General features: G+C 39.9%; 9 protein-coding genes across 14 annotated transcripts in view; 5 read left to right on the forward strand and 4 right to left on the reverse strand.

Moving 5' to 3' along the window:
- The window catches only part of kita (KIT proto-oncogene, receptor tyrosine kinase a), an 18,231-nt gene extending 6,397 nt beyond the window's left edge, over positions 1 to 11,834 (forward strand). For both annotated transcript variants that reach the window (XM_029500253.1, XM_029500254.1), the window contains exons 6-21: positions 441 to 627; positions 1,352 to 1,467; positions 1,787 to 1,901; positions 3,236 to 3,417; positions 4,783 to 4,889; positions 4,981 to 5,107; positions 5,599 to 5,703; positions 6,041 to 6,151; positions 6,622 to 6,763; positions 6,932 to 7,026; positions 8,002 to 8,132; positions 8,592 to 8,714; positions 9,260 to 9,371; positions 9,467 to 9,566; positions 9,888 to 9,993; positions 11,009 to 11,834. In XM_029500253.1, coding sequence (XP_029356113.1) covers positions 441 to 627; positions 1,352 to 1,467; positions 1,787 to 1,901; positions 3,236 to 3,417; positions 4,783 to 4,889; positions 4,981 to 5,107; positions 5,599 to 5,703; positions 6,041 to 6,151; positions 6,622 to 6,763; positions 6,932 to 7,026; positions 8,002 to 8,132; positions 8,592 to 8,714; positions 9,260 to 9,371; positions 9,467 to 9,566; positions 9,888 to 9,993; positions 11,009 to 11,188 — 2,039 coding nt within the window. In that variant the 3' untranslated portion in view covers positions 11,189 to 11,834. The remainder of the gene's footprint in view (positions 1 to 440; positions 628 to 1,351; positions 1,468 to 1,786; positions 1,902 to 3,235; positions 3,418 to 4,782; positions 4,890 to 4,980; positions 5,108 to 5,598; positions 5,704 to 6,040; positions 6,152 to 6,621; positions 6,764 to 6,931; positions 7,027 to 8,001; positions 8,133 to 8,591; positions 8,715 to 9,259; positions 9,372 to 9,466; positions 9,567 to 9,887; positions 9,994 to 11,008) is intronic.
- A 23,423-nt stretch (positions 11,835 to 35,257) lies between these two features.
- Positions 35,258 to 51,701, reverse strand: kdr (kinase insert domain receptor (a type III receptor tyrosine kinase)). Of its 2 annotated transcripts, none has more exons than XM_029499433.1 (30): positions 51,395 to 51,701; positions 50,514 to 50,607; positions 50,211 to 50,413; positions 49,962 to 50,083; positions 49,120 to 49,285; positions 48,801 to 48,940; positions 48,298 to 48,481; positions 47,596 to 47,713; positions 47,264 to 47,430; positions 47,009 to 47,165; positions 45,428 to 45,548; positions 45,178 to 45,289; positions 44,737 to 45,081; positions 43,780 to 43,926; positions 43,563 to 43,694; positions 42,039 to 42,145; positions 41,551 to 41,686; positions 40,288 to 40,392; positions 40,103 to 40,216; positions 39,773 to 39,861; positions 39,394 to 39,556; positions 39,206 to 39,297; positions 38,978 to 39,100; positions 38,779 to 38,890; positions 38,598 to 38,697; positions 38,415 to 38,520; positions 37,552 to 37,691; positions 37,375 to 37,459; positions 36,142 to 36,227; positions 35,258 to 36,014 (listed from the first exon to the last, which is right to left on the reverse strand). In XM_029499433.1, exons 1-30 carry the CDS (start codon positions 51,459 to 51,461, stop codon positions 35,798 to 35,800), a joined length of 4,050 nt encoding a protein of 1,349 aa, XP_029355293.1. In that variant the 5' UTR covers positions 51,462 to 51,701; the 3' UTR covers positions 35,258 to 35,797. The 2 variants fall into 2 exon arrangements, with proteins under 2 accessions (XP_029355293.1, XP_029355292.1); XM_029499432.1 differs by having other exon boundaries at positions 49,120 to 49,288.
- Positions 51,702 to 55,945: 4,244 nt separating this feature from the next.
- srd5a3 (steroid 5 alpha-reductase 3) lies at positions 55,946 to 61,007 on the forward strand. 2 transcript variants are annotated; one of them, XM_029500515.1, is made up of 5 exons: positions 55,946 to 56,176; positions 56,315 to 56,466; positions 56,564 to 56,749; positions 56,828 to 56,953; positions 59,114 to 61,007. In XM_029500515.1, exons 1-5 carry the CDS (start codon positions 55,965 to 55,967, stop codon positions 59,371 to 59,373), a joined length of 936 nt encoding a protein of 311 aa, XP_029356375.1. In that variant the 5' UTR covers positions 55,946 to 55,964; the 3' UTR covers positions 59,374 to 61,007. The 2 variants fall into 2 exon arrangements, with proteins under 2 accessions (XP_029356375.1, XP_029356374.1); XM_029500514.1 differs by having other exon boundaries at positions 56,564 to 56,953.
- Positions 61,008 to 62,808: 1,801 nt separating this feature from the next.
- mrpl55 (mitochondrial ribosomal protein L55) lies at positions 62,809 to 64,136 on the reverse strand. The gene is made up of 3 exons (XM_029500645.1): positions 64,015 to 64,136; positions 63,642 to 63,825; positions 62,809 to 63,217 (listed from the first exon to the last, which is right to left on the reverse strand). Exons 1-3 carry the CDS (start codon positions 64,068 to 64,070, stop codon positions 63,068 to 63,070), a joined length of 390 nt encoding a protein of 129 aa, XP_029356505.1. The 5' UTR covers positions 64,071 to 64,136; the 3' UTR covers positions 62,809 to 63,067.
- Positions 64,137 to 74,133: 9,997 nt separating this feature from the next.
- tmem165 (transmembrane protein 165) lies at positions 74,134 to 79,531 on the forward strand. Its single transcript, XM_029500694.1, has 6 exons — positions 74,134 to 74,464; positions 74,813 to 75,038; positions 75,127 to 75,302; positions 75,608 to 75,790; positions 76,019 to 76,124; positions 77,878 to 79,531. Exons 1-6 carry the CDS (start codon positions 74,315 to 74,317, stop codon positions 77,952 to 77,954), a joined length of 918 nt encoding a protein of 305 aa, XP_029356554.1. The 5' UTR covers positions 74,134 to 74,314; the 3' UTR covers positions 77,955 to 79,531.
- A 3,330-nt stretch (positions 79,532 to 82,861) lies between these two features.
- Positions 82,862 to 103,417, reverse strand: clocka (clock circadian regulator a). 2 transcript variants are annotated; one of them, XM_029499384.1, is made up of 23 exons: positions 103,189 to 103,417; positions 99,092 to 99,159; positions 92,799 to 93,023; positions 92,626 to 92,717; positions 92,378 to 92,437; positions 91,862 to 92,010; positions 91,676 to 91,767; positions 90,649 to 90,738; positions 90,357 to 90,477; positions 90,123 to 90,236; positions 89,917 to 90,035; positions 88,161 to 88,243; positions 87,482 to 87,588; positions 87,252 to 87,399; positions 87,063 to 87,138; positions 86,815 to 86,956; positions 86,591 to 86,691; positions 86,352 to 86,447; positions 85,564 to 85,722; positions 85,266 to 85,457; positions 84,930 to 85,117; positions 84,428 to 84,716; positions 82,862 to 84,154 (listed from the first exon to the last, which is right to left on the reverse strand). In XM_029499384.1, the coding sequence occupies exons 4-23, from the start codon at positions 92,643 to 92,645 to the stop codon at positions 83,966 to 83,968; spliced, it is 2,535 nt and encodes an 844-aa protein (XP_029355244.1). In that variant the 5' UTR covers positions 92,646 to 92,717; positions 92,799 to 93,023; positions 99,092 to 99,159; positions 103,189 to 103,417; the 3' UTR covers positions 82,862 to 83,965. The 2 variants fall into 2 exon arrangements, with proteins under 2 accessions (XP_029355244.1, XP_029355243.1); XM_029499383.1 differs by having other exon boundaries at positions 82,863 to 84,154; positions 86,352 to 86,450; positions 86,815 to 86,959.
- Positions 103,418 to 123,148: 19,731 nt separating this feature from the next.
- On the forward strand, positions 123,149 to 132,823 carry exoc1 (exocyst complex component 1). Of its 2 annotated transcripts, none has more exons than XM_029500019.1 (18): positions 123,149 to 123,201; positions 124,161 to 124,292; positions 124,376 to 124,506; positions 124,643 to 124,802; positions 125,714 to 125,901; positions 126,019 to 126,246; positions 126,395 to 126,527; positions 126,640 to 126,749; positions 128,041 to 128,190; positions 128,851 to 128,959; positions 129,982 to 130,145; positions 130,239 to 130,352; positions 130,913 to 130,989; positions 131,156 to 131,384; positions 131,495 to 131,678; positions 131,760 to 131,959; positions 132,062 to 132,256; positions 132,351 to 132,823. In XM_029500019.1, exons 2-18 carry the CDS (start codon positions 124,169 to 124,171, stop codon positions 132,501 to 132,503), a joined length of 2,649 nt encoding a protein of 882 aa, XP_029355879.1. In that variant the 5' UTR covers positions 123,149 to 123,201; positions 124,161 to 124,168; the 3' UTR covers positions 132,504 to 132,823. The 2 variants fall into 2 exon arrangements, with proteins under 2 accessions (XP_029355879.1, XP_029355878.1); XM_029500018.1 differs by lacking the exon at positions 123,149 to 123,201 and adding an exon at positions 129,568 to 129,612 and having other exon boundaries at positions 124,169 to 124,292; positions 132,351 to 132,503.
- Positions 132,824 to 132,852: 29 nt separating this feature from the next.
- On the forward strand, positions 132,853 to 141,503 carry cep135 (centrosomal protein 135). The gene is made up of 26 exons (XM_029500017.1): positions 132,853 to 133,151; positions 133,442 to 133,578; positions 133,681 to 133,871; positions 133,960 to 134,127; positions 134,285 to 134,426; positions 134,540 to 134,624; positions 134,722 to 134,850; positions 134,945 to 135,160; positions 135,276 to 135,341; positions 135,464 to 135,614; positions 135,710 to 135,933; positions 136,032 to 136,187; positions 136,272 to 136,409; positions 136,775 to 136,852; positions 137,012 to 137,163; positions 137,444 to 137,559; positions 137,677 to 137,831; positions 138,071 to 138,126; positions 138,224 to 138,392; positions 138,490 to 138,600; positions 138,727 to 138,912; positions 139,055 to 139,264; positions 139,358 to 139,560; positions 139,679 to 139,783; positions 140,780 to 140,935; positions 141,058 to 141,503. Exons 2-26 carry the CDS (start codon positions 133,466 to 133,468, stop codon positions 141,077 to 141,079), a joined length of 3,498 nt encoding a protein of 1,165 aa, XP_029355877.1. The 5' UTR covers positions 132,853 to 133,151; positions 133,442 to 133,465; the 3' UTR covers positions 141,080 to 141,503.
- Positions 141,504 to 141,559: 56 nt separating this feature from the next.
- chst14 (carbohydrate (N-acetylgalactosamine 4-0) sulfotransferase 14) overlaps positions 141,560 to 141,963 on the reverse strand; it is a 2,107-nt gene continuing 1,703 nt past the window's right edge. The window contains exon 2 of the mRNA XM_029500020.1: positions 141,560 to 141,963. This exon is cut by the window's right edge and continues 898 nt beyond it. The gene's annotated coding sequence lies outside the window, so the exon portion shown is untranslated.

The raw sequence follows: 141,963 nt of genomic DNA on the forward strand, positions 1-141,963 counted from the left end.
AAAACATCAATTGTAAAATGAACAGTTTCCTTTTTATTGGGTATTATTTGCTGTACTGGCAGCTGCTATTGATGACTCATGATGTAAAACTGAACTACTGTTTTTATGTTTCTTTCCTTTTGTGTGAACTATAAATGGTCTGAGTCAGCTTGCTGTTTATAGCCTTTATGTTAAGCCAAGCTAACCAGCTGTTAATGGCTATTATATGATATTGATAAATGACCAGCAAGTGAATAAGGGCATTTCCCAAAATGTCAGAGTTTTGAACAATTATATTATGAATTTTGTGCACCCTCGTCTCTATTTCTGTGATACTTTCTTATGCACGCAATATACAATACCTTAAGTCTGTAAAACAACACAGATGAACTAACACCAATAAATATGAACTTCATTTTTCGTCAATGCATTCTAAAAAAACACCCTGCTCTATTTTTCAGACAAAGGCTTCATCAACTTAAAACCCACAAACACAACAACTATCCATGTCCGCTCGGGGGAAAGCTTGTCCCTGAATGTCGACATGGAGGCTTATCCAAAACCAGCCACTTTCTCCTGGAGCTTCATGGGCTATGAGCTGAGAAACACAACTGATCACATCATCACCACGCACAGCCGTGAATACAGGTGAGACTTCAAACACCAACTTTACTCCTATTTTACCACATAGATGAAAATGTTAATTACAGTCTTCCAGTGGAATGTCACACCTTTGGTTTTGCTGGAGGTGACAATGCTGCAGCTGAACTTGTCACATCTTCCTGAGAAATACAGTTGACATCTAAAGTGTGGTGTATTCTGGGGTTTTTAGTGGTTCAGCAGCTATCAATTCTAAATTGCTTTCACATGAAAAGAGCCCAAAGGAACATCTTCAGCGTTTCCTCTGTGCTGCCAATAGAAATATTACACATCTTATTTGAGCCTAACAAAATTTGGCTGCAGAAGAATGGTTCTGTTTTTTCATGACCCCCTTAGGAAAATGGTGCATGAATGATATAATTGGAAAATCAATAATTTAATGACGATTTAAGTATCCAAGCATATTTTTAAAATATCAAAAAAAAAAAAAAAACTAATTGGATTTAAAAGAGACTGCAAAGAGAATATTTTTACGTTAAATCTTTGTGTGGCACATCAGATATAGCCCAAAAAAAAGAAGCTGTCAGTGATTACATGTATATGAAACAACAAGAGACAAAGACCTGAGCAATCCAAGCTCAGCAGGTTTGACACGACTGCAGTCAGCTGTTTGTGCACCATTATGGCATTAATGGAAACGTTAATACAACATGTTTGTATAATCAATCAAGGCATTTGTGCAAAAAAATGCAACATTCTTTGTCTTTGTTAGGCACAGCAGTGAGCTGAGGCTGGTCCGACTGAAAACGTCAGAAGGAGGAGTTTACACTTTTCGAGCTTCCAACAATGATGCATCAATAAATCAGACATTCACTATCTTTGTGACCAGTAAGTTGCACTGTAGATTTTGTTAAAGCCGGATAATGAAATTCACAATCAGAATCAGAATTCCCTTATTGATTCCTCAGGGGGAAATTGTTTAAATGCACAAATTATTAATGCTCAGAACCTGACACTATGGAAAATGTTCTGATGATCTTTTCTGTTTTGGAGACGAGGTCCTATCTCACTACATACTACCTGTACCTAACTATGGTCCAATTCAATGGGATAAAATTTAAAACTCTTACAGACTTTATTTTATACCTCGCCCAACATGTAGTTATTTGTCACAATGTTTGTTGATGTTAACATCCATTTCTTTCAGGTAAACCTGAGATTGTATCTCATGAGGGCCCAGTGGATGGACAGGTACGCTGTGTGGCAGAGGGGTTTCCTGCCCCCCAGATTACCTGGTACTACTGTGAACAGCCATATATCAGGTGAGATTTTAGACACCCTAAAAATTGATTTTTTCAGTGCATTTCTGACAATCAGTTATTGATGCCTAGCATGCCTAGATTTGTCTTTTTTTGTCTTTCACACAGTGATTTGAAGTAAGCTGAGACAAAATTGGGAAATGTAAAAATAAATGTTAGACATCATTTACCTTACTTGATATCTTATTTATGCATATCCAGCAGTTGACCTTTGCCTTCATTTTTGGGAGGAAAAAAATTCTGTGTTTTGTTAAGAGTGTGCTGAACTTTCAAACTTCAGCTGTAACTGATTATAGAGAGCGACTGGAATCTGATATCAGGACTGGTCATCAATGCACTAAACAAAACAAAATTAAAAGCAGCATTATCTTGTGTAACCTAACAAACAAAATCTTTAATAGCAATCCAATTTTTAGATTTATGTCATCACAGAAGTGCTTGCTCATGAGGCATCTGTTGGGTCTCTAAATAATTTTACAAAAGAGTTTGGTTTAGACTTGCTCTATATGTCAAGTGCCTTGATGTAACTTTGTTATGAGTTGATTTTGAAAGAAATGTCATAGCTTTTACCATAGCAATGAAGAATGCATTTTCATCACCCCATCCATGACCATTTTAGCAGCAGAAACTGTGTTGCCACCATTTAACTATCATGCTTAATTTGTAGTGTTAACTTAAACCCCACATGAAGTCTGTCTCAAGGGTCCTAAAGGTCACAGTAAAGACACATTGGATAGAGGAATGATTATGATGGCGGATTTGATGGGGCTGATTTGTGATTGGCTGACAGTGAGAAGATGACCCCCATGTGACAGGGGATTAGAAAGAATTGATTTGTGATTGGTAGGGGCATTAGACATCTGCCCAGATATAACTGGACATGGATCATCCTGTGTCAAACATAAAGTGTATTGTGGGAGGAGCCCTGGGTTACTGTAGCAACACCAATCCCATGCAGCACAGGCAATGAATCATAAGTGATTATCCAAACTTTATCCAGTCTTTTTTTTTTTTTAATCATTATCAAATCCACTTAACAGCTATTAAAAGCAGGCATGCAAAAGTATGTACAGAAACAGGTATGGCGGCTAAGCTTATGACCAGACAGCACTTAAATAATTGTTGCTCTTTATGGTGCTGTGCTGTGACAGATGTTACTGTCATCTGGCAGAAACTGGCATATGAGCATTCTGTATGTATTTTTTTTTTATGTTGATGACCAGTTGGTCACAGGTAACGGAAACGATGCCAGTTTATTGAAAATTGACAATCGATGAATAGCTTGGTGATCAGAATGGGTCAGCCCATTTCACAAATTCAACATTTCCTGCCCTCAGGTGCTCCCAACAGGTGAATGCCACCCAGGAGGAGCATGTCATCACTGTCACACTGTTCAGCCCCATGTTTGGGAAAACAGAGGTAGAGAGTCGGGTGAACATCAGCAGGGGTCGATTTAATACTCTGGAATGTGTAGCCACTGTGGAGGGAGAGCAGGCCTACACACTCTTCTCGATCAGCGGTGAGTGGAGATATCAGACATTTTCACAAGTGTGATGCTGTATTTAAATAAGTTAACACACAAGAGGTTTTGGATTGAAGCAGAAGTCACATAGGCTTTAACGTTTAAGTGCAAGAGTCAATAAGACAAAGGGAATCAACAAATCTTGGTCTGTGTGATTGCTGTTGCAATAAAACTTTAAATTTAAAAATGTAAATTTAAATTTAGTGATGTTAAAAAGTCACTTCTCTGTGATTCCCTTCTCTGTGGACTGAAAAACAAAGTTATCTTAGCTCTGTCCTTTGGTGAACGACGTGTTAATTCCTCAGCTCAAAATATTTACTGAAAGCATGACTTTGGCGAGGGTTAACCCATAAATGTGGTTTTACAATACGTTGGTCCTCTGTAATCTGTTCGGTAAACATTTGCAAGGAAAGACACCTTACACATTACTGGTCATGATAAGAGGTTGTCACCTGCACAAAGGAATTAGCTTTAGCCCATTGTTTACTTTATGACTCCAAATCCGCCCAGTTATAACGGCCACCCCATCTGCTATCTTCAAAACATTGTTAGAACAGGAACTGAAGAAAATAGCAAAGTTTGTCCCTGCCCAAGCCATGAGACACAGGTTTATGCTGGACACTGGGGCCTTGTGGGGATATGTGGTTGAGCATTATGAAGGAAGACAGTGTTTGCAGCCAGGCAGGACAGGCCATTGGGATCATGTGCCCAGGATTTTGCGCCTCACAGACTAACAGCAGACCAGGCGGAGGCGCTGAGAGTGTGGGGCGCAGTAGGACTCCTGGCAATGCTGGCCATTCTGGGGGCTGTGGGAGGCTTGGAGGTGTCAATGAGCTGCAGCAGAGAATACACAGAGCTTTAGAAACCACTGACAGGTTTACAGGGGATTAGTTCCTGCAGACTCTGCATTCTCAGATTTGAAGTGGAGAGAAAGCTTCTTATCTCTAAAGAGCTTATTACACCCCACTGTACAGAGGGGCAAAACAATAAGACATAAACAGCCAGACACAAACGAATAGTACGCTGATTATATATGATTACACAGCAGCACACCCGTGAAAGCAGGCGCAATACATGAAAACGCTACATGATCAAAACAGATTTAAACCAATTAAACTGAATAAATGCATATCTTAAATACAAGGAAAAAGGCTGAGAACTCAACAGTATGTATACATATATAATTGGATTAGTTTGCTGTGATTTGACCAAAGTGGGCTTTGGTGTGACTTAGCCTTCTCTGGCTTACCTTAATGCCCCTTTGCAATGTCATTCAGAGAGTAAACAAAATAAACAACAAAGTCTTGGGTTCATTCAGTTGTTACTGTTCTTGCGCCTAACATAATTTCTGTCTCCCTGCAGAGAGAACTGTCCCTCATGATCTTTTTGCTCCTCTGCTAATTGGCTCTGTATCAGCTGCCGGCATCCTCTGTCTTGTTCTGATCATGCTGTTCTACAAGTACATGCAGGTAAGACAGCTCTGCACTTATCTTGCAGGACGGCCTTAAAAATATGAGACAGCACATTGTAAATTCATGTTTTTGTCTGCATTCATGCCAGAAACCCAAGTACCAAATCCAATGGAAGGTTATTGAGGGCATCCACGGAAACAACTATGTGTACATTGACCCAACTCAGCTTCCTTATGATCATCAGTGGGAGTTTCCTCGAAACAACTTGCGCTTTGGTAAGCATCATATCCTCCATTATCAAAATCTTCTGCAGTGTGTGCTGTGTCTAGGTGGCCATTTTTTCATAATTAAGCTGTCATTTCTCACGTAACATGCACTCTGCTTGCCATGTCTTCGACGTAAATCACTGTTTTGTGGAGATAAACAGGTTTGTTTCAGTAATAATGAACAAGGGCCTGATATTAACGCTGCTACCCCCAGGCTACTTCATGCTGACTGACAGACAGCCTTCGGCCATTACAAACTAACCAGTTCTATGGCTCATTAATAATTTAACCCTACTCCCTTACTGTAAACACAATATTGTTGACATATCCTGGGTGTTGTTTTTAAGAAACCTCCTCAAACAGGATCCTGCGTGTCCTGGTGCCTACCTTCACAGCCTGGGGGCTCACACTGGTTTTGTCATAGGGATACTGGCATGGGACCAGGTTGTGGGAGGAGAGCATGGTGGGGAATAACATTTTTGGGTCTGTCCCTTCTTCAGGAAAGACTCTCGGCTCTGGTGCATTCGGAAAAGTGGTGGAAGCCACTGCATATGGGCTCTCTGAATCAGATTCAGTCATGACGGTGGCTGTGAAAATGCTCAAATGTAAGCTCACCACATATGCACATTAAGTGGAAAACGCTGAACTACTTAGGCCATGCAACAATTTACACAGTAGCTGTTATCTTTTAGGACATAATAACAACATGTTCTGCCTACATCTTGTCAGAGACAAGTCACTACACAGTGTTGTAGATATTTTTATTTGGTGGTCTGCACACTTCTGCCAAATCAACATACTTAGCAAGCAGCTTTCATTATAATTTACCCAAACTCATCATAGCCTATCCCATCACAGTTGTTATGGGCTGAGTTTACTCCTAATTCTTTTGTAAATGTTGACAGCATTCCTCTTTCTTGCTTTCCTTTTTTTGGTCCACAGCAAGTGCTCATGCCACAGAGAAAGAGGCACTAATGTCAGAGCTCAAAGTCCTCAGTTATTTGGGAAACCACATGAATATTGTCAACCTGCTGGGAGCCTGCACTGTCGGAGGTACAGTAGCCATGCAGCATTATTATCTAAAGGTCCATTTTTGTATTTTTTAAGATTTCCATGTCTTTTATGTCAGGAAAAGATAATCAGGTTCAAAGTAGGACACACACCTTATACATTTAAAACCACCTCCAAGTACGTCTTAAACTTCTGTGTTTACCCAAAATCTGCTATATTTTTATTCAGTTACTCAGAACCCAGTGAGCCTCTCATTAGATTGATCTCCAGAGAGAAGAGACAGGAGGTGTAAAACCTCAGTGAGACCATTTTTGGTTTCACTACTTGTGGACATTAACACTTGAGATAATATATGGGAACGTTTTAAAATGTTAGGTCAATCAGTGTGAATCTGGAAACTATTCAAATTTTATTCAACTAGTCATGGTTTGATTCTTTCTTTTTTTTTTCTTCTCAAAAGTTCTGTGTATTTGGAATGATCATTCTCATGAGACATGTGTCTTTGTCTGCAGGCCCGACCCTTGTGATAACAGAATACTGCTGCTTTGGTGATCTTCTTAATTTCCTACGCAGAAAGAGAGAATCCTTTATCTCCTTTAAGCCAGAAGAAACTTGCTACTACCGCAACATCACGCCACAGAGGGACACTGCTGGGTTAGGTTCTCTTTAGTACATAAAGAGTGATTTATTGAGTTTGGAAGAGAAAACAGAATACTAGTATTTACTATCCAGAACGTGCGTAGGAGGAAGGTATTTGGACAGCACTATGCCTATGTGTGGCTGTGCTCAGCTGAGACCAGACTGCTCCTTTCCTCTTCACAGAGACAGCTCGAACGGCTACATGACCATGAGGCCTTCTGCTGCTGGCAATCATCCTTTGAGCTCATCCTCTGAGAAGAGACGCTCACTCCACAAAGGCAAGTGAATCACCCATTCATCAAAAACCTTAGTCAGTACAGAACAGCAGTTGAAGTACAGCTTGCATATTTCCAGGTAGGGCTGGGCGATATGGAACAAAATCCTATTGCGATATTTCATATCAGTCAATATCAAGAGTTGATATATCACAATATAAATAAAATAACCATTTCTTTCAAGTTTAAAGGTTTCTTTTTACTCCTATGTGAGATGTGAAGATACCACATTAATATTGGTTTAAATATTATTTATTTTCTCTCAGAAGTTAAACATATGAAATGTACTACAGACCTTGTAAAACTGTATTTGAAATAAATTTAATTATTATATAATAAACTAAAATCTTAATTCTGACCAGTCAGAAGCTTCAAGTGTTGCAGAAGAACACAAACAAATCGACAACTAAATTCTTTGGTCAATTACAAAAAAATAAAATAGGTAATACAAAATAGAAAAGTCAAAAGTGCACAATTTGCAGTGCACATTGCTCTGCTTCCTGTCGGACTTTAAATAGCCAAAATATCCCCACAATACACAATTCCTCAGACCTTTCTTCTCAATAACGACCTCGTCTTTTGAGACTTGGCCTGTGTCTGTTGGGTTGTCTTCTTTGGGGACACTGTTGCTCGTGTTTAAATTTTCTGCCATTTTCACGTATTTCACTCCCACTCCTAACGTAATGGTGGTCAAAACATAAGCGTACGTTTAAGTCGGCTGCATCACCTACTCTCTCCATGTGTGTGCCAACCTAGCCTGACGTGGCTATAACTCTATTCCAGCTGCGTGATTGGCTTAGCACGGCACTATTCTCATTATCATTGACTGTTCGTGTTGTCTGTCAAAACATGGATAGAATGAGCTTTATCAACGTCTTATATTTCTATTGAGGAAAAGTTATTTTGCGATAATTATTATTGATTTATCACCCCGTCCTATTTCCAGGGAAATAATCCCCATTCTGTTTGTCTTCTCAGGTGGTGCCTATGTCAAGGCAGATGCAGAAAGTGAGATGTTTGATGAGGATGGTCTGTTTCTGGACACTGAAGACCTTCTAAGCTTCTCATACCAAGTGGCCAAAGGCATGGAGTTCTTAGCCTCCAAAAATGTAAGCATCATAACTTGACCGGGAGGCCTTGATAGCGAGCTCTACAAATGGTGTTTGACCTTTTACTGAGAGAAAATATATTACATTTCTAAAGCTAGTAATTGGAACTAAAATGTATGTTGGCGGATGCTGCTGAGGAAAAAAAAATAAATAAATAAAAAAAAATTCAGTGGCAATCTGCATTAGAAAAAGCACCTCATGCAAGTTTTATATAAACAGAAACCATCTTAAAATACTGAGACCATCCACTTCCCAAAACCCTAGTGGATCTGAGAAACCACAGCAGGTTAATCCATTTACGATGCAGGACGAGAACATACAGAAAATCTTTCATTACCACAGATTTTACAGCTCCTTAACTAGAAGATGAGATACCAAACTGCTGAATTTTCCTCTTGGGATTAATTTATTTCTGATTATCATCAGGTATTAAAAGGTAGTGGTGTGTCTCTTTTCTAGTGTATCCACAGAGACCTGGCAGCCAGAAATATCCTCCTCACTCAAGGAAGAGTGGCAAAGATCTGCGATTTTGGCCTTGCCCGGGACATCACCACAGACTCCAACTATGTCGTCAAAGGAAATGTATGTCTATATTACCCGTGGAAGTTTAAGTTAATATGAAGGATACATTTAGTAGGTAACATGTTAGCCCTCCTTCAACATGTCATCTTTGTTTTGAATCATCCCTTGTCCTTCAGTTTGCTGAAACCAGTTTGCAAAGTAATAAATGAGCGTGTGTTTGGCCCATCATGTCGTTACTTGTCAGAATTCCTGTGTCATCAAACGTCCTCAATTGGGAACTAAATTCCAATTGTGTGCATGTTAAGTCATGCAGTTCTACAATCTGGCCAACTTTTGATTAGTATTAATTAATTAAACAACTAAAATGTATTCAAAATTAGTTAAATTTTTATTTATCTTATTGAACCCAGTGCTTACTCCGAGTTCACTTACTGCACTGAATGCACCAAGCTCTGTCAGTCCTTTTATCCTGATGCAAATAGCATGTACATACCTGACATTCATCACTCAGCCATTATTTAAAAGGGGGAAAAAAAAAAAAAACCTTCACCAGGAAATATATCAAGTTTTAAATGACTACTTCTAATGCAGCCCTTTTCTTACAGGCCCGTTTACCAGTGAAATGGATGTCTCCAGAAAGTATCTTTGAGTGTGTGTACACATTTGAAAGTGACGTGTGGTCCTATGGCATTTTGCTTTGGGAAATTTTCTCACTGGGTATGTCTATTCCTTAAGTTATATTTTAGTGTTTATCTAGCTATGTGTGTTTTCAGAGGTGCCTAATGTAATGTGACGCTCTCTGATGAATCCAGGAAACAGTCCTTATCCTGGTATGCCTGTAGATGCCAAGTTCTACAAACTGATAAAAGAAGGCTACAGAATGGATGCTCCAGAGTTTGCACCCAGTGAAATGTGAGTTGTTGTTGAAATGAAATATGAGCCTGTATAAAAGGTGTTGAAGTGGAATGCGAATGTTGGTGAAGTGATCACAGGCGAAATAGTGTGGTTGGACAGATGGAGGTGGTGAGACTACGAAAGAATGTAATGTGGGGGATCTGAAAAACAGCCCATTCTTGTCATGATGCATTGGGCTTTTCACAAGAATAACTAATACAGGGACATCTTGATAGTCTTAGACTGAACTGAAGTACGCAAAAAGTATGCAAACAGGAAAGGAATGTAATAACTACTTTCAATAAAAGTGTTTGTATGTCTGTGTTTGCGGTTGTGCAGGTATCAGATTATGCGGTCCTGCTGGGACCCTGACCCCTTCAACAGGCCCCCCTTCAGGAAGGTTGTGGAAAGGATTGAGCAACAGCTGTCAGATGCCACTAAGCACGTATGTTGCATCACTTTGATCCTGTTTACTATTAACTACAAATCAAAACTGCATTCTTTAAAAATAATTCTTCAGCTTCAGTAAGATAATATAGTTGGCAAATAGACATGACTTCAGGCATCTAAAGTTGTAAAGAACCCAGATGAAGCACAGTATGTGATATCTAGTAAATAAAGACAGAAAATGTTTATACATGTTGAGTAATGTGTGCCTCATATATTAGCTAAATTCTAAAGCCAAGGCTAATGGACTTACTTCACTCTAAACGTCTATCGTCTAAACATCTAAAAGTCTAAAACACCTAAAGGTTAGCACACATGCCACATTCAGACCATGCTAGGGTCGTGTTTGCTGTTTCACTACCGGTGGGAAAATAGCTTTTAAAGTCACCCCCTGAGGGTGCAAACATAACTTAGCTAAAACTCTGGACCATCTCACAATATGGGCACGTGTTTGAACAATCTGTACCAATGGCTACTCTTAGTGTCTTAGTGTCATCAACATAACAATGGCAGGAGATGTCTTTCTGAATGATTTTATCTGGGGGTAGCATTTTTTTTTTTTTTTTTTTACAATTGTAGGTCTATTTACTATGCCACAAAGGTCCTATTAAGAAGTGACATATTAGCATGATTATGTCACAGTTTAGCTCAAAATGCTGCTGTCCCTAAGTGCGGCCTCACACAGCTGCTAGCGTGGCTGAAGACTTTTGTTGTGTTTTTCACTTTGACAAAACGATACTGGTCATTTCCCCCTGCTTTCTCTCATCATGTTAAACAAACAGTCTCCAGGCTCCAATTTCCCAATTGAAGGAGATAGAACTTTCAAATTAACTAACAGGAAAAAAGGAATTGTGTATGCCATAATGTAGATATAACATAGACACTAAAGCTAGGAAGACAAACTGCACAGATGAAATTAACCTTGAAATATATGATTTTTTTTAAGTGACGGAACTGAAACAGTAATGTGTACAATTCTGACCCTCACAAATGTTTCTCTTCCTTATCTTTAGATTTATCTGAACTTCAGCTTGAGGCTTCCCTTGACGACCAGAGACAGGGAAGAACCCAGTTCTCAGAGCACATTTCACCGACTCAACACAGCAGGCACCAACAGCACTCTGACTCAGCCCTTAATGGTCCGGCATGAGGTCTTCCTGGAGGGGACAACCCTCACAGCCCAACGGGTGTAAGGGCCCACCCAACCTGTCTGGCAGCCTCATAAAGTGCCTGTAATGTTCTGCCACAACCCACTGAAACACTACACCCACACACTGCTCTGGCACCAGCAGCACTTTTTGTCATGTGCTGCGGACAGAATGATAATTGCCATGAATTTGAGGAAAGAAGAAAAAACACCAAAAGAGGACTGGTTTTCATCATTATCACTATTATTGCCTACTTATTATACGAAAGACAGTTGGACTAATTCTCCCCTGCTCAGAGCAAGGAGCTGCTAAGGTGCCGGGGAGGGACATCTGCCGTTATTCGACAATTGTCAATAAGTACATTATTATGCTGTTATCTGTTTTGTTATTTTCAGTTCTTTCAACTTTTCCTACATATTTGATGAAGGTTGTTTTTTTGGTTTTTGTTTTTTTTTTTGGTTTGGTTTGTTTGTTTTGGGGGGTTTTTTTGGCACTCCGGACACAACTAATCTTTCTATCTATTGGAGTTTTTCCTTTTCTTTTTATTACATTTTGTAACTCTTTGCTATTTTTCAGTCAGATTTAAGTAGTGTTTCTATTTTTGGGTGGCTGTTGCAATTGTTGAAGGGGAAAAAAAAAAAAAAGAAGAACTCAAGGCACTTCAACTTCATATCATTTCACACTACGTAATGCACCTTTTTTTCTTTTTAATCCTTCATTGTCAGTATTATTTCCAACTGTTTTCACACTCTTACAAGAAGAAGATACTTTCCGGGCGCCAATTCAAAATGAGATATTAAGGCACTGGTATATAAGCTATTACACAGCATGGCATGTCATGCTTAGAGTCCATAAGTGCTTCTAGCCTTTTAGGTTATACTTGTTTCTTTTTATCTTGGATGTCTCTAGTGTTGAGAGGATCACTTTAGAAACGTTTTCTATTACTTAAGGCTACGAATTACCCTTCTAAAAACATGACTAAAATAACTTTGTCAATCAATCAAAGCAATGTAACTAGGTTCATTTGATTGTCTTTTGAGAATTTTTCAGTACCATTAATTTAGTCTGTTGGTATCCTGTCAAAATTTCACAACCTAATGGCCTCTCCAAGTTAATAAGTAATGTAAAAAAAAAAACCCACAATACTAAATTAAGCTGAGTGCTAACAGATACTTAACACCTACTTGACTTGCATTGCCTGCAGTTTGGTCAAAGGAAAGCTTTTCTATGGTGACCAAGAGAGCTCAACATACACCAAATAAAGACAAACAAAAAAAACGACTTCAGACACCATCCTCACCAAATTGACACGTGCAGTATGTACTCACAATGCAGGAAGTGAACCTGGTTGGGACACACCTATTGTTCACAAAGTCACACAGCATTAAACAAGTACAGTTGGATGAATTATAGTACAACATAATAGTACATAAATGTATTATGAAAATGGATCCCAGCATTGTCCATCGCTTTTTGTGCCCCCCGTAAACACTTCCAATTTGTGTTGAAAATACTTTCAACACTTGTGCTGTCAAATTTAGGGAACAATTAATGATATCCTGAATTTATTGTTGTTTTGTCTTAATGAATTACATGTATTCCCCAAGTAAAGTATTGTAATGATATTTAAATATGCAATACAATTATATAATCCCCTACACTGGACATCACTGCATAAAGAGCAAACAACTGTCTTAAGTCTGTGTAGCTCATACTATGAATCAGCCCATGACGACTCTTTTTTCTTCAGACTCCTGATATAGTCATGGCATGCTAGCTTTTCATTTACAGGCTTTTTGATTGTATATGTGTAAATATCTAAAGGTAATGAAAATAGTCATTGCTGTAATATGATGGGAGGAGTTTGACAAAAGAGACAACCTCTGAAGCTGATAACACAAGGCAGGTGTATAGTCTCATTTTTTGACAGCTGGACTGCTGGAGAGTTCTCTTGTAAAGCTGTAAATAACTGTTCCACTAAATATGGTTCCTCTTTTGCCACACTCATTGTCTTTGTTTACAAGCAGAAGACAGGTACTTCCATTCCCGTTATATGATTTTGGCTTCTCTTTCTTCCCCTTTACAAAGGTCCAGGAAATGTGAATGTTTCTGTTACTGCTGGTGGGCAGTTGCTGGGTTTTTTGCCCACCTTACTGCTGCAGTTCACTGTTATATGGTATATATTATGGTTAAAGTGATAGTCATATGAAATGCCATGAAGTAGACTGCAGTATTCCTTGAGGTGACATGTCAGAGGAAAATGAAGCGGCCTGAAAGTCCTCTGTTTGGATGTCAACACTGGATATGAAGCTCTATCTCTGCATATTGGCCATCTCATTGTTCTCTGGCCAGTAGCTGAATTCCCAGCAGTCATTCTCTTCTTTGTATCCAGCTGTTTCCTCCATCAGAACTGGGACTTTCAGCACCTCTCAGCCAGTAGCCTGCATTAATCCAGACCCTTATGAGTCCACTTCTTCCCACTGGTTGATGATGTTGTGAAGAGTACAAGGAAAGTGTCCTATTTGTGTGTAAGAATGCACGTCTACTTGTGCTGCTTGTGTGCATGTCTGTGTGAATGCTGACTTTAAAAAGTTACTGTTAAGAGGTGCCACTACTTAATACTCATCAAGTCGTTTGGCTATTAAAACCTCATAGTCTTACTGCTCTGTCTTTTTGTAAATACGAATATGCGTATATTGTAAATTAAAGTTGATGCTTCTGAAGATGTTTATCTCAATGAAGATGTGGTACATTTATGCAGGATTTTATTGTGATGTATTTCCTTATATTTGTGCATATTTCCAAATGTAGAATCAAGTGGAAAAACATGTCTCTGTCACCACGGAAACTTAAACAGAAGAGCTTTGCTTAATGTGTTAATTTTGGCTAATCATCATTTCAACCATTTACTCATGTTTACTTGGAAACTGCTACAGGCACACTGTTCTTAATAGTTACAGCTGATCCTCAACATTCATGGCAATATCAGTAAAAATGACAACTAGGAAGGAGCTGTCAAAAGAAGAGAGATTATTTTTCATCTTGTTACTCCCATTACATTTGTCCTGCATTTTGCTGCATATTTATTAAAGGCTTTAGTGTTACTGTTTAAATTTGATGTGTTACTATTACGTATTAATGTAAATAAAATTGTGTATATTGAATTCCCAAAGAATCAATTCAGTCCATTTCTTAGTGTCAATGCGGTTGAATACACATCATGCTCGACACACTCCATAGTAATGATATTTTGCCAAGTGCACTACCAGCCAGTGCCAGTCTGTGATTGCTTGTGGCGACTGGTCCTCTGAGGCTATTGTTACAAGTCAGTGATCATCTCTATTTTGCTGTGAAATGGAGGCTAACTCGATCTCAGGTTTGCCATATGCGCCTGTAAAATACAGTAATGGAGGACACGCTCCCTGATTCTTCCTGCTCTTAATTTTGGCTGCAGCCCAGAAAGGGACATCTGGTCATGAAGGGAAAGCCACAACAGGAGAGTAGCACTCGACAGACAGGCTCAATGCACAAATTTGCGTGGGCAGAGTCTATTGTTTAAGGATCTAGCTGATAAGAGACAAACAGGAAATCCCACCATTGAAGCAGATCGGCTAAATGAAAATGTTTGTTAGTCAGACTTAAAGTTTATAACAAAAATAAACCATAAGAAAGATGTTGGCTGACAAACTTTGTAGTAGTACAGTAAGTTGTACAAATATGGAACTTAGTAGATACACAGGATGACGACACAACCACCCTGATGCCTAAGCCTTCTTGCCTCAGGGAATGGACATAACTATTCAGAAACTGGGTCACCCATGATATAAATTCTTATATGGCGAAGGTGCTGGCTAAAGACAAACCTGAGCTATACCAATTTCTAGATTATTCTGTCAGTTTATTTATTAGGGATCCCTCAACAACTTCTAAAAGAAGTATTCATCTCCTTTGTCTTCATAGTAAATTGAGTTGTTGATTACTTTATGGTGTTGCAAAATGGCTCAATGGTGCCACCTAAAAATTTAACAAAGCCCATCACCTTACTGCAGATTGACCTAAGCAAAAGAAACCTGGTGCTCATATAAATTATGCCAAGACATACAAAAAAGTAAGTGGGAGCCATATCCAAACTCCAATTGCAATTTTGACTCAAAGGCCCAGATTTTGATGCTGTTTTTGCACTCTGAGGCTTACATACGTTAACAAACTCCTTCTTACAACATTGACTTGGAAAGAGTTCCAGTCTAAAGAAAAGTACACACCCAAAATTAGTGACTATTGTAGTACTACCTACCGGCAAGAGGAAACAATAAATATCACTCTTTTAGTAACTACTGTTAAGAGACTGGCCAGAGAACCTGAAATTTCCACAGCTAAGATGTAACATGTATGAAGCCCATGAAACAAACAGCATCGTACTGGCAAGACATTGTTTTTAATGCAATTTAATAGTTGTTTTGAGGGGTAAGGGACACCTATGTGCTCATGAAATTTGACACACATGTAAAGGGACCCCTAAAACATCCAGTGTAGGCCATTAGCTTGAGAAGGACTGAATGGCTCAACAGCACCACCTTGAAATTTGTGAGGAGGAGAAGTTATGAAAATCTTTTTCATTTGTCATTTCAACTGGTAATGGTGGTCTAGTAAACTTCAAGAACTCGCCATAACTCCAGCATACATAGGTCAATTTGTCCCACCTTCTGAACACATGAGAAGAGTTCCATCCTGAACACACATTTGGGTCAAAACTGAGTCATACTCGCAGCATCACCTGTTGGACACAGGAAGTCAGTCTCATATCCTAAGCATTGCCCAGTGTGTTCTTCACATCAAGTGTGACATCACATATATCTGGTCATTTATGACAGAGATAACTGTCTAATATCTAAAACTATTTATTTCCAGTCCATGTATATACTATATTTGAATACTATGGTCATACTAAGTAGAGGCTACCCAATCAATGCATCTATTTATACATTGTCTTGGAGTCAGTTACTCTTTTTGTTCTCAAGCAGTAGTGGCATAAAAATGAGATATAAGATCTCTAAACGTTTTCATTAATGCCAACTCTTGTTTGCTAATAGGCAGTGCATGACTATGGACCACTCCAGATCCCCCTCAGGGCTCAAGAGCTTGCACTAAAGCACTAAACACTCATATTGCTGTAAATAAGAAAATGCTCATTTTGAAACAAACAAGCAATGACAGAGTTCACCTTTATACTGCAGGTTTTTCCTTCTATTTTTTAAATTATTTTACATTAGTGCCATGATTATTTTCTTGACAATGATCTCTTTTCTCTTATTACCTCCAAAAATATGAATCTGGAACATGCTTGAGTGCACTGATAAAAGTCTGTTCAATCACAAAATATATAAAAAAGGAACATGAACATGTAACTCCTGTGTTTTGTGTAAGAGGTCCCAGAGGTCCCTTGTCAATACGTGGTGACTGGGGTTGCTCAACTTGCTGCGGTTCATGATTGTGGTTATAAATTTGATAAACATGTCACTCTCCTTCCAACACCGTTTTTGGTAAATCTGGCAGTTTAATATTGAACATCTCCTGTAAGAATGAATTTTACAATAAAATAAAAACATTGCTAAAGCTACTCTGGAGTACCTGAATCAAATGTTTATTTGAAAAAAAATAAACAATTTAATGGGCCTTCATCTATTAAATTATCTTCGTCAACTGTGAAAGAATATCTTTCCTTTGTATCATGTGAGGCTTCATGCCTTACCATGTGATGCTTCAGCTCCATTCTTTTTCACTGAGCTCCTATGTGACAGAGGTAAAGTCAGGTCATTGGTTAGAAGAAAAAGGGCTGACTTGATGTACACCTGACCTCATTTTAATGCCCACTAGCTCTCTACAACTTTGTTAACCTGGATGCCACGGTCACGACTGTGTCTTGCATTAATCAATATTGTGTAACTTTAGGTCACCGCTTCAAGAATCTCTAACAAATTAATATCTAATCAATATATTTTACAAAGAAAAAAATGCATAAATTAGCTAACAGTATTTAGATTTCAGTACATTTTATGAGTGAAACGAGGCAACATCAGAAAAGAGGGCAACATTGGGGCCACATATGGGTTATTTGTCAGGTCAACCACACTTCCTGTATTTGCACAAGCTGCTCAGGAAACATAAACCGTGTGCACCCTGACAGAGTCGAAGATGGGTAGTACTGAGGCCTGCCAGCCAGAAGCTCTGAGATACTCAAACCACAAAAGGAGCAAGCAGAAATGGTTTGGTTTGGTAAGGATGAGTTGTGTGTGTGTGTGTGTGTGTGTGCGTGCGTGAGTGAATGTTTGCGCATGAGTGTGTTTGTGTGGGTAAGGGTGTGTGAGTTTTTGTGGGTGTAGGCGTTGAGGGGCAACATTTTATCTAAGGTACACTGCACTTCCTCATGTGTTAGGAGTGAACCTTCTGTTCCCAGTCCTGTGTCAGGTCAGTGACAGGCTACACTCGGTCCCAGGCAGACAGACAGGCAGGCAACCCAAGCAGATGGCTGCCATGACTGTTGTAAATATAAAAACACTGAACAAACGCAATAGATAAACAACTCTTTCATACTTTGTTTGATTGGTTACATTTTACAGAGCTTTCCCACGGCAAGCAAAGACAAAATGGACATTGTCTTGTTTGCTTTAAATGGCTGAATGTAATTTAAATCAGAATATGAAATACTTCCCCAGAAGGAATTTCTGCTGTTTGGTAGCTTATCTTCTAACAGTTAATGAGTTGTAAAACTTGGTGGCAGTGGGAATGAATGATTTTCTGCATCATAATTAAATATAGATTTAAAAATAAAGTTTGAGATTTCTGGAAATATGATTGCTCCCTTTTATTCAGGAGTTACAAAAGTTGCATGTGATATGTTGTAATTTCATGTGTTCCAAAACTCAGGGAGCAAGTTGTGTAACTGTGGAAGTTAAAACGCAGAAGTGCAGGACTATTTGAAATTAGAATTGTGGCATTTTTTCTAATAGCCACATTTCAGCTCAGTGGAAGTGATAACCCTATACTTTGTAGAGGCAAAATTGTACTCTGGCTCCAATCAGCATTAATGTAATGACTCTCAGCACGCACAGTTTTACAGATACAATCGCTGATCTAAGTATCTCACTTGGAGGCCCCTACTGTTTTAAGGGAGCAACAACTACAAGATGAACGATGTGACACTTTTAATAGTTTACCCGGCAGCTAGCAGCTCATGCTCTCTCCACTATGTCCATACTCTACTCCAAATAAGATTAAATATAAACAACAGTTCTTCTCTCAAGCTGAGGAGAGCATATAAAATGTATTGAACTATGGTCAAATCGCACCACCACTGGACTGAATAAGTGGTGAGATAACCTGATCAGGTACAAGTGTAACAGAAATGCATCAGTAATGAAGAGAATACCACTGGTGTGAAAAAACTGAAACTACTAAATAGAGTATCTGTGATGGGAGACAGATTTGATACTACATGTTTGAATGTATTTTCTAGAATTATTCAGCCTTATATACTGCAGAGGCAAACTCAAGGGTGTCTTCAGTCCAAGCAAATCAACTGGAAGTAGGAAAAGTGTTTTAGTAACTGGTTTAACAGCTATCAAGTAACCTGTTTATAATGACTAACTTTGGTGGAAAAGAGGGAATAAAGTTACAAACTTGCCATAATCACTTCTTAAATCAGCAAAAATTGATAGCTATGGTCTGACTTAAATACCTGGTAGACACTTTTCTTCTTCATTGCATTATGTTGGACTCACATAGCACTTAGTGACACAAAGTAGTATTGCATGATATGAAGGCACTAGCTGGTCAATATTCAAATTTCAGTGGATATCTGCGAAATGCACTAGATAGAGGTCTTAGTCACGATGTCATGACTGTTCACTGTCCACACACCACTGATTATTTGTGTTTTTATGGATAAAATTTCAGCATTTTTACATACAAGTTACCCAACAATAAAATACCAGCCAGATAAGTGCTGCATTTTTAACTAAAACTATAACATAAGCTCAGTGCAGGGAAGCCAATGGCCCACCAGAGAACCGTTAAGTGTATTTTCTAAAACATGAGACTTTCCCTTTCAGGGTGTAATATATATTTTTGTGATGTTGCAATAGACATGATGCTGATAATGTACTTAATGTTTGTACATATTTTTACATCTCATGTACAGAGAAAGTCATCCTTAAACTTCATCCATCCTTAAACTATGTAGCTGAGAATTGTGATAAATTGTTGAAATTGGCACCTCACCTCATTCAGTGAGCCAACATCACCATTCCAATTAATTCTCATGAGATAAGACTGATGACACAATGAAATAAAGGAAAATCCCAAAATGTCATAGATATTCCTTACAATACATACTGGAAGAGTGACAGTCACATTAAACTGCAAGGAGACAACAAAGCAAACAGCACTTTGCACATAACAGCCTGACAAAGATGTGATTGATACCCACTAATCACTTCAAACTTTGATGAAAGGAAAGTGGAGAGCATTTCCATTTGCTTGGATCTCATATTTCTGTTTACCAAATCAAGTTGTTTGCATGGCATGATTAAAATAACGCAAAGAATCTACAGCAGGAGTGTCCAAATTTGTTTAAAGGTGATGTTGAGGTTAAAATGCCTGAGAACAAACCTTTCCGCCTGAAGGCTGGGCTTTAGCGCGATTAACACCAATTAATACTCTCTATGACCAGTTTCATAACACACATATTTGAGATGCAGAGAACTTGTTAGTGAATAACACAAATGAGTTTAATAACCTTACCTCGTGTTTGCTGACTTTGGTCCAGATCAAGGTTGACAATCCGCTTGGTTCTCCGGTCATGACAGGTGTCCCATCTGTAGTAATTGCACTGATTTTACTCCACTGTAGTTTCATGCCATCCACAGGCAGAAACAAATAAATCCCCACTGTTCTCTGTCCTGTAAGTAGATCTTCTGTCATCATTCACCGATCAGTCCAAATACATAAATAAAGGTCTACATCCACAATCCTCTGGGCCCAAAATGTCTCTGAACATCTGATGAAGCATCTTCAATGCTCCTGCTACAGTGTTAGGCGCCAGGCACAGATGAGCTACAGCTAAGCTCACCCTCGGTAAAAGGTCGGGAGTATTATTTAGCAGTATTTGACAGCATTTAGCAGTTAGATGGCCTTTGTGGTATTTTCATAACGACTCTCGGGCTCTTGTGAAAAAGTTGCTGTGCAGGTGAATCTGCTTCGGTTGTTCGCTCCCTGTTAGCTTGTTGTCTGCGTTAGCTTATATGTTTCGACTGGTGGTTTCCGTTAATATTGAACTCGTTATAAACAGCCACAGTCTCAAACACGGCTGTTCCGTATTTCGGTGAACAAATACTCAATTTCCGCCCGTCCTGCCCTGGAAGCGGTGACCTACGCAGTTAACGCTCCTCTCTTCTTCTTCTTTCTTCTGCAGTCGCCATTTTAGAAATGGGCTGGTAGGGGTCACGGTGAGGGTCAAAAATAGGGCGGCAGTGCTGCTGCAATAAAATATAAACATAACATAAACATAAAAAAAACATAAAATTTTTATTTATTTCTGTGTATTTTCCAAGCTGATAAAAAAATATACATTTTATGGCAAAGGCTGCGGGCCGAATTAAATTTGACCAAGGGCCACCATTGGCCAGACTTTGAGCATGCCTGAGCTACAGCCATAGATTTTCACAGATAAATGCCAAAATATGAATGCTGACAAGTCTTCATGTTTCAGATTTCTTTTGTTTTTGTTCATATTCCAACATGCTGTTTTTTGTTTTGTTTTTTTTTTTTTGTTTTTGTTTTGTTTTGGGGTTTTTTTGTTTGTTTGTTTGTTTGTACTATTCCTGCAATATGTTATATACTATTTATGTTGAGGGAATGATAAGACAAACAGGCCTTGTTCCTTTAATGACAGGTGTTTTTATGCATGCATCATACTGTTGGGATCACACTGGGGACAAATAAAGTAATTGAAAGATTAATCTTAAAGGCTGGTTTGAAATGTTTATCTGCCTTAACGAAGACTCTCGTGAGTTTTAACAGCCACTGACGGCAGGAGGGGCGCTTAAGGCCTCCCTAAGCAAAAATAAAAAAACTGTAAGCAGCTGCAGTGAGTGGCTGTGTGTGTGCGTGTGTGTGTGTGTGACTGATCATCTGCGCATATGAGAGAGCTAGAGTGCGTGTGTCTTTGTGTGACTGACAGTTAAAATTTGTAAGCCCCCCCCAATGAACCCCCCCTCCCGCTTTTATAACGATATTTGTTCTGAAGTGTGAGTTAAAAAACAGGTAGTTTGCCCTGTGCATTTTCATCACACAGCTTTAACAGAACAATTTCTTTGGAAAATGCTTCTATGGACTATAGTTCCAGTTTGGAATTACACAGAATAAAATGATCAACATCAGCATCATCACTATCATTTAGCTCTTCACTGAGAAACGTTTTTTCAAGCCTTTCCGCAAGCTGGAACATTCCATTGGGCAAGAGGATATCACCTGTCCACTCCATAAATATTTAAGTGGTGCTGCAAGGCTGACAAAAGGAAGGTCTCGAGTTCATTTTAATCTCAAATTTCTTTCGATTGGCGTATTATATTGTGACGTTTACCCATTGTTTCAAGCATGCCATTGATTCCATTTCAAACTCTTCTCCTTTCAGCTGTGAACTCTTCTCTGGTTTAAGAGTCATTCTGTCTTCTCATGCTGCAATTATCTCTGTATTGGAAAGCTGAATAGCCTGCAGGGAAAATACACATTCATGATATTTATTTGCAAAGCTCAACTGTCACACCTTTTAAATATCTCTATTTTCAATTCAGTTTTACACTTGGCGTCTTTATTTACACATAAATTCTTGCAGGACTCAATTTCATACTTTACCAGTTAAAGCACCATGAATTCCAAATAGCCAGAAGCCATGTAGATGTATTTGACATAGATATTACCCCAAACTTTTTTTACTTTAATGGGTTTGTTCATTTCCTCAATTTGTTTCGTTTTAATTGTTGTCCATTTTTCCTGCCTCCTCAGTGTCTGGAAGCATTGTCTGTAAAAGTGCTCTTCTTATTTGATTCAATTGTCATAAAACCTATAATATGAACAAACCGAATTGTTCCATAATCAGCGAAATAGCAATTTCATTTCCAGATAGTTGAAGTTATTTCTCATAATCCTTAATTCTATTCACACATGCTGTTAATTAGAAGGATCTTGTCCGTGTCCACTGAGAACACTTTTTTTGTTTTGTTTTAAATTACAACAAGAGAGAATATTAATAATGATTTTTCACCACACTGCTCAGCCACATGAATCCCACTCGCTCACTGAATGTTGATGTTGTTGAGTGGCCAAGAAAGGAAGTGACTGTTAATCGAGCAGCCATGAACCACTCACGACAGTACTGCTCAATGTGTTTGTTTCATTGCATTTAAGGTCTCATAATGTATAATGTGCATTTTCTGCGTCAGTTGAATGTATTTGTGCAGTTCATGGATTAAACATAGAGAGTGCATTCAAAAAAAGGTGCTTTGTATTTATGATGTCGCAGCAAAAGCATGTTTTTCACAACATCAAAAATGACATTATGGAAGTAGTTTTAATGATAATGATACATGCACAACATCAAAGGTCAAGTATTGCCCACCCGATCACATCACATCATTTCCAAAGAATTCACAGCATTGTTTTTTTTTTTTTGAAGACAACACTGCTCTGTTAGAATTCATTCACTATGCCAGTTACCAAGCAATGAGAAACATATATGAAGGATATGTGGACCAATCTCCTGGACTGATGCAATTTTTTCTGACAGGAGACTTAGTATTACTATTAGTATTACAAAGTTTGGTTGTTTGCACCAGCATCTCTACTTATCCTTTTTATTTCACAAATATTCTAAGTCATCAAGATTTCAAATAATTATCAACATCATCAAAGAAAGGGGTTAGCCCTGTTGCCTTACAGCAAGAATATTCTGGGTTCGATTCCCTGGCCTGAGGCCTTTCTATGCAAATTTTTTGCATGTTGTCCCTGTGCCTGCGTGAGTTTCCCATAGTCCAAAGACATGCATGTTTATGTTTGCTGGTGACTCTAAATTCCCCGTAGCCATGAATGTGAGCATGAGTAGTTTTTGTCTCAGTATGTCTCTATTTGTCAGCTCTTACCCAATGTTAGCTGGGATTGGCTCCAGCACTGCCCACGACCAAGACAGATAAGCTGCATAGATAATAGAATGAGATCACAGACAGTAGAGTCATCCATTTGTAAATGCAATGCATTGTGTTGTGTCGTTGTAAAAAAAAAAATGTATGCACTATTGGCACTAATTTAACTTCTGTCTGAGATCCTCTGTAGACCATAACATTAACATTGACACCCAGAGGATGAAGGCTGAATACAGTATGGTGCATTGCAGTGTACTGATGCCTCTCCAGTCACTCAGGCATCGTAATAGCTGAAGACTACTTTGCTGATGTTCCCTGTTTCTGCTCCCACAGCAGATTGTACCAGTCATAACAGTTCTGCCACAGTTTCTCACAGTTCGATAGCTCATTTCTGCGCTATCCATCCTCACAATCTCTGATTCTGATGAGGGCATTGCACATCCTGCTCAATTTCCAGCAGGTCATTCAACACCTCCTTACAGCACGTGTCCTATTTCATTTCATCAGCATTTTACATTTGTTACTGATGAACACCTCCTGGGGCAGCACAGCGGCGTACTCGTAGGCGCTGTCGATCCACAATAAGATGGTCATGGGTCCTTTCTGTGAGGAGTTTGCATGTTCTCCCTGTGTCTGCATGGACTTCCTCCGGGTACTCCGGTTTCCTCCCACCGTCCAAAGACATGCATGTATAGGATAACTGGCGATTCTATTAATTGTCTGTGATTGTTTGTCTGTATGTCCTTGAGCGTTGGCCCTGCGATGGACTGGCGACCCGTCCAGGGTGTACCCCGCCCCTCGCCCGATGTGAGCTGGGATTGGCTCCAGCAGCCCCCACGATGCGGATGAAGATGAGAGAGAACACCTCCGGCAATCTCAGGACAGATAAATTAAAAATCCTACAGGTCGGCGATATTAATGTGGTGAGCCTTTCCCAGCTTTCCCAGCAAAAAACTGCCAGAACATCGAACAATTTTACAATCAGGAAAATTTTATTGTCCAATTGCTAAAAAGAAAAAGGAAATTTGTCTTGGTTGGTGGTTTATAGGCTTACACAAATAACTATAAAAACATTCAATAATAAAGACAAAAGACAAAAATACAAAGACAAAAAGTTAAAAGCTTTCTTCCAATATCACAGTATTTAGAAGCAAATCTGCATACTATTTCTTTCAATTCAACCTGCAACTCACCTCATCACGTCTGGATTGATACCATCTTATTACCCATAAAAATCTATATTTTCAACTCAGATACAGACCCATGCAGACAAAAAAAGCACAGCACACAAAGCTGCTGCGCTTCTTATTGGTAATCTCAGAGCACTCCTTCAGAAGTCTTCCCTGCAGCAAGTGATCTGTTGGTCACGTTTTTTTATTTAGCCAAACTTCTCAGCTGTCCTCACTGCTGAACAATCTTTGAAGCAACAATGTCATACCTGGTGAGTATCTGGTGATGGTTATTCATGGTCACTGTTGAGTATGATGAATTGCACACACAGTCATTATTTCTCACTCTTTCCATCTTGTATCATATTCATATGTTTGTTTGTTTTTTCAGTCACTTTCATCTACAAGAAAGAATTAACTGACCTTTAACACACACACACAAAAAAAAATCTATTAATCTTTCCATTACACAGTGGAGTTCAAGCTCAGGGGGATAGAGAAGAAAACAATCATCCAGAAAACACAGATTTAACTTTGATTCTTAAATTAAACAAAAATGTGACAAAACCGTAAACCCACTGGATTTGATGCTTCATAGAATAAAGCCTGTCTATGGAGATACATACATCAGGAAATTGCAAATCTGTTTTAACACTCAAAGTGGCACAAGGCCTGACAAAAACTCACAATTATCACAAGGAACTGTATTTTCACACAATAAGTTTGGAGGTCAGGGAAATAACCCAGAAAACAGATGAAGTGCAGCATATTGCTAAGCAGTCAACTTGGAGGGACCCAGAGATGATGCACACGAGGCTCCCTACAGCAAGAGGGCACCCAGTCTCGCACAAAAAACACTCCACATGAACAAACTGAACATAAGTCAATAAAGAAGTCGTACCAGGCACCAAATCAGTGTCCCATATTCCCCTATTTATCACCTTCCTCTAATTTCTAACTTTAAGATATGTTCATTTGAGAATAATTTTGTGTCATTTTCATACAACGAAGTGTTAACCAGCTGGTATGAGACTAACAGGACGCAAGACGTCTGATTGTCTGGGGACATCGAATCCAATTACAGAGATGATGCGTGTGTTTTTCTCCGCTGAAACATGTGCAGCTGAAGCATATGAAGCCATTTGTCGAGGTTCATGACCAGGCCTAAGGTGCTTTCTTCCGTGCCATTGTTATTCGATATGTGGATGATGAGAGATTTTTGTTTGACTTATGTGTAACCCCTGGGGTTTCAACTATGAGCAAAGCAAGCAGCAATCAATGATGTTACAGCTCTCAAGTGTCAAAATCATCATCTTTTAACAATTCAAACCCATTTCTCAGGCTTTGACTGATCCAGTTTTACTGAAACATGGACCAGATTGTATTTCTTATTTTTTTTTTCACACATGAACAAGTTGACACATGTCTGAGAGAGGCTGAGGTTTGGCCTTGTCTTACGGTGATGTTTCCATTTATCAAATACATTTTGGCAGACGAAGTGACAATACCACACAGGCAATTTACAGGGCAACATAATTTTTCACAACACAACACAATGCCACAGGCTAATCTGTCAAACAAGAACCACCAGATTTGAATATATCTTTTTTGTAATAAATGAAATGCAATTAGATTCCCTTTGAAAATCGTCCTAAAGTAATTTAGTCAGTAGTAGTAGAAGTTAAATCAGTACTTTATCTGATGTCTTATGTTTGTGTATGCTCATTTTCAGGACATGTTGTTATCACTGTAGCACCTACATATGATTTGAAAATGAAATGTTTTTGTTAGTCAGTTTTGTTATGCATACTTGATGGCAGAAAGCCCTCGAGATATATTATTCTTGATTTTGGTTTGAAGTTCTCTGACCTCCACAGACTCTCTGGAGGTCAGAAAAAGGAAAGTCCTTTTTAAATTAAGGTCAGAATTTGAATCAGAATTAAACATACTTCATCAACTGCCAGGGGAAACCTGATGACTTTATTTACATTACCTGTCCCTACATCTATTTTAAGTTACATAAAATGCCTTTGTTTTATTCTATTAGGGCTGGAAGCATATCTGTTCTCTCATCTCATCTACATCTCTACGTCAGTGAGAAATCTGGATTTGGCCACCGCCACTGTTTACACCAGGCAGAAAACAGCAGAAAGAATCAATATCATTAAAAGGACGCAGCCACATATTTGTATCTCAGTCAGACCTAGTCTTAGGAGTTTTTTTTATGGGGTTTATTGTGCACCAAAATCAGTATCTAGAACAGCAGGGGAGCAATTGATTGTTTCTGCTGTTTGTTAGCTTGTGGCGAGCAGTGGCTGGCACAGTGAAGTACGAACGCAGACTCTTGCTCTCCGTACTGAAAAGGTTTCAGGTTTATTCGCCCACTTCCACATCTACACAATTTGGCCATATATGGTCCCTCATTTACATGATATATGCAGAAGTGACTGAGGCAGTTTTTATCAGATGTTGACTGTTTATTTTGTTCGTCATATTTCAGTTATTTAAAGAAAATGATAGGAACAGTTAAATAAGGTCAAAAACAAATATTTCTTCAAAGGTGTCTGTACATTGTGGACAGTGACTCCTTTCAATTCAGGAAAATCCAAGTGTCTAAGTATGTAGCATTGTGTAAGGTATTAATCTATGGTCAGTGGAGTATTTACAGGAGATTATATCAGTGTGTTCTTGGGAAGGAGAGGCAGATGGTAGCACCACACAGTAAAAAAACAAAAAACAAAAAACTAACTAGTACCAGTTTGAGTATTTTCATGATTCTCCCACTGACCAGACTGTGTGCAATGCTTTTATCTCTTCACCTTGAATGCTGTGCACCAAACATCCTGTAACTGTATTAATTATTTTGAGTGAGGATATCAGTCTTCCTTCCTCTTCAATCTGAGCAGTTTACAGCTAAACAAACATCCATACGCACACATATGAACACATTCTCTCTCTCACTGTCATACATCTCCAATCATTTATACAGCAGCGCTTTTTTGCTGGACAGAAAATCACTGTCCCATGATTTAGTACAAGCTAAAACACACTCTGCCAGAAAACCAACAATTATATTTTCTCAAATATTCCCTTAAATGCTGACAGCTCAACAGTGGATTTAAGAGGCACTGGTCTGAATCACATGTTAACGTCTTTTAACATCTCTGCTGAGTGTCAGTTAGCTAGCAGGACGTGTATGTGGGGCATCTATTTCAGTAATCATATTTGGAGATGCATGTTTGCTCATCTTTAATAAGCAGAGCCACAGTCTATAGAATACACCTTCCTTAGTTTAAAGTAGTTTAATCCATTCATCCATCCAATGACAATGACAACTCAATAAAATTGATATTTTGAGAAAAGGAATTAGGAAAGCAGATCATTTGACGTTTCAGTCACAGAGCTGCTTATAAAGTGCCACTAAGTTCTAGTTCTTGATTTGAACAAGGTAAAGTGATTGAAGCCACATGACTCTGTCTGAATGAAGACGGTGTATTTACTCTCACTCTCACTCACTACTGCTTATCCGTCAGGGTCACTGGGGTGCCAGAGCCAATGGGGTACACCCTGGATAGATATCTAATTGCCATTGATTGAAACAATCAATTAAATTTGGATTGACAGGGTCCCAGTTTGATGTGACTCCTAATTAAATTCAATTTGATATTGATTCATAAAGACATGTTCTGCTACAGTACAAATTGTGCATGAAAGTGAATGAGATTCTCAGAGGGAGAATAAGAAATATGAATGCTTTCATTACAAACAGTGGTTTCATCCATTTTCAGGTTAATATAATACTACAGCCTACTGGAGTGCACCATGGATTGGTTCAAGAAATGCTCCTCACATTCCTCTTCTTCATCCAGTAAAGTCCACTTATCCTTTCTCATGGGTTCTTGCATCACCGCCACATTGATGACAAGCAGCTTCACCTATCATTCACCCCTGAAGACCCCATTGTCTCTTTGCAGGGTCAGGGTTAGGGTCAACTTTTATCTCTGATGTATCCACATGGACGAAGGAACGTCAGCTTCAATTAACCCTTCCATCTTTTCACCTTTCACTCATCACATTAGTCAGCCAAGTTCACAAGAAACCTGAATGTCATATTCAACACATTTGGTCTAGATAATTTTTATTTAAGATAAGATAATATAAGATAACACAAACTGGTAAAATTGTCTGTTCAAGCAGCTCACAGGACAAACAACGCACACACAGATAGACAGACTTCAGTAAGAAGATGACAGACAGTCAAAAAGGTGTTAAATGAATAGCTAGATGGAAGGATGGCTGGATGGACTGATACTACAGTGTCATAAAAATGTTAAGCCCTTCCAGGTGTTTCAGTATGCATCAGCCCGCCTGGTCAATCAGCTCAAAAGGATACATATCACTCTGCTATTCCATTTACCTCCTCAATCATACCGCCCTGTGCTCCTTCTCTCCTCCAAGGAATGCTGCCTGGCATTGATACACTGCGTAGGAATGCACAGAGCTGGTTCTGTTGGCTTTTTGCATATCATGTATGGAGCTTTGTTTTATGCAACTCTATGTAGAAACAGATTTTATATCAAAATGCAGTTCCAAAGAGTTCCTGCAGCAATTTTTCTGATTGGGAATATTGTTTTGCATCAGTGTACAAAATCGATACTGGTTCAATATCAACTTTCAACCATTTACTTTCTTTGTTGTTGTTTTGCCTAACACACGCTTCAGTGCTTGTCACATCTCAGAATAAAAAGTGGTGGATTGACTACCCCTACGGGTAGTCATGCAGAATCAACAGTGGGACAGCGTCACACATCCGCAGGAACCTGTAAAAGACATTTAAAGATTGATCTCAGATGTTTTCCAATTCAAATGAAGTTGGATTTTTATCAGAAAACAGCATTTTTCCATACCAGACCTAATATGGGACAGAAAGTCTGCAGAACTGGGTTTGTCCAGCAATGGAAGAAACCAGTGTATCACGTTATCATTTATAACGATAGAATTATAAAATGAAAAAATACCACCAGAGGACCTCAGGGTGTCCTCAGAGCCCACTTGGAGAACCCCTGGTCTGGTCTAGTCACTGTCAAATTTAATGATTCATTACCCCCACAAGTATTGTTACGTCTGTCAATGAAATTTCAATTATTCAACTTAACCAATATAAAAGTTTCTTTCTGAAACACTCACATCACATTTGAGTGATGTTGGTAACCTGTTGTTTTCCTTGTATGACAAGTCAAAGTTTCAGTGAAAAGGTGAGACACCCATTATTTAAAATCTTCAATACCTCCTTCTCTATTGGCATTATGGCCTCAACTGCCACAGCAGCTTTTCTCAAGTACTAACTTCAGGCTAGTGTGCTGTCTAATTTAAATCTTCCATTTTTTCTAAACATCTGGAAATAATTATTGATAAGTGAACATTACTTAGGCAATGGGCTATTAAGATAATTTCAGTTAGTCTTCAGAGAATTCACAGGATTGTGCTCTCAAAGGTGTTAGATAACATATTTAATATCAAGATTCCTCTCCCTTAGCTGCTTTTAGTCCATCACTTCACTCATTTACTCGTCAAAATGGTCAAAATTGCACTACCAACTACGTTAATATCAGCGTGACAACCATGGAACATTTTCTTTACAGTATATTAACTCATTTTTAGACAGTGAGGCCTATTTGCAATGTTGTCAAAAATGATTGTCATAAGTGCTCTAAGAACCGTTTTTCTGTTTTCTGATCAACACCTCACTGCACAGACATAAATGATTCACGTTAATAAAATAATACATTTAATATGAGCATTTTAGATTATTTGATTTTCTAACTCCCTCACAGATTATATTTTAGCCTGCTTTGAGGAATTGTTCAGCGTTGTGTCACTGCTATATTCTACTTTCCCTGCCATGTTTTCCCTGTAAGAAACACACATCTGCACTGCAGCTGAGGAATGACGTGTGTGTCCGGTGAGAGCAGGGATAACCTGAGAGGGTCTGCTTCCTGTACAGCTGTGCTTGACCAGCACAACACTTGTGAATTAATTATTTTACCAAAGACAAGTGCACATGCAAACACAAACGCACACACACACACACACCGAGAAGACTGGAGACATGCAGTAGATTTTCCCTCTTTTCCTTGATATGTCGTATAGTCACTGCAGTTGGTCCCTTCCCTTTTCAAAGGAAGGAACCGACAGTGTTATCTTGACAGAGAAAAAAACATCCTGAATGTCTCTCCCCTCCTTCCCCAGCCCCAAACCACCCTTCTCCAACTTCACCACAGCCACCCTGCTGGCTTTTAATATCCAACAGCAGAGTGACCTCATGAGAAATTTGTGAATGGACTGTCCAGCCGGCACTCTTATCCTTATCTGGCTCTGCAGATTTCAGCCCCTTGTAGGACCATGAGACACAATAACAGTGAGGCAGCACATCCTGCTTCATTCACCATATAATGGATAATTGTGCAAAATCAATTGTTGTGAAAATACAGTGCAGTAGCTCAGGAATCATTCAGTTCGTGCCCTGATAGCAGCTGCAGATAGCCGTGCAATACTTTTTGTTTGGAGTTGGGAAATTTAATTTGTGTCCGCTTGCAGCACATTCACTTTTATAGAAATACCATGGGAAATTTAAAAGTCTGGGACTTGCCTCAAATAACCCCTCTGAATTTTTGGTTATGATTGTTCATAATGCAACACATCATTCAGGATTTATTATCCCTGAAATGTCATCTCATGTTCCAGGCAATGGTTTCAATATTTCAATTACATCCATATTTTTCAGCAGTGTATATAGCACAGAAGAAAAATGTTATTTTACTAGATTCATGAGCAACACCTGTTTCCTATATTTCTCTCAAAGGATCTGCAAAGCTGATCACTTTTTTTTAATTTTGCTATGTCAATGCTGTTCATCAGATACAATTCAAAGTCAAGCATGTTTATTTCATGTGCCCTGTAATACCGGTTTCTGTATACAAGCACTAATAATCTAAATAACCATCAAACTGTCTCTACACACACACACACACACAAACATATATATGTGTGTATATACATACAGTATATATAGCATCTTGATGGATTCTGCTACCTTTTGTGTGTCTGTTTCCTACAACTTGAACCGCAGGGGTGTTTAATTCATGAATTCAGCGAAGCATTATCAACTTGGTTTTGTTTTAGTAAAGAGCTTACTGCTATAAATTACTTCAGCAAAGGGTTCACATGTTTTTTTGCGTGAATATACGTTGCATTTGGCACACGTTGGTAACTTTGGTTCAAAGAAATAGATGGAAAGATGGAAAATGTCCATAACTTTGTGCCTGTAATTATGTTTTAATCGTTTACCTGGAATTTTTCAGACAGCAACCTGTCTTGTTCCATCAGTAACATGTGGCCACACCTCTGAGGGAAGCTGCTTCAAGGTGTTTAAGGAGAAAGAGGAAAATCTGTTGCCCATCTGATGAACAAGACACTGATTGATGGATGAATCACCACATCCTGGCACAGACTACAGGGTGACCTGCAGATTTCTTTAACTTGTGTCGTGCATGGTGGAATAACCACAGAAATGTCTATCACACATAACGGAGTTTAGATCAGATGGAAATGATGAAGGGTTCACTGAAGGTGAGCAATGCCCCCTGTGGGTGAGTCTGAGATCTGATAAGGTAGAGTCGAAAACAGACAGTGGACACACAGGTCAGAAGTAAACAGCCTCAAGCCACAGGCACGCTGACCGATGAGCCTTTACTGTTGAAGTATTATATTAAGGACTCCTAACCAGATATTTTGCTTTTTCAGTTGGTTCATGTAAATGGAAAAAAACTGTGAAAAAGCTCAACTGTTTTAAATATATAAGTAGTTGATGAGTAATCAACACTCAGTTTAGGAGAACTTTTATGTGAGCAGGTAAAGAAAACCTTCAGATCTGGGGCTCATGATGTACAGATGAGACTAGAAACGTGTTACAGAAGTGCAGTTTGTTCACCATTGTAACAACCACTGAGGACAGATGAATTGATGATGTGTGATTTGTGCACTTTTTCTGAATTACAGGTGTAATTCAGTGGAATATTGAAATGTAAATTGAAGGAAATCACCCCCCCACCACCACCAGTCATTCATATTTTTGTCTAACACATAAATAATAAATAAGGAGGTTGATGAAAATTTTATACTGTGAAGGTTCAGTGAGCCTGAGTGGCTGGAAATCCAGTCTGCATGCGCACGATTACAGTTGTGTGTAAGAACCTCCATGCGGCCCAGCAGTGTACATGCTGCAGGCAACTGACAAGTTTAGCTGACAAGCTGGTAGGTCATTGCTAACACTCTGTGCCCAGAGGCTGCAACAGAAATCCATATATCTTCCTGATCCTGGCAGACCTCAGCTTGTTCCAGATGCACTGTCAGGTTGAATGCAATAAAACGTGCAATTTAGTCTGCTCTGCACGCTACATAATTACGCTATTCTTGTTTATACTGTGGTTCACTCAATATTTGAATGATTATGTTTCAGCAGCATTAAAGAATTGAATTTTCCTCCTCCATTCGCCTGCTTTTGCCTGCATATTTCTGAATAATAATCATTCGGAGGCTACCTGTCTCCTCGCTGCCTCGAAATGTCACAGGAGTTGATCTGCTGCTAAATTGTTGTTGTGTATCACCTGAGTCAATCTACACTGCTGTCAAGCAAGTGACAGGGTTGTATAAGCAGCCTTTAAAACCTCAAGTAAAATGACAAGAATGCAAGATAAAAATCTTATTGATCTGCCAATGAAACAATTGTATCTATCAAATCAGTGTTGGTGTGTGTGTGTGTGTGTGTGTGTGATTGGTTAGTTTTCCCTCCCCTTTTCTTTTTCAAGCCACATCTTACTTTTTTTTCTTTTTGATAACAGTCCACTGACATAACCTGGTTATAAAGCACAGTTTTTTATCTGTGAGTGACACAATGCATTAAGTCTGACAGCTTCACAAGCCAATCTGTCAACGCAACGCTTATGTGCACAGAAATGTGTCTTGGAATTGATCTAATCTCCTCTGATGTGATCAGACAGATAACCCAAAAGAGAACAGTCGTATCCATGAACCTGCTAGGCGCCGTGTCTCCGCTCATTTTTGTTTTCACATACCAAACGTCACATACCATCAGCTTGTCTGGCTGTAAAACCTGGCCAGTAGCTGCATCTTTCTGAACTGAAGCAGCTATTTAACTACTTAACTTAAACAATTTAATTGTCCCGGCAGCAAGCTATAATCAGTTACTTATTTTGAGCTATTAAGTTCAATCATGAAGCCACCACTTTCACAAATTTTCTCTATTTCAACCAGGAAAACCAGCCATAATTTCTGTTTTCACAAATAAGCACAGCACCCAAATCAATGCAGGAGTAACAGCAGCATGCTCTGCCTTACTTTGCGTTTTCATCCTGTCCACATTACCCCATTTAACTTCACTAGCCACAGTGCAGCAGCTGTTAAATATCACACTAAGTCTGGCCTATCTTTCATATCTGTCTCCATTTGGTGAGCGGCTGCCCAGCAGGCTCGGCGCGTGCCATTACAACCCCACTGGCCATGTCTGTGTGTGAATGCCAACTTATTTCCTGTTGGTACAGAGAGCTGCCTTCAGCCTGTTTGTCCATTCCTGAGGAAATTAGAGTTCCTGCAATGGAAGATGTGTCATTCTTTTGTCTCAGATACAAGTATCTGTGTCTGTTTGGGTTTTTTTTTTTTTACAATGCAGCAAGAGTCATGAAGACACATGCAAGAGATGTCTTTATATTTACTTGATGCTATCACCTTCTTCTCAAAAGATATCACCCACTGTCTTCTGACCTGACCTGAGGGACTTGAACCAAATGTAAATGTCTTTTACACAGCAGAGGGCACTGTCGCTCTGTTGTCATAAAATTTGTGAAGCATGGTGGAAACAGCGCTGAACAACACTGACATCTTTTGATTCATGTGTGCGAGAAACAGGAATATATTAATTTCTATCATCTTTTTGTGTAGACACCTATCGTTTTGCTCAAATTGCGTTTGAAAGATGAAAAACAAATCCCTTTGTCCCTGTCTTGAATATACCTACAAAGGTCTTTGGCCTCGGGCAGCGGCGATGGGGAGGACTTTCTAAATTTAACCCCCAGTGTTATGTGTGAAAACAACTCCTCCAAGGCTCTGGGATGTTTCCTCTCATGAGCTATAATTATCTGAGTTTGTTGTCTTTTGTTGGTAGACAAAACGCTTGTGTGTCTGCTCTGTGTTCTCATGCACTATTGCCTACTTAGACCGGATACATAAATAAGCTTTTAAGCCAAGCATTTGTGTTTGTGTTGCTGCTGTATCACTCCATAAACACTAATTGGTTCATATAAAAACGTATAACATCGTAATTCTCAGATGGTGGTGTGAGTCTGTTTGATCCCAGGCGGGAATTTTTTTTTTTTTTATTATTCTAACATCTCACACCTGCTTTTTGAATGTGCTTCATTTTATTTTGTTGTCATACTGACCCAAACTGGCCTTGGCAGAGCTATTATGGGCAACATGAGTTAATTGTTCCTATAGGACACACACACACACAAAATGAATGGCCAAGGCTGAGAAAGTATTGTTTTTTGTTGTTTTTTGTGTGTAAGGAAATGAGAGATGCAGGATACAAAGAAATACAGACAATCCCACTCACCAACCATCATGGTTGAAATCTTGGCAAAAAAAAAAAAAAAAACAAAAAAAAAAACACAAGATCAATCTGTGAGTATTTTTATTTTATAAAACTAAATACATTTATTGCAGGTTTAGTACGACACATTCAATAAAATACTGTAAGTTATATGATTAAAGGAACTGTACAAATGGGACTCTGGGAGCATTGATCTGATTGATCTGCTTCCTTACTAATGCTAATAACAGAAAAAGAAAACAAAGGGAAAATACCATTTCCTGATTCAATTATCTAAAAATTCCAGATACCATTTCCTGCGTGAGAGGAAGTGGGTGGACTTTGTCCCAGGAAGTGGGCGTGTTCCTGTCCCTTGGCTTTCCACGCCTTTTACCCACTGTGAAAACATGATAGCATTCCTCCGGCTGTCTAAGGAGAGCTGCGCTTACAAACTTTTCATACAACCTTCATATTTCTCTGCTGATGTATTAAGTCATCTTTTGCAAAAAAAAAAAAAAAAACATTTGGAAACTACAGAGGACAGCACTGTGTTGCATGTGTTGTATATTACCTGTGCAAGGTAAATGAATACTGTACAGTTAAAGGCTCCAGGGTTTATCTGAGGTCAGACAGGTGGCGTGCTGTAGCGGATCTCCATGTTGAACTTGTCAGGTGTTCTGGGCAGCGGAGGCTTCTTCAGCATGTTGTGCTTCATGATCGCCTCTTCATTGGCATAAATTGGTGTATCTGTGTCATCAGAGTGGTAACCTGACTGGTATCCACTTGTCTGATTGGACGATTCTGAGGCCAGAGACTCTTTACTCTTACATCGCAGCAGTTGGCTGAAGACAGAAAACAGGAAGCAAACACTTGCAATAAGAAAAAATTATTTACATTTCTAATCAAGGAATTTAAAGCTGAGAAACATGACTAATGAACGTGGGTTATATGTAGATGCTCGGTCCCCACCTGAAGTTGGGAGTGGTTTGAAGCTGTTGATTCAACCCCTTTACGTCCTCTGATGAGAAGCACATACCACTGTCTGTGTGACCCTCCTGCAGAAGAACGGGTGATCAGCTGTTAAAATGTCATTATTTTACATAATATGTGATATTCATACAGGATATCACGAATGGAAGCAGCACGGCGGCATAGTGGTTACAAAATTAAGGTAACAGGTTCGGTGCCTGGCCTGGGGCCTTTCTGTGCAGTACTGCAGTTTAGGTGTGAGTGTGAGTGTGAGTGGTTGTTCGTATCTGTCTGTGTGTGTTGGCCCTGCGATGGACTGGCGACCTGCTCACTCAATGTGAGCTCGGACAAGCTTGGACAAGCGGTAGAAGATAAATGGAAGAATATCATGAATAGAGGTCAATGCCATGGCTGAGCGGTTCCACCTTGAAAGGAGGAGGAGGAGTAGAGAGGGCCTTTTTATGAAGAGGATTAAGATGTTACGAGTCATTAGGACCTCAAGCTTAATAATCTCAATAATTGGAAACCAAGAACATTAAATAAGTTTCATTGTGAAAAGTGTTGCTGCATTGGGACAAGACAATCACCACAACGAAGGTTGTGTTTACTTAGAATATCTCATAGATTTATGAACATGAAAAAGAATCATGTGTATAGTTTTGCAAGTTGACATTACAAGAACTTTCTTAAAAAAGGCAATTTAGATTTGTTTCTTTCTTATTACAAATGTACTTTACCTGATAAATTTAAAAATGAAACCCAAGATGATACCTAAGTACTTCACTTTATTCACTGCTTGGATTACTTGTTCTTAATCCTTACCTCAAAAACATAAAAACAGTTTTCTTAACATTAAAGGCTAAATGAGACAACCCGGACACTTGGAAGTGGTCTGTCATGCCCGTGTTAGGAGTTCGCCTGCTAAGCTGGGTGTTTTAGCAATGTGTCATCTGTGACAGCATTTTGAAAGGTAATTTATGTGTAAATGTAAATAACAGTGGAATGAGTACAGACCCTTGTGGTACTCCTGTGCTGTTGGCAAGCCGAAGTTTGATATTTTAAATTGGTTTAACTCATTGGTTGGTTTAACTTAAATCAAATCAAAACGTGTTGATGAATGAGGTGTAGGAGGAAGAGGATTTGGGTGTTTTCCATTTTTGGAAGGTGCCTTAAAATAACTTCAGCTGTGAATTTACACTATAAAAATAAAAACTAACTTGACTTGACACTCACCGTGATACTGCTACGTACCACAGGGACATCCTCAAATGTCTTCACGCTGAGGGGCCGACTCCGCCTCTCACTATGTTGGGATGGTCTGCACAGACAGAGGAAGCCAGTAAATGCAGACCCACTTCTGACTATTAACAACAGTGCAGTGGAAAAGTAGGATTGGGTCATTATGCTAACCCAAGGGATGGCGGCTTGTCATAGTGGAGCTGAGCTTCTGAGATTTCCCGACTTTGAGGTCTGCTGGGGTCCCTGGGGTCAGGGATCGCTGGGGCTCCCTCTGCCTCGCCTGCTGTTATGGGAATGTAGTCCTTTCCATCCTGTAGACGGAGGTACACATTCAAGGAAATAAATAAATAATCTTAGCACAAAAATCCTCTAAAGCATCCATAAAGACACTGCACAGTGCATCTCCTGCAACGTGTGACTGGCCATTTGCTAACATGAGGCGTTTAAGACACATCAGTAAATTTTACAATCCAAAAATAGCGTAGAATACAAAAAGTCAGGGTTTCTTTGTCTGGACTCTGGGACCATTCCCTGAACACCAAGAGTTATCTAATATTACTAAAGCTAAGAAACACTGAATCAATAAGTACATACAGGTGAAGTCAGTAAAACATTTCTTTAATCATTTTTTTGTTTTTAAAATGATCATTTAGCTATATTACATATATTCCCCTGATTTTTTTCTCCTTGTGCCATAATCCATTTTTCCTGGGTAACTTCTTGGAATCAGCTTGTTTGTTCTGCTCCAGCTTAGGTAATGACTTCCTAAGTTTCCAGAATTACTTGGCAGCACTTTGTGTGAAGAGGTGTGGACTGTGTGTTGTGCTGACGTACGGGGAACAGGAAATAGCAATGGGTGATAACGGGTGACTGAGAAACAGGAGGAAGGAACCCTTCATGCCGTTGATCAAAGTTGTATTAAGTATCTTCCACAGCACCTTTGTTTCTACGCAGCTGATGATTTATATGATATGAAATCCATGGAGCATAGACGTTGTATACAGAAAACAGCTTTTGTTTTCACCCACACACACCTGTTGAGCACTGGCCTGCAGCAGGTTGCCCAGATGTTCGACCAATTCTGCAAACGTGGGTCTGTCTGTAGGACGATCCAGCCAGCAGTCCAACATGGTCTGGTATCTATGAAGACACACTCAATAAATTGGATGAAGGTGATTTTTGTTATATGTTTAACACGCAGTCTTCCGTCCACTCACATCTCGGTGGTGGCATACTCAGGGGGTCTCATCCTGGTGCCTTCTTTAAGACGTCTGCAGAAAGATTCATCGATGCATACACCAGGATAGGGAGAAGCTCCTGTACGAGATATGACATTGCTGACAGGTGTACAGTTGTGCTGACAACAAACGACAAACAATTGATTACAACTGGGTTTACCCAAAGAAAAGATCTCCCAGAGAAGGACCCCAAAGGACCAAACATCACTTTGTGTGGTGTACACCCGGTCAAATATAGTCTCAGGAGCCATCCACTTCAGAGGGAGACGGGCCTGTGGCAACATGAAGATACACATTTCATTGCTTCATTTAACTTAACAATGTGATTAACAGTCTATAAATTCATTTGGGGGACTCACATCTCCTTTGCGAACATAATCAGGGTCTTTGTAGACGTCTCTAGCAAGGCCAAAGTCACAGATCTTCACCACGTTGTTCTCTGAAAGCAGAATGTTTCTAGCTGCTAGATCTCTGTGGATACACTAAAGACAAAACCAGAAATTGAAGAATTAGAAGTTTTGTGCATTAAGGCGTGATTTATATTTGCATTTTGGGAAGTCAGATTCCCCAAGTAACTGTAGCTTCACCTTCCTGGAAGACAGAAACTCCATGCCTTTGGCCACCTGGAAGCTGTAGCTTATCAGGTCCTCCATGGTCAGATGGTTGTCATCTGAGCTCTCTGTGGTGACGCAATGTGTTTTACAGCAATAAGCTTCGGTCAAGTACACACCAGAACTGAACTGGGAGCAACACTGAAAAGTTTTGTGTTCATTACCTTCCTCTGTGTCCGTGTTGATGCCCAAAGCCTTGTCTGCAGCGATGGAACAGACAGCTGTTCCTGTGCAGATGTCCAGCTGGGCAATCTTCCCCAGAACCAGATCCCCTTTGGTAACGTTTTCCTCTTCAGACGTCCACTGCTGGCTGTCCACCCTCTTCCTCTGATGACCAAACACAGACATCACTCACGAAAATGAGTAGAGGAAAGTAAGGCTTGTATCATTTTATTCAAGATGTATGCAGTCTTTTGTTCTCTTCCTGTTAGATTCTATCTGAAGGGCAGCTGTGGAGTACATTGCTGTGGTTAATAACGTGGTTAAGGTATCTGAGCTCAGTGTAACCACATCAGAGGTTGCAAATAACTACACATCATTAACCTTGTATGGGCTGTACTCTCCACGCTTGTTCTTCAGGTAGCTGGAGAGGTTTCCATGTTTACAGTACTCTACAATCACCATCAATGGCCCTGCAAAGGAAGGGAAGAAGGTCAAGGATTAAAGGGAGATCAACAACTCACAAGTACACACTCAGAGGACATCTAGAGGCAGCTTAATGATTGTGGCAAGGTATATTAGAGTAAGAGTAAAGTAAATATAGCAATATGAATAACTCTAAAAAACATTAATAATTAGTCAGGGAAGCTGCATGTTTTGAGCACAGTTTCTTAAGATGTTTAGTACAGGCATGTGTTTTGAGTCATGACTCACCGCCGGGCTTTGTACAGGCTCCAAGCAGGTTGACAACATTGAGATGATGCCCAATATGAATGAGAATTTTCAGCTCTGACATCAGAGCGCGATACTCGCTGGATGTGGCTCCCTCTGTAACACAGGGAGACAGACGTAAGTCGTGTGTTACTGTCACTGTGTGCACTGGAGGATGACATACTCACCCTTAAGCATCTTGACTGCGACAGTGGTGCATGTTGTAGCTTTCTCAATGCCAAAGGCAGCTGCCTCTACCACCTGGCCAAATGCTCCTCGCCCCAGTGGATCACCTTTAAAGGAAGACATTTATCATGAACTTGCTTGGTTTTTTAGGGTTTTTTATTTTTATTTTTTTATGATGTTATCAAGGTATTCTGCCTGTGATTTTGGTCTCCTATAGAGCACCTCACGACTCCTCCCACTACATTGAAACAGAGCCCTATTGGTTTTAATTTAATTTTTCCGGAGATGATTTTGTTTGTTTGTTTGCTCCGTTGTCATTGTTTTTACTTTGGTTTTTTTTTTGTTTGTTTGTTTTGTTTTTTTGTGAGATTTGTCACCAGCTGTTGAATGGGCTGCACTGAGGTTTGATACAGTCATTTGTGTTCCCTTCAGAATGGTCTCATAACCGCTGTACTAAATTCCAATAAATATCTGCTCTTTTTTGCTCTAATAGTCATGTTAGCATGCTAACATGCCAAACTAATTAATAAAAAAAAGATGGACATAAATAAACCTAGAATACATTTGCACTGACAGTCTGAGTTTCCTATTTTGTTGATATTAACTCCATTATCTGCCACCACAGAGCCGTTAGATCCCAGCAGGGTGTAAATGTATTGCGTTGTCCATAAAGGGATGACCACAGTCAGCAACAATACTCAGCCTGCTGTGTTCAAACCATGATTGACTCATATTAATGACCCAAGGTGTGTCAAGATGACATTCTCGGCACAATTACACCACCAGCAGCAGCCTGGATCATTGCCATAAGGCAGGCTGAATTTTACTTAATGTCCTCAGTCTCCTCCTGGAATCCTGGATTTAGTAACTAGTGTAAGACTGAGCATCCACGAAGGACATATATGAGTCAACATTTCAGTGTCGTGCTCTCCCACAGTGACAATTCTAGCATGCTGTTTTGCTATTATTTATTGTCTCTCTTAGTTTACTGTGTTGTTGAAGATTGATGAGCTATTTCAGTATAGACCAAAGTGGTACACCAATCACCCATGTATCTCTGGGGCTAGAGTCATTTAAAAAACAAAGGCCTATCCCCAGCAAAATCTGAAATAAAGTAAAAAAAAAAAAGTACCATTACTCATCATGTATGCTATGTACATTTATAACCTCTTACAGAGAAACCTTATCTTGTCACAAGGACTCTGTGTCTCGCACAATTGCACTCAGGGATGGTGTTTTAAGATGACATCAGATTAATGCCTCACCCAGTTTCAGCCTGTCCCGAGGAAATTCCCATTTGTTAGCATCATATGTGAGCCTTTCGCACTGTTCGTCCATGGGCATGTCCTCTGAGTCTAGGATCATGGACAGGTAGCCTGTCTTCAGATCCCCGCCACTGGGCTAAAGTGGTAATTGGGTGAGAAATATGAGGGTGAAGCAGAGATACAATGTGGGAATTATTGAGCTGCTATCTGTCTAGATACAACCTGTACAGCAGTATTTCAGTGATTCTGGTGTGCCCCTATAAAAGGAGCCCAACCAGTGCCATGGGTCTGCGTGACCACTGAGAGAGGAGAGAGGCCCTGCTGTTCCTGGATACAAAGGAGAACAAGGCCAGTCTCCTCTCATCAGTCTTACACTCCACACAGCGTGTGTGCCCGTGCAGGTTTTTTAAATCCATCACACTGTCCCCTGTGCATAACTGGAGGGAAAATCCACGGAAGGACAAGGGGAGGAAGTGGAAGTTACTTACTCTTTTTCTTCCACGGATGACAAAGACGATCAGCAACCAGAAAAACATGGCGATGACCACTGACCCAATCGGAACAATCAGTTCCACATTAGTCTTTTCCTCCGCACCTTAAACAAACACAACAATATGATTGGAGATGTATTCACCAACAACCTTATAAAGAGTGAAAAAAAAAAAAAATCATATAAGTGATGAATGTCAAATAGTAACAATGCTGAGTGAAATCAAGTACAATGTCATTGGTGCATGCTGCCATGGAACTGCACGAAGTTCAGACAGTTTTGCCATTGTCTTTGGCAGGTACTAGTGCATTTGTGCGTCTGTGTTTGAGCTGGTGGAGGGCGACTGCTAAAATCTGGCAAACTGACACTTTATCTAGTCATAACAAGCAGTCAGGAGTCAGCATGAGCTGCTGCTGCCAAAGAAAACTTGGAAAAGGCCTGTCAGAGCCATAGTTATGTTAAATTACGTGCTCTAATGAACAGCCTCTCTCTGGTGCAATTAGAAATATCAGGGAACCAAAAATAATTTTTTCAAAAGAAGGGGAGAAGTGTATGTGAGAATACTCTTGTGAGTATTGGTAATTCCATGTTCATTCTTCTTTTTACAAAATGTATTGTACTTTTTTAAAAAAATCCAATACTTATATAACAAAGATCATGTCATTCATTTTAACAGAAAGTCACAAATTTCATCTCATATATATCAGGGTGCAGACACATCTGAGCAAATTCATTTCCTTTTTATTTTTAATTAAAACGCAGGTCCAAAAGAAGTCACATTACTGCTGCCAGCGCTTTCTGTTCATTCTGAGCTCCCTCACACACAGACATTTACTTGTTCATCTGTCGTTAGCGGAGCTGGCGCCTGAGCGGGTGCCTGATAGCTACTGGAACTGGGTCTACATTCTGCTGGCGGGATCCAGGTCACGTAGGCCCTGGTTCGAGTGAGAGCGTTTGTTTGTTTGTTGCTGTGTCTCTGTGCTCAGGACAGAAAAGGGTGGACAGGAGAGCGGGGCTAGAGTTGGGGCAGGGTTGGCCTCTCCCTTTGTCCCGCAGCCCCCTCATTGTTTTAGATTTAGAAACTCCCAGGAGGATGTGCACTAACTGGGACAACTTCCTGTCATGCGGAAGCAGAGTTATTCTTACTCCTACATCTTTGATATCAAAAATATTGTGTCTCTGATGTGAAACCTTGAGGCAAGATATAAATATAAGGTGTTTGTAAGTAACTATTGTGGGTTTTGCCATGAGGTTAAGACTGCTAGCCTATCACACACAGGCCAAGAGGCCCAAAGAATCAAAATAGCAACAACAACAACAAAAAGACATAAATCTACAAAACTACAGCACTACAAATATTCTTTCAGTTTAGGTGTTTTGTTCTTAGAGCACTCAAATGTGCATTTTCCTATAATCCAACAGTAGGCTACCATCAACAAACACAAACTGTTATATCATCTTGCAAAGAATTAAAACTTTATTTCAGTTATAATTAGAGATTGAGATTAAGGCATGGACTGACCTTCAATTGTCAGAACGGCCTGTGAGGTGACACAACCAAGACTGTTACAGGCAGTGCAGACGTACAGACCACTGTCCTCCTTCTTGACACGCTGGATGGTCAAAATATGGTTGTGCTGGCTCAGAATCACACCTGGAAGCAGCACATAGTATTTTTTAAAACCAGTGGCTACTTGTGTGTTGTGTTGGTTGTCTTTGAAAAGGCACGTATGTGTCACCTGATCCCTCCTTCACAGTCTGGTTGTTCTTGGTCCACACCACCGTTGGGTCCGGTGTCCCAACAGCATCACAGTGCAGCGTAATCGTCGCACTCACATTAACTTTGTGTTCGGTTAAATTATTGAGGATCCTTGCAGCCTCAAGACCTGAAATAAAAATTGAGATGAAAGTTTCCGTTCAGTTTCTAAAATGTGTGTTCCCTTAAAACAGCAGAATCAGTTTCAGCCGCTAAAATGATCGCCAATAATAAAATTCACTAATCTTAGTCATGATTCTTACACTTAAATCAGTTAGACCTGTGAGTTGCATTCTTACGTTCTTAGTAAATCAATATAACTTCAGTTTTAAGTAGTATTTCTGAGATACAGAAATATTTGAGATATTGTACACCTTGGTTTAACTGAAATAAAGATTTTATTCATTGGACATCTCGACTAAATTTAATGACCAGAGAATAGTCCGACATGTGTTGGGCAGCTCAGCTTTATCATCTCCAAAAAGTCCTGTGTCCAGTCAAGCTGATTTGTAAGTGAAGCTCTGATTAATTCTGTTTTCTTCCAGATTTTATGCCAGCTGGTCTGTTTGTTACAGAGAGTGACTCACAACTGAATAAACTGTGCGATGCTAAAAACCTCCTGAGCAACAGACACTAAGGAAATCCAAAGTGGGAGAAGCTGATAGCAACAGTGTACAAGACAACAACTCCTTTGATTACCCACAATTTCATTTTTTTAATTTCTTGTTTTGAATGAATGACCTCTAGGGGCCTAAGTTATTCCAACAGAGTTAAATTCTTCTTTACTCTGTGCTTTTAAGATGGGGACATATGATCTTGGCAACTTCCTGCAACTTCAAATGAAATTTTAATTTGTAGAATTAAAGAACTGATGTAAAGAACCGATTTGTGGACCTCAATGACTCCCTTTCCAACCACTTAAAGATAACTATACATTTACCTCTGAGAGAGAGTCGGCGCAGCAGGCAGGTTCTGTCCTTCGTCTTGATGTTTTCTACCTGACAAGCGTACAGACCTTCATCTCGACGAGACGCGTTCGGCAGGGTCAACTCCAGGGTCACATTAGTGCCCTGCAGGTTGGACGACACCGCTTGTGACAAGGGCTTCTGCTGCAACGTCAGGGATCGGCAAGGCTGCACAGATGCCAACTGCTCTGACTCAGAAGTGTTGGTCACTCTGAACCAGCTGAGGTTGTCGTAGATCAGTCTATCGGCTTTGCACCTCAGAACGACATGATCCTCTTCTAAGGGCTCACTGGACGGCGACACACTCACCTCAAGTCCACCTATCAGAGGTGGAAGAATGAGAAGAGATAAGAAAAGAGTACAGGAATGTTCTGAGAAGAAAACGCTCATGAAAGAAGGAAAAGCACAGTGCTTACGTGTCACATGGAAAAAGATGATGCGAGAATCCTGTCCTATTTTGTTGGCAGCCATGCATCTGTAGAGGGCATGGGCCACAGCTTTCTGAATCTTCAGTGAACTCACGATTTTCTAAGGAAACACATTCAATTTGTTAGTAATTTCACAAAAAAGAAATGAATAAGTAAAGAAATACAATTAATACTGAACTGTCATCACAATTATTTGACAGGATTCTTATGATGCTTGTAATCAAAAGGGATTGCTTACCTTCTGGACATGATCGGTGTCAGTCATAATTTGCTCTACATGGTTGTGACCAGTGCTGTTGCTGATGTCTTTCCAACCTGTGCACTCCTTCAGCTGCTCCTCAGATTTAACCAGCCCTGACCTGTCGAACAAAAGCAGAGGATTATTTTTTATTCTGATAGAATGAACACTCAATAACACTGTGTGTCATTTGTCATTTGTCGCTGTCATTTGTGTCTCAATGAGACATGTGTCTCATTGTACTCGTAGTAACAGTCAGAATGATACTTATTTTTCATCTTATTATGCGTTAATGGAGTTCTGGTAAAGCCTGAAAAAAAACACATCAAAGCTGTGTCCTACTGACACGTCGAAAAAATTATCTACTAACTTCTCTCAGACAAACCTAGAAAAGCCAGTTATCATTGGCTTGACCAATGTGCGTTTAGATTTTCAAGATGTCACCTTGCCTCTTTTTTTTAATGACACTAACTCACCCATAAGTTTCTTAGCAGGGGGTATTTAATGATCAGAGGGCTTCTTCGCCCATCATCACCTTACCTGCGCCTGACTACACCTAACCTGGCAAATCCAAAAATGGCAAGTGAGTCAGGAACCAAAACCTCTGCACATACAGTACTGGTTTGGAGCAAGAGACCAAAACATGTTTTTGTGCCAGATATTGAATATTTATTACTTAAATAAAGTTGGGGGTCAATGAGGTCAGTTCACTATTACACCAGTACACCATTTGAGAATTTGCTGTATTTTTCACCTGAATGTTTGTTTAATTTTTCAGGTGGCAGGCTGCTGTTCAGTTCAGATGAGAGACTTTTTAGTTTTTTGTCCTTATGAAGCATTTTATAATCTAAGTGTTATTATTAAGTCTTAGTAATCACTCTAAAAAAAATGTCTTGCTTCAATGCTTGCAAAAAATAGATGAACTTTTGCATTTTATTTTTAGCCAGGGCATGCAACATGCAAAAACAGAAAATATTTGGCAAGAAAAAAACAAAACAAAACAAAACCCGACACTAAAGAACTGAGTGTATGATAACAAGGCAAAGAAAATATACAAGAAGAGACAAAGCTTTTGCAGGCAGAACTTGTTTTCTGACAGAAAGCAAGATGATGGGAACAACAGGAAACATGGTGCAGGACTGAGGAAGTGCTCTGATGTGTACACAGAAGATAAGGAACCTGCTGATGGTCAACATAGCCGTGTCCACCTCCTTTCCATCAACAGTCGTCAAATCACCGCATACCTGACTAAGGCTTTTGTGTAACCGTTGAGCAGGCCTGTCTGAACAGTGTAGTACACACAGAGCTGCTGAGCAACAGATGACAAGGACTGATTGTACAAAATTAGTAAACATGTTCTAAGACTCCATAATTGATGTCCACTAAAAAATGGACATTGTGAGAGGCATGAATCACATCCGCTGATCTGCATCAGGTCAGAGTTCACTCTCATTGTCTCCTCTCTTGTTTTTGTCAACATCACCGAAGCAGCTATTCCTCAGCAAATCAACAGCCCGTTAACAATGAGTGGTTGAGTGGCCCATGTGCACAGAAGGTCACACACAGAGAGAGGTGACTTACATAAAGACCTCTGGACAGTCCTCTTTCGACATCCACTGCCATTGGATGCGTGCAGGTGTGGGAAATCCACGGGCGGTGCACCTCAGGGTGGGCCTGCTTCCATACGGGTACACATCAGATTCCACTGCCACCTCCTTCTCAATTATACGAGGAGGCACTGCAGAAGAAAACATTAGTGTTAGCACTGACTGTTGTCACCTCACAGTGCCAGGAGGATTAAGAGGAAAAAGAAAAAAGAAAGGAAAGGGAACATGCCATTGACCAACAGCTGGAAGGAGCGCCTGTGTTCCTCTTTAGTGATCTTATTGGTCAGGACCACTGTGTAATTCCCTGCATCCATTTCTGTGACGCCACGGATGATGAGGGAGTCGCTCCTCTGTCTTACTTTGTAATCATCCTTCAGTTGGAGTCCATTTTTCAACCTAGGCAGACAGGAGAGATATTAACAAACCAAAATATAAAGTATCTGAAACAACATAAAGATATAAAGTTAACATGTCGCTGAGCAGTCACAGTGCCGATTAACTGCGGCAACCAGTATTAGAGGGGATAATGATAATCTACTGTACATTCTATTGTGAACATACCATTTATAGCCAGGCTCCGGGTACGCTGTGTACTTAACAGGGATCTGCGTGATATGTTCTCCCACAGTCACTTCCAAAACCTCTTTCCATGGCTCTTTTATGTCGATAAAAGGCTTTTCTGGAGAAAGAAAATCACAAAATGCCAGAGGGACATAAATTAAAAGTGCTTTTACAATCTAGTAAAACAAAAATTAAACAAACCTGAGAACCTGGCCACTTACGACATATAATCACAGACGTAAACACAGAAAAACAGGCATAAAGTGGAAAAGAATAAATAAATACAGAAAAAAAAATCAAAGAATAGTCTCTATTTTTCTAATCAGCTTCAGTTCAGTTGTTGCAAGGAATCCAACCGCACAACTGCACACAGTTACAAAATCTCTGAGTAAACGAAAACAAACTTCAGTCCTCGGTGAACAAATACATTGTTTGATTTTACAAAATGCTTCTTCTGATGTTTTTGAAACATGCAAATGCCCCGTATAGATGAACAAACACTAAGACCTATTAAACCAAACTAAAATTAAGCATTAAAAATTACAAACTAAATGAAACAAGCGAACTTGCTTCAAAAGCAAACCAAACTGAAATTGAAAACAAGTGACAACATAAAAACAATTTTTTTAGCCCTGCACAGTCGGCCTCTGAGCGCAGACAGTACCATCCACAGCAGCAACATTGTGTTTTCGTTGCACCTACCGTACACTTTAAGAACTGCAGAGGCACTTTTCTCCATCTTCCCACTGGAAGCAGTGCAGGTATATTCTCCGCTGTGATCAACTGTCACGTTCTCCACGATGAGAGTGTTGGACAGCTCCAGAGAGTTCCACAGCTTCTTCTTGTGAGGTGTGGCGTGGCTCGCCCTTGAACCGTTCACTGAGGTCTACCAAGGGGCGAGAGAAACCACAAATGCCGTTTGTATTTGTAAAAAAAAAAAAAAAAAAAGATTTTGAGGTTCTCACACAAGCAGTCATGACTATCACATTTGACCATCTCTGCAGTTCAATATGGTGCAGAGTTCGGATGAGGGATTCCTGAGAAATATGTGGAAGGACAACAGAATCTCATATACAGTACTTTGGGTAAGTCAGCATGTCGAATGTCAGCATTTCCAATAAAGTTGTGTGACGACTTTATTAGAAGTGTAAAGAACAGAAGCCCTCAGAGAAGAAGGGCAAAAAAAAAAACCCTCTGACACTGACCAGGGCCTGACCAGAGTGCGTCCAGTTGAACTCGATGCCCACGTTGAGCTCGGTGTGGGCAGTACAGCTGAGTACGAGCCGCTCACCCACAGACAGCCTCACTTGTGCTGGGGTCAAGGTGAGGTCATAGATCTTGTATCCTGCGGAAAAGGAGGGGGGTGGCAGAGCAGTCAGTTTACGGCCTATTGTTCTCCTGAGATTACAGACTCTCTACGGACCTACTCATTCTTTCACTTATATATGATCACACACACACCAACATCTATACTTAGTCTTCCCATTAATTAGCTGTAGTTATTGAGTCCTGACTCCATCTTACCGACAACAGCCACAATGTAGAGAGGAGACTTAAATGTCTCATTTCCAATGCTGGTTTGACAGGACACAGCACCAGCATAGCTGATCAGATAACTGGGAACCTTGAAACCTGTCTTGGCGTCCCACAGAGAGTCCTTTCCGTCGGCATGAAACTCCTTATTTGGATACTTCTGGCAGACACAGAAATTTACTGATTATGAACAAAGAATTTGAAAAGGTTTTTGCACATGAGCTTGCCGAGCTGATTGTGTTGATAATAAAACATCACATTGATAGATAATAGAGTAATGTAAAACAATGTGCCAATATCTGCAACAATGCCGATTTAATCAAGCACACCTCAGGCTCATATATAAGATCTGTTCAACCATCATGAGGAGTTACTATTCAGACTTGAAAAGCTGTTAAATGTATATTGCTCCTGGAAGAGATTTGGAAAGTCTGCAAAATAACCCTGATGATGTCATGTGTTGTTTTGGTTCAAGCTCAGACGCTAAAATGTACAACAGAAAAGCTGTATTGCAATCAGATATCTTGCAGCAGGAATTTATGCATTAAGCAGGTTCAGCTGTCAAGATGTTCTTGGTTGTGTTCTGGCAGTTGCAGGGCGGAGTGTTTAAGGAACTCTGTCCATACTAGAGACAAAAAGAAAATGTAAATATCTTGACTTTATATTCATAGAATGCTAAACTATTGGAGCTTCCTTAATGGAGATACAAAGTTTGTTGACAGTATGGCATGTTTAAAAAAAAAAAAAAAATTTCTTAAATCAGATGGCCTCACTACTGATACTCTAAGGAGGAACCTGTGAGGGAACACAGGACCGAAACAACTCTTCCGTACAGTGTGAAGCGTAACGTTGAGATCCTCCACTGAGCCTCGACACGGTATCACCACCCACTCCCCTTCTCGGATAAATACCACCTCATATTCCTTCTCAGAGGGAACAAATGGCACCTTGTAATCTAAAATCGAAACACACACACACACACACACACAATAATCAGATATGTATCTCACATATGTTCGTATCTATATATATAAATATATATGCATTTATATTCAGATGTCAGTATTAATATAAAGCTATACCATTAACAAACACATAAGCTGCAGCTGAGGTCTTGCCATCTTCAACATTCAGGTCTCTGTAGAAGCACTGATACTGCCCAGTTTCATTGACGGTAGCATTGGAGAGCCTCAGCGTTGTGCAGAAGAGCCCTGATCCGCTGCAGTCACTTATAGAGAATCGAGTGCTTGTAGGAGGCGTTGACCACATCAGGTACTGGCGACCTCTGCCAGCGAAGAGAGAGAAGGTTAGAGAAGCTCCAGCTTCACAATGTAAACGTAAAGACAAATGGTGGAGGGAATGCAACAAGGTGCATTTATACACACCTGCATGTTAGTTCCAGGTTGTCAGATTTGTTCATCCTGTGAATGCCATAGATGTTCAGCGTTGGTGGATCTGACATAAATCGTAATTCAATGGCTGCAGAAACCAGAAACACAATTACAGAAGAAAAAAAAAAAAAACACCGACAACAAAGGCAGTCAGCAAAGATGGCTTCGGTATTATTGGGCCCAAACAAGTTAAAGCAAATATTTGGTTATTCCTAAACTGAAAACACAATCCAGGATAAAGTCTGCAGCATGAGGTAGGTTTTGTAACATGCTTTGTAGTTACTCAGACCCATTTTTCCATTCCTGCAGAAAATGGCGGAGCTGTGTAAAAACAGGAAGCAGGGGAAGATGGGCCGGGTCAGGCTCAATTGCCCAACACAGTGTGCTGTAGGTGGGGTTCCTGTTTCTGAGGATACAGACTGTCCACCCCCTCCCTGTGAGGCTCTGATACACATATTTTAACGTATGGAAAAAAACCCAATTTAGCTCAAATTTGCCTTCAGTTTCCAATGTGAAATTAGCTGATCTGTAACAAATAAAAGCAGACATTGGGATTGGTTGAAAATGAATCGTTTTTGGTCAAAAGGTTCCCTCTGCTTCTCAACACATCTGTGTCCAGACAAGAGAAAAGATTTGATTTGACACAACAATACAAATATATCCAAAGCAAAATTATCTAACTTTTTCTGAACCAAAAAAACAAAAACACAAAAAATCAGACTCCATGTGTATCTGTCCTCATATACTCACATCTGAGGACCAGAAATAAAATTATCTAATATGTTATAATTTTGGTGGCAAACTTCTATCTCTCAAAACAACTTAATCTGTTATTCAGTTTAGGAAGTAGTTTACTAAGTTTGACTTTATCTTACCAGCAACACAAGTGATTTTCAAAATAATGCCAAATACTGGAATGACGGAGACTGCCTGAGCCATCATCAGACAGAAGCTGTGGACAGAGTCCTCATCAAAGTCCAATTACAGCGGCTTGACTCAAGTGAGAATAATCCTGGTATTAATCCACTGACCCCTGACGCTTCACAGTCCACTCCAGACACTCTCTGCCTCGTGGCAAAGTCATAAAAACAAGCGGCAGTGGAGAAGCAGTGGACGGAGACCAGCAGCGCGTAAAGTGAGTGTGAGTGTGTGAGTGTGTGTGTGTGTGTGTGTGTGTGTGTGTGTGTGTGTAAGCCAGTGTGGGTCCATAGAGCTGAAGCTGCTGGAGAGGATGGAAAGGACACACTTCAGTCGCACAGCCCCTGTGAGGGAGGAGCTCTCTCTCTCTCTCTGACACATGACAGAAACACTGAAGTTTGAGCAGAGTCTGAATATTTTAATGCGCCGATTAGGCCGAACCATGCCAAGCAAAACAAGCATTTTCCATGTTAAACTTACATATGTATAATATATACACAGATAAAAATTGTATTTGAAAGATATTCAATTTCACATTAAGTCATACAGTATACAGTATAAGTCAAACATTTTCCTGTGACATTTGAAAATAAGTTATTCCAAAGTCTGCCAACTTACGATAGTATGATACACCAATCAGTCACAGCATTGTGACCACTGAACCGAGTAACACTGATTGTCTTGTTACAATGGCGCCTATCAATGGTGGGGTTATATTTGGTAGAGAGTGAATATTTTGTTGAAGTTTATGTGTTACAATACCAAATTATAATGGTTGGATTCAGAGCATCTCCAAAACTGCAGGCCTTGTTGAATGTTCCTGGTCTGCTATGGTCAGCTCTGACCAAAAACCTTCTTTGTGCCAAAAAAGGGCCAAAGTAAGAAGAGCCAGCCACAGAGTGGCACGTACCACCTAAACGTCGGTGCAGACGAAGCACACCCCTTTGTGGAAAAGGTACTCCCTGATGGCTGAGGTCTCTTTTAGCAGGATAGTGATGCCTGCCAAACGGCAAACATGCCTCAGGAATAATTTGAGTAACGCAAGTTCAAACTGCTGACTTGGCTTCCTAATTCCCCAAAACTCAATCCAATCCAGAAATTGTGGGATGTGCTGGACAAACAGGTTTGATCCACCCTCACACCTCATAGAACTATGTGATAAACACAACACAATCTGAGATAAGTGAAAAATAGTTGGGGACGTGGGGAAACATGTTTTCACCACCTCATTTGTAAATTCCTGACCACGTCCAATCTGAAATTTCCTTTTCAAGAAAATGGTCCCATCCTGCAGCATCATCCCACCTGTAACGTGATGTCGAAGTAATATTTGAAAGATATTAAAAGACATATATGGTTGAAAATAAAAATCCAATGGATTTTTTCAATGGCTAATTGACAAGGTTACTTTGGCATGTACCATGTGGAAGACACTGGATTTTGACTACTAATCAATTCATCTTAAAACCAAAATCCATGTCCTGGAAATGAGTTTGGGTCCAGTTGCTACGGTGAAAAACAAGTCAAGGAGGTACAACAGGGAAAGAAATCACATTTAGTTTTGCCTCATATTGTGAATGTGGCGTTTCACCTGATGATGAGGAGCAGGAGGTTTCAAAGCTGACAGGGCGATGATGGGCTGTGTGTTATGAGTTCCATCCACATGTTTCCTGGCCTGACTCCTACAGGGACCCTCTGCTACTAAACCATCTGCCCTCATCCTAACCAAAACTTCCTGAAGGGCACTGCTCACAAAATGCATCTCTGGAAAGTTGAAAAATTATCAATTTTTTTTCATCTGCCTTTGTTTTTGAAACTCAATATGAGGTAATTGCTTTGAACTCTGGTCCATTCAAAGACAAAGAAAAACATAAAAGATGATTTTAATATTTGGGGAAAAGCAGAAGAAAGGAAGGAAATCTGTCAGCTTGTGTGGATTGGGGATCTTTATATTTGGATAGTGACCATGAAGAGGGACATAAAGCAAGTACAATTTATTAGTTAATATGAATTGTGCAACATTATATAATATAAGTGATTTAACTTCTGATACAACAAAGTGCAAATAAAAGTAACTGGGTTTAGCTTTTATTTCTACAGAGAGCCATGCCAAGTCCCCCTCTTTAAAAGCAAACTTTTTAAGCTTAAAGCTTAAAGTCACATCGTAAAACTATTTCTGTTCAAAAGTCTTTGCAAGGAAAAGGTTGGGAATTGTTTTGACACCGTTTTTGTTTGTGATGTCAAATCACACTGGAGGGATTTCAAAGGTCAACAGCCCACAATGCACTTCGGAAAGAATGGACTTGAAGCAAAAGAGACACACTCTGTGTTCACTCAGTATTGTTTCAAGTGAAACTGAAAAGGGGGGTCAGCACAGATGGTATCAGTGGAAAAACGAACAATCCAACACAACACAACAAAATGGGAGTCTAAAGCAGCATAACATTAAGGCATGGTAAAATGGCAAAACAGTTAGTGTTAGGAATCAATACAGCTTTACAACCAAATAAATGTGGGGCAAAGCCATTTCATGCACTGTAGATAAACCATTTTGAAATGATACATCACATGTTCTGTTGAACTGTTATTTTTTCTTTTGGTTATTCCAGTCTCTGCACAAGCATCTAGCTAAATTGGACCGATTTTTGGTTTCCATTATTTGTATCTACTTTTCCAAATGGTTAACAAAAATACAAGTATACTGAGCTTTGAGGAAGCCGGTCAAAGAATATTCAGTTACGTTTCAGCACTTTACACTAAAAAGAGAAACATTAAATGCAACACAAAAATAGACATACAAGGGAAGGGTAGTTTAGGCACAGCTAAAGGAGCCGTTTGAAATTTGGGAACCAGACAAAATTTGAAATTGAAATTTGCTTCGCTGCCGGATTAAATGCAAATATTTATGGCTGAAAAGTCACTGCACCCATCAAAGAGTCAGTCATCTGTTGGTAGTCATCTACTGGTTCCTCTAAAAGAGCCAGTAGATGACATCAATAGCACCAATAGAATGCAACTCCTTCCTTTCTGTAGCAGTAGTTTTGTTAGTGTTGGTACAAACGTATGCAGGTTGTGCCAGTTTACACAGCATCCTGTGGATACTTTGGAAACAAAAGGAGCACACAGTCAATTATGTGTTTCTTTGTGTGCCATTCTTTTGTGCTGTGTCAAAATCTGGACAAACTGATTCGTATTACTGATATTGTTATAATGTAAATCTACAGTGTATGCTCCAGTACCCACGAAGCACCACCTCCAGAGGTTTCTGCAATATTGAGGGGGGGGGGGGGGGGGGGGGGGGGCATCTAGTTCTTGGCACAGAAAAATAAAAAAGAAGGACACTAAGGACAGGGAAGAAAGGGAAGCAGGACATAGACCACACTTCCTCAGACAGGATACTGTGTTCCTCTAAGAGGCATCCTGGAATCAAATACCTCAAAGGCCCAAGCAAGTCTTTCACATAAAACACTTCTCTTCCTTTGACACATCTCTGCATTGGAACAGAGGAGGAACAGTCACACAACCTGTCAAAGTCTGAGTAGAGAGCACAGCAGAATGTGAGCAGCAGTGAAGTACTTCATGTCTGTTAACACTGGCCTAAAGTTCAAAGTGTGACAAAGTGATGCAGATTTTGATTTAGGAAATAGTTCATGAAAGTCACAGAAATCTCAACACCAACACACCCAAACACACACAGACACATCTTTCTTTCTACTTCTACTCCGAAACATCTCAGGAGGAAATGCCTTTCTTTTTTCTTCACATTCATAAGTTATTAGGGCGACTCAGAAGGTAAAGTAGGTTGTCTACTAATCAGAAAGTGAGTGCTTTGATCACTGGCTGCTCCGATCTGCATGTCATAGTGCCTGAGGTAAGATATTGAACCTGATTGTTGTTCCATCCATGAGTACGAGTATGAATGAATGGGTGAATGTGGCTTCCATAGTAAAGCACCTGAGTGGTCAGTAAAACTTAAAGTAGCACAGTCCATTTAGCGGTTTCATTTTCTTATTTTTCAGTCCAAATCAAATGTTCAAATGTGCTGGATAACTTATATTAATACAATTAGTTGAATGACTAGATGGCAAATATTCAAAAGCAATTTAAGCATATGAAATACACAGACTACTGAAATGCTTCAGTAGTTACTATTCAGATAAAAGTTTTACATGCTAGACATATAATGAAATCTTAAAACACAAGACATTTCTAAAATTAAGGAGGTAAACAACAATGGTACTGTATAAGCAAATGTATGAAAATACTCAGCATTAGGTAATAAATTTTGATTAACTTGAACTCAGTAAGGATATAACACGTTTTGCTCACTTACACTTATTTTTAAAGTTTTTCCTTGCTTCTTGCCCTTCATATTTGTTTTTATTTATTTTTATTTGTTGCGGTTCTTTAGGCGATACACCGCCTCGGCATTAGCACGGCATTAATGCGGAACTGACGCGACCTGTTCTCCATCGGGCTCTTTTCGGTGTTGCACAAAACAATGCGCTCGACCGACAGAAACCAAAGATGAATTTGAACCCGGTCAAGTTGAGCTTAATTGATGCTTCGTGGCTTTTTCTGGCTTTGAGTTTTCTCGGGGCATTTTGTGCTCACAGAGTTTGGGGCCAGTATGAAGGCCGTGGCCTTTATATGCTGTTTCAGGATCTTATTCGATACGGAAAGACCAAACAAACCCTGAAACGGCACGAATGGCTGCGTGTGTTTGACGTCCCTAAAAGGTACCCATTTCATTAACAGCACAGCACAGCAGGTGCACTTAGACCCTTTTCATTTTATTTCTACATGTGTCACGTTTATTTCATGAACATGCCATCAGTAATGTCGGTCCTCCTCTGGTGATCCTGTCTGCCCTTCAGGTGGTTCTGGCACTTTTACTGCCTCTCTGTGTGCTGGAATGGCCTCCTGCTGGTCTGGTACCTGAACTTCACATGTGGGCATCAGTCCCTCCCATCATGGCTGATGGGGATCATAGACGTGCTGGCTGGGGTACCGAGCCCTGATAGTCAGGGTGAGCTCACATCTTTCTGCTGTCAGAGAAAGCTGTTGTTTTTCTTTTTTTTTTATTTTTCATGCTGGTGGTGTCAGATTTTAGTCCTTTGTTTTAGTCCCACAGTTGTCGACTCTCCTGGTGCAGCTGCTGCTCTGGGTCCACTCCCTCAGGAGGCTGATGGAGTGCCTGTTTGTCAGTGTCTTCTCTGAGGGAACCATCCATTTGGTCCAGTATGTCTTCGGTGTGGGGTATTACGTCGCACTGGGCTTGACTGTGCTCTGTGTGGATCGTGTAGAAAAAGGTTCGACAAAAATGTATTTTCTGCACTCTATCCTTCCACTGCTGTATGATGTTTTGATATTTGTGCTGTTCCTTTTAGGGGCTGGCACCCTTCTCTCTCAGTTGGACTGGTTTCATGTGGCTGGAGTCTTACTTTTCACTGCAGCCTCACTGCTGCAGCATCAGTCCACGGTCCTGCTGGCCAGGCTTCGCACTGGAAAGTCTGGTAAGCATATGCAGTGTCCCTTCATAAAAGTGATTGTCACACCATCTTCTTGTTTATATATGTCCTATTTAAAAACGCTTATGTGCTGAGAGCGAAGTGAACTGGAGACAAATTCCTTGTGTGTTTGCCCAAACTTGGCCATTAAGGATGATTGTGATTCTGATCATGAATGATGACCATTTCCCAAATAATTATTAGATTCTACAAGTACTTATGCCACCTGCAAAACTTCCTATGTTATTCCTGAGAGTTTAACAAACTGTAATTTGAGAAAACAAATGAAAATGGAGTGAAAACAAGCATATTCAGGAAGCACCTTCAACCGTTTACAAATACAACACAACCAAATGCACAAAAACATTAAAAGTAACAGAAATAATGAAGCTGTGTCAACAGTTTGTTTTTTGGGGGCTCTTTAAGGGAAAGAGATCTTAACAGAATATTTATTTATATAACCACTTTATAAGCTATCTAGAGGGACCTTGTTCTCACAAATTATACACCCACCAGACTTCGACAATACAATGATAGTATTCACTTGGTGGTGTGATTTAGTATTGGTGATTCATTTCTTGGTGGTTCATGTTCAAAATACGACATCTACTGGTGAGAATGTGAATAGACATTTAAAAACGTAAGCATTTCAAATGAAATATATGGAAAACCATAACTTCTAATCTTTCCTTTATAGTAATCACTGCAAAAACAAATGCCTATTTCCCATGGATCAAATATGTTAATGTCCTTCAGGTCAGAGCCAGTGACTGTTTTAAATTAAGTGTGGACATTAAGTAGTAAAGGTACACTGTTGACACCTATAATGTAAAATAATTTTGAGACAGATGGAAAAAACATACTGGCAGCTTGTAAGGCTGTTTAAAAGATTACCTTCAGTTTTTGTTAATATTTCAACACGAGTGTTTGGGAGAAGTAACATCAAAGTATTTCTGTTCTGCTGCTTCACACAACAAAGCGGTGCAGGAAACTGCCGTTCTTCCGAGGATCACTTGAGTCCAGCTCCAAAAGTGAGCCAGTCTGGAGGTGGCAGTGGTGTAGTGGATCGTGTGTGCCTCATGAGCAGGAGGCCACAAGGTGACACTGTTTTCATTTCCAGCTGGTGTCATTTGCTGCATGTGATTCGTCACTCTGTGACTCTTCAAAGTGCTCTGACTAATAAAACCAAAAAATCCCTCATAGACGCTCATGTTAAAATGTCAACTTTACAGCAGAAATAAACATGCTTATAGACTGGGACAAAAAAATGGTGTCTGTAGCTAATTCACCTCCATGGAAACTGTAGGGGGGATGATTTTTTTATGTAACGTTCCCATTTATATTTTCATTAAGGCTTAACGTGTTGCACAGTTGTGTGCATTGCTGATTAGAGTGACTGGTGAGCATGTTTGCTTCAGATGATGAACCAAAGTCTCTGCTCCACCCATGGCCCACCTGTTTGTCCAGTTTATAAATCGCTGGAAGTTAGGGTGGGGTCAGGCGCTGCCAAGATGGTGATGGTTGAAGAGCCTGCTGATCTTTTAACTACTCTATGTGACAAACTGCGAAGCCTTGACCTCTTACTTAAAATCACAAGTTGTTTTGGTTTTAATTAATTGCTTAGAAAGCTGTTCTGTGTCTCAAGCTGTTTCTCTGAGCTATTCATGGCTAGAGGATGCGTTTGTGTGGCTGTTTGGTCCTGGAATGGCATCATACAGTGATTAGTTACAGCTGAAAACAGTTGCCTTCTTGGCCCAGTTACAAGAATGAGGAGAATGGTGTTGTGGGTCAAACAATCATATTAAACCAATAGCCACTATTTCATTTTTACACACGCTTTTTTTTTTCTCTCAAAGACCTGGTCAGATTACTCCATCCAAAGAGGCATGCATAAAATCTTTCTTCAGAGACTGAGCCTTAAAAAAAGCTGACAGCTATCAGACAGACCTGTGGGAGATGTAAAATTACAATGAGATGTGTGGGACACTGAAAACCGCAAATATATGTGATGGATAACGATGCTTCATGTGATACACAGGAGAAGTCTAACATATATGACTTTAAAAATGAGAAATGAGTTGAGGTTGGTGATTAATGCTGCTTTAACATTGATACATAATGATGAACTGCTGATGTGTGATGCATTTCCTGTTTGCTGTCTTGCAGGAGCGGTGGAGACGCTGGCTCACAGAGTGCCAGAGGGAGGCTTGTTCGAGCTGGTTTCATGCCCACATTATTTTGCTGAGCTGCTGATTTACATCTCACTTGCTTTAATTTTTGCGGGCCTGTCTCTCACCTGGGGGCTTGTTGTCCTTTACGTGTTCTTCAATCAGTCACTGGCAGCACAGCTCTGTCATGACCTTTACCTTACCAAATATGAGTCATACCCAAGACACAGAAAAGCATTCATCCCTTTTATATTTTGAGTATTTGTGACACCTGCATCTTGTCTCATATATTCTGTTCTGGGAACAGCACACTGCTGTACAGACGTTTGGACTCAGATGAGGAGCTGAATATGTTTGGGTAAAACCCAACCTCTCAGTCAGCAATGATTGACAAAGTGCTCTGGACCAAGTGGAACTGATAAGAAGCCAAGGGGACAACATCGGATACTAATAGGTAGGTCCCAGTTGTGAATGTGAGGTATAGCAGCCACAGTGCTGGAAGATGTTCCTCCAACGCAGAAGTCCTCCCATGTGAGAGGAGAACTGCATCATAGAGACTTATAAAAAAGTAAGAACCTCAACACTCTCAAAATGTTTGCTGATTACATCCAGACGTTGTAACTGAATAATTACAAACCATTTTTTCTGGTTATACGGTATATAATTCTTAGTTTGATGAAAGGATAAGGTTAAAGTTAAATCAACATATGGGATTGCAATATTGTGACGTTATTTTGTTTTCACATGGTCTGATAATGAAGTCGTCACCAGAAAATTAAAGGAGCATTACAACATTTTTAAAGGAAAAATCCGAAAACAACTACCATCAATATGGTTCTTATATTTACCAGGTATTTACTACAATCATTTTTATTTCTTTATTTGAATTCTTATTTCATCAGTAACAGTACATATTAATGAACTGTTCAGTAAATATGCACAAGATAGCCAGAAGGCCAGTTTCCATTTGCTGTCGCTGGCCAGATGTTACAATAGGCTCCCAAACTGCCTGTAACTGCTGCTGCCATCACCTTGTGTGTAATGCTCACTTTGCTGTGAAGACATACACACATTTGCACGCTTCAATTTCAAAACAATAAAAACTTTGAAGCAGCCAGGACTCCACAAACTCACACACGCTCACACAAACAGGGAGGCAGAACTCCATAACACCCACTTATAAACAACCAGTGAGTCCGGAGTCTTGATTGCCACTACATTTGTGCAATTTTACACTGAAAATAATGCACAAAATAAAATCGCTCTTGAAACAGTTCGCACGAAATTCATTGTGAGTACAATGTACTCTTTGGGAAAAGTAACCCGTAGCTACAGCTAATGACGTGCCCAACTCTAGCGATTACCCACAATACCATGACACATGACGTCACACACGGCATATTTCCCATCTCCCTGACAGCTCCGGGTTTTTAAGATTCGGTAGACATAAGGCAGTAACCAATCAGGTACGAGTTCCAGTGTTTTCGATCAAAGCCCCAATGAGGTCTACCTGCCTCCCTGGAGGAGTATAAATAGCAGCTGTGAGCTCTCCCCTCTTCACATCTGCCCTCAGGGTTGGAGGTGAACGTCCTGAGACTCTGGGGGACGCTCAGGCTCCGGCCTGAGAGCCACTGACAGCGCCTTTAGGTAAGGGGCGCTGTTGTGGGGGCCTCTGTATCAACTTGGACGATCTGAGGCTCGTCCTGAAAAGCCCCCCAGAAGAACAAGTACAGGGAGGAGTGCGTCGGCGGCCCTGTATTTGGAAGAATCTGGGTGTGTTGCGAACCGGACCAGGCGCCTGGCTGAGCTTTTTAAAGCTCAGTTTAGAACGGTTATTGGATTGTATTGTATTGTATTGCGTTGTATTGTATTGTATTGCGAATAAATAAAGATGGAGGAAAAAAAAAATGAATAAAGATAAAAATAAAGCATGGCGGCATCGTGGTTCGCGCTGTCGCCACACAATAAAAAAATTAAAACAAAAAGCTCAGTTTAGAATGGTTATTGCATTGTATTGTATTGTATTGTATTGCGAATAAATAAAGATGGAGGGAAAAAAATATAAAAAAAAAAAAAGAAAAAAGGTAAAAAAAAAAATAAAGCATGGCGGCATCGTGGTTCGCACGATGCCTTCACAATAAGAAGGTTTCAGGTTCGGTTCCGGCCTGGAGCCTTTCTGTGGAGTCTGCATGTTTCGTCCGGGTACTCCGCTTTCCTCCCACCGTCCAAAGACATCATGTTTGGATTAACTGGTGACTTTAAACTGTCTGAGTATGAGTGGTTGTTGGTCTCTGTCTGTCTGTCCGTCCGTGTGTGTGTGTGTGTGTGTGTGTGTGTGTTTGTTGGCCCTGTGATGGACTGGTCACCTGTCCAGGGTGACCCCGCCCCTCATCCAGAGTGAGCTGGGATTGGCTCCAGCACCCTCCGTGAACCGGAAACGGAAAAGCGGTAGACGACGGATGGATGGAGGGAAAAAATAAATGTAAAAATATATATTTTGAATGAATTATTATGCAGCCTGAGTCTGTGTCCCAGAGTAAACACGCATTCACATATGGCTCAACCTCCTGCCACAATCACTGACCATTTATTCTGGTCTGCAGATATTCACTCACTCATCTTCATCCGCTTTATGCTTATCCGGGTCGCGGGTCTGCCGGAGCCAATCCCAGCTCACATCGGGCGTGGGCCGGGGTACACCCTGGACAGGTCGCCGAAGAGAGACAAACATCCACTCACACCTACGGTCAATTTAGAGTCTCCAGTTAACCTAAACATGCATGTCTTTGGACGGTGGGAGGAAACCGGAGTACCTGGAGAAAACCCTGCAGACATTCACTCGTTCATAAAGTAGAAAAATGAAATACTGCTCTCAGCTGGTTTATGAAACACGCTCACACAAACAGGGAGGCAGAACTCCATAACACCCACTTATAAACAACCAGTGAGTCCGGAGTCTTGATTGCCACTACATTTGTGCAATTTTACACTGAAAATAATGCACAAAATAAAATCGCTCTTGAAACAGTTCGCACAAAATTCATTGTGAGTACAACGTACTCTTTGGGAAAAGTAACCCGTAGCTACAGCTAATGACGTGCCCAACTCTAGCGATTACCCACAATACCATGACACATGACGTCACACACGGCATATTTCCCATCTCCCTGACAGCTCCGGGTTTTTAAGATTCGGTAGACATAAGGCAGTAACCAATCAGGTACGAGTTCCAGTGTTTTCGATCAAAGCCCCAATGAGGTCTACCTGCCTCCCTGGAGGAGTATAAATAGCAGCTGTGAGCTCTCAGCTGGTTTATGAATTCATCCAGTAGGTGGTTGATTCAATTACTCTCTACAAGAATAAAATCCAATCAATGATCTCAATGTTGTTCCCAAATTGATGAACGATGAAATGGGTGTCTCTTTTTTCCAAGTTTACATAATAAACGCCATCTTCTGCTATCAATATACCTCCGAATACTTAAAGTTTGTTGTTACACTCTGAGATTTGGAAAAGAGCTAAATTCTTATATCCCCAATAAGATAATTCTACCAGGTGTTGCTTTTTAACAAATTATCCTTTTGAGAGGAGGGCTTATTAGTGACTCATAGGATATCTCATAGGCTGTCAATCAGGGCATGTGCAGTCCACTATTTTTCAACAGCAGAAATGGAAGATTATTGAACAAGTTTCGGCATTTGCTGGAAATTTATCTCACAGATACACAGCTTTAAAACTATTTATTAACTTAATATTGACACTGTTTCCAGCTTCAATGTTATTTACACTTGACTAGAATTTCTTTTTTCAGCCCATGTCCTGCTTTTGGAGGGGAATCTCTATTTTTGGAATGAGAAGGACTCACTTTAAATAGACTGTGTATGGACAAAATGAAGCTTTGCACAAGGGTGTGGTTTTTCTGGATGTTGGCTTGGTCCTGTTTTACGTCCACTTATTTCTTTTGCCAGAATTTGCTGTATTTGTCAACTGTAAAGTCATCTTCATAGTGGATGGCTGTCTGTTTCTTAACCTTCTTGGTATCTCTCTTTTTCAGCCGAGCTCGACGCTCCTCTTCGGACAGACTGGACAGATCGATCGGCATCTTTCCAAACAAAAACAGAGACACAAATAAACTTCCAAAACATAAATGATCAATGTATTAAATAATGTATTAAATAATGAAGTCATAACACCAGGGTAAGTTTGAAATTGTGACAATGAAAAAGGGGCTGACAGGATGCCACTCTTCCTCTAAAGGCATATTTCGATTCCAAGGGATTTTTCACTGATGTGATTTCTCAGTCTTTGGCACTTACAGTATGATTTATATCTCCTTGCTCCTCACAGTCAAATATTCATTCTTATTGTTCTACTTCACTGATAGATGCTGCACCTCTACCTTGTGGTATGCAGAAAGCACACAGAGACATGTCCTGATGCTGATCCTGACATTTTAAAACAAATATCGTTTTTTTTTTTGTTTTTTAAACAAACATCGTAAACACTGCAGCTAATAATGTACTAACCATGAGGATGCGTTTGGGCTCTGTGTATCTGATGCTGATTGTGGAACCATCCGGTCGGACCAGCATCACCGGATACAGTCTCTGATATTTCTGCCGCTCACAGCGCACGACGGACGTCCTGTTGGAGTTGAGCTGTGCCACTTGGCTGTGAAACAGGGAGGCTGCTGGCACACGGCTGCACAGCCTTCCACAGGAAAATGCACAGTTGAAAAACATGAACATTCATCTCACGTATCTTCATGTAACTACAGAGCACTTAGCTTGAGACAGCGTTAGCACTTAAACGTTACCGAACAAATTCCCTCATTTACAGCCTGCTCTGCTTCTTGACTCATCGAAATGACATTTACACGCTTTATTCAGTGAGTCTCACCTCGATGACAGACTCGGAGGAGACCAGAGCCTCGTGAGAAACATGTTGGCCGTCATGAAAACAGCACGAACAAGTCTGGACAGGAAGTACTTTCCTGCAGGAGGTCAAACGCTGGAGTTCACAGAATAAACGCCGTAATGAAACGAATCATGTGGAGATTCGTTCCGGAAAACTGAGGAGAAGTCACTTTGACGTTTGAATTCAGTATTTATTTATTTATTTATTTATTTATATCAGACCTTCATTTTTGAAAGTATTTCAGCTTTTTGGGAACCAACAAATGAAAATATAATGATGGAAAGATTTGGATTCTATAAATCTGCAGGTTTGTGGCATTTGTTTTGATGTCACATATACTCTGTACATATTTTATTTTGTGGTTCACATTAAGTCTTTGAAAAGAGCAGTGCTTTAAATATGAGTATTATTATTACTCTGGGACACAGACTCAGGCTGCATAATGGTGGGAGGAAAGCGGAGTACCCGGACGAAACATGCAGACTCCACAGAAAGGCTCCAGGCCGGAACCGAACCCGAAACCTTCTTACTGTGTGGCGACAGCGCGAACCACGATGCCGCCATGCTTTATTTTTATCTTTATTCTTTTTTTTTTTTTATTGTTTTTTTCCCCTCCATCTTTATTTATTCGCAATGCAATGCAATACAATACAATACAATGCAATAACCATTCTAAACTGAGCTTTTTGTTTTTATTTTATTTAATTTTATTTTTTATCTTTATTCTTTTTTTTCCCTCCATCTTTATTTATTCGCAATACAATACAATACAACGCAATACAATACAATACAATCCAATAACCGTTCTAAACTGAGCTTTAAAAAGCTCAGCCAGGCGCCTGGTCCGGTTCGCAACACACCCAGATTCTTCCAAATACAGGGCCGCCGACGCACTCCTCCCTGTACTTGTTCTTCTGGGGGGCTTTTCAGGACGAGCCTCAGATCGTCCAAGTTGATACAGAGGCCCCCACAACAGCGCCCCTTACCTAAAGGCGCTGTCAGTGGCTCTCAGGCCGGAGCCTGAGCGTCCCCCAGAGTCTCAGGACGTTCACCTCCAACCCTGAGGGCAGATGTGAAGAGGGGAGAGCTCACAGCTGCTATTTATACTCCTCCAGGGAGGCAGGTAGACCTCATTGGGGCTTTGATCGAAAACACTGGAACTCGTACCTGATTGGTTACTGCCTTATGTCTACCGAATCTTAAAAACCCGGAGCTGTCAGGGAGATGGGAAATATGCCGTGTGTGACGTCATGTGTCATGGTATTGTGGGTAATCGCTAGAGTTGGGCACGTCATTAGCTGTAGCTACTGGTTGTGGGTATGTCTTCACAGCAAAGTGAGCATTACACACAAGGTGATGGCAGCAGCAGTTACAGGCAGTTTGGGAGCCGATTGTAACATCTGGCCAGCGACAGCAATGGAAACTGGCCTTCTGGCTATCTTGTGCATATTTACTGAACAGTTCATTAATATGTACTGTTACTGATGAAATAAGAATTCAAATAAAGAAATAAAAATGATTGTAGTAAATATAAGAGCCATATTGATGGTAGTTGTTTTCGGATTTTTCCTTTAAAAATGTTGTAATGCTCCTTTAATTTTCTTCATTATCAGACCATGTGAAAACAACATGACGTCACAATATTGCAATCCCATATATTAATTTAACTTTAACCTTATCCTTTCATCAAACTAAGAATTATATACCGTATAACCAGAAAACATGGTTTGTAATCATTCAATTACAACGTCTGGATGTAATCAGCAAACATTTTGAGAGTGTTGAGGTTCTTACTTTTTTTTAAGTCTCTATGATGCAGTTCTCCTCTCACCTGATTGGTTACTGCCTTATGTCTACCGAATCTTAAAAACCCGGAGCTGTCAGGGAGATGGACAGATGTCATCAGAAAAGAGTCACCTGCCTCCCGCAAGGGTGATTTAACTTTGCAGATAAATCAAAAAAAAAAGATATAAATGGATATAAATAAATAGATATAAAATAAAGCACGGCGGAACAGTGGTTCGCTGTCGCGCTGAGAAGTGAGGGAGTTGTACGTCATTGGGACTTTAGAGTAATCGCTTATGATTGGTCGAATATATTGGAACTCGTACCTGATTGGTTACTGCCTTATGTCTACGGAAGGAGGAAGTTTTTTCCTGCCAATGTCGCCAAGTGCTTGATCTGTTGGGTCTTTTAATACATTTATCAAGAGTTTGATCTAATCTGACATTATTCGTTCATTATTTTAATTGTTTTTTTTTCCAACATGAACACCTCTGTACGTGTTCCAGGTAAAAACATAGCCACGATGTATAATCCTCATCCTACCTGGATTATTTCTCGGATAATTCTACATCATACATCTTGGTCGTATTATTACCTGGTGTGTATCAGCCAGCTGTCTTTCTATTTGCGTTTCTTCCTTAAGTGCGCACGGTAACTTAGCACCTACGCACGACTCAGCAGTAAATCGGCGTAAAGAGGAACAGGAACTTGGGGGGAACCAAATCGGTTAACACGCCGGTCTCTGCTGGTTTTGCTGTATTTTCACCTTGATTAATGTGCTCCATGTCTAGTTCCTCCTCTGCCTCCTTTTATGATAGTACTTCTTGTCGTAGATGCAGGATGACTTTAGCTAGCTCAGCTTATGCTAGTGTAGCTAGCTCTAAAGCTAAGTCTCGTTTCACCTCAGCTCGGCTCGTGGACGCCGGTGTGTCAACCGATTTGGTTCCCCCCAAATTCTTGTTCCCCTTTACGCCGATTTACTGCTGAGTCGTGCGTAGTTGCTAAGTTACCGTGCGTACTTCAGGAAGAAACACAAATAGAAACACAGCTGGGTGTACGGAAAGCGACATGGAAAAGCCAATGTGTAGGTTACTGGTATGGTGTTTATTATATAACAAAATAAATTGAGAATGCATTTGTTCGGCCATTCTTTGTCAATCTTTGTGTAAACGGATACCAGCTAGCATATCTGTGCGAGAGTAGCCTACGTTAAGTAAACCTCCTTGTGTGTGTTGTTGTGCCTGAGTGGAGTACTTCTTCTACATTTGCGGTCAATATCTTTGTGCAGAAATAAAGCCAACATGTTAAATAAATTCCTCTGCCCCCCACGTCACTTTCTCTGTTACCTGACTGCAGCTGGAGCCCTCTCCTCTCTGTCTCTTCCTTTCTGATGGAGCTACCAAACTCAGCTGTTTCTGTCAAAGATAAGTTTTGTGTCGGGCTTTAATACAAGCTAGGCTAATGGACGTTAGCATTAGACCTGTCCAGTTAGCTTACGTTACAAGCTAACGACCCTGTTTCTTACCTTACTCTACGTTTCTCGTCCCAAATTCACCGTCACAACCTTTTTAAAAAACATTTGTATAGAAAATTTCTCAACCCTTTATTTTCTTATTCTTCTTTATTTTCCTTTCTGATCACTGGACTGATGCTGACTGGACAACAGGCTAGCATAGCAACAGTAACCAATGGGGGCGGGGCTTAGGTAATTATGAAGAAAACAAGTTAATATATTGAAATGTTCCATAAAATAAAATAGTTCATCTTAGCGGGTTTTACTGGTCTAGTCTGTGGACGCGTCCGGTCTCCGGTCTGGTCTCGGTCCGTTCCTGGAGGGGTGCCGTCACCCGTCTGGTCTGGTTCGGCCTAGGTCCTGGGGGGGGCGCCATATCTGCATTGGCCCAGTCCATTACTCGTAACCAACTAACTCCGTAGACACGTTCAGGTGCCCACACCGGGAATGGACCTTTACATACATACACATACAACATTACATAGACATTACATACATATTCAACATTACAGTAAGTCATACAATCACCGTTACATTTACACCATTAACATTATCATCAGTACATCATTACATCATCATTACAGTATACATTCCCTCCCTAGCCGGGAATCGAACCCCAGCCCACCTAGGTGCGGGGCGGCAGCATTACCGCTGCGCCACAGCGCTGCTCGAGTTGCAGCACACATTTGCGCTACTTCCCCAATTCATATTTACGTCACCTGACCTAATTGTCACCCAGAGTGAGCTGCGATTGGCTCCAGCACCCCACGTGACCTCTTCTTTTTAGCTCCGAGTCCACGCCTGTTGACTTGTTGATAATTTTTATGAGTAAATAAATACCATGCTTTGTTGCTGAATTTTTCTTGTGTATATGCTACAGTTTAACTGGTTGATCGATCAATGATAATTATGTAGACCTATAGCCTATTTTATGGGCATGTCGTGCAAGAGATAACAGATAATGTGTAAAAATATTTGAAGTGTTCAGTGAATGGATCATTGACTTTCGTATAAATCATGCCCTTACTTGGAACTAACCCAGGGCATAAACTAATTCCCAACCCAGTTTCCCAAAGGGCGGCCAGGATGAGCGTTTTTCATGTGAGTATGTTCTTAAAATGGTAAACTTGTGTTCAACGAGTTCGTGAATTATGAAAAATACGGACACTATCCGGTGGGTGTTTCCGAGGAGCAGAAATATGTCATTCGCAGGCGCTCTGGCCGTTTCCAAATGAACGGTAAGCTATAGTAACGTTACACGTCAAAAATAATGTCATCAGTTCGTCAGTCGAGCATGCTAACCAGTTAGCTAACCAGTTAGCTAGCAGTCAATTTCGAAGCGACTAACTAGTGTAAGTGATCTGGCAGTGAGGTTTACTTAACGCAGGCTACTCTCGCCTTCAGGAAATATGCTGCAGATATGGCGCCCCCCCAGGACCGAGGCCGAACCAGACCAGACCGGTGACGGCACCCCTCCAGGAACGGACCAAACTAGACGACCAGACACAGACGCGTCCACAGACTAGACCAGTAAAAGAGCCACTGAGATGATTTGTTTATGGAGGGGGAAAGACGGACACGCTTTTTAAAGCTCAGTTTAGAATGATGATTGTATTGTATTCCGCATAAATAAAGATGGAGGAAAAAAAGCTAATTACAACATTAATACAGGTCCAGGCAGGCGGCAGATTGACACGGAGCAAGTAGGTGAGGCAAGGGATGTTTCACCGATGTGATTTCTCAGTCTTTGGCACTTACAGTATAATTTATATCCCCTTGCTCCTCACAGTTTGACTAAAGATTCATGAGACACTTTTATTTAAGATCCGTCCACCTGGTCTGCTGCTGTTCTTGTGGATCCTGGCCAAAGTCTCTGGTAAGTTACTGTTACTGAGGTTGAGCCGTATGTGAATAAGTGTTTACTCTGGGACACAGACTCAGGCTGCATAATGGTGGGAGGAAAGCGGAGTACCCGGACGAAACATGCAGACTCCACAGAAAGGCTCCAGGCCGGAACCGAACCCGAAACCTTCTTACTGTGTGGCGACAGCGCGAACCACGATGCCGCCATGCTTTATTTTTATCTTTATTCATTTTTTTTATTGTTTTTTTCCCCCTCCATCTTTATTTGTTCGCAATACAATACAATACAATACAATACAATAACCATTCTAAACTGAGCTTTTTGTTTTTATTTTATTTTTATTTTTTTATTGTGTGGCGACAGCGCGAACCACGATGCCGCCATGCTTTATTTTTATCTTTATTCATTTTTTTCCCCTCCATCTTTATTTATTCGCAATACAATACAATACAATACAACGCAATACAATACAATACAATCCAATAACCGTTCTAAACTGAGCTTTAAAAAGCTCAGCCAGGCGCCTGGTCCGGTTCGCAACACACCCAGATTCTTCCAAATACAGGGCCGCCGACGCACTCCTCCCTGTACTTGTTCTTCTGGGGGGCTTTTCAGGACGAGCCTCAGATCGTCCAAGTTGATACAGAGGCCCCCACAACAGCGCCCCTTACCTAAAGGCGCTGTCAGTGGCTCTCAGGCCGGAGCCTGAGCGTCCCCCAGAGTCTCAGGACGTTCACCTCCAACCCTGAGGGCAGATGTGAAGAGGGGAGAGCTCACAGCTGCTATTTATACTCCTCCAGGGAGGCAGGTAGACCTCATTGGGGCTTTGATCGAAAACACTGGAACTCGTACCTGATTGGTTACTGCCTTATGTCTACCGAATCTTAAAAACCCGGAGCTGTCAGGGAGATGGGAAATATGCCGTGTGTGACGTCATGTGTCATGGTATTGTGGGTAATCGCTAGAGTTGGGCACGTCATTATCTGTAGCTACTGGTTGTGGGTATGTCTTCACAGCAAAGTGAGCATTACACACAAGGTGATGGCAGCAGCAGTTACAGGCAGTTTGGGAGCCTATTGTAACATCTGGCCAGCGACAGCAAATGGAAACTGGCCTTCTGGCTATCTTGTGCATATTTACTGAACAGTTCATTAATATGTACTGTTACTGATGAAATAAGAATTCAAATAAAGAAATAAAAATGATTGTAGTAAATACCTGGTAAATATAAGAGCCATATTGATGGTAGTTGTTTTGGGATTTTTCCTTTAAAAATGTTGCAATGCTCCTTTAATTTTCTGGCGACGACTTCATTATCAGATCATGTGAAAACAACATAACGTCACAATATTGCAATCCCATATGTTGATTTAACTTTAACCTTATCCTTTCATCAAACTAAGAATTATATACCGTATAACCAGAAAAATGATTTGTAATCATTCAATTACAACGTCTGGATGTAATCAGCAAACATTTTGAGAGTGTTGAGGTTCTTACTTTTTTATAAGTCTCTATGATGCAGTTCTCCTCTCACCTGATTGGTTACTGCCTTATGTCTACCGAATCTTAAAAACCCGGAGCTGTCAGGGAGATGGACAGATGTCAGAAAAGAGTCACCTGCCTCCCGCAAGGGTGATTTAACTTTTCAGATAAATCAAATCAAATCAAATAAAAATAAAAAATAAATAGATATAAATCGATATATAATAAAGCACGGCGGAACAGTGGTTCGCTGTCGCGCTGAGAAGTGAGGGAGTTGTACGTCATCGGGACTTTAGCGTAATCGCTTATGATTGGTCGAATATATTGGAACTCGTACCTGATTGGTTACTGCCTTATGTCTACGGAAGGAGGAAGTTGATCTGTTGGGTCTTTAAATACATTTATCAAGAGTTTGATCTAAACTGACATTACTCGTTCATTATTTTTAATTGTAATGTTTTTTTTTTGTAACATGAACACCTCTGTACGTGTTCCAGGTAAAAACATGGCCACGATGTATAATCCTCATCCTACCTGGATTATTTCTCCATAACGATCGGCCCGTTCTACATACACGTTGGCCTTATTATTACCTGAACGCGCATTAGCTTGTAGCCAGAGTTTGGATGTCTTCTGTGGACATCACTGACAACAACACGGTCCAACTCTTCATCACAGAATACAGGTCTGTCTGTCTGTCTGCACACACACACACAAAACATTAACAACGAGTAATGTCCCGGTCCTTGTGTTGTTGTGTCTGAAGCGGTGGAGTACTTCTTCTAAATTTGCGGTCAACCAGCCAACCAGATGGAGAAATTAAAAAAAAAAATAATAATAATAGAAAAATGAATAAAGATAAAAATAAAGCATAGCATGGCGGCATCGTGGTTCGCGCTGTCGCCACACAGTAAGAAGGTTTCGGGTTCGGTTCCGGCCTGGAGCCTTTCTGTGGAGTCTCCGCTTTCCTCCCACCATTATGCAGCCTGAGTCTGTGTCCCAGAGTAAACACTTATTCACATACGGCTCAACCTCAGTAACAGTAACTTACCAGACACTTTGTCCAGGATCCACAAGAACAGCAGCAGACCAGGTGGACGGATCTTAAATAAAAGTGTAGGTAATGCGAAACATGTCTTTCGGCTTGATGCATTCAATTTCTAATATTCCATTTATGATTTCCAAATCAATCCTTTGCCTTTATTCCGTGTTCCTCATCATTTTTTAACAAATCCAATTTTCTCTGGAAACTCAGATTCCCAAGTTCAGATTTACGTCCGAGTACTTCGGTTTCTTCCAGAGACATCACAAAAACTTTGGTGCTCATTCCATCTTGTTTTTAGATCATCCCACAGCCCCCCCCCTTCTCCCAGCTTGTGGGCACTCCACTTTCCTAACAGTGACACATAGGATAATATATGACTCTAGATCGCCCTTGCACTTTTTGTTTACATGTTCCTGTGTGTACTTTGCACAATGCCAGCTGGGATTTTCCCAAGTCAGGTTTTTAATACCATGCGTGATTTGTAATTCATTTCAATTAAAACTAACAATGCTCTCTGGAGGGTAAAGTTGCTGGTGATTAATCATGACATCTAGTGGCAGTGAAAATTGGTTACAAAACATTTAAACAAATTAAATATACAACATTCAACAGTGCATCATATTGACTACTCCAATAGTCACTTACCTTCCACCTCAGCAGCATCAGTTATTTACACTAGGACATATGCTATGCAGCGGGGTTAGTTATGTTACATTTTACATACAGTGTAATAAATAAAACCATTTCTATTCAGTCTGACATCTTCACATTTCCACAGTACATGAACATGAGTTAGAGATTTTTGGCTAGATCATCAGCATGAAGAGCTTTGTGTTTCAAAGGGAAAAAAAGACATCTGGCAATTTCACTTGTGTTACAGTTGATTTTGGCACAGTAATAGAACTATTTGTCATTAAGGGACACCAGCTCCTGCAGCCAAAAAAGATTCAAATTAGTCAAATGATTTCAAAATAAATTTCAGTTGTGTAGTTTAAAATAGTTCTGTTTCATAACTGTAGCGGCAATTTTTTCTACATGTACTTTTACCACTATTATTAAGCAGTCCTCTTGGCTTTTAAGCTTCACACACAAGAATCTTCTCTCAGTGAGTCACGTGTTCACAAAAAAACTTTACTGAAAAAGTAAAAACAAAAAGTTACAAGATTCCTCATAACGCATGGTTAAAAACCATGTTGCTCCGTGGGCTGCTTCACAACATTTTCAATTTTTGAGAAATGTACTAATCTTCGCATATGTTTCTGTATCATATGTAATATAACCTATAACATTTTGACTTTTTAAGAAAATACAATGAGTGAATGATAATATAAAGTCATTTTTTTTGGTAATTAAATACTGTAATTAAATAGACTCAATAAAGAAGCAACCTTATGTTTGTGTGTTTTACCATTACATTCATAATTACTGCTGACTATTCTTTCAGTGCTTATAGGTTCTTGCATGGATGGAACATTAAGGATAAATGATATTATAGACAAACAAACGTACCTATATAGAACATTGTATTTATCTCATAATTTCTATTATGATGACCTTTCCATATAACTTTATCATTTCTTGAATACTAAATCACAGAGCACTTTCTTCCATTGCTGAGTGCTCCAGTTTTGTGCTCACCTGCCCATTGTAGGTGTTTTTGGAGATGAACAGGGATCTGAACAGGCATCCTGACCAGCCTCATACACAACAAACTGGGACCCCCAGGTCCTCATGCTCCTTTGACCACCGTGGAGCGGAGAGCCTTCAGCTGCTCGGCCTGAAACCTCTGGATTTCTCTGCCTCAGGACTTAAAAGCTCTACCTCTCTCACCACTTCCTAATCTCACCTCAAAGCTCACCTTTTCAAAAAGGCCTTTAAGCCTTCCTTGGAATGATTTCACAGCCTTGTTTCTGCTTTTGCTCTCATTGATTTGTGTCCTGTATTTTTTTTTTTCCTTTTTTTTTTGTTCTTTCTTTGATTGATTTTATTGTATTGTCTCTAAGACCATGAGTGTCTAGAAATAAAATGTATTATTATTACCATTATTGTGCTCTGCATGTCCTGACTTTTTTCTTTCAGAACCAGAATGATCTTTTGCAGCAATTTGGGCTACAGAGGCTCTCAGGCTCTGAGGCTTTCAGTGAGCCCACTTTTCCTCCCTTTGATCCAGTTCTTACTCCTGCTAAAAGTCGATGCTGTCTCCGACAGAAAGGTGACCACGACGACCATAACAGATGGGAAAGTTCCCAAAAAGAGCTGCAGTCTTCCAGACGCTCTGAGAGCTGCCTCACGCCTTTCCCCGTGTCCGCCCCACCCACCGGCTCCTGACGTCAGTCCGCAAGTCTACGTCACTCTCCCGACGGTCCAATCAGCGCTCTGATTCTGTCCTCTACTCTTCTTCTCGAGGTCGTTAACTTCCGTCTTGAGCTGGCTCGGTCTTTCTCATCGTGACGTGTATCACGGAGGACTCCCTCATATTGTGCAGGTCGCTAATATGAAGTTAGCCAGTCCGCTTGCAGGTCATATTAAGTGATTGGCGGACACAGAAACGAGCAGCAGACGGCACCGTGACGGTGTTCAGGCAGCGATAATGCCGGTCACGGTCGGCGGAGGACAGGGACGGACTGACACGAATCTAAGATGCTTCTTGTTTCCGCTCGTCGCCGTGTTGTTGTTGTCCGTCGGAGTTTCTGCCATCCCGGAGGAGCAGAAACCTGCTCCAGAGCAGCTCCCACAAGAGGTAAAAGTTTCGACTTATTTATCAGCGTTCAATTCTTTCTGTCGCGGTCGACTGACTTCGGTTTCCCACTTGAGTGATGCCGCTGTTAGCCAGCTCCTCCGAGCTAGCCTGATGCTAACAGACATGTCTTCCGGTTATGTTTAGATCTCACGTAGTAATACGAAGGACAGAGCGGATAATGTAAAGAAAACGGCTTGTGTTTGGCAGCATGCTAAAGTCACGTTATTCATTTTGGTCACATTTTCATTGGTGTTTTTGGAGCAGACGGGGCAGATCTTAAAGTTTGACCTGTATTTATAAACTCTGTGTAACTGAGCTGACGGTCACTGTGTTTATTTTTACTCTCAGAAAGCTGCAAGTCCCCATCCACTAGGCCTAGTAGTTTCTGAAGATGACTCCACCAAAGGGAATCTGGGATTCATCCACGCTTTTGTGGCCTCTATATCTGTCATCATCGTGTCGGAGTTGGGGGATAAGACATTTTTCATTGCAGCCATCATGGCCATGCGTTACAACCGTCTCACGGTGCTGGCCGGTGCGATGCTGGCCCTCGGACTCATGACATGTCTTTCTGGTGAATAGAAGTCGTGATTTGGTGCTTTATCTTAGTTACCTTCTTCTCTGAGTGATAATGAAGTAATCGAAGCCCCACTTTTCTGCAGTGCTGTTTGGCTACGCCACCACCATCATCCCTAGAATCTACACATACTATGTTTCCACCGCCCTTTTTGCAATCTTCGGTGTACGCATGCTGAGAGAGGGGCTGAGGATGAGTCCAGACGAAGGCCAGGAGGAGCTGGAAGAGGTGCAGGCGGAGATCAAGAAAAAGGATGAAGAGGTAAGTCAAGTTTTCCAGTTGCACCCAATTCAATTCTCTTTGGAGTCTCCCTGCACTCATAACTTATGTGAAATGGTACTTTAATAACAAAAGTTCAACTGTTAATGCACATGTGCAATGCGATGTAGAGCGAATGGAAAAAATACCCACATATGACTACTTAAACCTCCTACAAATTAATCAAATCTTGCTCTTTTACAGAGAATGAAGCACGAGTCACAAAAATCCTCCTCTTTTCCTATCGGTAAATAGAGCATTATATCCAGTTTTTCAATTAGATCACTTTGTCTCTGGTGTCTGCTCAGCTTCAGCGATCCAAACTGGCCAATGGTACTCCAGATGTGGAGGCTGCTTCAGGGACTACACTGCCTCAGGGGAAGTGGCACAGCATCATTTCACCCATCTTCATCCAAGCCCTCACCCTCACCTTCCTCGCAGAGTGGGGGGACCGCTCGCAGCTGACCACCATCATCCTGGCTGCACGGGAGGTTTGTTACCTTAGTTCAACTGAGCCTGCTGGGTTGCTTCAAAATAAAATGCGTTCTTCTACAGCTGGCCTAAATGCAAAACAAATATTTTTTGGTTTAGTTTTTGTTTTTTCCAAACACAACTGCCCTTCTGTGTAACAACACTGTAAATTAAATGTTTAGTAAGGGCCTTGTAGAATATCTTTCACTGTAATGCGTGTGTAAAATGTGTGTTGTTTTAATTGTCAGGACCCATTTGGCGTTGCAGTGGGTGGTACCCTTGGACACTGTTTGTGTACAGGCCTGGCTGTGATTGGTGGGAGAATGATCGCCCAGAAAATTTCTGTCAGAACAGGTTAGTTTTCTTTGTGCTTTGAATTAATGCACACGTGTCATCTCTTTTCATCCATTTGCACTGAGACTTTTCAGGGCTCCAATTATGTAATTTAAGATGACAACTCTGACATACTGTAAAAAATGTACACAAGGCATTTAATTAATTTCAAATTGCAACAACATAATAAATGTTGCATTAAAATGTGTTCAGACCCCCTCACTTTGAAAGCTGTGAGACAGGTGTCAGTTTTTACACATCTCATCGAATCAAATTTTATTATAGTGGCAAATCATAATAAAGTTACTTTAAAGCAGTGAATAGATCAAACTCTTTATAGAGTTATGTAGTTATTTATTTGTCTGCATTCGTCCTCATAGTTTAACACCACAAAATGTGTCTTATTTTTATGAGATTGATGCATTTACAGTCTTGCAGCTAAATATTTTATCATTTCAGTGCATGTGTGTGACCATCACCAGCCCTCCCTGGAAGCTAGTTTGTTGATCTTTATTGAGTGAAATGACCTTTGTGTGGCAGGGAAGGCAGAGTTATAATTTTATTGTTTAAAAGAACCCAATAAATCCTTCCATGAGAAGTCTCTTAGCAACATTGGCAATGAAAAACCTCCTTAAAGAGGCTGCAGAAGATCTTAAGGGAGACATCAACTGATTTACTTCAGGCAGACTCTGATCAAGATGTAGAAACCTGATAGAAATTATAAAAAGGGATGTAAGCAACCTCAGCTCAATTTTATGTGAGGTGGAAAAATGTCTGAGTACTTCTCTCAATGTGAAATTTAACTTTTTCCTTTGTAAAAAAACACAGTTCAAAAGTTTTGTTTGCACTTTGTCACTGTGGAGTAATGAGTATATTTTGTATTAGTGTAAGTACACGTGAAACATATGTACATGGACACAGATACAATATTTACATGACATGCTTTGAGCAGTTTCTCAGACGTGCCACTCTTACCAAGTCTGTCCATATTATATTTGTGGTTGTGTAAGGTGTATGATCACTGTGTTCAGAGAAGCAGAGTGGACCACTGATACAGAAGCTGGTTGAGCTGCTGCTGTGGATGAGGACAGTAAAGTAACATATTTTAGCCACTTAAAAATACCAAGAGTAACAAGCAATGCTGCACTTTATTTTGAATAAATTCTCTGCTGTATTTTACTATAAAACAAGTTGGTGGGTGGGGGGTGTTTAATGTGGTTAACATACAGGTAATATAGCATGTTTAGAGTTATGTGCATGGAGAGCAGGGGCCATTCACAGACAAAGAGCATTTCAATAGCACCTAAAAAATGAGCAAATCAAGCCGCTATGTGGCAGATAAGTGTGCACTCCATACGATGACGTAAAGTTTTTTTTTTTTTTTTTTTTCTCTCTCTCTCAGTGGGCATCATGTTTTAAGTTGTTTCTGCTGCTGAGCTCATCACAGCAGCAAATCACCCAGCTTCTGTGTCACTGCTCTTATTTCTTTTAACTGGCTGCATGTTGATCCAGATCCACTGTAGGTCATATCCTGAATATGTAGCTCGCACACCCCCACATCAAATAACTCCAACTATCGCTTAAACAAACTAACAGCCCAAAGAATGCCATCTCACCCTGGAGGAGAGATCAGAGAGTCCCCTGGGCAACAGAGGGATATGAAGTTGTTAAAAGTAACATTCTTACTCTTCCAAGCTGATTGTTGGTACTAAAGTACATATACACTGGCTGTCTGTCATCCTGACTTTTTTTTTTTCTTGTTTTGTCTCCATAGTTACAATCATCGGAGGGATTGTTTTCCTGGCATTTGCCTTCTCTGCTCTCTTCATCAAGCCAGAATCTGGATTTTAATTTGAAGAAAAGCTTGGGGGTTTTCTATGTACATATGTGTAAAATTTGGGTCAGTTGCTGTAGAGACTTTAGTTTTGAATCATATGTGTATAACAAAATGTGTGGGGAGTTAGAACAGAGAGCCAAAGTCCTGTTTGCCTTCCTTATAAAGCCTCTGTTCCTCTGCAGTCTATACCTCAGATGTTTCTCATAGAGGACAAATTTAACATAAAAAAGTCTTTCCCAGGATTCCTTAACCTGAAGCACACACCAAATCCTCAGGTGTAGTAATCAAAAAAAAAAAGTCAGTGCTTTATCTTTGACAGACATGCAAAAGTTAAAACACGTTTGGCCTACACCAGGGAACCTGGAATGAAAGCCCTCAAAGAGTATGAAGCACATATGAGTGGAAGAGAGGCCAGTAAGGAAGGTAGTGCTGCGGCTCTGTGTTCGCTGAATCCTCATCACAAAGTGTGTGAGAGAACGAGGACCGGATTGTTAGAGATGGCCCCCCTCTGACTTGTTTCTCAGGGTTCAGACTCAGAACCTGACATGCACTACTTTCCTCACACTCAAAGCGGAGTACATTTCAAAATGTTTGCCTTTTACTTTTCCCTGTCTTTCTTTTCTTTTTTTTTTTAACATATATATGGACTGGTTGATTTGTCTTACCAAGCGTGCAGGTATGTTGTTGGCTTTGCTTTGTTTATTGTTCCTTCCACCCTCCCCTCTGGCTGACACTCCTGCTTTAATCCATTATGCTGTCATAGGAAGTAGACCTGCTGTCACTGGTGTAAAATTGAAGACAGAACCAATAGTACATAATTAGGAAAGTGCTTGAAGTTGAGATTTTATTTGAGGCAAAAATAGTTCATTTCCCTATTGCTTTATTTGACTGCTGATACACAGGAGCAGTTTTTCTGGTGAAAAGAGGATGAGCTGAACCTCTAGAACACCTCTGCATCCAGGTTTCACCAAACCTGACCCACTTGCATTCGGGACAGAGAGCTACACAACAATACACAACAGTACACGACAGTTCATCGTGGCTTCTCCTCATGCAGATCACAAAGGCAATATTGATCCAGACTCCTCATGAGTCTGACCAGTTTCAGGTGCTGATACTGAACAGACTTCGGGTCAGGCTGAAGACTTACTGTCGTCCTTCATAGCTTAGCTCTTTTTCCGTTTGTTAAAGCCATTTTCAGGATGAACCTTGCTGCTTACGTTACTGCCCTGTATCATAGTCACTGTGACCATGAATACATCTGATATAGAAGTCACCACCAAGTGTGATATCTGCTGTAAACAGCTGCACCTTCAACAGCAATGTGCTTTAATCTTGTTTTTCATCTTATTTAAATCGATATGTATTTACTTAGCTTGACTTTCATTTTTGTTTTTAGCATACAAACTGTAAAGACAGAAAATGGGGTGGAGATGGGGAGAGGCCACAAGAATCAAGGAATGGAAATATTTTTTTTTACATGAACAGGCCAAAGCAGCATTGTCAGTGTTTGACAGGCTGTGCCCAGCTGTGAAATACTTCGGTTTGTGATACAGGTTGGTAGCAATGCCTATAAATCTGAAATTCTCAATTAAACAGTTTCATGTGTTCTCTTATTTCTAAACCACTCATTTGTTTGAGTTTTATACAGACTCACCCCCTTCCCCCTGTTACTGGAAGGTAGTGAGCAACTGAAAAAGTTGATTTGAAAGTCGTGCCTTGATCTCTGAAGTGTTTGGCTCAGGTAATGAATGTAGGACAGCGCATGAGGGGGATTTACTGTGAAAATACAACTCGGCCCTTTGGACCTATGTCACATTATCTTTTGTTCCAAAGCAAGTGGCCTTAAATTCAATTCTTTTTTTTCTTTTTTTTTCCAATCGATCCAAATGAGTTAACCTCTGAAGCCTAAAATGTGTAACTCCAAACTAAGCAGCAGGTGGCAGCAGCACATACTCTGAGCTTCACAGCAGTGAACAGCAAACATTGTCTATAACAAAAACAAAATTTGGTCACAGGGAAAGAGACGCAGTTACATTTGCAACATTGTTTAAAAGATATACAAAAATTATATTATCAGCATACAAAGACGTGATTTAAATCTTTGGTAAATAGAGCTATAATAGCATTTGGTACATTTATTATTCATACATATGGCATGAATTAATTTTTTTTTTTTTTTTCATAAAAAAAAAAAACTGAGAATGGCTCATTATTTGTGGCTTGCTAATGCTATTATGGAGAGGATTTTTAGGGAAATTAGTCTTAGTAATTGTTTATTCATTGATACACTCCATTCATTGAATAGTCTGAATTTCTTAAGCAAAAGAACTAAAATATTTTTGATGAAGTAAATGTCTGTTTGTAAACACTGGAATCAGATTGTAGGAATAATTGTTCAGTTCGGTTAGAATGCAGTTAAAATCCTGTTGGCCAGAACCATAATCATAATTCATGTGATAAAGAACAGAGTTTAATCACTATTAACATTCTTATTTATGTATTACAGCTGATTTACTAACTCTGGTTAGAAAGTGAAAACTTTCAGCACTACCTGGTCATGTCATCTTGGAGAGTCAGTGATGTCCCAGCTAGTGTCCACCATGGCCTGTAAAAGGCATCTGCTCTAAAGTCAATGAAAGCTGCAGGATGTGGACTGGCGCCTCTCTAATGTGTTTCCTGAGCCAAACACAAACAACACAAATAGGAAGTGTAGGCAAAGAGAAATCACACACATTCACAGTTTGTAGTGGAACGTGGCCATTTCATCCATTTAAAGCTTGAAGTAAAACAACTTGATTGGCAGGAAAATAATAAAAAAAAAACAGCTGAAAAACAGCTACAGGGAGTAATTCACAGCCCACATGGGTATGAGATGTGAAATGACCATTCATTCATCCTCCATTGCTTATCTGTTTCTGGCTGGAGCCAATCCCAGCTCACACTGGGTGAGGGGCGGGGTCACCCTGGACAGGTGACCTGTCCATCACAGACCCAACAGGCAGAGACCTACAACCGCTCAGACTCACTCTCAGACCTACAGACAGTTTAGAGTCAGCAGTTAACCCAAACATGCTGTCTTTGGGCGGTGGGAGGAAACCCATGCAGACTGCTCCCACTCAGACATGAAATGACAACATCTCTTGCCAGTAACAGGAAAGGCAGTTCAATATGCTTTCTTATGATGCAAGCAATAATCTATATGGAATTTTGGGGATTTATCAGCAGCTGGTGTGTTGGTTTATTTTTCCCCTGGCAGCTTTGATGCTATTTTTTTGCCAGAGAAGTCCAAGGTCTGGGTTCATTACTGTATCTCAGAGCAGTAAGCCACAAATGAGAGGTATTATTAGCCTTTTTCCATTCCTACTCACAGCCAGGTTTAAAGCAAGCATGATTTCTGCGGTGCTATCATGGATGAGTAATGTTTGACTCATTAAGTGCTTCAAAGTGAGGGTAAGTTTACTATTTAATAAAAACCAAGACAAGAACTGTAGAAAAACTCCACAGGGATTCTCCATTATAAATACATTATTCAGACGAGGAGATGCACATCACCTGACACCTCAGGCCAAAGTTGGGGATAAAAAAAAAATCTGTACCCATTTTGGCAGCCCAGTGGCTCATCACTGCGCAGATAAAGAACAGGCTGAGCTGTCAGTTCAATACCATCTGGTGGCAAACAGATCAGATTGTGAGGAGGCAGCTAAACTGGAGTGCCAGAATAACTTTGAGAACAAACACCTCCATTCAGAAGGCAGTAGGAAGGTCCCCATGACCAAATAGTCCAAAGTAAAACAGGGGCGTCCCAGCTGCAGTATCACCTGATAGTTTGGGACGTTCTGTTAGGACATTATTTCAATTAGGATTCTGTCTTGATTGCTGACACCAGCAGTTTTCTACACTCAAGCAGAGAATCAGCGAGAACTGAGAACATGTTAAATCTGACTTAATGTGTGTGTAATAATATAAACATATAACAATGTTGCATTGCTGTGTGCTTCAGGAATCATATTCCATTTCTGATGTTTAATGCTTGGGTCAATTTGATAAAAATGGATTGACTTCTGGATGCTGACCAACTTTCAGCTAATTGTTTTGGTCTTCTGACCACATCTGTTTTCCTGACTCATTTGTTTATACTGGACACACCCAGAGAAATTAATAAGTGCAGAGTAATGTATAGAGATTACACACACACACATTGTAGAGTGTGGAACAAAATGTACTCAGTTCCTGCTGCAGGAACATCTTTTTGACCCCTGACAGTGAAGAAATCCAGAGTCACACCTGGTCCAGACCTGGATTTTATTTTACACAACCTCTCTCCCTCTCTCCACCCAACCAGTCAAGGCAGAAGGCTGCCCTCCCTGAGTTGGGCTCTGTCTGAGGTTTCTGCCTCTTAAAGGAAGCTTTTCCTGGCCACAGTCGCCAAGTGCTTGCTCTTGGAGGGATCTGTTGTATCTCTTTAAATAATTTTGGCCTAAGCTTGCTCTGTATGTAAAGTACATTGATGCAACTCTATTACGATGTGATGCTATATGAATAAATTTAGATTTGACCACCAAGCACTATGCAGTACCCGTAAGAACAAATGAGCAGAAAGAAACTGGTGGTGCAAGGAGCTCATAGATGTAAGTGCACCTCTTTGTCAAGCCGCAGCTCCTCCGACAGATAGTTCGGTGATCTGGGCCCATCTCACAGATAGTGGGCGGCCAGAGGAGGTTGCTCAGGTGGCTCTGCGACCCCTGCTGACCTAAATAAAGGGCTAAAGAAAATCATTTGATTAGCCCCATCATAGCACAAAGGCTGTTCAAAGAGAACGCAACAGGACTGATTTTATGTTTAAATAATGCCAATATATTTCATGGGGAAATTCTTTTAGATGGAAAAGTGAATGTGACTTCAAATACCATAGTGGGATTAGGGATCTCAGCAGAGGTGCTGAAAATAAGGAAAGAACTTAAAGGATTATGCTGGCAAATGCATTATACATTTAGTGCAACCATGGTCAGATTTATTTCATTCAAACTATCTGACTCACACTGAAATTAGAGTCTTTAGTGGCAGACTTTGAGTACATCTTAAAAAGCTTAAAAACACTTTAAAACATGTCTTTCATTTTGTCAGTTTTATGAAACTGGGTCAAGGATTAAACAAACTGTGACACGACAAGCAGCATTGACATTGTCTGCTATGCAGACACACAAACACATCCCCTAGGTCCTAGAGAAAGGAAGTCTGTGAAAATATCAGCCACTGAGCATTTTAAGATCTTTTCTTCTTAGAGTAATAGAAAAAAAGCATATTCAAAGCTGCAAATAACAGACTACACATTTCATTTCATGCATCATATAAAATATTAGTTCTTTCTTTTTCAGTATATTTACATTATATATTATACATGTTCTGTACAGTAAAAGTTCAATCTACACTACATTCTTAAAAATATTTTCTGACCCATAATTATTTTCATATGAAAAACAAGAATAGGAGACAACAAAACAAATAAGCCTCTGGTTGCTCTGCAGGATGTTCTTGAAGCTCTAATAGAGACTTCATTGAATTAATTGAAGAGCGCTGCATAAAATAATCCTGTGAGGGTGACTACAGCACACACACGCGCACACAAGCAGACACTCACACATGCACACAGAACACACAAAAAAGGGACTGAGGAAAAGGTATTGGCAGGAAAGCCCATTACAGGGATTGTGTGCCCCTGTTTTCTTGGAGAAGAAGGCCCAGAACTATAGCCAGCTGTAAGACCCACAGCAAGCTCAGTTCTGTGTTCTCTGTGTAGTTCAGGAGTTAATTGTAAACAGCAAAAGATCCTTGTGAGGAGAGGGAAGCCAAGCTCCCAATCACTTCTGAGGGATGCTGTCAGTGGTGTACCCTCAGCAGAACTCTTCCTTTAGTGATATCCTTCAGAAGAAATACACCCAGGTCTGGCTTCAGTTCGTTCCACCTGTGTATAGGCTTTGTTGAGGTCAGACAAATGATGAGCCAGTTGCTGTTGTTGAAGTTTCTATTTCTGCTGTTGTAACTTCTTCTGCTGTTGCTGTTGTAGTTGATGATGTTGTTGTTGTTGTTGTTGTTGTTGTAACTGTTGCTGCTGCTGTTGGGTTGTGGCAGTGAAAGCACCCTGCTGCTGCAAAGGGAAGGCTGCTTGCAGGATCAGCTGGGTGGACTGGTTTCCATGAAGAAGCCGAGGAGCCTTCAATGGGGGGGAAGCCCAGATTTTACTTAGAACACTTTTTTCCACACACACTGCCATTTGAATCCAAAGTAACACACAGAGGTATATTAACGTGTTGCAAATAGATATGGAGATAGGAGACACCATTAAAAGGTTTAAAAACTGGTTGGATAATAGCTGCCTCTAAATAAATCTTAATATCATGAACTTACTGACATTGTTAGGTAAAATTCTTTTACCTTTCACTGCCATTTCAAAGTCTAACCTCACCTCGCACAGCTTAAGTGTTACCTGTAAGAACTGTGTTTGCTGTTGAGCCAGTGGAGCCTGCCCTGGCTGCATGGCAGGAACCTGTGACTGTGGTTGAGCCTGTTGCTCCTGCTGCTGCTGCTGCTGCTGCTGCTGCTGCTGCTGCTGCGATTGTGGTGGCTGGGAAATGCTGATGGTCTGGGTCTGGCCTTGCTGAGGAGCAAAGGCCGTCACCACTTGGCCCATGAACATGGTTGTCGGGACCATGACTGCCCCACATGCCATCTGTCCTGTTACTAGCTTTGTTAGCAGCTGAGGACCAGCAGGAAACCTGGGACAAACAGGAAGTAAGCACAGTTCAGCTGGAGGTACCGGAACGACATTGAAATAATGCTAGTTTTTCTTTTAGATTCATACAAATTGAATTGCAAAATATAAAAGACATTAACTTCAACTACTGAATAATAAAATCCACTTTGTGTGGAGACATAAAAGGTACCCATGGCTGTAAAATTAGGTGGCTTAAAAAAATTGATTTGAAAACCTAATCTGAGCACCACGGTCCTGTGCAAATGTTGGCACTGCAGGAGTGTTGGGTCCAGTATTCTGTGCCAGGCTTGTGGCAATCTGGACCACATTAGCAGGGCTCTGCTGAGGAATCATCATTGTGTTGTAGAGGGACACAGGCATTGGATTTTGTTGAGGCTGCAGGGCGAGAGACGATTGCTGAGACTGAAATACACAGAGCTGGTGATAAGAACTAATGTGAACTGAAAGGAAACTACAACAAACCTAATTAAGCTATGAACACAATAAGTCAGCAAGTGGCTGTGTTCGATGTGTGTAATGGTGAAATGGAAAATGATTTAACTCATCTGACCTGTGATAGTGCTGTGCTCTGGTTTTGTTGCTGGGATTGGGGCTGGACAACATGTTGCTGTATGTTCTGTAGAGGTCCTGCAGAGACCACCTGGTCCTGCATGCTGAGTGTCCCCCCCTGCTGCAAAGTGTTCCCCTGGACCATCTGAACGGAGCTCAGATTTAGTCCTCCTGCTCCTTTTTGCAAGAACATCTGAAATGTAGAAAAGCAAATCATAGCATGTATCACATAATCAAAGTGATACATGTTCATGTATTTGCTACACACTCAGTTTTACACAGCAGCTCTTTAGTCTCACTTGCAAGCTCTGGCCCTGGACCCTCTGCAGCTCCTCCTGGATCTGGCGCAGCTCATCCTGCTGGCGCTGTATGTTTGCCTCAATCACCCTTGTCCTCTGCTCCAGCTGCTCTTTCAGGTGCTGCATGGCTTCTAATTGGCTGGAGAACTGTACTATTGACTGTGACAGAACAAAGACATGGAAACGAGGCATGAAGTGAACAGTTACTGGGGTGGTTCATCTGTGAATATTTCATTCATTCCAAAGTGGTTCAGTAACACCTTCAAAGTCTACTGTTGACTAAAAGCTGTTGAAATGTCAAAATGCACACTGCATGGAGCATTTAACAAAACCATTATATTGACCTATGAGTAAATTCGACTGATTTTTAATGGGCGTGATCAAATTAAGACATGAAAATTTGCAAAAAAAAAAAAGTAAAGAAAATAAGAAAATATAGAAAAGAAAACAGAATGGAAATGTTTAATTCTATAAACTCTTCATTGTCTTCCTTAACACAAAAAAATAGCCAATCGAAAAGCTGTAACCAGGAATAATTTTACTGCTATTTCTTTATCAATTCTTGAGTTGTAAAAATGATTTCTCAGAAAAAAAAGCACTAGATTAAATGCAGTTTATTAGAATTTAAATTGATAGACAGAACCTATTTCTATGTATCAAAGTATTTTTTCTAATTTAAAAGTGTATTTCAGAATAAATACAATAATGAGGCTCCACAGACTGAATCAGGAAGATGTTGGTTTTTTGTAAGTAGCTGCGATAGCCATTAAGAAAAAGAGATATCTTACTTGTCCATTGTTCTGAACTTGTTGCTGCAGAGGCTGAGGCTGCTGAGAAACCACGGATGGAGTGATGTTCTGTCCTGTGTTTTGGGAGCTCATTGACTGCTGGTGGAAGTACAAAGGGCAACGAGGGAATAGGGAGTTCATGGGTGCGTCAATTCTCTTAATCCCCTGCTAAATCCCTCATGATCCATGACACACTTTACTTAAATTTTACACCTGACTGTTGTTGTCCCTTTTCTGACCTGACTGTTGATAGATGATCTTCGTTGTGATACCATCTCCACAGCAGAGACAGACAGGCAACCCGGTGTACTCCTATCTCCCTGAAGCTTCATCTGTGACGCTAAGGGGGAAACATAAGCATGATGCTCAGATTTAAGTACCACTTAATATAAGCTGTTTGTGCCAGCTACAAGATATTTGATTTGGTACATTTCTTGAGTACAGTTGTGTTAAAGGTACTTACATGCTGGGTCAGACACAGCAGTGTGTGATGATTTGCGTGAGCTGCGAGATGAAACCGAGGGCGTCCGACTGCGGTCACAGTGATCTAAAACTTCCTTCAGACTGGAAGTATTGACCAGGGACTCTGAACCTGAATCCTGAGACTGCTGTGAGATGAGGAATAGTCACCATTATCGTTTTCAGAAAACCTTCTTGTGTGTATCATTAAAAAGAGAAAAGAGAGAAAAACACAATATATTGAAGTCCCACCTTGTCTGCTGTGATCTTAAGTGGGGATTCTTCAATTCCAAGCTCTCTTCGCTGTTCTGCTCGTACCTCAGCATAACTACAGGAGAAAGGCAGTGAAAAAAATACACCTTTGCGCAAATATAGTGGAAGTTGAGCGATACCTGCGTGGCCTTTAGACATTTAAATATCAAAGTTAAATCCTCCATGTACCTGACGACAGTGTGTGTGCAGACAATGAACTCTGGTCTGGAGTTCCACTGATGGTAAGTGATGTAGTAGTGTGTCTGAAGCCAAATCCACTGCTGCCCTTTCGTGAGGAACCTGTAGTAGCAGGATTTTCCTTTGCCGTATTGCATTACTGCAGAGAAAAAAAGTCTTTCAAACCTCACAGATGAGCATCTGTAGACCCACATATGTCATTGATAGAGATGTACACTTACAGTGTTCATGGCATTTGGCCAGTGTCTCCAGGTCATCTATGTGGTAGTAGTCATATCCTGACGTACCCAGGACCTCAAATGGGAGGTAACCTATGATGGGTGGAGCTCTGCACAAACAAAGTAGATGTTATGCGCTACACTCACAACACATCCTTTGCTGTAAGTGACTTATACTAATGCAATACCACTTATCAGCTATGGACTACATAGGCTACAGTGTAAAACTAAAATTTCCAATTCCTGTTTGCACACCCCCACCAACCAGCCAAGTTACAACTTTGAATAATTGCCAGAGGTGTTTTTGTTGATCCATGAATGAAAAAAAAAAAGTCACTTTATGTTATCCTTTATCAGAGTTAAATTGTGTCATATTCAGCACATGGCAAAAGATGTCTTCTGAGGTGACAGGGGCCTTGCTCTCAAATGGTCATTTGCTTTTCACATCACAACAACAAATCACACCAGACTGTAAATTCAGGGAGAGTTTAGCTTTTAAGTGATTCAATCTGAGTGTTAAGTCCACACATAGATTGACTGATTTTAATCATTGCCAAATACATTAGCTGTTAAAAATAATGTAGTGAACAAACAAAACCACATTATAGAAACACAAAATACATCAACAGCAAACATAAATTGCAGTAAAGCCTTCTAAGTAAAAATAGTAAAAATACTGTACCTGTGGTCCAAGAAAAGGAATTTCCACTCTAAACTATGTCTGGAAGTGAATTCCTCATTAGGCTCTTCTACAGTACACATCTCCTGTGAGGGATAGAAGTGGAAGTGAATGTATTTATAAAATTAGGTGTATATAAAATTGTTATAAAACCAAGTGGCTGTTGTAGTCTCCCAATAAGACAATGGCGTCCACAATGGATGGGTACTCTAAGCTAGTTTTTGGCACACAAGCACCAACCACTAAGGGTGGGAATCTTTTACTGTCTCACAATTCGATTAGATTTTTGGAGCTACGATTCGATTCAAAATTATTTCTTCTAAATTTTGTGCATGTGTCTTTGCAAGACAGAATGACGAATGGAGACATTAAAGTGTCTTTTTCACATTTATTAAGTTTTAAACATTTATCCATGCTTAGATGGAACTGTTGCATGAAAGCAATATCACATATCGCTTCAGTAACAAAAAAAAGTGTCTTTCATAAAAAAAATTGTGCAGTCAAACATGGGTTCCCAAAATGCTTAATCCTCACTTTGCAAACCTTGCACACTGTGAAGCTCATGTCAAGCTCAGTCTTTCCGAGCATTTGGTAAATAGGGCCCTATAAAATCAGCAATCACAAAAAAACTGAATTCATTATAAACACGGAATAACACTTTTTTTTTCCTGTAATAAAAAAGAATGTATCTGTTGGGAAAATGCTGGGAAAAAAGCCAATACTTTGGCTAACACTTTGGCTAAAAAGGAACACTTCTCGAACTGTACTTTATCTGACCCTTCACCCACCCTTCACCTTGGGAGGCCCAAACAAGGACTCACTGCACCTGACAACATAGCTCTTACGATCACTAGGGCACCAAAGCCCCTCCACCACAATGAGGTGGTGGTTACTGGAGGGGTGTAATTCATAACTAATGTTATTTTTACCACTGTCAGCTGAGACTAATAAGATCCAATCATGGAGGATCTGTGAGTGTCTCTAGAATCACTTCCAAAGATAGATGTTTTTCCTCATCCACATTACATTGAAACAAATGAATTTTGTAACTGGAAAAGTTCCAGCAGCATTTTCAAAAGGCTCAGTTTCATCTCTGATATAGTATGAATGGCAGGCGCAGCAAATGTTTCAAAAATAAAAACCTGTTGTAATCAGACTGTCAACAATAACAATTCACAAAAAAAAGGGCCTCGGCAGTAACATTTTTAGAGACATTCTGCAGTGCAAACCTCTCAATTACAAAGGTAAACGCACACTTGAGAGTTCAGTGGGGCAAAAACCAGACACTATTGTACACAACTGGGTGAGTGCATGTGTGCTGTAGAGGAGGAGAGAATGGAAAAAGCCTAAATACTTGACTGTTGCAATCAAACTAACTGGTAGTTCTGTTGTGCATTTTGTGGGCATTTTGGTTTGGATCCATGTAGCTTTAGCCCAATCCTAGACAAGTTATCAAAATCAACTCTTTAGATCAGGTTGTAGAAAGCTTTTACAAAGTGAGAAAGTGTAAGAGAGAGAGAGAGAGAGAATAAAAATTCACATTTCTGTTTTGCAAATAAAGCAATAGTGGCAAAAAAGAGACAGCACATAATGGCTGTCACTAGTCTTAATGTTTGCCCTCAATGACTTGGCAAATGTTACTATCAGGCTTTGTTCTAATGGAAACTACATAATTCTAACCCTGCAACATAAAATTGAATGTATGTCAATCAGATAAAAAGGAGGAGAGCAAAGTAGAAAAGCAGTTTATGGCTCTTACCTTGATAAATTGTGGTTTGGCTAGCCTCACAGTTGCTATGAGACACACTCTGTCTTCAAAGGCAGAGTGAAGTGAGCGCTGGATCATTCCTTCAAAAGTGTTTTGGGCAGAGTTAGAAACTGGAGAAAAGACAACCGCAAAAATGTCAGACACTTAAACAAGTAAAACTGATCTGGAGTCTGAGACACCTTTTTAGCATGACTCACCATTATTCAGTGACTTGAAGTTTCCAATAAACTTGACATATTCGTACACAGGCGGCTCTTTGGGGTCAACAGTCCCTCGGAGCATATGGCAACAGAACTCCAGCTGATTTTTTGCTGAAAAGAAGAGTTAAAAAAAAAAGCCATCAGCTTAAAAAATGGCACATAGCTTAACAAGAAAGTACAGTAATAGAACAGCAAACTTATAAAAGATTTCAATAAGAAAGCTGAACTTACTTTTCAGATATTCAGGAGTCAGTGCCTCTCCCTCCATGATATGAGAGGACAGAGCCTTGTACACATCCGAATGCTCCCCCACAGGCAGGAAGTTCAACAAGTTCTGATCAACAAGATCAGACTGAAACAAATGAAAATTAGCATAAAATCTTTAAACAATTACCTCACAGTGGACAAAGGACCATTAACAAATTGAGAATATACGAAGTGATGAAAATTTACTCTCCCGTTTTCACCCAAATTAATTTAAAAGTAAATACAGACTCTTCAGAATTTAAGTTTTAATACTCACAGGTAAATGTTCTAGTAGGGATGTCACGCTCTCTGAGACATAGATTATATTCCCATCCGTCATAATTGCAAGGAAAAAGCCATCTAATGCCTGTTCGAAACAAAATAAACACATTTGATAATTTTTTAAATTAAGTGTAATTAAATTTTTTATGAGATTTATATAAGAGATTGATAAAGCAGAGGACAAAAAATACTGAAATAAAATATAAGTTTTAAGAAAATGTATTAGTAAATATTGGGTAACTAATAAATAACAGGTATGAAAGAATATTATCAGTGCAGAACTGAAGCAACACAAAAGAAATGTGGAGAGAATTAAATAGTATCATTAAAGAGCATTCTGGGGAAAAAAATAAATAAATGTATCCCAAACACTTAAAAAAAAGAAAAAGTTAATGATATTATTACTGATAAAAGAAACAGATTGTGAATTTAATGGGTTTTTTACATGTGGGTTATAACCAACAAAAGAAATTCCTGAGCCAAGAATTAACAATGAAATAGATAAACAAATTACAAACAAATTCTTCCTCTATGTTTATTATTGCTGTAAATGATAGTCATGTTCAACTTGATATTGTGAAAACACTTTGGATAAAAAATCCACTGATTGTTTTGATATTGAGATGGTATCAGTGAAAAGTACTATAAAATGTAAAGTGCAACAATTTACAAACATCTGTAACCTGTCTTTGCAAACTGGTATGTTTAATTCAAAAATGAAAATAGCAAAAGTTATTCATATCCGTTAAAAGTTTTCTACTTTTTTCTATACAAGCATGCTAATGATTGTCTGGAAAAGTGGGAGATTTTTACTCTGTGCCTTTTCTCTCTAAATCTAGAGAGAGGTTAGCAAAGATGTAGGCTGGGTTCAAAACTATTTCTGGCAATCCACTTAGAAAGAGTAATAGCCAACTTATCCTCCATCACTCACAGACATGGACACTTAGACTTACCTGTTTCACCCAACTGTTGCAGTCCAGCCACAAACTACTTAACTCTGTTTATCAAAGCTCCAAACTTACCTCCAACATCAGCTGAGTGAACTCTTCATTACTAAGAAAAGGAGGCTTCCAGTCTTGTCTGATCTCAGTTGACTCTGACTGAGCAGCAATTTCTGTTAATGGAGACACAAGATGTGTGAAGAGCCAGTTTGAGCTGAGTTGTGTTTGATCCTAAACTGATTTCTGGCAAGCGTCTGACATTCTCACCCTTGTGTTTGTGCAGAAAGTCAATGCTTTTCTGCAGTATAGTGGACTTGTCCATTTTTCGGGTGTTGCCTGGCAACATGGTGCCCAGCTCCTTGATGAGGACATTGAACTGGTCTCTGCGTTTCTTCTCAGACTTGTTACGGGACACGCTGAGGATTCAAACACATTTCACACACTTTCTTGTCATATAAAATCTAAGCACTTGTAAAAGTTACAATAGCTATGTTGCTGGCTTTGAGTTTTATAAACCAGCTTTAAAGAACGTGATATTCAATACAACACCAAAATAAGTAAGGTTATGATAGATGGAAGTGGAGAGAACAGGAGTTTTTCTGCCTTGAATTTGGATGAGAGCCCTCTCAGTACATGCAAGAAATAAAATGAATATAACTTGGTCGTGTTCTATATAAGAAAGATTTCACTGAGGCAATGAGGCATGGGACAATCTGGTGTGCCTCTACTTCATGATTGGGGTAGGTAGGACATAAAGAGGGAATTAAACCACCAGGATCTCACCGTTTTGCTTTGTCTTTTTCATCCTCTTCCATTAACCCGTCAAAGATATTGCTGTCTTCCCTGCAGACCAAACAAACCCACAGTTGGAGCAAATACTATGTCCCCACAACCTATTGTGGACATATTTGTATGAAAGTCTTTCCCCTTGCTGAACACAGAGCTTAACGATGTGTCATTACTGGCCTGGTATCTTGTGCTAAACTAATGAGTCAAAATGCCAGACAGGTAACTCAAAACGTTTGACTCACCGGTCAATGCTCGAGGTCATTTTGTATCTTGTTCAGGGTTGCAGCGTTGGAGAGGGCTCTTTTAATCTTGAGGTAGACATTTGTGAATGAACCTTTGAGAAAAAAGGCCACAGTATAACAACATGCAGCAACTTCATCACCACCTGGTATGTCTATCCAGTTTAAAATCTTACCTTACTGACAGTACAGCTATTCCCGTGAGACGATAAGGAAGGTGCAGCTGAATGAAGGCAGTGTCTCAGTGGACACGCTGTCGTGGTGGAGCTCTGTGAGTCGTGGAGGTGAGTCGCTGGATGTGTGCTCAGTTAGAGGAGACAAAGTTGCCAAAAGGTCTTTACAGAGCTGGATTTTTCTTCTGCTTTGGACATGAGTGTGACGCATGGCAGCAACATTTGAGTCTGAAAGATCAGAAAATATGTACATGGTCATTAGTGAAGTCTTAACAGATGCAGATGCTGGAGATATCGCATTCCATTACCCTATTTTAAAAACACTGTTAGAGTGATCAAGATTCAATTGTTAATTGGAAAATTACAAATTATTATGCTATTTTCACAGAATATTTCACACTATTTCACACTAAGTACAAAAATAGTCTTGTCTTAAAAACATCCAGCCAAGAATTGATCTTAACCCATAATTTGTTTGCGAGTTTTTTTGCGAAAAATGTTTTTAATCTATAATTTGAATTATGAATGTCCTGCTTCATTTTTACCTTCTACATAAAAACCTGTATTTAACAAATTTTAAATGTCTATTCAATTTAATCTCAATTTTGTTTATGCCTTTATGCAGAGCATGTAGGTGTGTATATCCCTGTCAGCTCAGCAGCATGTGAAAGCCAGAATGTAACATCATCACTGTGGTAGACCAACGAGCCAAGATGGACTCAGATGCAAATCTGTCTCCAAGGTGTGTGTAAAATGTGAGACTGAATGGAGTATTTTTTTATTCACATGCATACTCGCCCACGGACTCCTACAGGTCCAGATGGCCAGCTGACTTCAGCTGCGCTGTAGCAGACCTTTACTTTAGCAGCCATGCTGAACTCTGCAGTCAAACTGAGGTTTCCAGCTACAATTGACAAAATCAAATATTGTCTGCCTCTCTTAATCCCCAGTTCATGCATGTGACAGCAAAGGGAATGAATGACTGAACAAAGGGCTGCATCTATGGCATGTGTAACAGACATATAGTAAGAAACAATGCTTTTCTCTTCCTGAATAATCAGGCAATGGTAATGACTAACATAAATTTGGAATAATATTAACTGTGGAGGTTATGGCTGAATCATACAAAGATCCTGAACTGCAGGAAACTTCAGCTCAGTGGTATGATATGGAGAGTCATGCTTAACACTTTGGATGCCAGGTACCACAGCAAAACCCTCCAAGATTGAGGGAAGACCATCCCTCACCAAGTCAAGCCTGTTTTGGGAACCAACGGAATAATGTTATGGCTAATCGATATGTACTCATAAACAAAAGTTTTCTATGGCTTGTATTATGAAGAACATTTGGTTAAAAACACTTACACTTACTTATACACCCTTTTTTTTGTTTTATAGATTTAAACATACTTAGGATATTGTTGTTTCAATGTGTTGCTTAAAAAAAACAATATAATCAAATAATTGACAAAAAATAAAATCAGAATCAATAGAATCAGAAATACTTTATTAATACCTGGAGGCAAATGCATAAAAATCTACTTTGAGGATCTCATGCATGCATTTTAGATGAATTACTGCCCTTTGGCCCGTTTTTTTGTTTGTTTTTTGTAGAAGAGCTGCAAGCTGCACCCCATTCAGGTCTGACTGTTGGTACAATAACAACATGATGTGGCTTAAATTACTTAGTGCCAGAGTCAGGGGAAGCATTTACATCTTCATGTTGGGACAGGTATAATAAAATGAAAAGGAGCAGGTTTTATGACTTCCTTTTGACCTTCAGCTATGAAGTGTTATTTTACTATTAATTTCATGACTCAGAAATAAAGAGAATAGGTGTCTTATCTTACTTAGATTACTGTTGAGTCGACACAAACAGCCAGCTGCACCAAGATGGACAGAGGTAGAACTTTATCTACTGGGCTGTACTGAAAAGCAGGAATGCATATCTTCTGTATTTCTTCTTCAAATAAACCTAAAAAATCAAGTTGGAGAAAGGGCCAACAGAAACTAGAAGTTGAATATATAAATTGATAAATAAAGATATAAATGATATGAGCACAAAGTATGAGAAGATTGAGGGAAATTCAAGCCTTGTCAACAGCGAATCAGCAGAGGATGTAGCAGTAGCTGCAGTGAGCCAGCGTTGTGTAACTGGAGAGCAGGGGTTGTATAACTGTGATGTCATCCATGCTTCACTGACCTGCTGGCCCAATGACCTACTTTCCTCCTCCTCCAATCTAACTTAATCCCAGTTCCACAGGCAACACCTTCCTGTTCTTACCAATAACACCGCACTCCCCGTCAACAGAAACCCTTCAATAGTGGAACATTTTATACATCAGTACCTTCACAAAAGTTGTGAGCAGGGAATCTGTGTACCTGCATATCACATGTCCTCATTTAATAACATGATATACAAAGGTGACTGCATGTTTCCTAAGCCTCGGCAGGGACAGACGTCAAGGAAAAATTTTGTAAAGGTGCTGAATTTCTGAATAAAGTCATCTTAGCTGGCAGAAGCATTCAAATTAACAAGTACACATGCACACACACACACACACACACAGTCTGTCTTTCCCCCTGACACAAAGTAACAAGATGAAAACTCTCTTATCATCATTTCTCAATTGCTCACACAGCATTGTTGGATGTCTGTGCCTTTGTGTGTGTGTGTGTCTGTGTGTGTATGGACTCATATTCAGATATAGGGCACCAGAGCTCTGAGGATATGAGTCACTCTGAAGTGGATCTGTCGCACCACTCATCACGCACCCTGTCACTCCCCGCACTGAGATGCCAGCATAACAACAGTGCTAATGTGCAACACCATAGCAACCAGCCTCATCGTGCAGAGTAAAAATAACCTGGCTGAATTCCTCCTCAGCTGATACTCATCATACTCTGATGGTTATTGGACTATACAGTTACTCCCTTTGTCATGTGCAATGTAAAACCACTGACAGGTCGGCCTGTTGAGCAAGTGACGTGTACATTATTGTGCTGCGGACAGAACAGGGAGCTAATTTCAAGCAAGTGCTCCTGTTCTCATTCTACTATATAAATTAAGTTAGGGGGCTTTTCCGATTAAATGAAGTGACATGACACGCAGGAAAAATTATGAAAAGGGGCGTTAAGTGAAAGGATACAGCAAAACAATGTTTCTCTAATAAATCATAAATCTGTAATTCAAATAGCAGAAGACATATCAAATGTACCCATACAACATTAACCAAAGACTCGTCATTTTATGCTCCACTGGTGCAGAAAATTATCTGGATATTAGATGTTGAGTCAAACCATGGCTCAAACTACTTCAGCTGACAAGGCGGTTCTCAAGACGGAGACATACCAGAACAGCTGGATCTTTCTAGATGTCAAATGAACGGATGTATAGTTTTTCATCCAATACTTAGTTTTATGACTACATGAGGATGATGATGTATTTGTACCACCATGATGCTTATGGTGCTCACAATGCACAAAAATGTTGCATTTAACCTATATCAGAGAAAAAAAAATGCAGCTCTGAGCATTTGGACATTGCTCTTGGCCATATTGTGATTTCAACAATATTCTAATTAATTGTGCAGTCCAACTTTATTAATACGTGATAAGGATGAAAAGATAGATAAAGAGCGGAGTTGTGGGAAATGCGCTGGATATGGATGATTTTGTCCACAATCAAACAATACACTCCCTGCCAAATGAAATCATAAGGATCAACAAAAGCATGTGAAGAATAATTTACTTAGTCATACATCCTGTCTGTAGAAACACTGGGGTTTGGATATGTTGAAGGTGTCCAAAGAGGAATCAGAGAGGTGAATCCTCAGTTTCCCCATGACTGGTGTAGAAGACTCAACTGAGTTGGTTTTAATCATGTCACGTTGTTTTCACTGCTAAAAAAAAGAAAAAAGAAAAAAAAAAAAGGCCATGGCAAAAGCTTGTCAACACTGCCTGCCATACTGTTGCACGGTCAAATCCAGCAAACCCTGAGCACTGGAAGGCCAGCTGTGTTTCCACTTGATGCAAACGCATCCACAGAACCAAAGGCACAAAAGGAGCCTTTGTTTTGCATTTTCACTGCACAGCCCACAGACAGGAATGTTTGAGAGGCAAGCAGCAATGGTTGGCAGGGGCCCCTTGACTGCTGCTGGCATCCTGTCGCAGCAGAGCAGGAACGCAGCCAGGGTCCTCGTACATATGCCAAGTGGGTCACTGAAGTCCAGAAGAACTACTGGCAGTACAGTGGAAGCAATCAAGAAACACTATAGATCCAGAGCCCTTTATAGCTAGATTCTATCATCAAAACATGTGACCAACATATGACCACCGACGCTTACAGTGCTTTATAAATTCTTATTCTGTTGACTGTATTCAACATAGTGCAACTATTAGAAGCTCATATTAATGACATCTTTATGGGGCTTTTGAACATATGGCTTTGTCCTTTCCCAGAACACTTTACACAACATTATATCATACTCTACTGATTAATGAGTCACACTATGCCTAACCTACTTTATCCAGGCACAAATCACATATTTATTATTTCATTATTTACCTACTGTTTCCTTTATTAATTCTAGTTTATCTCAGATAAGGCTGCTTCTCCAATGTCACTGCTACAGTATTAACGCAAGACAAACTCATTTCATTGAGCAGAGCCACTGAGGGACTCGTGACATGGACTAAATCTTAACTGTATATAGAAAAGCAGATGAGCAACAGAATCAACAGCTGAAACTGTGAAAATGGTTTCTCGTGTGTAAATATTTAGTGCTTTTGACTGTTGTACATCTGATATTTTAAGAGGCACTTTAATTTGAACCAAACTTTGAAGACTCCACCCTAGGCTCTGACGTGATTCACATTTTGCAGATATTGCCAACTGACTGTTGAGTTGATGCAAAGCAGTAATGAAAATAAATGTGAGCAACAGCAGTCAAAAAAAAAAAAAAAAAAAACATTGTTTGAAAAGAAACCAAAATGATTTTTCATTGCTGTTTTTATGTTCCCCTTCTTCCATAATTTCCTGAATATTTTTTAACAATCATTCTCCATTATAAAGTGGGCACATACTTCTTACACACCCAATCCAACTTCCTATGTCCACCTTTTATCAAAGAGCTATACAAACACATTGTGAGAAAAAAATAGAGTAAAGTTTTTAACACTTATTGAAAAAGAGCTTTTTTTTCCAAAGTCTGTCCTATGACTCACTTCAAGCAGTTACACAACAATAAGAATCACAATCAAATGGTAGTATTTTGAAAAATTATCTAATATCATTGATAAATCTATAATTATTCTATATTAAGAGTGTCACCATTTTCGCATAAGCAAACATCTTCAGTGACGAAGTGAATAAACATCTTCAACATTATCAGAAAAAGAGTCAAGAGGTTTTGATGAAGTTTATGGACAAAACCAAAAATGACAACTTAACAATCTGAACTGTTACGCCTATGGTTCCTTTCTATTTCCATTTACTTCTTACAAATGAACAGCTTATAATAGCAGTCACCTGTGAGCTAGGCAGCGTGTTCTCACAATTTGCACATTATAACCATTTATTGTATGTGGTATTCAATTTAAACTGTGTTACTCTCCCAACATTTTGCAGGTATAGTGTTCAGCATGTCACTGATATTATTAGGGTCATCATCTCAGCAAAATCCCTTGCTTTGTTTGGGCTGCTGGGAGCCTAAATCCCATTCAAGAAGAGGATCCATTAATCTATTTAGCAGATGACTTCTATATACTAAAAATAATTTAAAAGAATATAACCCCTATAATATAAATCATCAAAGTTGTTTGGATGCTTTTTAGAAGAATACTTACACCAATAATTCTGCACTGTGGGTGTGCACAAGGTGCTAATTATTGTTAATACAATATCAAACGCATCAATCCAAAGTTTAAGTGTAGTTGTTTAAAATGAAATGTTTAACAGGTCAAAATGATTGGTCAAGGTTGATCTGATTGATAGAAATTTATATTTAGATGTTTTATATTTACTCATTCAGAGTGCGACTGATCTCTGCATATAAATCTTTGTGCTTAGATAACCACATTACAATTACGAGGATACAGCTATCATTGTTTAAGCAATATCACAGACAGTAGCTAAAATGAGACAATTGGCTGTAGTACTGAACTACTTTTTTAATGGCATTTTACTGTGAGCAAATTACATGAAACATTTCCTGTTTAACTCCTAAACATGAAGAACCTTAAAAACAGTCCACAAACAAAAGCAGCACGAGGCAGGTCAATAAAGTGACATCTTACTTTTTGTCTCTGAGTGATGGTTGATCAGCTACCTGCTTCACCTCATGGCAGACAGCTCTCAGGTACACCTGTTGAACAGAGGAGGAGAAAAGCAGAATTTTCCAGTGAGCATCTTAGAGCAAAGAAACTCGCATTACTAATCAGAGGTAAAACATCTGGGTCATCTTGAGTCTCCCACAACACTGCAGAAATAAAAGAGCAGCTCTGGATTCATGCAAAGACACACACACCTCCAGACTCGTTCACTCAGTCAAACACAAAAACACACACACAAAAAAACACACACACACACACACACACACACACACACAGATACACATACTCTTCAAATGGGAGCTCAGTCACAAACCAACCCTCTGGCCATCAGATAGGGAGGGATCCTCTCCAGGCAATGTAAACATCTGCATCTGCTTTGAGAGGTACAGCCACATAAACCTGGACCTCACTCTCTCTCTCTGTCCGTTTATATAAACACGGCTAAAGGTGTGTGTTAGAGTACCAGAAAGGAGGAATTTTGCGGTCCCAAATGACACTTTTTCACTTATTCGTGTACAAAGGACTGCCTCAGATAAAAGACTTGGCTTGAGATGCACTGGGAGACAAATAAATCTTAGTTAATTGCTTAGCTTATTGTTTCTGAAAACTCTTATTTTGTCTATTAATTCAGTCACTACTTACTACAACTGCAGCATTTCCATTTGATATATATGTTTGATCATGACTTTTCAAATTGCTGTAAACTCATTATCTTCTTTTGCACAACTTCTCTTGCAACAAATCAATCAGTCACTGGCCCAGCTGTCAAAAATAATTCTGATCTTACAGTTGACACTGCTGTAAGTCTATTCAACAACACTTTTAGGGAAAATCCAAGAGACTTGACCCATTTTTTTATTATCATGATAAAATCAGATAGCAACTAACCCCCTAACCCTCAAGACAGCCTTCCTTTGCCCCTGATCTACATGTAGGTCAACCTTTTGTCTGTACTGAGAAACATCTGAAAGTGAAAACAAATAAACAGTATTACTTTTGCTGTTTCACAAAGTTAAAGGTTGTATATATTCTGTGATTATAATTTTAAATACCTTTACCCATTTAAAAAAAAGGCCCTACAAAAGATTTACAGCAAACATACAAACCTATGGACTGCACAGGGTAATTACTCACATTTGTTGACCTTCACTAGGTAAGAAATGGAATTTCAATTCTATCTACTGTAAAAAACAAAACAAAACCAGCTACTCCTCCGTGGCATGAGCAAGGAAATAAAAGTGCAATGTGGGTGGAATGTAAAGCGAAGGTAATGTAAAGCAACATGAAGACAGTTACAGTTACATTTAAGGGGTATTGATTGATTCCAGGGCAGCACGGCAGCATAGCGCTGTTGCCTCACAATGCAAAGGTCCTGTGTTTGGTTCCTGGGCAGGGGACTTTCTGTGCAGAGTTTGCATGCATTTTTCGGTTAATTGGTGACTCTAAATTGCCCCTAAGTGTGAGGGTTTGTCTTAGACTGTCTCTGCATATTGGCCCAGGTGATGGACTAGTGACCTGTCTGGGGTGTACCCTGCCCTCGCCCAATGTCAAATGGGACTGGCTCCAGCATCCCCCATGGCCCGGAAACAGATAATGAATGATTTACAAGCATTAATTGTGTGAAACAAGCATGAAAGTATTCCACCTTAAAAGTTGCTGTTAGTTGACAGTAGCCTAATGTTTACTGTATTTACTTTGGGTATGTGTGTGTATTGATACATAAACATGACAAAGCCACCCTGTGACTAAACGAGCTTCCACAAGTCATAATAAAGGAGATGAAAGAGCTGAAGGGACGTGAAAAGATTAATTCAGTGGTGTGGAAGAGGTTCAGACATTGAACATCAGATAAACTTTAGGCTTCAATGTGCTGCTAAATGTGTCAGAGAGGAGCCAATCAGAAGCAGGAACACATCAAATCTCTCCATCACCTGAAGCCGTTCACCTCTATAGAATATTCTGAGTCTGGAGATGAGGCACCATATAAGTTGAAACCAGCCTGTCACTAATACAACACCACCCCCCCACATGTGTTTTGAGTACTGCTCACTCTCACTTTTTTCTGTATTCTGTAACAACGAAGCACTTTTCATATTCTTTATTGTAGCTGAAGCATTTTTGTTACTATCTTTTACACAAGAATGAGATAATCAACCTATTTTGAAGTTTAAAGATAATAATACTGACATTTTTCACAGTTTTTAAGTGATTTTTATGTTGTGTTTATATCAATATTGCATTTATATTGTATCAACCAAAATTCAGGAATATATTGTGATATAAATATAATATGTTACATAAATTTTTGCCATATTGTTCAGTCCTATTTCCAATGTGCCTTTGATTGTCCAAAAAATAAACTCATTCAACACATAAGCACAAACCCTAATCCAGATTTTTGAATGAGTAAAGAAAAGCAGATGTGCTTCAGGATGCAGAAGCAACTTTCCTTCAATTTTTAAGTGCGACAACGAGGTTAAACAAAACCTTAATCAAACCTCATTCCCCATTTACTCCATAAATTTGGCATCAATTTACAATAACAATATTTTTGCAATCCACAATAGTATCACACCAATTATTTAGTCCCTGCTGATTGTTGGCATGGATGTATAGTACCACCATTTCTTATCAGTCCACTGAATGATTGAAGCTGCCTGTATCACTCCAAAGCCAGACAACATCACCCAGTCTGCTCTGTCAGTCCTGCATGACAGGCCTGGAATTATTAAATTATTAGGCAAAGCATGTAATAATGTAATCATTAAACATTATCTGCCTGACTCCTGGTGTCTGTTGCACCCCCTCTGTACAAGGAAAACAAACTTGCCAGTGTCTTATATTTTCTGGAACAACCATATGATACATGTAAAATCTAATGTAGATATACTCCCAGTTTAAACTTCATTATAAAGTTACAGAAACATGTCAACATTATGTGTAAAAGTGTCAAGGCAACAAATCTCTTGAACGTTTACTTCAGTGAAAATTAAATGTGTTGAGACTATTCCAACTGAAATCATGATATATACTGCAATCACAACCTCTTCAAAAATAACTGCAATATAATTGATTTTGAGTACCACTGAGTGCTGCACCAGGCTCACAACAATGTTACAGTAAAATATTGGCATAACTGAACTTCAAAGTACTAGACTGGGTACTGAACCAGACCACATCACAACTTAAGGCATGTAGTCTGAATCAGATTGGTCAAAGATCGAAGAATTGAAATGTTGTTTTATGACAGAGGCTGTAAACAAATGCATATGAAAATATGTCAGAACTGTTCGTGCAAAAATTCGTGCTATAACTGACTGTAGAAACCATGAGGTCTGCTAACATCCAAAAACAACCTGAACCTGAGTCCGCTTTGAGAAGTTAGTATACCAAGCACTTGCTAAGTAGCAGCACAACAGTGCTTGTTTTGGCATCCTGTTCTGAAGACATTTCTTAAAGATCAGATTCAAACTTTAGTTCATAACAGGAAGCAGCCATTACTCTGGCTTATTTGTCTCACATATCTGATGCTCATTCACCAACTAGACATGACTGATCTCCGCACCAGTCCATGCGATTATGGTCACAACCAGACAACCAGATGTAGTCTTGTTTAGACGTCCTTAACAGATCTGACTGATGCAGCAACATGTGAAGTGACAGTGCTGATGAATGAGGAGCAGTAAAACAGATGTATGCCTCGATAACGAGGCTGGAAACTGCGAGTGGGACGCAGCTGCCTCAGATCTAATTATGAACACCGACACCAGGGGAAAAAGACAAAACTGACAAATCCTTAAAAGGAGGCAATAGATGTGAGGAAGACTGAGCCGCAGAGACGTGTGTGGTTTTTCAGTATGTAATGACACCTGAACTACGGTCAGTGTTTCAGAGACAAGCCCAGGTACAGCTCATCTGTCTGCCGCCCCCCCTCCCGCCGCCTGCCGCTGATGCCGGCCGGCAAACCGGGCACTGATTGCTAGAAGGCTAACGCCACCTAGCCTGCCTGCTAACGTCAATAACAGACACAAAACAACAGCTCTAAAATTTGGCACACTTACTAAGACGCTGGCTGGGCATCATGGAGACACTTCTGTCCGCGAAAAATGGCACAGCCGCTATTCCTCCGACTTTCCCACCGCGACGTAGGGAGCGTCCAAGCCGCCCGCAACAGCGTCCTGCCGGCTGCACATCAACCCACTTTTAGCCGGAGCTAGCTAGCTAACGTGCCGCATTAGATAAGAATGTGGGTCACTGGGCCTCCTGCCAGGCTCCGTCACCGAATAGGCAAAAAATAAAACAACAACAAACAAACCCCGAAACTATTCAAGCCCACAGTCTAGGTACAGCCAACGAAGGTGGTGTTAACACGGAGCAGAGTTCACCGACAGACATGCCACACTCACCCCGCACAGGCTCCCCTCTTCGGTGGGATATCCCCGCAGCCTGTGGAGCTGCTGCCGGCTCTGTGCGCTGCGTTCAGGCGGCGGGACCGAAGTTAGGAGGGAGACCGGGAGGGCCCGAAGCCGGAGCCCACAAACAACACCTGCCTGCTGGGACATCCACTGTGGCATCCCCCGGGACTAGGAGTCATGCTACTGACTGTCATAAAGTTTATTTATGTCCCTTTTTTCTGCCTGTTTATATTGAAACACGTGTGGAAAGGAGGAACTTTTCCCCTTTTGGTGAATATGTAAATAATACAACATAACCCTAACCCATTACTGCAGATACTATATTGCTCAGTTTTCAAAAATAAAGTTTCTGTTCATATTTGCATTGAATGCATAACTTCCACCTTAGTATGTTTTGTGTGTTTTCCTATTTTTAATGTTGTTATCATGAATTCCAGGTGTTTTCCAAACATACTGTTATTCCTTTAGAGTCCAGTTCTCTTCTTTGCGCCCAAGAAAAGTGACTTTGATTGAACAGACTATCATATTCTTGATTTTCGCACTTATCATCATGGCATCAAATAAGTGAAAAGGTGCAATTCCATTTTTTTATTTATTTTTTTACTTTTTTATTTTTTTGCGTCAAAGCTGCAGAGACAGAGAATGTCCAAGAGGAGATAAAGTCCAGTTCTACTGACCATCAGGGGGCGACTTCACTGCTGAAAAAGTGTGAGGTACAGAAGCCAAGGGGAAATGGTCAGACTTTTCATTTGAATTATTATTTCAATAAACATTTTCCAGACCATTCATTATCATAAGTTTATTTATCAGGATCAAAGAGAGGCTGGAGCCAATCCCAGCTGACAATGTGCAAAGGCACCAGTTTACCTCTGGGCAGACATGTAGAGACTTACAGGGAACCATTTACATGCACACTCATGCTTAGAGGCATCTTAGCCTCACTGATTAACCTTAACATGCATGTCTTTAGACTGTAGGAGGCAGCCCAAGTACCCAGAGGGCCCCACAAAGGCACAGGGAGAGCATGCAAACTCCACATAGGAAGGCCCTAGGCCCATCTTAACTTTCTTCTTCAATTCAACACAAATATTTTTAGATGATGGCACTACTGATAGGAAGACAGATGGTAAAGGAAGATAAAAAAAAAAAAAAAGGCTGTAGCCTCCTGCAGATTGACAAAAGAAAGAGAAGAACAATAAGAAGAATGAATTTCTTTATAAAGTACTCTACAGGACAAAGTAAAATCAGCAGGAACACAATAAACATCAAGGTAAGAGCATGATTAACATGTGAAAAATAACAAAAGACATATCAAAAATAGCTCAAAGATCAGGGAACGCCTTCACATAAAAGTAGATCTTAAGTTAAGACTAAAAGAGGACAAAGCCTGTTTTTACCAGGAAGCTCATTTGCCCTGATGGCAAAGGCTTTCTCACCTTTAGATTTTAGTTTGGACTCATAGATGGATTACAGAACTACACCGGACACACCAACCTGCCTGACAAAAAGGATAAAGTACAGAGCAAGTCATATCTGGTCCTCACTCCTCATCAATGCCACCTCCTCATACAGATATGATCTCTAATGGTTTAAAAAAAAACAAAACAGAATGTGGATGAATGACACACCCGAGGCTTACAAACGCCATTACCATTTCTTAAGGTCTTGAGTAGTGGGTGTTTCAATGTTGTGGTAAAATAGAGATAAATGTAAAGAATGAATTTGGATTGTTGGTCATTACAAATACAATATGATACTTTATTGTGTCAGCGAAAACTTGTTTCACAGTTTACATGGTAAGCACACCAGTTCACACACAACCACATGGCTACACTGCCCACAAGACACTTGTGTCATTTAGGAAAAAATAATAAACCAATGTACATTATTACATTTTGTATTTTACTTTCATTATTTTATATATCTATTTTATTCTGAAGGGACATAGACAGAAGGCATTGTTTTCATGAATTATAGATAATAAGCCAAAAGTTTATCTCTACTTTTACTTAACATTTTAATCTTTTTTTATTTCTGCCACTGTCAGTCATTATTCTTAGTCAAACTCCCAGTCAAACTATTATTGCTCTCAGGTGACGTGAGTCATACTTAAAAACTCCCAAGAGAAAGCTTTACATCTCTGATTCAAATCCAAAATGAAGTTTTGCAGCGGTGTTCATAGACTGTGATATTTTACAAAGTAACTCATTCTATACTGAAATCCAAAGACTATCAAACAACTTAAAGTTTTACTGTGAAAACTTATTTTTTGTTAATGGCGAGATCACAATTTTTGCTGGAAGCTTCAGCACTCCATCTTAATGAGAATATTGGGACATGGGGACCAGAAAAGTGGGTATTCCACTGTTCTCCGATCTGAACCATTAAAGAACTGCTATTAATATTGAGGGTTACAAAAAATACTCGCAATTTCACTGTCTTCAAACTTTCTGTACCTGGTTTTAGCTTTGTTTGTGCATCATCTGTCATCTGCATTACAGTTACACGGTTGGGGTGGATTTATAATACAGGCAGTGCAGCAATGTCCCCACCTTGACATGACCTAAATAAATTTACATCTTTTAAGATTAATCTGCTTATCATTACAGAAAAAAGTGATCTGTTTTTTGCATAGCCATTCAGTCATCTTTAAGACAACAAATACAACACAATGCAAAACAAAAAGAGGTGTAGCATTTGAATTCCTCATCAGCAGTGCCATGTAATGCTATATTATACGTTTGTCAATATCTTGTGCATTATTATTATTACAAATTTAAAAAGAAACCACCATCATTTTTAACTGGTCAAAAGGTACCCTGACTGTAAGTATCAGAGGATGGTGACATCTAGTGTTGTTAATAGTAATTACACAATCAGGCCCCCCGTTTTACATCAAACTGGATACAAAAAACCTAGACAACTACATCATAACACAAGAAGAGAAATGCAGGAATAAGATTGATTCATGAACTTTGGTGGTCTCCGATGGGGGAATTATCAATCTACAAGTCCCTTCTTCAATTTTTTTAAGATGAATGTTTTGAACTGGGTATTTTTCTCTTTAAATGAGGTGGTTAGTCTGCTTTTTATAAGCATATCCCTCATGTTAACGAACAGAAACATGAAGAGTTCGAATATTGTTCATATTTTTCACTTTTTCATGTGCTGCTCTCCAAGTTGTTTCATTCATTCCATGTTATTCCTCATGCTATAGGTATAATTGGCTATCTAATATAAACATTTAAAAGAAACTATGATTCAATTACAGTTCAATCGATTTAATACAAAAATAAAGAGAAAATACTTGTGGCTCTTTTGTTTATTTTATGTGAAATGAATACTGATATTGTTTAAATATATCTGAAGTGTAGTTTATTTTTCAATTCACAGCAGTTTTGTAATGTATCCTGAATCATGCATAAAGTACCGTTTTTATGCCTTTTACAAATGCTGTCAAAGACTCTTTAACTATTTATAAACCAAAATTAACACTGGACCACGTTATAGCATTTTAATGCAAATGACAAACATGTTACACAAAATAAAATCTGGACAAATGAGTAGTATTTTAATTATAATCTTGTGTACATTCAGACATCACTATCCAACAGTGGCAGAGGACTGTGGTTAAATTTTGGATCACACAGTTGTGGTGTAGCAGCTCGATTCTCCAGGTCCGCCATCTCCACTAACTTTCAGAGGTGGACATTCTAAAGCATATCAACACACACAATGAGATGACTACAAGAAGACGCACATCTGTGACATTACAGTCCCATGCACATATGGCATTAGCAACATATATTCTTCTATAGTCATACCAGACACCAGCATTGGGAAAATTTAATTAAAAGTATTTTTGAAAACCAAGACCGAGCATTATTGATATAGCATTATTATATGAAATACTAAATTAATAATACAATATGCTTATGTATACATGTATTTTTTTATGAAATGCTATTAAGAATATTCATTATCATTCAGGGAATTTGATATTTACTACAAACGGGTCAAGCTGATTTTGAAAGTTTGCCACATTAGCTACAGGTGATTACATGCACCGACAGATGACAGTAAAAATAAGATCCTCTACAGAACTGCTTTGTGAACAAGGGAAAATATCATTTTTGATCCTATGTCATTCTAAGTGTTTGAGTAACTATGAACAACATTGCAAGGAAAGGCGTCAATGAAAAAAAAAAAAAAGATGAGAAGAAAATAAATTTAAGACCCTGTATGTTTCTGCTGAAGACTGTCCATGAATGTTTTGTTGCAAAGCAAAAGCCAAAGACTATCATTACCTTTTATTTACTCGTATTCTAAGGATCGTCGTCCGTTTCGTGGCTGCAAGGTACAAAAAAAAATTATAATAATGATAATAATAAAAATAAAAAAATATAAATATATATTTTGTGTGTTCATCATATTATCTACTGGAAGTTTTATATTATTTCTTGGCATAAAAATGTTCATACCCGATAGAGGAAATATCCTCTGCTCTGGATTCCACCAGGTCCCTGCAGTTCAGCCTGTATAGACACATAAAACCATCAAATTTTACTAAAGAACTGATGATTCTCTTCTACCAGCAAAAGCTAGAAGTGTGTGCAGATGCATGCTCAACAATTCACATCTGGATTTTCCAAAACAAACCCTTTCAACCTGTCCACTTTGTTTGATAGCAATGAGGGATAAATTCACCTGTCAGATGCACTAATTTTAGACCATAATTACTGCCAGCTTGGGAAAGAACAACTAATGCAGACGGAGCTCGTACAGAGAGTGAGGAGAGCTGCCCAACATGAAACAGTGTGATTGACTTGTAAGCTCAGGAAGTGGAACACATACATCCCATAAGGCAGTGAAAACATTTCAGTATTTGCTTCAAACATATAGAAGTACAATGCACTAATGTACTTAAATGCCGCACTTTTCATGTAATTTTCGATTCCACTGCTCCTTCTGTAGTTTCAGTAAAGGGCTATTTTGCAGTTGAATGATCGAACTAATTGCTCTGTATTTTCATCACCAGAAACCCTCAAAAGAAATCACACACCACAGGTTTTAATGTCAGTTTTCATGACTGATTGCATCGAGTTTGTGTGCTGAAAAACAAAGCATATCGATTCCTGATAGCTTTGTTTCGATCAATCAGTAGCCGTGGGATTACTTCATAAAGCAAAAAAACAAACAAACATAAACTAGACAGAGTGAAAGGAGAACCGATGTAGGTGGTACATTGAGAGTCCTCTCGCTCTCCTCTGTTAGAGTTGAAAAACTAGATGCAGGAGAGGGCGCGACAGAGGGGTCTGATAAATGCGCACACACGCATGCACATGGAGCCAGACACACAAACATGAATAACAGCTCCAAGGAGAGAGAAAGTCGAGATTATGTAGTGTACAAAGGGAAATTATTAACACACAAGAACAAGCAACATGGAAATTTGAAACATAATATAAAATGCTTTCAGCTATTTCTGTACTGCAGACTCATTGCCAGCGTTTTGAGAAACGCATGACATTCGACATTATTAAGAAAAGATGTGGAGCTGCTTACAAAATTGCTTCAGACTTCATTGAAAGAGTATGTTTCGTTGTGGCAGTTGAATGTCTGCCGTGGGATGTTTCGTGGATTTGTTGGTCCCATAGAGCATAAATGCAGATGACATATAGCAAGTATACGTTGATCATCACTGTGACACATCTGACACATATATTAGATCCAGGAAATGTACACATTTTATTACATGTGGTAGAAAAACACCTCTGTGTATTCTTTGTATCTTCAACTGACACATTAAAATTGTCAGTTTATTATATTTAAATATTGAATATTTTTGGAATGGTTTCCTTGTTTCATGATCAATGTTTGAGAGACAGACAGAGGAGGCAAATGCAGTTCCAATTCTCATGCACGCAGGACATAAAGCTAATTGTGGGTCCACACTCTTTACTGCACAAAGTGCTGCTGGTTTGTGACAAAGGTGTTCGAAGAGCAAAGCAGAGTTAAAGCAGTGAGAAATTTCTTTTACATGTTTTGTCTATTTGGATTTTGTGTGTATGTGTGTATGTCTATGTTTCAGTGTTTATCAAGTCGTTCTGCCATTTACCTGGTGGCAAAAGCGTGCCTGCATGAATTTCAGTTAGCTCTGTTACACTGTTGGTTTTACTCATCTATTCTGCAGCACTTGTGTAAAAGTATAACACTGATGCCGAGAGCACAGGTGAACAACGATGTAAAATTGCTTTCTTTGGTCTAGCAACGTAGTGTAGCACTGCAGATTTAACTTTTCACTTACTCACCATGTTCCCTGACAAGGCAGAACCTTGAGATCTGGAGTAATTAAATAAAAATGGCACATACAGTGCATGGCATTGAAAAAAAAACAAAACAACTCATTCGCGTACAATTAAGCCAGCACTAATTAGACTTTAGGTTTAATGTCAATGTGGGCCCCCTTTAACCATTTCAGGGGAAATGCACGGCAGAAAAATATGTTTTACTTACTCTTTTACTGTTTTCTCGCACTTTCAGCTCCTGAGAAGAAAACAAGATGTCACTCATCACCGATTCATCTAAAATTAATCATGGACTCGTTTCAATTTTAAACTTTAAAGTTTTCTATTGCAGTGAATATGAGGTACCTGGGATTTCTGAGCAAGCATCAAGACACAGAGTTCCCCTAAGACATCAGATGCCTGGAGTGGATGCCAGAGAGAAGAATCAAAAAGAGCTAAATGATAAATTCATAACTTTTTTAAGCATAAATGAACTTGTGCGTAATGTACAGTAAAGGGAAATAGAAAGGTCAGAGAATCACACCTTACTGCCCCAGAACCTCTGGTCTACAGAGAGGTAGGACGAGCACACAGCATCTATCTGTGGAACAGTACAGGGTGATAAAATAGGACGGAAGAAAGAAAATCTAGCAAAAGAGAAAGAAAGAAAGAAAGATAGCTGCTCCATACCTGGCTCCGCAGCTGCCTCTGCTCTGTTGTGGTTTGCTGAAGTTCTGCTGGGGCACCTTATGTTTCATGCACAGTTAATACTTAAAATTTGATTATTTCAGAGACAAGCAGCTATTGCGACATTATTCTCATATGATATTCACATCTAACAGCTGCATTTTACTGACAGAACACTGTGGCAGTGTAGAAACTTCTCTGATGTGCTTGAAAACAAACATGGTCCTGTATGCATTTTGGCATAGTTGAAGTGGGTCTAATATTTGGTGTAAATATTTTGCTGTTGAACAAGAAGGAATCAAAGTCCAGTTACATGATGGTTTGATGATTGCATTATTGATTTCTGGCTCGTCGTAGAGCCACAGATTAAAATTGGACTTGTAGTAACTCTTCTTCTCTTCAGTGTGCCATGTGTATGCAAGGAAACAAGATATCAGCATGCTGCTTCGACACTGCGACTGAATTTCAGAGCTCATCAAATCAAATCAGATTTAATTGTATAGCGTCAAATCATAATAAAGTTACATCAAGGCACTTTACATATAGAACAGGTCTAGACCAAACTCGTTATAGAATTATTTAAAGCGACCCAACAGCTCATGAGCCAGTCATAATAAAAAAAAAAAAAACAAACAAAAACAAAAAACACTGACATTATATGAATAAGTGAAGTCAGTCTGCACATTCAAACAACTCACTTTCTGTCAATTTATGTCAGTGATTAGACACATTGAACCAGGTGCTGCAGCTCCTGCTGACAAATATTCCACTGTTCAATGTAGTTTGATAGCAAATCTGAAAAAGCTAAGATGGATGGTTATACTGATAAAAAAATCTAAATCTCATAAGACCCATGATAGATAAAGTAGACATGCACTGCTATGCAGCACACTGCCAAGTCTCATATGAAAATTGTTTACCAACAACAAAAGTCCGAAGATATTTCTCTGGAATATGTAAAAACTTGATAATTCACAGGTGGACAGGAGATAGAGACGGAGATGGAGGGGTGCTGGACTCACCTGTGCAGACTGGGATGCTGAGGATGAGCAGGGCTGTGAGGGTGATGCTGGCCGTGCTCAGTGGACTCATGGCGCCGCTGCTGAGGCTGTGCAGGCTGCTGCTGCTGCTGCTGGAGGCTCCGCTGCTCCTCATCTTCTTTCTTGTCTCTTTCCTCGGGTTTTTCTTCCTTCCCCCTCTCCCTCTTTCGGCTTTTGCTTCTTCCCGATCACTTCTTGCTCCTGTGAGAGTTTCCGTCACGCGTTAGAGAAATATGAAGGCTCCTGTCACACACACGGGCACACACGCGCCCGTGAGTGTGTGTGTGTGTGTGTGTGTGTGTGTGTGTGTGCGTTGAAAGTTGACTGCGTCACTGAAAGCTCTGTGAAAAGTTACAGTATTTACTGTGTCAGCAGATTAACGGGCGGCTCCACCCTACTTTCATCAGGTCATTGATTGATTCCTCTCTTTTTCCCTGTTGTTTTGTCGGATTGTGGGTTACTAAATTATACGATGGTATAATTTCACACAATTTCTCCCACGGTGGCTTCAGGGGGCAATTTCTCTACTTTTATGGACTTCTTTTAGCACCCAAATGTTCTCTCGCCATATTCTTCTTACTCCACTGCTATTTCCCAAAGATTATTCAGCAATGTACCCTTCAGTAAGGCTGTAAGGGGTTTTCATAGTATAGAAAGTGAATGTAAGGACAGCAACCTGTCTTCAAAATATTTTAACTATTAAAGTGGAACAATGAAGCTTTGGTTTGCACTTCATTGTCTTTTATTGTTTACGGTGAGATCGTTCGAAAAACATATTTTAATAAGAATTCAGTGCTTTAAATTATACAAAAACATTCAAAATAATATTTAAGAAACACACTTAGGATTAAAAAGAGTATGAATAAATAGAAAATGAACAGTTAACCAAACATGAATAATGCAGGAAAATTTGTGAATGAATGGCCCCCTTTTTTGTTTAGAAGGCAGCACCGAACACAAAAGTTGTAACCCTTGTTGTTAAAGGCAAAAGTATTAACAGTCATTAGGTCTTAAACAGTTAATACATAAAAACTCAATGCTGCTCCTCTGTGCTTTGCTTTGGCCCTGTGACACTGTCAGTGTCATATCTACCAATTTTATTTATGTATGTAAATGTTTGACACACAGGTCGCAGTGAAAAGACAGATGTATTACCCCTTTTTGTCCTTTATGGGGGCTATGCTTATTTTTTCATCAAATCCTTGAAATTTGTTGTGATTTTCTATTCATGTCCATGCTACACATCTTGTCCTCACCTCACTTATGTGAAGGCAAATTTATATCAAACTTGAATGACACTGTAATGATTGTGGTTAGTTTGAATGTAATGTGATATTTTCATACCCTTCCCTTTACGGGTGATCATTTCTTTCTTTCTTTGAATGACATTATAAACATTTCGTCATCCACTACAGCAACGTATCCTTGGATGCACACGAAGCTAAAAAAAGAAGAGGCAATGATTTCCAACTGGAGGTCACTGATGTGCTGCACCATGTCAAGTTAAATCATGTGTACATTTTTGTATATAGCAAGGCTGAACTTTGAGACAACAGTGAAGCTTGAAATATATTTTAAGGCACAAGCCATGCTTTTGCTTCTGAAAAACACAATTATCTAATGCCACTGTATTGAATATGCCATCATTTTAACTTTTGTTCACATTTTCATTGATTCACACTATTACATTTATTCAAATACACATCATTATTAGAGCGCATCATCATTACTGATCATTATTGAATTACCTTTTCTCTTCCGACCTTTTGGTGACACACAGTTTATGTGTGTGTCAATGCATGAATGGATTGACACTAGTGACGGGAGGTTTGGATCTTTTCACTGACTCAGGTCTTCTCATTCAGTACAATGAACAAATCTTTTTTCAAGTCATTTGCTCATTTCGTTCCCGGGAACCAGTGTGAGGCTGTTGCTGTCATTTGAGTAATGACTGAAAAAGCACAGCTTTCAAACACTGAGGACCAACATAGTTTGTTTTTGTTAAACTATTGAGCACCCTTTTGGGCCAAAGCCTACTGAAGTTGAAATGACTGATTGCTTCATTTGCTGGTAGGAGAGCGCCCCGCCTGTCAAAATCTTCATTCTATGATGGCTATTCACTTTAGCCTACCTAGTCGCTGAAGACCCGTAGTTTATGAATTTATTCTAACAGAAAGCTAAATTTAACATCCATCCCATAGCTACATAGCTAACATTAACTTTTGTGCTAACGTCAGATAGCTCACCTCACCAGTAATACCGGCATCGGTCATGTTACTGCTGTAACCACGTGAATAATGAATGAAAGACCCGAAGACCCGTAGTTATGAGTCGTGAATGAATCATTCATTTCTGCACTGAGCCTGCGCTGTGGCCATGCAACAAGTGAATGAGAGAGTCAGACCCAAAGACCCGTACTTTTGAGTCGTGAACGAATCAGCCATTCCTACACAGAGAATATGCAGCAGAAAGACCCGTTTGTTGAGCAAATGTGAGCCTGCGGCACGCATGCGTGGACCGGGGAAAAAAGAGTGAGCCACCCACTGAGATGGCTTGTTACTCCCAAGTCATACAAAAGATTATTTCAAAATGAACGAATCGTTCACGAACGACACATCACTATTGAGCACTGTAATTCATTTTGATCTGTTAATATAAAGCCAATCAGAATAATAGCCAAAACAACCACTTCCCTGTTTTCTTTATGAGGTGAATTACTATGCTAGTACAAAGGAAAGTGGCTTTACTGGAATTGACTTTATTGTTACTCAGATGGAGTTCAGATTTATCACCATGAGGAGACATGGGATGACTGAGGCAGGCAGGCAGGATGAGGAATGAGGAGGAGAAACAGATCCTGCTGGACAGATTTTTAAAATGAAGCGTGCTTATGTCGATATTCCATAAGGATACATTTGCATTGCAGTACTGCATCTAAATGGTGTGGACAGCAAATCATGCTGTCTATAAAACATAAAAGCTTGTTACCTGGTGTCACTGATCAAATGACAGCAATTTTATCAGTGAAAATGCGAAAAAAAAAAAAAAAAAAACATTTGAGAAACACTTGAATGAGGACCATCAATGACAGACCTGCCCACTTCACAGCTTTGTCTTCAAGATGTTATGTGACTTGGTTTGACAGGACAAATGAAGCCACATGATAATTGAGTCATCACACTCATCCCCACCCTGGTCATCCTCCTACACTAATCTCTCTGTCTTCTTTCATCTCCCACTTTTTCTTACCATTATGAATTGGGGCCCAAAAGTGGAGTTTAGTGGGCAAAAAAAAAAAAAAAAAGGATACAGAGATATGTGCTTATCTCAGCTGTATTATAGTAATTTTTCTTTTTAAGACCCTTTATGGTGAAATGACACTGTTTTCTGCTTAAGAAATTCTGCCTGTATGTTTATTTTATTTTTTGTCTTCATGAAAGCTCTTGGGGAATCGCTGATCAGTCCACCATTCCGGAGAAGCCCTGAAATGTCATGACCTTTAAAGAGTTTTCATTTGTGTGTGCTGGTCTAATTGGTTTGTTTGAGTTAAAACCAGTACTGAGGGAAGGCTATTGTCAGTGATTCACACACGGCTGCACCTTGAAGACACATCGCAGATTACCATCTTTATTGTGTTGCTTTAATTCTGACCCACATTCATGGACAGACCCAGAAGTATAAAAACCTTTTGTAAAATTGACTCCAGGATTCATATTATTGATACATACAATATCACAATGGACTTGGATAATGACTAATGACTAATAATTATATATTTTTTATTTGGAATATTTAAGTATTATATTTTCTGGCGAGAGTTTACGAAGATGATTATATACAAAGCTAATGTAACGGTGATAGCTAACATTATGATTGCACAAACTAACATTGCAACCCTGACTTGAATTACTAACTGCTAATTAACATGTAGATTTCATTTGCATGTGTGTAAAGTCAGTTCACCGTTTTATAAGGTGTTTTTCACTGCTTGCTCTCTCCTCCTGTTCTCAGTCATTTTGCTGATTTAAGCTACCCATTTATTTGCATTAACTTGAAATCTGACAGACCAGTAGACAAGTGAGTTCCTAAAATAGTGAACTTTTCTTTCAAGCCCCAGTCCCAATCATAAACAAAAGTACAGACTTTGTGTCATCAAATCTCTTTCTCTGTACGCGTGACTAATGCTCATGATTGGAAATAAGAAGAAAATGAGAAGGGAGAGTCACCTATTAGCAAGTCACATCCTCCTACAATTAAGACAATTAGTGAAACTTATAAAGTATGATACGCTCTGGCTTCATTGTTTTTCCAAATCATAGGAATAATGAAAGTCACTTATTGTAAACAGCTGCCTTTAGGTTGTGTATCGCAACATCCTGCACACTGCATTCATATATTTCATCTTCTTTTAATCTGATTCCATTCTGTATGGAACACAAGTTTCTGCCTGTCTGAAGACCAAAAGTCAATGTTTTTTTTCATTTAAAATTCTGAGTCAAACTCAAATATTGCAATTTATTACGCTAAAAATGCTGGAAATATTCATTTATCTATTTATATTCTACAGCTTATCCATTTCTGGGTCGTGGGGGGTGCTGGAGCCAATCCCAGCTCACTCTGGGTGAGGGCGGGGTCACGCTGGGCCAGTCCATCACAGGGACTGGTGACCTGTCCAGATACGGAGACACTCACACTCACACTCAGATCTTTCAAACAATTAGCCTAAACAGTACATCTTAGAAAACTCACACAATATCCGTGACAACATGCAATCTCCGGATGGAAAGGCCCCAGGCCCGGGAAATGAACCCACAAACCCACTACGCTGCCGTGCTGGAAATACAAATATGGAAATATTTTCAGTTGATAGAGCTTATCATATTCTAGTTTCTGTTATGTTCTGATACTTATATTTCATTGTAGACTAATTAAAAAAATATATAATATAATATTACAATTACTCATTATTACAAATAATGAGGGAATATGAACTTGAACCATACAGGTACAGTGTTATCTCACTTTAACACTGATGCTGAATCTTATAATTTTCAGTTTAACATCTGCTCTCAGTCTCAAACTCATAATACTGCTCATGCTGATTATATCAAGTGACAGTTCCACTCTCCTTTTACATGAGATTCTGGGCAATCATATTATGCTACATGGCTGTAATTATCATTACATTTTATCAGTACACAGGGCATTGTATTCTAATAAAGGACAGTCACAATTTCCTGCATACAGACTGTGGGGTTTCAAAAAAAGTCAAGATATGTCAAACAGCACTGAGGAAACTATACTGTTGTAGATTCAAAGAGAGGTGTTGACTTCAATCTCACCAGCTGACAGCTAATTTGCCTCTCACCTAAACTTTTCTTAATCAACAGCACGAGCGAACTCAAACAGTGAAAGTATTAAATTATCCATCCATCTTCTACCGCTTTTCTGTTTCTGGGTAGCAGGGCTGCTGGAGCCAACGTACACCCTGGACACAATATCTGTGTCACCAGTCCATCACACAAAGACAAACAACCACCCACACCTACGGTCAATTTAGAGTCTCCAGTTAACCTAAACATGATGTCACTGCACGCTGGGTGGAAACCCACGCAGACATGGGGAGAAAATGCAAACTCCACACAGAAAGGCCCCAGGCCGGGAACTGAACCCACAACCTTCTTATTGTGGGGCTGTTGCTAAAAAGGTATATAATACATTTGCAGCAAGAATAAAACAATGCTTCTAATAAATTTGACCACAGCTGACAGGTGTTCTGTCATAGTGGCCAATCCTGCAGAGGCCATGGTAAAAGCACTGAAAACTACTGACTGCCCTTCAGCAAGACCAATGAAGATTCCTGCTCTCGCAACAGCAAGCGCCGTCCAAATAATTACTGCTGCTGCTCTGAAAACAGCCCCAACTGCTTTTAGTGCTAGAACAAAAAAAAGAGAGCGCACATGCTCCTGCCAATGCACAAACAGCAGTAAGGCCTGCTCATACCATGCCTGAGACAGCTCCTGTTGTTGAATGTGCTGTAGCAGGAACATGTAGAGCAAGGGCAGGTTTGGTGAGATCCTTGATCATCTCATCTACTAGTACCTTTAAGAATGGTGTGGAAGCAACTGATGGCTATTACTACTGTCAACATGGCAACTGCCTTTGTCGCAGAAAGACCAACAGCCATGGCCACTCAGATGAAAATGTAAGTGTAGTCCGCTGGCCCCCATCCCCACATATCCACAGCAGCAGTAGGTCCTAGTTCTGTGGGACTGCCAAAATACATCTCTGCTTCAGGCATGGAGGTTCCTCTCTTTGTTTTCACGGTTTCTTCCATGGCAGTCCAGCAAGCGACAGAAAGCTCTCAGGGATTGCAGATTGTAACTGGAGCAAACTTCTCCAAGTGCTGCTGAAAACATCAACTGATTTGACCTCTTGAAGGTCTCCTCTAAGGCACTGACTCGAGATCACTGACCAACAACTCCCTGACAAAAAAGGCTCCAAACTCTGGCCAATGAACACCATGAGATCGAACGACTTTGGGGTGTTTGGGGGAATGAAGACCTGTAAGTTCTCCTGATAGTTCAGATGTTGTGACAGAACCGTGTGGAGAGCTCTGATTCTTATAAGAGCACCACATTCTAACAAATGGGACGACTCTAGGTCCATTTTACACTAAAATTTTGTCTTAACTGTGCACTGAAGTTTCTGGTGATTATAATAAGAATTTGGGATAGAAACAATAGATGATATGCAGCCCAAAAAAAGACTCACCGAATAACATGTACAAGTAATTTGTTATTTTAACTCTTCAAATTAAAATCAGCCAGTTTTTTTTACCACCTACTGCTTCTACTTCAGCCAGATAAATATAGTATTAAACTTTTGCCTGTATTTACAAAACTATTATGTATGTTTTTAAAGCAGTTATTAATAGACCATCATAACTTGTTTAAGGCACCCTTTCCAACAGACCACCTATCCCCAAGCACAAGAACCAAGTACAGAGTATGTGCAGCTGAAAACTTGCAAAGCCCCTTGAGAGAGAAATATCAGTTGCCAATGTAATTTTTTGTCATTGTAGGATCTTTAGAACCTACAATGAGAGCTTCACACAAAATACCCCTTTGAATTTTACCATTTAGACAACCCCAAAGAAACAATCATGTGATATGGATGGACTGTTCATGAAGAGAAGACCTCATTGGCGATTTCCACTTAAGCCTGTGTTGTCTGGAATAAAAGCCAATAGTCTTTTTAACAGTGTGTTCAGTTTGACCTGAGTTCTTCTCAGGGTGGACTCGTAAAACTCACAAAGGCCATGAAGGTGTCAGCTTTTACCAAAGCAAAAGAGTTAACAAAGTACAAAAGTCAGAACGTTATATTAAAAGTCCACACAGTCAGGAGGCTCGCCCTAATGAGGTAGCCTGCGAACACACATATAAAGAATGACTTACAGGCTGCAGTAAAAAAACTAGAGAGGCATAAATGAACAACACTGTCAAATGATTTCTTGTTATGTACTGCTACTACAATAGAAAAGAGAGAGTTTTTCTCAGTTTTAATGTTCAAGTATCTGGCTGAAGTTAAGATAGAGCCAAAATATGTTAAAAGGGCAAGTTCCTGTGGTGTGATATGAAGGTAATTAAAGAGTAAAAAGAGCAGTTTGGATAATAACAAGAATACTGATGAAAAGTAAATAAAAATGTCCTAAACTACATTAAAATGTTTTCTGACAAGTGGGGATTTAAAAAGTGAAGTTATGAAGGTGATGAAAGAACCATCTTTATGTTTCTGAGAGAAGCTTATTATACTGAGTTGTAATGTGCCAATATTTTCTGTAACAAACTCAAAGGCAGGCGGACACAAAAATGCAGCAGCACACAGAATTAAAGACTATCAAAATAAAACAGGAAATGAACAGATGTGTGACACAAACCCTGACATAATCACTAAATCAGCCTGTGAGCTATATAATACTTTCATTGTTATTCTTTTCAAAGATTTCAGATCAAATTTTGTTCTGTCCTAATCACCATCTTATTTTTCTTTTAATTTTGAAATAATTTTTGATCTTATATTCATTTCTAATAATCCTCTCACACCCTCTCTGTCTAACCTCCTCCTTGGTCTAACCCCCCACTTACGAACAGGAGAGTGCTCTCTCTCTAGGGTACAGACATACAGAGCCTTTCAATGACATGATTGCTTTAAAAATGATGGACCTTCCTAACAAGAGGAGAGCTCTACATGTGGCGTTGCTCATGTAATAACAGCTCTCATGCTTACTTCAGTTTGGAAAAACCAGCATGTTCCTGTTTTATGTGTAATTTTGGCAGAGACGAGTGAGCAACTCACCTTATGGTGAGGTTACCAAAGTTTTCATATAGGTGCCCATTATGAGTCACTTCCACAGGTTGTTTTTGTTGATGCAGTCAGGTATCATCGTCATTCATGCTCTTCTACCAGGATGGACTATAAGTGCAGAAGCCACATGATGAGAGTCAAGGGAAAACGCTGGTAACACGACACTTGAGCCAATATCCACTGGAAAAGGAGCCACATGCTATTCCAGTTTGTGGCTTAGAGATGTCAAAGCTGTGACCTCAGCAACAAACTAAGTACTTCAAAGAAGTTAGATTAGTATGTTTATGTCTGCCTACACACATATACACCAATTTATTAATGTATCCGACTCTAATATAACACTGATGATCCCTCCTTCAGGCTTATTGAAGGCTGCACAAAATGCCATCCAGATAGCAACTCAAACAATTCTGATTCCAAACAGAAATAGAAAATGCTATCAGCCTTTAATCACCCGTCTGAATGTCAAATGGAGATTACACAGATGTAATCACCGTCCCTCGACGTTACAGCACCCACCGTGAAAAGCCCTTTTGTTTGCCAGCCACATCTGCACGTCCCCCACTGTGGATTTCAGTGCAGCACTGCATTTCCTACACAACAAGGTCACTATGAATATTTCCTACGTCGTAGTCCAAAGTAATTTGGAATTTATATATCTTTTAAGCGTCACATGCAAGGAGAAGACAAAGACAAAGTTTTTGTTCTTTGTTTTTGTCTTCTGTAGGAACATCAACATCAGCACTGACCACAGACCACTGATACTGACAAACTATGTAGACAATAATTACCAGGCAAAAACAAAAACTGGGTGATCCACAAGTAAATGGAAAGCAAATCATGTGAAAGAAAGATGGTTGTTGTTTTTAGGAGATCTATGTTGTGTACACATACATGTCATTTTTGTGGATGTGACGATTCAGATGCAACCACTTTGTCCTAATTTTTTATGAAATAACATCTATGTTTGCGTGAAAAGTGTCATACAGTTAAAGTGTGGTTGATTGAGACTCGGAGCCAAATTGATTTTACTCAAGTTTGTTTGCTCTACTTATTACCTACTTCATATTTTGTGATTTGTTTGCACCATGTGACTGATTTCTGGTTTGTGAGTCAGCCTTGAAAATACATGTTTGTCATGTTGCAGTGAAAATCCATTTTATTATTATTATTAAGGTATTAAACTGCTAATTCAAAAACACACTTTCTGGACTCAGTGTCAATCCCTCCACAATTTTCTCTGGTTGCAAAATATGATATAGCCCTTTGTCTCTTTCCATATTAAAGTCGTAATTCTTAGGTTGCAGCCTATGTTTGGACAACAAACAATATCCATGTGCTGAGATTAACGCTGCCTGGGGACACGGGAGATAACATATGGCTTCATACATACAGCTGAAGGATACGGCTTCGTGAACATGACAGAAACTTGCGAAAGGACCTGATTGAGAGAGACCTGTGATATAATTTTACATATTCTCCAGTGACGCTCCTACTGAATAATACCAGTGATGTACATTTACTGTTGGAGTCACTTTGATTGTTGTTGTCAGTCACGTGGGTACTGGAAAAACACGGTGCGTAGATTCAAATTGGCCATGATGGTGTCCTGATTAAGTTTCATGCGGCAATTAATAAATGACTGTTGATTGTTACTTTACATTTTAACTTCATTGTGGATTGTAACACCACTTTGTTGATCCATGACTTTCCTGTTACATGTATGACTCAAAATCTCTTTATAATCCACATGGACTTTGTTGTAGAGCAGAAGCAGATACGTCAGTACGACACTGACAATAAAGAGGCATACAACAGACTGTGAAGACACAACACACAACACAAGGAACAGGTGTCTATGGAGACTATAGCTATTACATGGGCCAACAGTGCCACCTGGTGCCCAATAAAGTAACATGCAGGCAATGTGACATGATTTCTATAAGCACTGTTTCTTAAGGCGAAGTAACAGCTTGGAACAATGACTTAAAAACAGCAATCCCCCCTCCCAAAACAAAACATGTGTATCCTCATAATAAGGTAATGTCCTTATGACAATGAAAATGTGTTTACCCATAGCATTATAATCCCTATAAATCTCCTGTTCTTCAACTACCCTTCAGTTTTAAAGAGAAGTAAAAGATGAAACAAATTAATGATTGAATTATTCACTGATTTATCTCTTAGAGACTTTATAACAAAAGCCTCTGAGAGATTAACCATTCACTCCAGTAGAATACTACCAGAAAAGAGCCTGGCAGTTTCGAGAGGGATGGTCAGTTTGACCTGCACTGTTAACGGTCAAGTTGACCTGTTGCATCACCTCATCAGTGAATGATGCGTGTGTCATCTGTGTGTGTCCTGCTGCTGCTGCCAGCTCTATGCTTCTACAGTGTTTGTCCATAACGATGAACATCAGTCAAAATGACTATTCACTGAAGAGACTCAGCCACCTGATTTTTGTTTACTGTTGTTTTGAGTGAGAGAGCGAAAGAAAAGGCAATTGTTGACTGACTGGACTTCTATTTTATTTCAGGATCCATAATCACACAATACTTGTGTGTTAAATATTAATATAAAGAAGAAGATACACTTGTGTTTTAGATACCGAAAACCATATCCCTCATTGTAGTTTTACATCTTCTCACAGCATGGAGTTCTCCATGACAGCAATTTTGAACTAATCTAGAATAATCAAATAAAAATATAACTGATTTCCATTTCATACATCACATAGGACAAAAAATATATCTTTAAACATCATGAGATTATTAAGTCATTGAAGTAATATAGTGCCGCTGGATTTATCCTATGACTATACATGTAATGCCTCTTGGCAAAAAATATATGCAGCAGGAGAAGAATAAAGGGGTCAAACAGATGCTGATGATGGCAATGGTGACGATTTGCTAGTGTGGTGTGTTGATTTCATAAAAGTAGATGACTTTGTAAGCACAACACAGTGTTTGCTGAAATGATCCTCTGAATGCTGGATCTTGACATTAAAGTCTTTTTCGTCTTTAAAGGATCGGGCAGTGACTTTAGATTTATATTCCATGCCCGAGATAACTCTGCTCTAACTCTGCTCTTAGATGATGACCTTGTCCAGCCAAAGGCTTCTGGGCGTCATCACAGCAAAAACCCCTCCGCTCTGCCCGGACCTCTTTGGGCGGGGCTAAACACTGACAACAGTGTCGTCACCACGTGACAGTTCCGTCAGAGAACCAGGAAGTGAGAGGGCGGCGCCTGGGAAGGTGCTGGTTCGCTGACAAAACAAGGTAACGGCAGCTAATGACATGAACCTTTGCCAAAGTCTAAGTATTTCGACTAAAAATCCGCAGTTGAAATACGCTTGCGTATTTGTAACTCACTTTAACTGCGCTAAGGATAGCTAGCTGTCTGAAGCTAACAACAACAGGAGCAGCCAGCGAGCTAACAGGGAGGACATCAGTGCAGTCACTGTGTGAGGGGCCTCAGTCCAGCTTTTCCGTGGCTAACACCGGAAACAGCCTTTAGATATGCGTTTTTTTAACACCTGAAAGCCTTATCAGCCGTCAGTGCAGTCAAGTGGGCTCTTTTCCGTGAAGCCAGACTGTTAAAAAAAATCTTTGTGCCTCTATTGGAAAGCCAAAGGTAGCTGTGAATGAAAGAAACAAGAAAAAAAGAATGAAACTGGCTCAATAACATGCCAAGTGACAAGGTGTCATTTTAAACATCATGATGAAATTATAGAATGCTCCAAATATTATCGTTCAGGACGACCATGTCTTGGTATACCTGAAGATATTTTAAGTAATCATTTTGTACAATCTATCCCAGCACCTGGTTAATGTCCTCAAATTCAAACCCCCATAAAATAATTTCTTTTAGAGATTACAGGATATTTTCTTTTAATATTGATCAGACTCACTCTTTCTGTAAAAATACAAAGTTTAATTTGATTTTACTGTAGACTTTTTGTAACTTGAATTTATATTCCCTATATAAAACACCAAACTATTGTTACATGGCCTCATATTCAAACCATAAAATCTTTAGCTTTTTTTTTTTTTTTTTTAACTGACGCTGGTTTGCCAACGACTTGACAGCAGCTCACTGACATTTCTGTACCCAGGAGGAGAATTTATTCACTGTCATTAGCAGGATTTGGTCCTTGATCACATATGTTGCAAAGACTGTAGCGATCATTTCCAGTATGGCGGGAAAAAGCTGTTACCTGCTGTGTTCTGTGTTACAGTGTACACCATGACAGCCATCAAGCATGCGCTCCAGAGGGACATTTTCACACCAAATGATGAGCGGCTCCTTGGTATTGTCAATGTCTGCAAGGCAGGAAAGAAGAAGAAGAACTGTTTCTTGTGCGCAACAGGTACCCCAGAGATAGCTCTACATCTCAAATTTTCCTAAAAGGTAAATGTTGCTGGTGCCATTTGTGTTTTGTTTTCCCTTTAGTTACCACAGAGAGGCCTGTTCAGGTGAAAGTGGTGAAGGTAAAGAAGTCTGACAAAGGGGACTTTTATAAGCGACAGCAAACCTGGGAGCTCAGAGATCTGACACAAGTAGATGCTAAAGATGCAAGCAAGGTCAGAGAAATTGTATACTTCATAGTGATGATGATAATAATACTAAAAAACATCTTTTTCCAACAAGTATTTTCTCCCTTTTTTTCACATCTGAAATAACCTTTTTTTTTTTTTTTTTTTTACTGTTAACTTTTAGGAAAATCCTGAATTCGATCTTCATTTCGAGAAAGTTTACCGCTGGCTGGCCAGTAGCACTGCTGAAAAAAACTCCTTCATCTCCTGTATCTGGAAGCTCAACCAGCGTTATCTGAGGAAGAAGGTGGAGTTTGTGAATGTCAGTGCTCAGCTGCTGGAAGGTGTGGAAATGCTCAATCCGTAGCCGACCCTATGATTGCATTTCCTTAAAGGCGTGTCTGTTTCTCTGACCAAATATCACTGACCCTACTGTGTAATGGCCATGTTAAACGTATTTTAATTTTGACCAGAATTTGGGAACTTTGTCTGCTTTTGGTTGATTTAGTTTGTTTGTAGCATGTTATGAGATCTCTTCTTCGTTGTATCCTGCTTTGTGGTATGGCTTTCTCTGTTAAATTCTCCTTTATTCTCACTTTTCTCTCTTGAACTTTCTGTGGCCAGAACTTCCTAAAGCGGAAGGTTGGTAGGACTTAACTTCCCCCCTCTCCTTACTCCTCTCCATTGTATGATTCTCACCTCAAAATCACCATTCTCACTAGACTCTCGTCCTTTCAGAACTCCCGCTGCTTTTACTGTCAACTATTTGTAAACGTGGATAGGCATTTTGTTCATATTTTTTAATAATCATAACACATTTAGGTCATGTTTTTACTTTACTTTTACTACTGAACTTCATATCACATTAATTCATAAGATTATTTACTGACATGTGTTCATTAATGTACTCTGTAATTCAGTTGACCCAAAGTTGACCAAATTAGTTTTGATGTTAGTTCAGTTGTTGTGCTATTATTTGCTTCACAAAGCAGTCATTTTATTAGGCATAGCAAATGTAGAAAAGTGCATTGTAAAAGACATACTTCGGTTGGCATTACCTAAAGTTAATAGTTTTTCTGAAAGAACTTGTGACTTTAAAGATATGTATTTCAAGACAAGTCATGTAGAAGTGAGAAGTTGTCCATATAAGAAGAAAATGAAACCTGCAGTGTTGGAAGTTGGCAGAATGTGACTTGTACTTAGCGTTTGTGTTAATGGCCTGTAAATGCTTTTTCATATGTTTTCATGGGAATAGAGTCTGTGCCAAGCGATGAGAGCCAAAGTGTTGCTGGGGGTGACGAAGACGCTTTAGATGACTACCAAGAGTTGAGCACCCGCGAGGAGACAGACATTGAGAGCATGATGGAGATGTGTGAGTATGCCATCTCCAATGCTGAAGCTTTTGCGGAACAGCTCTCAAAGGAACTTCAGGTTTTAGACGGGGTGAGTGAAGCAACTGCTAATGTATTGTTCTAAATCATGATAATATCCTTGTTGATTTCAACATCAGTATAACCTGAATATAAATATAATACCCTCTTTATTGCTTCCTGCTTAAAGGCCAACATCCAGTCCATTATGGCATCAGAAAAGCAGGTCAATATTCTGATGCAGCTGTTGGATGAGGCTCTGGCAGAGGTGGACACCATTGAGGGAAAGCTTAGCAGCTATGAGGAGATGCTACAGAGTGTAAAAGAACAGATGGACCAGATCTCCCAGAGCAACCGCCTCATCCAAATCAGCAACACCAACAATGGCAAACTGCTGGATGAGATCCAGTTCTTAGTGGTTAGGAATTTCTGCAATTTTGTGTTATTGTGCCTAACCTTGCTTTACAACATATTTTTATTTTCAAAACCTTAAAGGTTTAGTGTTGGAATACTTAAGTTGGGCTTTGTTTGATGGCTGGTGTGACCAGGGTGTCTCTCTTATGTAGAACTACATGGACTTGTCAAAGGGACACATAAAGGCCTTGCAGGATGGAGACCTAACCTCCCCCAAAGGTATTGAAGCCTGCATCAACGCCTCTGAAGCTCTTCTGCAGTGCATGAACGTGGCACTCAGACCAGGTTGGTTTACAAACTGTAAAGTTTGTCATCATTGCATCAGCTAAAGCCATTAGTTGATCATTTTTTGATTTATAGATTAGGTAACCATTCAAGTTCTCTTTTTTTGTCATAGGCCATGATAAGCTGATGGCTGTGACACAGCAGCAGCTCCTGTTTGCCGACCTGAGAGACACTTTTGCTCGTCGCCTCACCAACCATCTCAACAATGTGTTTGTCCATCAGGTAGGAGGCACACTAACCATTACAAAAAATGAATTGATGATGAAAAAATGAATTGTTTGAGCACATGTACAGCAGTAGCAAAAGCAAGTGCAGCTTCAGCAAGTGCAGTTTGTTTATTTTTAAACTGGCTTATTGTTTAAATTATATGACTTTGTGTTGTCTTTATGTCTTGTCTTGTCAAAGATTATTACTCACAAAAAATAAAATATAAAAATAACTACAGGATAATAGTATTTCAATATTTTGTTAAATATTGATATAGAATGAGAGGCCGCAGAATAATTTTCATGCTACAATACCTATATATTTTATCATTTATTTGTGGCACCATTTTCTCAGTATTAAATGGGAATAAAGGCAGCTAAGTAGGTGGATCATCTCACATGTAAGCAATGTGAGTCTGCTGTGCCATGGAGGGCTACAGTCTCTCCTGTTCTCCAGATTCTCTCTCTCTCTTTCCCTGCCCTCTTGGGAACTTCCTGTTTTGCTGTGATTTCTGTCCTTGGCTTTCTTGTGTCATTTCCTTCCTGTTGTGTCTGTCCTCTTCTTGACTCTCTGTGTTTCTCACTTTGAAACATCCCAGTATGCTCTCTGTCTCTGTCAGTTCAACCACTTCAGTCACTTCAAAATGACCATCCCTCAGTTCTATAGGTCCTCCTGTCTGTCACTGCCAGTGAGTACCCTCACAGAAACAACCATTAACCCCTCTTTGCTAATGTTTGAACTGGCACACCTCACTTCAATTTACATGCCATCATCAAGGGATGCCCTCTTGGCCCTCCATCACTCCTTGCATGGGATATGTTTCTAACTACTTCAGCATCTCTCATCTGAACTCAGAGCTGAGGAGACATAATTCATCTGTCCTTCACCAGATGTCTGCACTTATCTAAGGGCTTTTTGTGTTTGGGTGCTAACATGGCTTCTTTGCAAAAGGTCTATCATAAAATCCTGTGCCTGTATGCGTGCATGAATTCTAGCAAAAGCAAGACTTAACAAGCAAACACAGAGGAGACCATCAACATGGCAGTCAAAAGTTCTGCTTTTCAGTTAGCTCACCAATTAGATAAGGTGAAGTGGTCATGGTTATCTGAGTTAAAGAATTTGCTGTTTACTCTTTATTTTATATCTGTGGTTTGAGTTAATAATGGGAAGCAAAATAAATCTTCTGTAATGCGTTGTGTGTTTGAGGCAGACAGATGGAATGGGACTGAATACCAGTATGCTTATCTATTTCAGCCTTTTTGTACAATATAGTACAATTTGTGGCTTACCTTTCACTGTCATCCAGGGTCATGATCAGAGCTCCACCCTGTCCCAACACACAGCAGAGCTGACCCTGCCCAAACACAACCCCCTCCACAGGGACCTGCTGCGCTATGCCAAGCTTATGGAGTGGCTAAAGAATACCCACAGGGAGAAGTATGAAGGCCTGTCAAGGGTCAGTGTTTATCCTACAGAAATCAGCATTTTGGAAAATATACTTTTCATAGAGAATTAGAAATGAGAATTGATACTTCGTTTTTAAGTCTACTTTGAAGTTGTAATCTGTACGATTTAATTCAGCCTAATTTGGTGACACAGTGGATATCATGCAGTTCAGAGTGAACAGTGGTTGACTACTGTTTGGTCCTAACTATCCAAAAAAACAAACTCACACTTAATAGATATTGAAAAATCAATAAGATGAACTGAAAAACAAAGGATCCTCAAGCTCTAATGTCTATCACCATCATATTATCATATGTGTATAATTATTATAATTTTTGAATGTACAATTCATAGTTATGTTAACATCAGTAGATCTCAACAACCATGAAAATAATAATGCTTTTATTTGAAGCAGTATTAGAATTATGTGTATCATATGTTCACCTTTAAAGATGGATATATACAAAATCCCCCTTTCAGGGTAATTTCTTCCCCATTTCCACCCTTTCTTCTAAGCTAAAATTAATGTCCATATCTGACTAAAATCACGAGATCTTCTCTTTTGGCAAGAAATAAATATCAAAATATTTAAATACTTGAGATTGATTGAAGATGTGGTGTTTTGACTCTAACCATAGAAAAAAAAGTTCTCTCTTTCTCTCTCTCTCAGACCTACGTTGACTATATGAGCAGACTATATGAACGAGAAATCAAAGACTTCTTTGAGGTTGCAAAGATAAAAATGGCAGGAACAACCAAGGAAGCAAAGGGAAAGTTTGGTAAGACTTGTAATAAAGCACGTTTGTCTTCTGCCCTTGATGCTGTATGTGTGATTAGAATTTTCTTTTTGTAATACTCCATTTGTATCTCCTTTTAACAATGTGTAGTTCACTCAAAGGCAATGTGAATTTCATAATATATTGAGTATTTGCTCCAATATCAGTATTGTCTCCAACACAAAATAATGAAGAATAATGTAGAGGAAAAGAAAGCCTCATTTCTTTCTAGCCTTTTCTGTGTGTCTGTGTTAATGCCCTGCTTCTTCCCTTTGCACCAGGACCTGACATGCTAAATTCTCTACTCTTTATAATCTTAAAAAAAAAAAAACAGGATCTGTGGTTGAGCTTTGGTTTTGGCAGAATTATAGAACTATGCTTGCTGTACTCTGTATTAGCTTCCCTTATGAAAACAAAAACAAAACAAAAAAAAACCCCAAAACATTTGTTTTCCAAAGGTTTTCCAGAGCATACATACCGAAGCCTTTGCAGTGCATGTCAACATATATGTAACTTTGTACATCTAACGTCTGGCTTCACTCCTCCCATGCTGCATGTTTTAAGCCTAACCTGTTTCTGTCTTTGGTGCCTGCCTTTTTAACTGGCTGCAGCCACACTTCCGCGGAAAGAAAGTGCACTCAAACAGGAGACAGAAAGTAAGTATGCCATCTGGATAGAGCTATTCCACTGTTAATTACTCGTTCTGCTTCTCATCACTGTGCCTTACATAACATTACTAAAAGTTGCTTGAACTTTTGTGCTACCCCCAAACACTTTAGGCCATACAAACCATTACCTGGCCATGTACCTGGTTGGTTTGTACTGCTTAGTACATCAACATAATATGATTCTATGATAAATGCCTAAAACAGCTAACCACTAATAACCATGTAATTTTTGATGTTTTGACCATTTTTAATAGTGTCATAATTGACAAACAAACCTCTAGGTGGCTTTACATCCCTAAAATTGTAGGGAATTTTTAGTAAATGGGTGAAATTATACTGTATTTGTTGTGCTGTCAGGTCTTCATGGCAGCTCTGGGAAGCTCACAGGCTCTACCTCCAGCCTGAACAAGCTGACGGTGCAGGGCTCAAATAGCCGGCGTTCCCAGTCATCGTCTTTGCTAGACATGGGTAACATGTCCGCCTCTGACCTGGATGTAGCAGACAGGACCAAGTTTGACAAGGTGAAGCAGGAAGAGATGCATACATTTTATCAAATTAGTTGTGTATTCATGTGTTGCACTATTCAGAAATTAAACAGGATTTTCTCTCTACAGATATTTGAGCAGGTCCTCAGTGAGCTGGAGCCTCTGTGTCTCGCAGAGCAAGACTTCATAAGCAAGTTCTTTAAGCTGCAGCAGCACCCGACTATTACACCCCCACTTGCTCAGGTAAATCCAATCCACCATACTAGATTTTTGGTTGAAAAACATTTTAAAATGAAATCCATCAGTTGGCATTTTTATCTCTGTATCCTTACTAACACACCTGAAAATTGATAAATACAAGACTATGTACCCTGGGCATTCACAAAGTTGGCACATAGCGGAGAAGTTGCAGAAAATACCATGAGTAGGGAACAGACGAGAGTGTTGTAGTGTAACACACATAACTTTAATGAACAACAGCTTTTAGCAAAGACAACAAAGTCAGTAACACTCATGTGTTACTGGTGTAGTTTCATTAGCGGTGGTTGATACTGAAAAGGCTCAGCATATAAAAATATTGAGATATTACTACAAGCAATATAACCCAGCCTAGCCCAGCCCTAACTTTACAGTAGTAGCTCTACTTGTGTTTCCTGAAATTGGATAACCTTTTTCCCTTTGAAAGTGAAGTGTGAAATAATAGAGCAGTAAAACACTGGCATGCTTTCAGTTACAGCGTCATGCAAGTGCATGTCAGCAGATGTGTTTGGGTTTGTCATGTTTTATCATCATTCTCCTGCCAGCCTGAAACAGAGGATTCAGATGTCTTACCATCTAGAGTGCCCACCCAGGCAGAACATAGACACTCCTTGTCCTCAGAGTGAGTAGTGGCACACTGTTTGCATTGTAACAGTAGAACAAATAGAACCCATCTTTAATCCCTGAAACATAAGAACAATTTATATTTATTTCTGCTTAGTATGCTTTTAGAATTTGCTTGCTGACTGCCCCTTTTCCCACAACTCTCTGTCCTGTTGTGACCAAAGGAAAGACATGGTGCGGCTGATGATGAATAAAATCTTCCAGAGCATTGAGACAGAGCTCAACAGTCTCATTGCTTTGGGTGACAAGATTGACAGTTTCAACTCTCTCTACATGCTGGTGAAGATGAGTCACCATGTGTGGACAGCTGAGAACGTTGACCCGGCCTCATACCTCAGCACTACGTTGGGGAATGTGCTGGTCACTGTCAAGAGGAACTTTGACAAATGCATTGTGAGTGGACTCACTTTCTTTTCATCAGCACATGCTAAATCAAAGTATGTTCTATGTTAAGTGAAGAATGGCTGGATTATTATGACTAATAATCCCCTGTTTTTTTACAGTCTGGTCAGATCAGACAGATGGAGGAAGTGAAAATTTCAAAGAAAAGCAAAGTTGGCATCCTTCTTTTTGTTACTGGGTTTGAGGAGTTTGCTGAACTGGCTGAGACCATCTTCCGCAACGCAGAACGCCGAGGGGATCTGGATAAAGCTTATGTCAAACTAATCAGGGCTGTTTTTATGAATGGTAAGACCACCCATCATCCAAAATGAAATACTGATGGGCTGATTGGCTCAGAAATTAAGTACTGAGTATTTGTCTCTCCAGTGGAGAAAGTAGCCAGCGAAAGCCAGAAGACACCTCGGGACGTTGTAATGATGGAGAATTTCCACCACATCTTTTCTACACTGTCACGTCTAAAGATCTCCTGCCTAGATGCAGAGAGACGAGAAGCCAAGCACAAATACACAGACCACCTGCAGTCTTATGTAATCAACTCCCTCGGCCAGCCTCTAGAAAAACTCAATGTGAGAGGCAGTATTATTCATTTGTAAGAATATTGAGGCAAAAATCAATCTTGACCTGTATGAATAACAAAAAACGTGTGAACTGTTATCTCTCCATTGCAGCATTTCTTCGAGGGTGTTGAAGCCCGTGTAGCCCAGGGTGTTCGTGAGGAGGAGGTGAGCTATCAGCTGGCCTTCAACAAACAAGAGCTACGTAAAGTTATCAAAGAGTACCCAGGAAAGGAGGTGAAAAAGGGACTCGATAACCTTTACAAAAAGGTGGATAAACACCTGTGTGAGGAGGAAAGTCTGCTACAGGTGAGAATTTCAGAATTTATTAGCCATGAAAATTACTCAGCCAGCCAACTGCATCCCATCATTCACTCTTGCTCTTCCCGGTTTACCCCACCAGGTGGTGTGGCACTCCATGCAGGACGAATTCATCCGCCAGTACAAGCACTTTGAAGATTTGATCGGTAGATGCTACCCAGGATCTGGGATCACCATGGAGTTCACCATTCAGGACATGTTGGAGTACTTCTCCAGCATTGCTCAGTCCCATTAGTGCAGCTGCTATGCGCTGTTCATGATTCACTACTGCCTCACACCGGCTGAAGTAACACTAGCTCTCCCCAAACCAGCCTGTATTGCTTTTCGGATGATGCCACATTTCATTTTTGTGGGTCTTTGTTTTAATGAAGGGGATTTATACACGGTTGCCGATGCCTCAATTGTCTGAGTTTCCCTGAGATTCAACAACCCTCCTCAATATGTTGATTTTTTTTTCCTGTCTGTATGTTATATGTACATAATAAATGTGCATCCGCCGACGCGCCAATGCTATATCCTATTGTTGTATGAATTGTATTAAAATCTTAGCTGTAACAGTAGTTTGTGTACTTGCGCTCAAGCTCCGCTCTCCTCTTGACGTGCGGACGACAGCGGTTGATAAAACAAGCAGCCCCAAATCTTCCGCCGCCTGTCGGACTCACTTCCATGGCGACGAATCCGAACGGGCGATCACGGCGCTCTTTTCAAACCGCTTTACCGCGAAACATGTCGACGGAAGAGCGGAACGTCAAGCTAACGATGACCGATGTGTAACATCATTTGAGTTGGTCGACCGAGACATTCATGCCGACGTTGTGGAATTAAGCCTGTGTTGGTTAAGCTAGCGTTAGCTGCCAGGAGAGCGGTGTCCTTCTGAAACAAGGTAAGCTAAGGTTAACTTAAGTTTGTAAGCCCTCATTGAGGCTAACAGCGGCCAGACGTTTCTCTTAAGCGGACCAATGCTGCAGGTTTTCTCTGAAAAACGAGGAGCTCACAGAACATTAATATCGGCTTGTAAAATACTTGCCAGCTAACTTATGTTACCGTCTGGCTAACGTTAGCACGCTGAAATGAACCGCTGTTCGTCACTGCTAAAATCCTGGTTTAGCACACAACACATCTCAGTGTAGCCACCTTGCTAGCAATTGTAAACTCTTCTGTATTGTGCCACAGTAGCTCGACTGCCGCATCACAGCCATGAACAGCGGCGCAGAGAGGAAGTTTGTAAACCTGAGAAAGCGTCTCGATCAGATGGGCTACCGACAACCACTGGGGATAGAGTCACTGCCGCTGGTGGAGAAGCTGTTCAGGTGAAACCTTAAGCCCTTCCTCACCTCCATCACCACACCAGCAGTCTGCCATCCAGAGAGGATTAAAAAGTTATTTCAGTAAGGTCTTCGTCTTTGTCACAGCGACCTGGTCCATACAACAGAGAGCCTGCGCAATGCCAAGCTGTCAGTGGGTAAGACTGAGAAAGAAAGCCGAAACATTGAAGCTTTTCTGGAGCCGTACAAGACGGAGAATTCCCGGGTGGTGAGGGAGAACAATGACCTGCACCTTGAAATGCTGAAGCTGAGGGAGGACAAGGACCAAGTAATCAGAGGTAAGCCCTGACATCCAGCCAAACTCCTACTCTACACAGTCTGAAAAGGGCTGGTTCGATCACTCCACACGTCTCTGTCTCTTTTCAGAGCTCAAAACCAAAATCAGAAAACTGGACCATGAGACATCTGACCTGAAGTTTTTGAATAATCAGTATGTGCACAAAGTTCGCTGCTTGGAGAAGGACAGCAAGGCGAAGGCTGAGCGCATCCAGCAGCTGCAGGAGAAGAACATGCAAGCTGTGGTCCAAACACCAGGTAAAGCAGTCTAACCTGAAAGTCATCCGTCATTTCAACTGAGCCATATCTTTCTTTTCTTTTAAACTCCTGTCCAGACATTATGCTTCTTGAGAAATGTGAGTAGCTACTTTGAGCTGAGCATGCAGAAAGCTGGTGTTCTCCATGACATTCCCAGGTGGAAAGAAGCGCAGTATTCCTTTCCGACGTCAGCGGATGCAGATTGATGAGCTCGTCCCTCCCTCCTCCACACCGTCTTACCCTGTGCCGCAGCCTGATGACCCGTACATCGCCGACCTACTGCAGTTAGCGGACGGACGGTTTGTTTTCTATTCTAACATTTCCACTTTATTATCAGAGGAGGTGGTAGTCCCTTGATGGTTGATGCCCTTGCAGATTTTTTTTAATGACTCGCTGTAATTTTGAATTGTAGAATTCATGAGCTGCAAGAAGATATCATAAAGGTCAAATTGGATCTGGAAAATGCTCAACAACATGTAAAACACTTAAATATACAGGTAGGAAATAAAATTACTCCAAACATATACAAGTCTAATGTGTCAAATGTTGTTATGCATGTTAAAAGTTGTATTTATTCTTATTTACTTGGATTAGATAGACGAGAGGAACAAAGAGATTGAGCGTCTGAATCGTGCTCTCTATGGAGGACGACCTCATGATGTAATTTCTCTTGAGGCTCAAAACACCAGCAATGAGAAACTGATTTCCCATCTCAACCTTCAAGTAGGTAGTTCCTGTGTTTTGTTTTGTTTTTTTTAAAAAGAAAAGATCCACATAGTCTGTATCTGTTGACTGCAAGCTGCTGCTTTTTACACAGATTGAGTACCTTCAGGAGACCAACAGGACACTGGAGAAGAGAATAGAGGGACTGCAACAAAACAAGAAAGATGCAGAGCAAGGCGTTGCTAATCTCTCCTTAAAGAACCTGGAGCTTTGCGAAGAGCTTACACACATAGACAGCCTTGCAAAGAGGCTGGAGATGGACAAAGAGCGGGTGTTGGAAACAGCTGACATAGAACTACAAGAAACTAAAGTGAGAATTCAGAAAGACTTATTTGCAAACATCTATTACCAGTTGTTATAGGGAAACAATTGGTTGGCTAGAAATATAGCAACCCTATAAAACCAAAAATATGCTTTCTCAACAGAAAGAAATTCAAAGGCAACAGAAAATAATAGAAGACTTAGAGGATATAATCACAAAAACAAGAAAGGTATTTCCAGTATATGGCTGTTCTCATTCTATATTTTGTTAATAGGAACACACATAGCCAGTGCTTTATGTTACACAAGCAAAACAGCAAAAACACAATTTTTGGGATATGATTAAATCCAGGTGCAGTCTGAAGGAGACTTTGAACGAGACCGTCTCCAAGATCAGCTGGTGGATCTTAAAGAGCAGAATGAAAAGATGGAAGGACTGGTGAATTTCCTGGAGGAGGAGAAAATCAGGCTGCAGGACAAAATTGAGAAAATGATGGCAGCTGGTAGGCAGCATTTTGTCATCCCCCAGCTGAAAGCTATTTTTAGCATGTTTAAATTGTAAATATTGATGCATTACTGACTTTCTACTGTTTCCTAGACAAAGATCTGGTTCTGGAGCTTGAGACAATGCGCGCAAAACACGGTGTTTGTGGAAGGGAACGTTCCCCATCACGTCTAGATGCATTTGTCAAGAGTCTTGAGGAGGAGCGGAATTATTATCGTCTGGAGGCTGAGCGCTACAAAACAGTCCGGGGGGGTGGTGGTCTGGACTTCAGTCCCAGTTGTAGTCCAAGCAGAGGTTCGAGATCCAAAGTAACAAGGGTAAGAAATCAGTAAATTTTATGACTATTATTTTAATATTGTCTTAATATTTTTTACGGATGCAGAAAAATTACAGTTTACTGGATTCAAATGTTCAGGGAGGTATTGCAGAAGCAGACCTACTCCATGTAGTAAAAGAAAGGGATGAGCTAAAAGCTGCTCTGTTGGACTTTGAGAAGCAAACAGAGGACATACAAAACCATGTGAAGGACCTGTGCGCTGAAAGGGATCAGTTCAAATCCTTGTTTAGACAGGTGGGTTTTTAATACAATACATCATTAGGTGCTTAAAATGACTTACTCTACACTTCTTAAGACCAAATGTTCTTGTTTGCTCAGGCCCAAGAGGATTTAAAACTGGCCCATAGCACAGTTAACTCAGCTGATGTCCTAAAGCTGCAGCAGGATGTCAGACAGGCAGAAATCCAAATGGAACAGATGAGTATTGAAAGAGAAACACTGCTGGAAAAATTAAAGGTAGGTTATTAACAAAATAATGTAACAGTAATTTGTTTCAGCAGTAAACCTACCATATATGGAGGGCAACAGCTTTGTGGTAAATGGCGACCTGCTTGGCATTTCATAGCATGGTTCCAGCATGCTAATTAAATACTTAAATCCTTAAAGGGTTTTCTACCATTGAATAAGGTCACACGCCTCATTGCTTTAGTGTGAGTTGGATTTTGTTGTATTCCTTTTTTTTATGTCAACTATCTGCAAAGTAATATACTGAAAATAATATTTATTCATAACACCCATTGAATCTATCCTTTGCTTAACTTGTTTTATGACTATAAATGGACTCCCAGGACCTAACTCACTAACATATAAATGTTTTGCAGATTGCCCAGAGTTCAGTGCTAACAGAGAGACAGGAACAAGAGAGGAAGATTGTTGATCTTGAAAATTCCATTAAAAATGTAAGCAGTGTCAGATTCCTCAGTTAAAAAAAACACCTCCCTGACCAGAGCATCTTTGAAAACCCCTACATAGAATTATTAATAATTTCCTTTATTATTCTTCCTAAGTATCTTTTTGTTACTGTTTTTACCTGGCTCTTTGTCTGTATCGTGGTGCAGTTGGAGCAGGAGCAACTGGACCTGCAGTCACAGGTGTGTCTGCTAAAGAACCAAAGAGGGGCTGTGGAGGAGGAGCTGAAGGTTCGATCTGCTGCTCTGGTTCAGAATGCAGAGGAAGTTGCCCACCAGAGGGCTGAGTCTAATGCTCTTAGGTTTGTAATGAAACGTGGAAGGAAAGTTTAAATGCTTTTTGAAAGTATTCAAAATGAATACTTTCTGCAAATGAAGAAAATTGCCTAAAAAATCTTGTGATATTATCTTTTCTAAAATAAATGAAGGGCAGAAGATTTTACCAGTTCCTTGCTACCATCAAGTGTTCACCTGACCCTGGTTATTGTTCCTTTGAGCAAAGTGCAAATTGTCAGATGTTTGTTGTGTTGAGGGCCAATGTCTTAGAGAAGGACTGACTGACTTTTCCCTGCCTGTCTGTAGGCTGCTACAGGAACAGATGGAGCAGTCACTGTCTGACAGCCAACACATGCTGTCTGTGAAGATGAATGAGCTGCAGGCAGCTCATGAGGAGATAGAGACACTAGAAGAGAGAATAGGTGAGTATTTGCTGATTTCTTAAATGAGGTTTAGGATCTGTGATGTATTGTTCTCCTGCAAAGGACTCTCCTGCTTGTGGTTGCTTGGCTGTTTGCATGATTTTCGGTTTCTACCAGGGGAGCTGAGTCAGCGGGGCTCGAAGCACCAGCAGGACGTGGCAGTTCTTCAGAAATCAGTCTCTGCCCTGGATAGAGAGAAAGACATGCTGCAGGATGAAGTCGATCAAAAGACTGAAAAGCTGGTTGCTCTTCAGGAGGAGCTGTCCAAGAAGGTAGCTGTCACAGACAAATTAAATCAAGATGAGAAACTTTTATGGAAGGAAAAGTTTTCTTTTTTTTGTCTCTAGAACCTAATCCTCCATTAAAAGGTGTTTGCACCTGTAATCATTCTTCCTGTTTATACTAGCTATGAAAAGATCCCATCCTAAAGCATTTCCAATGGTAGAAAAAAATAATTTTTATTTCTCATAAGTTGAGAACTATGCAAACTCATATTCTTGCAATGCTACAGGAAAAGACCTTTGAAGACGTGAGACTTACAGTCACGAAAATGGATAACTCGCTAGCGTAAGTATCTGGTCTCAAACCTGTCGGGTTGAATTTTGTTTTAAGAAGTGTTACGATATGTTAGAAGTCTAATGCAAATAATGCACGATCCTTGCAGTCAGCTGCAAGGGGTGTTAAACAGCCGGGAAAGGGAGATAACTAGCCTGAGGAGACAGCTGGATGTTGCCCACGAGGAGCTAGCTGCACTCAAAAAAAACAAAGAAATCACAATCCGAGAGAACAGGAGGCTGCAAGATGACCTGGCTACAATGACCAGAGAAAACCAGGTATGTAATTTAGCTTGTATATGTAGAGAAAGTGAATAAAAATAAAGCAATCAACAAAGATATAAATAACACTATTTGTTCTTGTCTCCTTGTTCAGGCTGTACATATGGAGATGGAGGAGGCTTTGCATGAAAAGGATGAAATGAAACTGAGGGTCCATTCTTACATTTCTGAAGTGTCCAGAATTGAGAAATTGATGGCCACAAAGGCAAGAGAGAACTGTACATAGACCTATGTGATAATTTAGGGGTTTTATGCAAGGCAGTATTTGAATTGTTTGGATGACTGTGTAGGTGTTCACTCAGTCTCACTTAGCCAGGCGTTTGACCCACAGGAGCAGGAAAACAGGGACTTGCTTGAGAGGTTCAGAATGGCTCACTCTGAGGTCGAGGAGCGTGAGCAGAAGCTACAGCACGCTGAAGGCCTAAATAACTCCATTCGCCTGGAACTGCTTTCTTCAGACTCAGAACGCAGGCACCTCCGTGATACTGTTAGCCACCAGGAAAGAGAAATCCATCAGGTGAGACATCAGCTTGAACAAACAGCTGGTACATTCATATCAGGGAGAAAGATTTCCAGCAGCTACTCTAGGTCAGCTTTTGAGATTTTACTGTTTCACCAGGATGAAACCACTATTCTTTTCACCTTACTGCTTTCCTCAGCACACGCAGGCCTTGCAGGCTTATGAGGCCAAGGTATCCTCACTGGTTCGTGGGATGTCCCGATTAGAGGAGGAGCTACACAAAGCTCAGGAGGAGAAGGCAACTCTCCTCTCAGATCTGGCTTCTGTCAGGGAGCTCTGTGTTAAACTGGATTCAGGCAAAGAGCTCACTGCACGTCAACTCACTTCCAAGTGCATGGACCTGGAGAGGGTGAGGTTAACTGTGACTTGTTACAGCTTTAAACATGTGTGCCTCATGAGTGGCAATTATCTGTTTTTGTGTCAACATGTGAATGATTTTTAGGTTACAGGAGAGCTGGAGGACATTCGCTCAGAGGGAGAGTTACTTAAGAAACAACTGGCCAGTGAGAGGTTGACTGTCCGCAACCTTGAAACTTTGCTCTCCACCAATCGCCAGAAGGAGTTCCAAACTCACCTGACGGCCAGTGAAAGAGAGTCAGAGCTGAAAGTCCTCCGTGATAGGCTCACTCTGGCTGATAGCAAAACGTAAACAAAATCCAATTCAATAAAACAGTTTGAACTAGTTACATTTGAGTAGAAAATGAAATGTTGTTTAAAAAAAATATATATTAAAAAGTTGAATATTGTTTGTACATAAACTCAGTGCTGAGCAGACCAGGGAGGTGTCACAACTCCGCAGTCAAGTCTCTCAGCTGCAGACGGAAATGGACGTTTTGAAAAGGCAGTTGACTACTGAGCGCTTTGAACGGTGAGGTCAACAACTATTGGTCTTACCTTTGAAACTGATTTCAACTCCTCCCAGTTAGCACTTGCAAATGTGTGTGTGACTGAATGAAAATGTGATCCTCGGGACATCTATTGAAGCAGCCACTAATTCAGGTAGTTCTTAATACTTAGGTAGGTGTTTCTATTCCTGTCTGTCTTTGGACAGATTATGTCAGTGCACAAAACCCGTTCAGGAAGCCTTACAGGTGTGTAGCTGAGATAAAACCAAAGGTCTGTTTTAAATTGAGTGTGCTGAGACCCTGGAATATTCAGTGCCTATGTCATCTAATAATGTCCACTAAATATGAAATGTCAACAGACAACCAGCGCCTGAGCTGTCACATGTAAAAAGCTACAATTTATTTTATAGGTATGATGTAATTTTAAAGATTTTGATTGTTATAGCTACTGCTGATTTCCAAATTTCTTCCCTGGTTGGCATATACATGTGCAGACTATTAAAATAGGCAGTTTTCATCATCACAAAACCCCAATACACCACAAAAAGGAAAGTAAAATACATTATAGAAATGTATTGATTGTATCTGTAGTCATAGAAAACTACTTAAAACAAAAAAATTGTCAAATTAATGTCTAGAAAAACATACAGATAGACATTCTAAAAAGAAACACCTATGACATAACTTAAAAAAAAGCTATTCAGAGTACACTGCTATTGCCTAGATAAAGCTTTGGTTTGCTTTTAGCTGGCACTAAACCAATGTTGACAGCCCTTTGAGGCAGGTGATTGTGGAAATTCTGATCTACAATGGGGTGCAGTTGCAATTTACTAAAGTTACTGTCTTGCCTTTGATATATAAATATATCTGGAAAGTAACAGAAATATTTATGTAAGAACGCAAACATGAATGAGACCTTTTCAGTGAGAGTTGAATAATTTTTGCTCTTCATTAATGTATGCTGTAATTATTATACAGGAGATGCAAATTCTAAGATCTCACTATTTTTCTGTACTCAGTGAGCGGGCAGTCCAGGAGATGCGCAGACAAGGTTTGTCATTCTCATCCCTCCAAAGCTCATCAACCCTTAGTGTCTCCACCAGTTCTCACCACATCTCCCCAGAACGCTCCATCCTCCGAAGCCTGGAACGCTCCACTGACAAGTCAGCAGACAAGTACGACTTCGCATTATGAACCAAGTCTGATTTTTTTTTTTTTTTTTTTTTTTTTTTTTTTTTTGATACATCGAATATACATTTTCAAGTTTTACTGAAATGTCTTTGCTTCCTCTTTTCAGAAATGTAAGCTTCAAGGATTAACAATCAGACAGACAAAGGAAGGTGCTGGTGAGTGAGTCAGAAATGACTAGAAGCCTGATCTTGATGTCTGGACGTGAATTGTGAAGGCAACCAGTAATTGAGCCACACCTCATGCCACATTATCGCCCACATTATCTCCCTGTCTATCCTGAAATACTGAGGAAAACGTCATGCTCACTAAAGCGAAACACAGTTCTAACATTTGAGCAAGTTGTTGTCTGACTAGAACTTCCTCCTCTGTCAGTATTTAATACGGTCACTGATTTTAAAATAAGGATTTAACATGGTGAACGAAGTAGTGCCTTTATAAATTAATTTTTCTCAGCAACTATAACCTCATACATGTTTGTTCAGCCCTGTGGTTTTGTGTATTTTGTGCATATTGTGTGGTTTTTCTTTTTATGTCTAAATTATTTAATTACTTGCAAAATAAAATTATGCAAAAGCACAGATACTGCAATGACGTACATCACAAAGCTTGAACTTTTGGTTTTATTAGATTGTAAATAGTTGATGGTAAATAGAACATTTGGGGGAAAAGAGGCTGGGACATACAAAAGAACACAAGCTTGATTTAAAACTGACAGTCTTCCGAGTATATGGTTTGTGTTTTAGCCTGCTAAACCACTGAATGCCCACTGAAGCTATTTAACCCTTTATCTCCTTCAAAATCTCCACGATAAACAAGCAAAATCCAAAGTCTGGTCTTGCAACTGCATGTAACATACATTTCAGCAACTTTTTCTTTTGTCAGCAGCTGATTTCAAGCTTTAGTGGTTTTGAAAGCAAGTCCGCATCTTTTCCAATAATCAACATTTTGAAATGATGTGAGGACATTTCAAGTCAAAATGTGTAACACCAGTCTACATTTCCTAAACATAAAA

Source organism: Echeneis naucrates, chromosome 4 (genome assembly GCF_900963305.1).
Source record: "Echeneis naucrates chromosome 4, fEcheNa1.1, whole genome shotgun sequence".
Lineage (NCBI taxonomy): Eukaryota > Metazoa > Chordata > Actinopteri > Carangiformes > Echeneidae > Echeneis > Echeneis naucrates.

Excerpts from the sequence above, each read along its gene's own strand:
- tmem165 (XM_029500694.1), top strand. The coding sequence starts at position 74,315 with ATGCCGGTCACGGTCGGCGGAGGACAGGGACGGACTGACACGAATCTA. Across the intron at positions 74,465-74,812 it reads CAGAGCAGCTCCCACAAGAG|AAAGCTGCAAGTCCCCATCC; the intron begins GTAAAAGTTTCG and ends TTTTACTCTCAG. Across the intron at positions 76,125-77,877 it reads GAAAATTTCTGTCAGAACAG|TTACAATCATCGGAGGGATT; the intron begins GTTAGTTTTCTT and ends TTGTCTCCATAG.
- clocka (XM_029499383.1), bottom strand. The coding sequence starts at position 92,645 with ATGACCTCGAGCATTGACCG. Across the intron at positions 90,478-90,648 it reads CCCTACTAGAACATTTACCT|TCTGATCTTGTTGATCAGAA; the intron begins GTGAGTATTAAA and ends CATTTGTTTCAG. Across the intron at positions 86,960-87,062 it reads TTAAGATCACAGCAGACAAG|CAGTCTCAGGATTCAGGTTC; the intron begins GTGGGACTTCAA and ends CTCATCTCACAG.
- kdr (XM_029499432.1), bottom strand. The coding sequence starts at position 51,461 with ATGATGGCTCAGGCAGTCTCCGTCATTCCAGTATTTGGCATTATTTTG. Across the intron at positions 43,695-43,779 it reads GACTGTGAAGGAGGGATCAG|GTGTGATTCTGAGCCAGCAC; the intron begins GTGACACATACG and ends TGCTGCTTCCAG. Across the intron at positions 40,393-41,550 it reads TCGGGACAGGCTGAAACTGG|GTGATCCACTGGGGCGAGGA; the intron begins GTGAGGCATTAA and ends CTTCCTTTAAAG.
- srd5a3 (XM_029500514.1), top strand. The coding sequence starts at position 55,965 with ATGAATTTGAACCCGGTCAAGTTGAGCTTAATTGATGCTTCGTGGCTT. Across the intron at positions 56,177-56,314 it reads GTGTTTGACGTCCCTAAAAG|GTGGTTCTGGCACTTTTACT; the intron begins GTACCCATTTCA and ends TCTGCCCTTCAG. Across the intron at positions 56,467-56,563 it reads ACCGAGCCCTGATAGTCAGG|TCCCACAGTTGTCGACTCTC; the intron begins GTGAGCTCACAT and ends CCTTTGTTTTAG.
- cep135 (XM_029500017.1), top strand. The coding sequence starts at position 133,466 with ATGAACAGCGGCGCAGAGAGGAAGTTTGTAAACCTGAGAAAGCGTCTC. Across the intron at positions 138,393-138,489 it reads CAATGACCAGAGAAAACCAG|GCTGTACATATGGAGATGGA; the intron begins GTATGTAATTTA and ends CTCCTTGTTCAG. Across the intron at positions 138,913-139,054 it reads AGGAAAGAGAAATCCATCAG|CACACGCAGGCCTTGCAGGC; the intron begins GTGAGACATCAG and ends TGCTTTCCTCAG.
- exoc1 (XM_029500018.1), top strand. The coding sequence starts at position 124,169 with ATGACAGCCATCAAGCATGCGCTCCAGAGGGACATTTTCACACCAAAT. Across the intron at positions 130,353-130,912 it reads TTACACCCCCACTTGCTCAG|CCTGAAACAGAGGATTCAGA; the intron begins GTAAATCCAATC and ends TTCTCCTGCCAG. Across the intron at positions 131,960-132,061 it reads AGCCTCTAGAAAAACTCAAT|CATTTCTTCGAGGGTGTTGA; the intron begins GTGAGAGGCAGT and ends TCTCCATTGCAG.
- mrpl55 (XM_029500645.1), bottom strand. The coding sequence starts at position 64,070 with ATGACGGCCAACATGTTTCTCACGAGGCTCTGGTCTCCTCCGAGTCTG. Across the intron at positions 63,826-64,014 it reads CCTCCGAGTCTGTCATCGAG|GCTGTGCAGCCGTGTGCCAG; the intron begins GTGAGACTCACT and ends TTCCTGTGGAAG. Across the intron at positions 63,218-63,641 it reads AGCCCAAACGCATCCTCATG|ATGCCGATCGATCTGTCCAG; the intron begins GTTAGTACATTA and ends TTGTTTGGAAAG.